At 42.9% G+C, this 144,179-nt stretch overlaps 1 protein-coding gene across 1 annotated transcript; it reads left to right on the top strand.

Moving 5' to 3' along the window:
* Positions 1–57,290: 57,290 nt before the first annotated feature.
* On the top strand, positions 57,291–134,080 carry LOC128596394 (PHD finger protein 3-like). Its single transcript, XM_053606042.1, is given in 10 exon segments — positions 57,291–57,330; positions 57,578–57,814; positions 57,817–57,891; positions 57,894–59,327; positions 59,330–59,521; positions 126,544–126,649; positions 126,857–126,964; positions 127,489–127,680; positions 131,154–131,220; positions 133,514–134,080. Coding segments are annotated over 10 exon segments (3,018 nt in total).
* The last annotated feature ends 10,099 nt before the right edge of the window (positions 134,081–144,179 follow it).

Raw genomic sequence — 144,179 nt, 5'->3', positions numbered from 1 at the left:
CTTGTATCTCTGTGGGATCAGTTGTTATTTCCCCTTTATCATTTCTGATTGAGGTTACTAGAGATTTTACTTTTCTATTCCTCATTAGTCTGGCCAATGGTTTGTCTATTTTATTTATTTTTTCAAAAAACCAACTCCTTGTTTCATTAATTTTCTGAATGATTCTTTTGTTTTCAATTTCATTGATCTCTGATTTTATTTTGGATATTTCTTTTCTTCTACTGAGTTTAGGCTTAAATTGTTCTTCTTTTTCCAATTCCATAAGATCTCTTGTGAGATTGTTGATGCGCTCTCTTTCTGTTTTTCGAATGTAGGCATCTAAAGTGATGAATTTTCCTCTCAAAACTGCTTTTGCAGTATCCCACGGGTTTTGGTAGCTTGTGTCTTCATTGTTGTTATGCTCAAGGAAGTTAATGATTTCCTGTGTTATTTCTCCTGCACCCATCTGTTATTCAACAGAAGATTGTTTAATTTCCATGCCTTTGGGTGGGGTCGAGCATTTTTGTTAGAGTTGAGTTCCACCTTTAGTGCCTTATGATCTGAGAAGATACAAGGTAAAATTTCAATTCTTTTGATTCTGTTGATATTTGTTTTGTGTCCCAGGATATGATCAATTTTGGAGAATGTTCCATGGGGTGATGAGAAGAATGTATATTCTTTATCTTTGGGATGGAGTGTTCTATATGCGTCTATCAAGCACAGTTGTTCTAGGGTCTCATTTGAATCTATTCTATCCTTGTTTAATTTCTGTTTAGAGGATTTGTCCAGCTCTGTAAGAGGAGTGTTAAGGTCCCCTGTTATTATGGTATTATCAGATATCATATTGCTCAGACTGAGTAAGGTCTGTTTCAAGAATCTGGGAGCATTTAAATTGGGTGCATAAATACTTAGAATTGAAATGTCTTCTTGTTGTATTTTTCCCTTGACCAATATAAAGTGACCATCTTTGTCTTTTTTGACTTTAATTGCTTTAAATCCACATGTATCTGAAAATAAGATTGCAACTCCTCTTTTCTTCTGAATTCCATTTCCCTGAAAAATTGTCTTCCAACCCTTGACTCGGAGCTTTAATTTGTCTTTTGAAGCCAGGTGTGTTTCTTGCAGACAGCAAATGGATGGCTTGTGTTTTTTAATCCAGTCAACCAATCTATGTCCCTTCAGTGGGGAATTCAAGCCATTAACATTTATTGAGATAATAGATAAGTGTGGTAGTATTCTATTTGTCTTATTTTGTGAGAGTCCATTGCTTAGTTTTATCTTTTGCATCAGTGTGGAGGTTAGGTTCTATCCTTTAATTTCTGAGTTCTTACTTTGCTGCTGATCCATTGTGGTGGTCAGTGTGCAGAACAGGTTGAAGTATTTCCTGTAGGGCTGGTCTTGTTGTGGCAAATTTCCTCAATGTTTGTATATCCATAAATGATTTGTTTTCTCCGTCAATTTTTAAGCTTAGCTTAGCAGGGTACAGAATTCTGGGCTGAAAATTGTTCTGTTTAAGTAGATTAAAGGTAGATGACCCTTGTCTTCTTGCTTGGAAAGTTTCATTAGAGAAGTCTGTGGTCACTCTGATGGATTTGCCCCTGTAGGTCAACTGGCGCTTACTCCTGGCAGCTTGCAGAATCTTTTCTTTGGTCTTGACTTTGGACAGGTTCATCACAATGTGTCTTGGAGAAGCTCAGTTAGAGTTGCGGGGACCTGGGATCCGATAGCCCTCTGAAAGCAGTGTGTCAGAATCTTTGGTGATATTTGGGAAATTTTCTTTTACCATATTCTCTACTATGGCTTCCATTCCTCTGGGGCATTCTTCTTCCCCTTCTGGGATTCCTATAACTCGTAAGTTGGAACGCTTCATAAAGTCCCATAATTCTGACAGTGAACGTTCTGCTTTCTCTCTCTTCTTTTCTGCCTCTTTTACTATCTGAGTTATCTCAAAAACTTTGTCTTCTACCTCTGAAATTCTTTCTTCTGCATGGTCTAACCTGTTGCTGATACTTTCCATTGCATCTTTAAGTTCCCTAATTGACTGTTTCAGTTCCTTCAGCTCTGCTATATCCTTTTTATATTCTTCGTATCATTCATCTCTTATTTGATTCTGTTTTTGAATTTCCTTTTGGTTATTTTCCACTTTATTGGCAGTTTCCTTCATTGTTTCCATCATTTCTTTCATTGTTTTCAACATGTGTATTCTAAATTCCCTTTCTGTCATTCCTAACATTTCTTTATAGGTGGAATCCTCTGCAGTAGCTACCTCATGGTCCCTTGGTGGGGTTGTTCTGGACTGGTTCTTCATGTTGCCTGGAGTTTTCTGCTGATTCTTCCTCATGAGTGATTTCTTTTATCTGTTTCCTTGCCCTAATTTTCCTTTCACTTCCTCTTGCTATTTAAGTTCTCGTGCCTGTGGAAGTTGCGGGTGGGTTTAGACGGATTGAACACACGCGACCACTTGCCAGTTTTCCACTGTTTTAGTCCTCCTCTTGGGGTCCAGAAGTCTCTCGCTGACTCCCTGTATCCTCTCAGGGGTGATGATAGGCAGATACCAGCAGCCAGAGATTTCTGGAGTCCTATATCCCCAGACTTACAGTGCCCAGATGCAAGGAAGCTGTTACTCGGCTGCCATCTTGCTCCGCCCTCTAATGGGTATAAATTTTTAATCTGGGAGGATGAATAAGTTCGGGAGACTGATTGCACAACAATAACATTACATAACTGTATAATTAAAAAGTGGTTAAAATGGTAAAATTTATATGTATATTTTATCGCAATAAAAAAGGAAAAAAAGGAAAGTAAAAATGCCAAGCAAAATATGTCAGCATGTATCTCAAAACATTCACCTTAACCAAGAAAAAAATTAATGTTCTAAGTATCTCTGAGTGCAAAATAAGAACCAAGTAACTTTTAAGAGATTAGTTACATGGGCGGCGCCTGTGGCTCAAGGAGTAGGGCGCCGGTCCCATATGCCGGAGGTGGCAGGTTCAAACCCAGCCCCGGCCAAAAGAAAAAAAAAAAAAAAGAGATTAGTTACACCACTATCAGATCAAACTGATCAAGAAGCTACATAGAGAGGGAGGCGGAGCAAGATGGCAGCCGAGTAACAGCTTCCTTGCATCTGGGCACCGTGAGTCTGGGGAGATAGGACTCCACGCATCTCTGGCTGGTGGGAACTGCCTATCATGACTCCTATGAAGATACAGGGAGTCAGCGAGAGACTTCTGGACCCCAAGAGGAGGACTAAAACAGTGGAAAACCGGCAAGTGGTCGCGTGTGTTCAATCCGTCTAAACCCGCCCACAACTGTGAGTTCAGTAGCAGTGAGACTGCAAACCAGAAAGGCCTTACCTGTGAACTGTTTTGATGTCATTGGACTTGGCACTGAGTTGAACTGCCTTGGGGAAGGCCTGAGCGGGAGTGCGGAGAACTTTGGCCATTGTCTAGGGCCCCAGTCTGAGCCACTGAGCCAGACGGAGCTAATAGTGTTTGGAGGTGGGTCACACGGATCCATTGTCAGTGATCTGCCCCGGCAAGCTCTGCCCTCAGGGTCGCAGAGCTAGAAACGGGTGGGAGCTGGTAACCCAGCAACCAAGTAGCCTAAGGGTGGGGTCTGAGCCGCCTTGCAGCCCTAACCCCCAGGGGCAGAGTGAGACCGGTTTTGGCACACTGGGTAAGGGGATAGCCACTTCAGCAGCGATTCCAGCGAGAAAGCTGGGAAAGCTTCTGCTCAGCAAGATTACAAGTTCAAAGTGCCTTTTAAGTAGGCTGAAGAGAGATTTAGAGTGTCTACCTGCTGGGGTTTGAGAACTCAGCAGCCTCCAGTTGTATCAGAACTGTGACTAACATCTCATACCCCAGAAGACCACGTGTTGCCCAGACAATATTCAATAACATATACATACGGCTTTGTTTTTGGTTGTGTATTTTTTTCTTTTTTTTTTTTTTGTTTGGTTGTGTTTTTTGTTTGTTTATTTTGATGTTCTTTTGTTTTTTTAATTTCAATCTTTCCCACACAGATACCTTTTTCTTTCTCAATTTTCCTAGTTTAATTATAATTTCCCATTGCTGCCTTTTTTAATAACTTCAACTTCATTTTTGCAAGTGTTCTACCGATATAATTTGGTTTTTCACCCAATTTTATCCCCGCAAAGTTTTCTTTTTTGTTTGATTTATAGCATTTTTGTCTTTCCTCTCTATTTGTTGGAGGTGGGGTACTGTGTCTGATCAGGTTAGCAAAGAGCTGCTGACCTCAAGGCAACCACGCAACTGGCCACCCCCAGAAGGTGGGGTTTTTTAAGGTTGTGTCAAAGTACCCTACTGTACACCTATATTGCCCTGTCTCCCTCTTTCTGTGCCTCTCTTCTTTTTGTCAATATTCCTTATACACACCCCCTCTCCTTCCTCTATCTTTCTTTTTTTCCTTATCACTCGGTCTTCCTTTCTTTCATCCCCTTTTTTTGCTCTTCAAACTTCTCACACTTCTGGTTCTGTAACCCTTAGTCCACAGGCACAAGAACTTAAATACCAACAGGAAGTGAAAGGAAAATTAGGGCAAGGAAACAGATAAAAGAAATCACTCATGAGGAAGAATCAGCAGAAAACTCCAGGCAACATGAAGAACCAGTCTAGAACAACCCCACCAAGGGACCATGAGGTAGCTACTGCAGATGATTCCACCAGTATAGAAATGTTAGGAATGACAGAAAGGGAATTTAGAATACACATGTTGAAAACAATGAAATAAATGATGGAAACAATGAAGGAAATTGCTAATAAAGTGGAAAACAACCAAAAGGAAATCAAAAACAGAATCAAATAAGAGATGAATGATATGAAGAATATAAAAAGGATATAGCAGAGCTGAAGGAACTGAAACAGTCAATCAGGGAACTTAAAGATGCAATGGAAAGTATCAGCAACAGGTTAGACCATGCAGAAGAAAGAATTTCAGAGGTAGAAGACAAAGTTCTTGAGTTAACTCAACAGTAAAAGAGGCAGAAAAGAAGAGAGAGAAAGCAGAACATTCACTGTCAGAATTATGGGACTTTATGAAGCGTTCCAACATACGAGTTATAGGAATTCCAGAAGGGGAAGAAGAATGCCCCAGAGGAATGGAAGCCATACTAGAGAATATTATAAAAGAAAATTTCCCGGAGGGGGAGACAAGATGGCGGACTGAAGCCAGCTTTCAACAAAGGCTCCCGTCCAGAAGGAGAGTTAAGGGACAGGAATTTAGTAAGTATCCTGGTGGACTTGAGCCTCACCAAGAGAGAAGGCTGAAGAACGCACATCAACACCACTGAGGCAAGTTGTGATCACAAGGATGCAAACAAAAGCTGAGACTTCAAGACAGAGTAGAAGTTGCAATAGGATTGAACAGAAACGAGCTGAAAAAAAGACAGAACCAGTTTGCTCCACCAGACCAGACAGGGCCCCAGTTTCTCAGGCCACAACACTGTACGGGCCCTCGATAAAACCCCAGGGGAAAAACCAAAGGGAGTAAACCATGGGGCGGAATCAGCGGAAAAACTCTGGTAACATGAATAACCAGAATAGATCAACACCCCCAAGAAAAGATACGGCAGATGTGATTGAAGATCCCATTCATAAACAACTGGCTGAGATGTCAGAAGTCGAATTCAGAATTTGGTTTGCAGACAAGATTAATAAAATGGAATTAGGAATTCGAGGAGAAATTCAAAAATTGTCTCCAGAATTTAATGAATTTAAAGACAAAACCACCAAAGACTTAGACACACTGAAACAAGAACTTACAGCCCTCAAAGATATGAAAAATACAGTAGAATCCCTCAGTAACAGAATGGAGCAAGCAAAAGAAAGGATTTCTGACATTGAAGATAAAGTCTTCGAACGCTCCCAATCTCTCAAACAGGAAGAGCAATGGAGAGCAAAAACGGATCGCTCACTCAGAGAACTCTCAGATAATTCGAAAAAAAACAACATAAGGGTTATAGGAATTTCAGAGAACGATGAAGTGGCTGCCAAGGGCACAGAGGCCCTTCTACATGAAATTATGAAAGAAAATTTTCCAGACATGCCTAGAGAATCTGAAATTCAGATAGCAGACAGCTTCAGAACCCCAGCACGATTCAACCCCAATAAGCCATCTCCCAGACATATCATAATTAGCTTCACTAAAGTTAACATGAAAGAGAAGATTCTCAAAGCAGCCCGGCGAAAGAAAACTATAACGTACAAAGGTAAGAATATTAGAATAACTGCAGATCTCTCTGCTGAAACTTTTCAAGCAAGAAGAGGCTGGTCATCAACTTTTAATCTCCTAAAGCAAAAAAACTTTCAACCCAGGATCTTGTATCCAGCTAAACTGAGTTTCATCTATGATGGAGAAATTAAATACTTCAATGACATTCATATGTTGAAAAAAATTGCCATAAGTAAACCAGCTCTTCAGGATGTTCTCAGACCTATCCTCCACAATGACCAACCCAATCCTATACCACAAAAGTAAACTCACTCAGAAACTTCGGATCAAACTCCAACTTCCACACTGGCAAAAGGATTAAAAATGTCCACTGGACCTTTGAAAAACTCTATACCCAAAATTCCACCAGACTTATCAATACTCTCCATCAATGTGAATGGCTTAAACTGTCCTCTAAAGAGGCATAGGTTAGCTGACTGGATACAAAAACTCAAGCCAGATATTTGTTGTATACAAGAGTCACATCTCAACTTAAAAGACAAATACAGACTCAGGGTGAAAGGATGGTCATCCATATTTCAGGCAAATGGTAATCAGAAAAAAGCAGGTGTTGCAATTTTATTTGCAGATACAGTAGGCTTTAAACCATCAAAAGTAAGGAAGGACAAGAATGGTCACTTCATATTTGTTAAGGGTAATACTCAATATGACGAGATCTCAATTATTAATATCTATGCACCCAACCAGAATGCACCTCAATTTATAAGAGAAACTCTAACAGACATGAGTAACTTGATTTCCTCCAGCTCCATAATCGTTGGAGATTTCAACACTCCCTTGGCAGTGTTGGAATGATCCTCCAGAAAGAAGCTGAGCAAAGAAATCTTAGATTTAAACCTAACCATCCAATATTTGGATTTAGCAGACATCTACAGAACATTTCATCCCAACAAAACTGAATACACATACTTCTCATCAGCCCACGGAACTTACTCCAAAATTGATCACATTTTAGGTCACAAGTCTAACCTCAGTAAATTTAAAGGAATAGAAATTATTCCATGCATCTTCTCGGACCATCATGGAATAAAACTTGAATTGAGTAACAACAGGAATCTGAATACCCATACAAAAACATGGATGTTAAATAACCTTATGCTGAATGATAGCTGGGTCAGAGATGAGATTAAGAAAGAAATCACCAATTTTTTGGAACAAAACGACAATGAAGACACAAACTATCAGAACCTCTGGGACACTGCAAAGGCAGTTCTAAGAGGGAAATTTATAGCACTGCAAGCCTTCCTCAAGAGAACGGAAAGAGAGGAAGTTAACAACTTAATGGGACATCTCACGCAACTGGAAAAGGAAAAACATTCCAACCCCAAACCCAGTAGAAGAAAAGAAATAACCAAAATTAGAGCAGAACTAAATGAAATTGAAAACAAAAGAATAATACAACAGATCAATAAATCAAAAAGCTGGTTTTTTGAAAAGGTCAATAAAATAGATAAACCTCTGGCCAACCTAATCAGGAAAAAAAGAGTAAAATCTCTAATATCATCAATCAGGAACAACAAAGATGAAATAATCACAGACTCATCAGAAATCCAAAAAATCCTTAATGAATGTTACAAGAAACTTTATTCTCAGAAATATGAAAATCTGAAGGAAATAGACCGATACTTGGAAGCACGCCACCTTCCAAGACTTAACCAGAATCAAGTGGAAATGTTGAACAGACCCATATCAAGTTCAGAAATAGCATCAACTATACAAAACCTCCCTAAAAAGAAAAGCCCAGGACCAGATGGTTTCACGTCAGAATTCTACCAAACCTTTAAAGAGGAATTAGTACCTATATTACTCAACCTGTTCCAAAATGTAGAAAAAGAAGGAAGACTACCCAACACGTTCTATGAAGCAAACATCACCCTGATCCCCAAACCAGGAAAAGACCCAACAAGAAAAGAAAATTATAGACCAATATCACTAATCAATATAGATGCTAAAATAGTCAACAAGATCCTAACAAACAGAAACCAGCAACACATCAAACAAATTATAGATCATGACCAAGTTGGTTTTATCCCAGTGTCTCAAGGCTGGTTCAATATACGTAAATCTATAAATGTAATTCAGCACATAAACAAATTAAAAAACAAAGACCATATGATTCTCTCAATTGAAGCAGAAAAAGCTTTTGATAATATCCAGCTCCCTTCATGATCAGAACACTCAAGAAAATTGGTCTAGAAGGCACTTTTCTTAAACTGATAGAGGCTATCTACAGCAAACCCACAGCCAATATCACATTGAATGGAGTTAGATTGGAATTATTTCCACTCAGATCAGGAACCAGACAAGGCTGCCCATTGTCTCCATTGCTTTTCAACATTGTAATGGAAGTTTTAGCCACCGCAATTAGGGAAGAAAAGGCGATCAAGGGTATCCATATAGGGTCAGAAGAGATCAAACTCTCGCTCTTCGCAGATGATATTATTGTGTATCTGGAAAACACTAGGGACTCTACTACAAAACTCCTAGAAGTGATCAAGGAATACAGCAGAGTCTCAGGATACAAAATCAACATTCATAAATCGGTAGCCTTTGTATACACCAACAACAGTCAAATTGAAAAAGCAGTTAAGGACTCTATCCCATTCACAGTAGTGCCAAAGAAGATGAAATATTTGGGAATTTACCTAACAAAAGACGTGAAAGATCTCTATAAAGAGAACTATGAAACTCTAAGAAAAGAAATAGCTGAAAATGTTAACAAATGGAAAAACATACCATGCTCATGGCTAGGAAGAATCAACATTATCAAAATGTCCATACTACCCAAAGCAATATATAATTTCAACGCACTCCCTATTAAAGCTCCACTGTCATATTTTAAAGATCTTGAAAAAACATTACTTCGTTTTATATGGAATCAGAAAAAAACTCAAATAGCCAAGACATTACTCAGAAATAAAAACAAAACAGGAGGAATCACACTACCAGACCTCAGACTTTACTACAAATCGATAGTGATCAAAACAGCATGGTATTGGCACAAAAACAGAGAAGTAGATATCTGGAACAGAATAGAGAACCAAGAGATGAATCCAGCTACTTAGCGCTATTTGATTTTTGACAAGCCAATTAAAAACATTCAGTGGGGAAAAGATTCCCTATTTAACAAATGGTGCTGGGTGAACTGGCTGGCAACCTGCAGAAGACTGAAATTGGACCCACACCTTTCACCATTAACTAAGATAGACTCTCATTGGATTAAAGATTTAAACTTAAGACATGAAACTATAAAAATACTAGAGGAGAATGCAGGGAAAACCCTTGAAGAAATTGGTCTGGGTGAGTATTTCATGAGGAAAACCCCCCGGGCAATTGAAGCAGCTTCAAAAATACACTACTGGGACTTGATCAAACTAAAAAGCTTCTGCACAGCTAAGAACACAGTAAGCAGAGCAAGCAGACAGCCCTCAGAATGGGAGAAGATATTTGCAGGGTATAACGCTGACAAAGGTTTAATAACCAGAATCCACAGAGAACTCAAACGCATCAGCAAGAAAAAAACAAGGGATCCCATCGCAGGCTGGGCAAGGGATTTGAAGAGAAACTTCTCTGAAGAAGACAGGCGCACGGCCTTCAGACATATGAAAAAATGCTCATCATCTTTAATCATCAGAGAAATGCAAATCAAAACTACTTTGAGATATCATCTAACTCCAATGAGACTAGCCTATATCACAAAATCTCAAGACCAGAGATGTTGGCTTGATGCGGAGAAAAGGGAACACTTCTGCACTGCTGGTGGGAATGCAAATTAATACATTCCTTTTGGAAAGATATATGGAGAACACTCAGAGATCTAAAAATAGATCTGCCATTCAATCCTGTAATTCCTCTGCTGGGCATATACCCAGAAGACCAAAAATCACAACATAACAAAGATATTTGTACCAGAATGTTTATTGCAGCCCAATTCATAATAGCTAAGTCATGGAAAAAGCCCAAGTGCCCATCGATCCACGAATGGATTAATAAATTGTGGTATATGTATACCATGGAATACTATGCAGCCTTAAAGAAAGATGGAGACTTTACCTCTTTCATGTTTACATGGATGGAGCTGGAACATATTCTTCTTAGTAAAGTATCCCAAGAATGGAAGAAAAAATACCCAATGTACACAGCCCTACTATGAAACTAATTTGGGACTCTCACATGAAAGCGATAGCCCAGCTACAACTTAACAATAGGGGGAAGTAAGAAAGGGGGTTGGGTGGGTGGAGGGAGGGGAATCGGTGGGATCACACCTGTGGTGCATATTACGGGGGTATTTGCAAAACTTGGCAAATGTAGAATGTAAATGTTTTGGCACAGTAACTGAGATAATGCCGGAAAGGCTATGTTAACCACTGTGATAAAAAATGTGTCAAATGGTTTATGAAGTGAGTGTATGATGCCCCAAAATCATATCATTGTATACAGTTATGATTTAATAAAAAAAAAATAAAATAAAAAATAAAAAAACAAGAAAAACAAAAACAGCTCTTCAGGATATTCTCAGACCTATCCTCCATAATATCCAATCCAATCCTATACCACAAACGTAAACTCACTCAGAAACTTCGGATCAAACTCCAATTTCCACAATGGCAAAAGGATTAAAAATGCCCACTGGACTTTTGAAAAACTCAATACCCAAAACTTCACCAGACTTATCAATATTCTCCATTAATGTGAACGGCTTAAACTGTCCTCTAAAGAGGCATAGGTTAGCTGACTGGATACAAAAACTCAGGCCAGATATTTGTTGCATACAAGAGTCACATCTTAACTCAAAAGACAAATACAGACTCAGGGGAAAAGGATGGTCGTCCATATTTCAGGCAAATGGTAATCAGAAAAAAGCAGGTGTTGCAATTTTATTTGCAGATACAGTAGGCTTTAAACAACAAAAGTAAGGAAGGACAAGAATGGTCAATTCATATTTGTTAAGGGTAATACTCAATATGATGAGATCTCAATTATTAATATCTATGCACCCAACCAGAATGCACCTCAATTTATAAGAGAAACTCTAACAGACATGAGCAACTTGATTTCCTCCAGCTCCATAAACGTCGGAGATTTCCACACTCCTTTGGCAGTGTTGGATCGATCCTCCAACAAGAAGCTGAGCAAAGAAATCTTAGATTTAAACCTCAGAATCCAACATTTGCATTTAGAAGACATCTACAGAACATTTCATCCCAACATAACTGAATACACATACTTCTCATCAGCCCATGGAACTTACTCCAAAATCCATCACATCTTAGGTCACAAGTCTAACCTTAGTATATTTAAAGGAATAGAAATTATTCCATGCTTCTTCTGGGACCACCATGGAATAAAACTTCAGCTGAGTAAAAACAGGAATCTGCATACTCATACAAAAACATGGAAGTTAAATAACCTTATGCTGAATGATAGCTGGGTCAGAGATGAGATTAAGAAAGAAATCACCAATTTTTTGGAACAAAACGACAATGAAGACACAAACTATCAGAACCTCTGGGACGCTGCAAAGGCAGTTCTAAGAGGGAAATTTATAGCACTACAAGGCTTCCTCAAGAGAACAAAAAGAGAGGAAGTTAACAACTTAATGGGACATCTCAAGCAACTAAAAAAGGAAGAACCCTCCAAACCCAAACCCAGTAGAAGAAAAGAAATAATCAAAATTAGAGCAGAATTAAATGAAATTGAAAACAAAAGAATAATACAACAGATCAATAAATCAAAAAGCTGGTTTTTCGAAAAGGTCAATAAAATAGATAAACCTTTGGCCAACCTAATCAGGAAAAAAAGAGTAAAATCTCTAATCTCATCAATCAGAAACAACAAAGATGAAATAACAACAGACTCCTCAGAAATCAAAAAAATCCTTAACAAATATTACAAGAATATTTATTCTCAGAAATATGAAAATCTCAAGGAAATTAACCAAAACTTGGAAGCACGCCACCTTCCAAGACTTAGCCAGAATCAAGTGGAAATTTTGAACGGGCCCATATCAAGTTTGGAAATAGCATCAACCATACAAAACCTCCCTAAAAAGAAAAGCCCGGGAACAGATGGTTTCACTTCAGAATTCTACCAAACCTTTAAAGAGGAATTAGTATCTATATTACTCAACCTGTTCCAAAAGAAGGAAGGAAGAGTACCCAACACGTTCTATGAAGCAAACATCACCCTGATCCCCAAACAAGGAAAAGACCCAACAAGAAAAGAAAATTATAGACCGATATCACTAATGAATATAGATGCAAAAATATTCAACAAGATCCTAACAAACAGAATTCAGCAACACATCAAACAAATTATACATCATGACCAAGTCAGTTTTTTCCCAGGATCTCAAGGCTGGTACAATATACGTAAATCTATAAATGTAATCCAACACGTCAACCAATTAAAAAAAAAAGACCATATGATTCTCTCAATCGATGCAGAAAAAACTTTTGATAATATCCAGCATCCCTTCATGATCAGAACACTTAAGAAAATCGGTATAGAAGGGACATTTCTTAAACTGAATAGAGACCATCTACAGCAAACCCACAGCCAATATCATATTGAATGGAGTTAAATTGAAATCATTTCCACTCAGATCAGGAACCAGACAAGGCTGCCTATTCTCTCCATTGCTTTTTAACATTGTAATGGAAGTTTTAGCCACTGCAATTAGGGAACAAAAGGCGATCAAGGGTATCCATATAGGGTCAGAAGAGATCAAACTTTCACTCTTCGCAGATGATATGATTGTGTATCTGGAAAACACTAGGGACTCTACTACAAAACTCCTAGAAGTGATCAAGGAATACAGCAGCGTCTCAGGTTACAAAATCAACATTCATAAATCGGTAGCCTTTATATACACCAACAACAGTCAAGTTGAAAAAGCAGTTAAGGACTCTATCCCATTCACAGTAGTGCCAAAGAAGATGAAATATTTGGGAATTTAGCTAACAAAAGACGTGAAAGATCTCTATAAAGAGAACTATGAAACTCTAAGAAAAGAAATAGCTGAAAATGTTAACAAATGGAAAAACATTCCATGCTCATGGCTGGAAAGAATCAACATTGTCAAAATGTCCATACTACCCAAAGCAATATATAATTTCAACGCACTCCCTATTAAAGCTCCACTGTCATATTTTAAAGATCTTGAAAAAACAATACTTCGTTTTATATGGAATCAGAAAAAAACTCAAATAGCCAAGACATTACTCAGAAATAAAAACAAAACAGGAGGAATCACACTACCAGACCTCAGACTTTACTACAAATCGATAGTGATCAAAACAGCATGGTATTGGCACAAAAACAGAGAAGTAGATATCTGGAACAGAATAGAGAACCAAGAGATGAATCCAGCTACTTAGCGCTATTTGATTTTTGACAAGCCAATTAAAAACATTCAGTGGGGAAAAGATACCCTATTTAACAAATGGTGCTGGGTGAACTGGCTGGCAACCTGCAGAAGACTGAAATTGGACCCACACCTTTCACCATTAACTAAGATAGACTCTCATTGGATTAAAGATTTAAACTTAAGACATGAAACTATAAAAATACTAGAGGAGAATGCAGGGAAAACCCTTGAAGAAATTGGTCTGGGTGAGTATTTCATGAGGAGAATCCCCCGGGCAATTGAAGCAGCTTCAAAAATACACTACTGGGACTTGATCAAACTAAAAAGCTTCTGCACAGCTAAGAACACTGTAAGTAAAGCAAGCAAACAGCCCTCAGAATGGGAGAAGATATTTGCAGGGTATATCTCTGACAAAGGTTTAGTAACCAGAATCCATAGAGAACTCAAACGCATCAGCAAGAAAAAAACAAGGGATCCCATCGCAGGCTGGGCAAGGGATTTGAAGAGAAACTTCTCTGAAGAAGACAGGCACACGGCCTTCAGACATATGAAAAAATGCTCATCATCTTTAATCATCAGATAAATGCAAATCAAAACTACTTTGAGATATCATCTAACTCCAATGAGACTAGCCTATATCACAAAATCTCAAGACCAGAGATATTGGCGTGGATGCGGAGAAAAGGGAACACTTCTGCACTGCTGGTGGGAATGCAAATCAATACATTCCTTTTGGAAAGATATATGGAGAACACTCAGAGATCTAAAAATAGATCTGCCATTCAATCCTGTAATCCCTTTGCTGGGCATATACCCAGAAGACCAAAAATCACAACATAACAAAGATATTTGTACCAGAATGTTTATTGCAGCCCAATTCATAATTGCTAAGTCATGGAAAAAGCCTAAGTGCCCATTGATCCACGAATGGATTAAAAAATTGTGGTATAAGTACACCATGGAATACTATGCAGCCTTAAAGAAAGATGGAGACTTTACCTCTTTCATGTTTACATGGATGGAGCTGGAACATATTCTTCTTAGTAAAGTATCTCAAGAATGGAAGAAAAAGTACCCAATGTACTCAGCCCTACTATGAAACTAATTTGGGGCTCTCACATGAAAGCTATAACCCAGTTACAACCTAACAATAGGGGGAAGTGGGAAAGGGAGGGGGGGTGGTAGGTAGAGGGAGGGGGATCGGTGGGATCACACCTGTGGTGCATCTTACAGGGGTATTTGCGAAAGTTGGTAAATGTAGAATGTAAATGTTTTGGCACAGTAACTGAGATAACGCCAGAAAGGCTATGTTAACCATTGTGATAAAAATGTGTCAAATGGTCTATGAAGCGAGTGTATGATGCCCCATGATCATATCAATGTATACAGTTATGATTTAATAAAAAAAAAGAACACTTAAGAAAATCGGTATAGAAGGGACATTTCTTAAACTGATAGAGACCATCTACAGGAAACCTACAGCCAATATCATATTGAATGGAGTTAAATTGGAATCATTTCCACTCAGATCAGGAACCAGACAAGGCTGCCTATTGTCTCCATTGCTTTTTAACATTGTAATGGAAGTTTTAGCCACTGCAATTAGGGAAGAAAAGGCGATCCAGGGTATCCATATAGGGTCAGAAGAGATCAAACTTTCACTCTTCGCAGATGATATGATAGTATATCTGGAAAACACTAGGGACTCTACTACAAAACTCCTAAAAGTGATCAAGGAATACAGCAGCATCTCAGGTTACAAAATCAACATTCATATATCAGTAGCCTTTTTTTTTTTTTTTTTTTTTGTGATCAAGACAGCCTAAAGTCCCACTACTGGGCCCGACTGGCTTTATTTTTTTTTTTTTAATTTTTTTATTAAATCATAAGTGTATACAATGATATGATTATGGGGCATCATACACTCACTTCATAAACCATTTGACACATTTTTATCCCAGTGGTTAACATAGCCTTTCCGGCGTTATCTCAGTTACTGTGCCAAAACATTTATATTCTACATTTACCAAGTTTCGCAAATACCCCTGTAATATGCACCACAGGTGTGATCCCACCGATTCCCCTCCCTCTCCCCACCCCCCCCCTTTCCCACTTCCCCCTATTGTTAAGTTGTAGCTGGGTTATAGCTTTCATGTGAGAGTCCCAAATTAGTTTCATAGTAGGGCTGTGTACATTGGGTATTTTTTCTTCCATTCTTGGGATACTTTACTAAGAAGAATATGTTCCAGCTCCATCCATGTAAACATGAAAGAGGTAAAGTCTCCATCTTTCTTTAAGGCTGCATAGTATTCCATGGTATACATATACCACAATTTATTAATCCATTCGTAGCCTTTATATATACCAACAACAGTCAAGTTGAAAAAACCGTTAAAGACTCTATCCCATTCACAGTAGTGCCAAAGAAGATGAAATATTTGGGAATTTATCTAATAAAGGACATGAAAGATCTCTATAAAGAGAACTATGAAACTCTAAGACAAGAAATAGCTGAAAATATTAACAAATGGAAAAACATACCATGCTCATGGCTGGGAAGAATCAATATTGTTAAAATGTCTATACTACGCAAAGCAATATATAATTTCAATGCAATCCCTATTAAAGCTCCACTGTCATACTTTAAAGATCTTGAAAAAACAAGACTTTGTTTTTTATGGAATCAGAAAAAACCTCGAATAGCCAAGACATTACTCAGAAATAAAAACAAAGCAGGAGGAATTACGCTACCAGACCTCAGACTATACTATAAATCAATAGTGATCAAAACAACATGGTATTGGCACAAAAACAGAGAAGTAGATATCTCGAACAGAATAGAGAACCAGGAGATGAATCCAGCTACTTACCATTATTTAATCTTTGACAAGCCAATTAAAAACATTCAGTGGGGAAAAGATTCCCTATTTAACAAATGGTGCTGGGTGAACTGGCTGGCAACCTGTAGAAGACTGAAACCGGACCCACACCTTTCACCATTACCTAAGATAGACTCTCACTGGATCAAAGGTTTAAACTTAAGACATGAAACTATAAAAATACTAGAGGAGAGTGCAGGGAAAACCCTTGAAGAAATCAGGCTGGGCGAGATTTTATGAGGAGGACCCCCCGGGCAATTGAAGCAGCTTCAAAAATACACTACTGGGACCTGATCAAACTAAAAAGCTTCTGCACAGCCAAGAACACAGTAAGTAAAGCAAGCAAACAGCCCTCAGAATGGGAGAAGATATTTGCAGGTTATGTCTCTGACAAAGGTTTAATAACCAGAATCCACAGAGAACTCAAACGCATTAGCAAGAATAGAACAAGGAATCCCATCGCATGCTGGGCAAGGGATTTGAAGAGAAACTTCTCTGAAGAAGACAGGCGCATGGCCTTCAGACATATGAAAAAATGCTCATCATCTTTAATCATCAGAGAAATGCAAATCAAAACTACTTTGAGATACCATCTAACTCCAGTGAGACTAGCCTATATCACAAAATCCCAAGACCAGAGATGTTGGCACGGATGTGGAGAAAAGGGAACACTTTTGCACTGCTGGTGGGAATGCAAATTAATATATTCCTTTTGGAAAGAGATATGGAGAACACTTATAGATCTAAAAATAGATTTGCCGTTCAATCCTGTAATCCCTCTACTGGGCATATACCCAGAAGACCAAAAAGCACATCATAACAAAGATATTTGTACCAGAATGTTTATTGCAGCTCAATTCATAATTGCTAAGTCATGGAAGAGGCCCAAGTGCCCATCGATCCATGAATGGATTAATAAATTGTGGTACATGTACACCATGGAATATTACGCAGCCTTAAAGAAAGATGGAGACTTTACCTCTTTCATGTTTACATGGATGGAGCTGGAACATATTCTTCTTAGTAAAGTGTCTCAAGAATGGAAGAAAAAGTACCCAATGTACTCACCCTTATTATGAAACTAATGTAGGACCTTCACATGAAAGCTATATCCCAGTTATAACCTAAGAATAGGGAGAAAGGGGAAAAGGAGGGGAGGGGGGAGGGAGGGGGAAGGAGGGGGATTAATGGGATTACACCTGCGGTGCATCTTACAAGGATATATGTGAATCCTAGTAAATGTGGAATGTAAAGGTCTTAGCAAAATAACTAAGAAAATGCTACAAAAGCTATGTTAACTAATGTGATGAAAATGTGTCAAACGATCTATGAACCAAGTGTATGGTGCCCCACGATCATATTAATGTACACAGCTATGGTTTAATATAAATAAATAAAGGAAAAAAAAAAGAAAGATGGGAGACTTTACCTCTTTCATGTTTACATGGATGGAGCTGGAACACATTCTTCTTAGTAAAGTATCTCAAGAATGGAAGAAAAATTACCCAATGTACTCAGCCCTACTATGAAACTAATTTAGGGTTTGCACATGAAAGCTATAACCCAGTTACAACCTAAGAATAGGGGGAAGGGGAAAAGGGAGGGGAGGTAGGGGGGAGGTGGGTAGAGTGAAGGGGATTGGTGGGATTACACCAGCGGTGCATCTTACAAGGGTATATGTGAAACTTGGTCAACGGTCTGTAAAGCTAGTGAATGATGCCCCATGATCATATCAATGTACACAGCTATGATTTAATAAAGAAAAAAAAACCTAAAAAAAAAAACTGCAGATGCTGGCGTGGATGTGGAGAGAAGGGATCACTTTTACACTGCTGGTGGGACTGCAAACTAGTACAACCCTTCTGGAAGGAAGTATGGAGAAACCTCAAAGCACTCAAACTAGACCTCCCATTTGATCCTGCAATCCCATTACTGGGCATCTACCCAGAAGGAAAAAAATCCTTTTATCATAAGGACACTTGTACTAGACTGTTTATTGCAGCTCAATTTACAATCGCCAAAATGTGGAAACAGCCTAAACGCCCACCAAACCAGGAATGGATTAACAAGCTGTGGTATATGTACACCATGGAATACTATTCAGCTATTAAAAAAAATAGAGACTTCACATCCTTCGTATTAACCTGGATGGAAGTGGAAGACGTTATTCTTAGTAAAGCATCACAAGAATGGAGAAGCATGAATCCTATGTACTCAATTTTCATATGAGGACAATTAATGACAATTAAGGTTATGGGGGGGAGGAAAAGCAGAAAGAGGGATGGAGGGAGGGGGTGGGGCCTTGGTGTGTGTCACACTTTATGGGGGCAAGACTTTATGATTGCAAGAGGGACTTTACCTAACAATTGCAATCAGTGTAACCTGGCTTATTGTACCCTCAATGAATCCCCAACAATAAAAATAAAAAAAAAAAAATTCCACAGATGGGGGATGATTTTTATATCCTACAATACATAACATACTTAATGGCAATATAGAGTTGCAGTCTTGCATTTAATGTCTTGAACATTTAAAATTACTTCTATTCCCATGTTGTTTTTTAGTAGAATTGTTTCCTAAAGAAAACCACTCCCATGACCATGGCTCTCCCTGTCAGAATTGTGTACCCTCTGTAACATCTTTGGTTGTGGTAGTCCTATTTTCCTAATACCTTTGTTAAAGTGCTGGGAAAGATTGAAAATCTGAGTATGTAGCGTATATGGCAATACATTTTTAATTGGTGGGACTTTTGTAATAGCTTGGTAATATTTGAAGATAGTCGTACCTGATATCCTCTTAAGGAAAATTTGCCCCCAAATTTTAAGCTGGAAAGTCACTAGAATAACTGAAAAAGAATTATGATAAATGGATGTTTAGATTTTGGGTACATATGCTAAGAATTGTGTACAAATTGAAATGTCTGTATTATTCCTCAACATGACCAATAAAATCTCAGTTACAAAAAAAAATAAAAATAAAAATAAAATAAAATGAAAAAAATGAAAAAGAAAGTCAAAAGTGAAGTGAAGAAGGTTGTTTAATACAAAACTTACACAGTTTTGTCTGACAATTATGCAGTCAGATAATCGAAAACTGGATTCAGTTTTCGTTCATTCTAAAAATTAGTAAAAATTTGTGATTACAATTTAAATTGTGTTAAATTAAAGATAAAACGATCTTATTCATACAAAGTCCCAGCCAAACTGTTTTCACAGTTTTCTAGTAAATGCACCCCAACTCAGTGGGCTTTTCTTAGAACCAATTATCCTTGGATAACAGGACTACCCAGGCCACTACTCTGACGACTTCTTCTCTTTCTCCAAAAAGGCTTTTGTCTTTTATCTGTACCTCTGATTTTCCAGGTATTATCAGAGCAATTTATGAACCAGTGTTATATCCCCACCATGAGGAGGTAAGACCTGTATTTTATTTATCAGAGGCTAAGAGGAGCCTTTGGAACCAGGCTGCCTACACTGATGTCTCAGGTCCACCTTCTTCAAACTGTGTGACTTAGACAAGTTCCTCACTCTTTCTGTTCCTCATCTGTAAGATGGGGAATAAAAATGTATGCTCTATGAGGTTCTTTTAAAGACTGTATTATATAATAGATGTAACAGTTCTTAAGATAGTGGTAAAAGTGTTAATTTCTTGATCAATACCAACTATTTTTTTATTATTTCCATCCCCTGAAATGCCTGGGGGAAACCATTGTTACCTATTCCTGAAGGTTTCCCTCATGTAGCGACTCCATTGGTGTCCCTCTCCCCACAACTTGTTTAACGTAGGCAGGAGCTGTGACTTCACTTGATTAGTGACTCTAGAAGAATAAACTGGGTGTGCTTGGCTGGACTTAGCTCCTTGCTTTTTCCTCCTGGGAGCCAGGTGCTCACTGGAGGGACGCTGGCCCTGCTTCTGGGAGGCAGCGTGGGGACACCCATCACCTTCTTTGACTAGATTTGTCTGACAAGCCCATTTGCCTTACTCTAAGCTATATCTTTCAACCAAGATTCAATCAATACTAACTGTGATATTTTTGATCTCCATCAATGTTATTGTTTGTTTTATTTTTTAATTAGTTCAGAACATGAATACAGAAAAAAAAAGTTGTTTACTGTGGAGCTGGGTGTTCTCTAAGACTCCTGGCTGGTGCTTCGGTTAATGTTTGCTGAGTAAGTTAATAAAACCATACATTCTAGATTCTAGCTTTGCTTCTTGAAACACTATTTTTCAGATAAGAAGGACTGCAATATAGCAAGCAAAACCTGTCTGTATTGTGTTTAGGTCCAATGAGTCCTATTAAAGGATTAGTAGAACATCTCTCAAACATGCTCCTGTGTGCAACTGAAAATATAGTAACTGGCCCCTAAGTCCCTTTTCCAATTGCTATTTCCACTCAAAGACCTAAAGTCCCAACACCCCATCTGTTTTACCAAAGATGCCAGGTCTGGCATATAATATGTTTCATCTCTGACTTTTTCTGGCCAAAAATCTGCTTTGTGAATAAAGAGACTAGGGAAATGGTGAGCCCCTGCTTGTGGTTTGATAACTATTGACATTTTATATTTATAAAAACTTGCTTCTCTCTACTAGAACTTTCCTTTCCCCTAACCTAACTGTTTCTGTCTCAGTCACTGCACTCTTCCTCCTACACAACCCCTGGTGCTCCTCACTGCCCATCACCTCTTGCACCGGGCTCCTGACACCCCAAAGCCAAAGCTGAAAAGGGCCCCTGGCCTCCTCTCCTGGTCCTGCTGTGAGTAGCTGTACTTCTGATTTGTACAGCTTCCTTCTCCCAGCTGCCTTTCTCTGCTGCCCCTTCCAGGCTGACTTCTGACACCTCCCAGCTGACATCTGAACTTTGTACCTGGCCTGCCTGGCTCACAGCTGACCCTGGTGACCAGGATCCTGACACCTCCACTTGCCCTGTTCTACCTATCTTCCCCAGCCCTGCATCACTCAAGATGCTTGGCCCTGGGGCCTATTGAACTGTTGTCCTAAATATGCTTACCTAGCCTCCTATACACCAAGCTTTCCCCCTAGGTAGTATTGTTTCCCAAGTCCAGCAGTGCCTTACTGCCAATCATCATATCCCCAGCCTCCTCTGGTCTACCTTAGGTGTATAAGAGAGTGCTCTGCTTAGTCTCACTTTGTCCCCCACCTGTGCTGTGCTCAGCTGGACTGACCACATCTAGACCACCTTGACCAGGAAACAGGTAGTTGAATGCACAGCGGGCTCCAGCATCAGCCCTGTTCCTGGAATCCAGCTCTGAGCCCTGAGCATTTCCAGAGTCATACCTCCCCCTCCTTACTCTCCATGTAGGCCTAGCCAGGCCAGTGCCATATCAGGTGCCAGCCCTAGTCCTTTGATGTGGCTGTCTAGAAAGTCGTGTCAAGCCTATTCCTGAAATGAGCAGGAAAGAATGATATGATCAATTAGTGAAGTTAACCATGGGAGCAGCAGTGGAGAGGGGTGGTCTATACGCTAAGTGTTTACCAACCATTTGACAGAGCTTCTCAGTTCCCCTACGTAGCTCTGATTATCCACTGAGTCCAAAGTCTAGACATATCTCTGAAGTCCCATTTCCTTGCATCTTTCCTGGACAAGTGGCCTAAGTTTCTCTCCCCTCCAGCCCTGGCCAGACCATCCCCTTACCAACCTGGGGTCCTGATCACTGGCTTTATGCCACTGTCATTACCCTTCACCCCCAAGGTTTTTGGCAGACTCCACTCCTGCTGACAACTACCACTGCAACCTGGGCACTGGTTCAAAGCCACAATGATACCGCTTCCTGCCCACTAGGAGTGTGAGAACCAAAAAGTCAGATAATGACAGGTATTGGAGAAGAGGTGGAGAAATCAGAACCCTCACATGATGCTGGTAGGCATGGAAGGTGGTATCCTGCTTTGGAAAACAGTCTGGTGGTTCCAATGACTAAGGAAGTGGAGTGGCTATGGGACCCAGTATCCACCCCAGGTACATGCCTAGGAGCAACAAAAACATACAAAGCCTGGCACATGAATGTTTACAGCAGCACCTTTCATAACCAGAAGATGAAAACATCCCAAATGTCCATCGTGAACAAGTAAATGAAATGTGCTACATCCATAGGAATAAACTATGATACGTGCTATGGCTTAAATGAACCTGGGAAACATTATGCTGAGTGAAGTAAACCAGTTACAAAAAACCACATTCTGTATGATTCCATTTCTATGGAGTCCAGAATGGGATCCATACAGACAGAAAGCAGATAAGTAGTCGTTCAGGGCTGGAGAGGGGATGAGGCAGTGGGGTGTGGGAGGGCTGCCGAAAACTAGAGTGCCAAGTTCACTTTCTGGTGATAAAAATATTCTAAAATTGGTTGGCAGTGGTTGCACAGTTCTGTAAGATATTCTAAAAGCCATTGACTTGTGCCTTTAAATGGGTGAGTTATATGGTATGTGAATTCTATCCCAATAAAGTTGTTTAGAAAAAGAAATAAAGGGGCCTTGCTGTTGCCAACATCTGCCTGAGCCATGCCTGGGGTCCCTGTGCAGCCCTGTCTATGCTGAGCTAGGATGCATCCCCACTTTATGCCTGGAAGGCTTCACACCCAGCCTGCCCAACTCAGACCTCCTACGTGCAGACATGATCATGAAGCAGGCACACAGAGCTGAGAAAGCTCCATGACCTCACGAGCAGTGAGGACCGCCAGGCCAGCAGGAACATTTCCTCTTCTGCTGGAAATGCCCTTACTCCCGCTTCCAACAAAGGCCTTGGCAAACAGCTTCATCCCTCCCCAGCATCCCCTCAGAGCCCCTCCCCGGTCCTGGCCCTGAACTCCCCTCATGTCTATCCAGTGCTGGTCAGTGGGAGGGGTCTGCCCCAGCTCAGGGGCCCTCAGGCAGCCCCCTCCCAGCAGACTCTCTTCCTCCCCAGCCGTTGGCCAAGTACGCCTATCTCTGACAAGGCTGCTGTGACTAGAAGTCACAGAGAAGAAGAGGTGGGCAGAGGAATTCATTCCAAAGATTTAAAGCTGGGTTTCCCAACATGTTTTCATTATCACTCCCCTCAGGGATCATTTCAGACATTTTGGTCTAGCAGTCAAAGTCCCTGCCTCCCATAAAATTTCAACACCACAGATGACTATGTATCTGTTTAGGGACTATAGCCCTTTGGAGGGCCACAAACCACTGTGGTAGTTACGGCTTTTTTTTCCTTCAAGAACTAATTTTGTCTCCTAAGGAGCAACATCCCTCTGTTAAGAATGTAGGATATAATAGAGGGATTTCATGGGACTCCAGGCTATGGATGTCCTGGGCCTGAGGAATGGACCATAACAAGAAAGAAATGCCTTTTGGGTTCTCTCCTCCCACCCTTGCTTATTTATCTGTGTATTTGCCTCATTCTTCTCTGCCTCCCTCCTTCTCTTCCCTCTCTTTCTGCAAAGCAGCTTTCTTGCCTACCTATGCAGCCACATGTGGGAAATCTTGCTTCTTGCTCCCCAGTATTCACATACACTCTGTTCAAGGAGCCAACCCAGACAGAAGCAGGATGCTTTAGTCTCCATCCCATATACTCATGGGAGGAACTCTCCCAGCCCAGGGTGGGGACAATATCCACTCCTGAGACAACCAATAGGGCTGTGGGCAGAATCATCTTGTAAACATGAGACCTCCGGGGATCTATCACTGTTACCAAGTGGACAGAGAAGAGCAGTTCCCTAAAGAGGGACATGTCACCATATAGGAACCCAAAGCTTCCTGACATTTGCCTTTCCAGAGATCACTCCTAACCCGCACTTGGGCCCTGGATTCATTTCCTCCCTCCACGCAGACCTGGGTGTGACATCCTCAGGTCAGTTGACATCAACGAGAGGCCTGGCAGCTGCTGTCCCTAACACCAACAGAGCCCTGGTCTATGGCCAACCTTGGCTGCATTGTGCAGATTTCACCTTCCTCTGCCCCAGTTCCACGTCTCCAGTCTAAGCCGTTTCCTCAGAAAGTCCTTCTGGTAGCTTCCTGGAGCCCAGCCCTGGCCTCTCCCAGTGCCCTTTCCACAGGACCTGAGAGCCAGCTGTCCTTCAGGCCCGAGTGTTTGGCATGTCTTTTACGTGCATGTTGCCTTCATCCCCTCCATTGAGTCCCTGCCTTTACAACCTGAAAGCAACCACCCCTTCTTAGAACTTTCCCTGCCCTCCAATTCAGCTCCCTGTTTGTCCTGATTTTTTCAAACTGCCATAGCTGGGTCAATTTACAGAGAAATGTCCCCCAAGCCAGAAACTGGCAAGATGATAAATGTCAGGAAATCCATGAACGGCTTGATTCTTCCAGCCGTGCATTCTGTATTTTGAGCTCTCAAGCCTTGATCCCCAGTCCAACTGGGGGATCTTCTGTTTTGACCCAGAAGACCCAGGGAGGAAAGAGTGAGCACCTCCCAGCAGGTGTGCTGGCAGTCACCTGCCCCATAGAGAGTTCTTTGCATTCAGTTTGCAGGAGTATGAGGAAGCTGAGGGGAGGTGGGAGGCAGGAGTCATCTTTAGAACGAGGGTCCAGCATCCTAACCCTTGCCTCACAAGCTGGCAAATGGTTATGATCAGATAAGAGCAAATCCATCCCTCCACCTGGGCCGCACAAGTGCCGCCAGATGCAAGGCAACTGAGTCTTCTCACAAGGGGCATGATAAATGAAACACATGCAAAATTATTTTAGCAAGGGTAGAGCCACTGAGGTGGTGGCTGCAGAGGACGGGACTCAGCGATGTGGCTTGAATCCCAGCCCTGAACTGTGTCTTCCAGGGCATCTCCTTGCACATCCTCCCAACCCCCATCCTGTCTCCTGGGTTTGCTTCTCCGCGTGCAGTAGTCATTCCCTATCCCTCTGCACACAGCCTTCCTCTGCTGTCTCCAACTGGACTGCTATCATAGATACCTCTCAAGGGACTACCTGCCCCACAAAATGACCCTTTTTCTGGGAAGACCCCTAAAAGGCAGCATGAGCCCATGGAAACTATTTCTGCCCTTGCGATCTTGCCCCTGGCCAGCACTGGTTGTCACAGGGGGAAGATGCCTGACTGGAGCTGAGCTAGCCAATTTCCCCTGCAAATGTGAACTTAGAAAGGAGAGAGGCGATGATGGCTGGGATAGTGGCAGTCCAGGAGATCCTACTGCTCTGTGTCTGAAGCTGTCTCAGCTCCTTTCCTTCCTGTGTCAGCTGGAATTATTATTATTATTACTAATTTTCTTTTTGAGACAGAGTCTCACTGTGTCACCCTTGGTAGAGTACCATGGCATCATAGCTCACAGCAACCTCAAACTCTTAGGCTCAAGTGATCCTCTTGCCTCAGCCTCCTGAATAGCTGGGACTACAGGTGCCTGCCACATACCCAGATAGTTTTTCTTTGAGACGGGGTCTCACTCTTGCTCAGGCTGGTCTGGAACTCCTGAGCTCAAGCAATCCACCTACCTAGGCCTCCCAGAGTTCCAGGTCACCACACAAAGCCTATTACTAAATTTTTCCTTAAAGGTTAGATTCTGTCAGCTTGTAACAAAAGAACTCTGAAGCTAACTGAACCATTTTCTCTATGATTGAAGATTCCCTGGAGAGAGAATCTGATTGGCTCAACCACCCACCACTGGAATGGCTTCTCCTGGGTCAGTGTCCACCCCAAAGCCAATCAGCTGGCTCGGTGCCTGTGGCTCAAGTGGCTAAGGCGCCAGCCACATACACCTGAGCTGGCAGGTTCGAATCCAGCCTGGGCCCACCAAACAACAATGATGGCTGCAACCAAAAAATAGCCAGGCATTGTGGCAGGCGCCTGTAGTCCCAGCTAGAGGCTGAAGCAGAAGAATCGCTTGAGCCCAGGAGTTGGAGGTTACTGTGAGCTGTGATGCTACAGCACTCTACCCAGGGCAAAAGACTGAGGCTCTGTCTCAAAAAAAAAAACAAAGCCAATCGGCTGTGGTGGAGTGGGGCTCGGGTGCTGGGTGCCTTAGACACTCAGCTACCTCTCAGTACACTTGGGAGTACTGGGGACAGCTCTGTGCTGAGAAAGGAAGATGCCTTTCCGGGTAGTTTAAGGTCCCCCTGAGTCTCCTGCGATGAGATCAGGCGGAGGGGTCCGGTAGGGATGAAGGTGGGTGGTGAGGAATCTGGCCTGCCTGACACAAAGAGCTTGAGATGGACAGTGGTGAGAGTTCAGTCTCAGTGGAGCCTGATCAAGTTTTTCTGAGGCAGAAGCAAAGGTTTTCTAGAATTCGGTCTTCAGTCAATTGCAAATCTTCTAACTGTGGACCTTTGGTACCTGGGGGGTTGAGGGGGGCAGGGGCATGGAGATGTGTGATTTAAGGTAGAGGATAGCCTTGCTGGCTAGGATTTTTCCATAAGAGAGAACTTATTAGTTATTCAGAGATCTGTCCAAACCTGTGAGTCTAATTAGCTTTAATATCCTCTCTGCAGCAAAGTCTAATGTGAAAACACAGACGCACGCAAGGAAAACACATCTGGTTAATTAGCCTTGTGAAAACAATGCTCCTCACTTCTGCTCCAGCTTCCAGATCTCTTCCTGGAGAGAGCCAAGGCCCTATTGCTCTTATAATGAGATGGGCCCTCCCTGCCACTGCTGGGCTCCAGAGGACAGAATCGGCTATTTCTTTATACCTCCCCAACCTCCACCCCCATCCCAGGCTAGGATGCAAAGGTGCAGAAAGTCAGACTCAGACCCAGAAGGGCCATTGGAAGGCACCCAGCACAGCCTGCTCATTTGATATATATATCATGTTACAATATACATAACATAAAATATACCCTTTTAACCATTTTCAAGAGTACAGTTTAGTGCCATCAGGTTCATTCGCAATGTTGTACAACCATCACCACCATCCATCTCCAGAACTTTTCCATCAACCCACACAGAAACTCTATGCACATTACAGACTAACTCCTATGTAATAAGTGTAAGATTAAATACTAACTCATTATCCAGTCCTGACACCCCAGCCCCTAGGAACCACTATTCTACATTCTATCTATGAATTTGCTTCTTGTGGGTATCTCATATAAATGGAATCATACAATATTTGTCTTTTTTGGGAGGCGGAGCAAGATGGCAGCCGAATAACAGCTTCCTTGCATCTGGGCACCGTGAGTCCGAGGAGATAGGACTCCAGGCATCTCTGGCTGGTGGGATCTGCCTATCATCACCCCTGAGAGGACACAGGCAGTCAGCGAGAGACTTCTGGACCACAAGAGGAGAACTAAAACAGTGGAAAACCGGCAAGTGGTCGCATGTGTTCAATCCGTCTAAACCCACCCGCAACTTCCACAGGCACGAGAATTTAAAGAGTAAGAGGAAGTGAAAGGAAAATTAGGGCAAGGAAACAGATAAAAGAAATCACTCATGAGGAAGAATCAGCAGAAAACTCCAGGCAACATGAAGGACCAGTCTAGAACAACCCCACCAAGAGACCATGAGGTAGCTACTGCAGAGGATTCCACCTATAAAGAAATGTTAGGAATGACAGAAAGGGATTTAGAATACACATGTTGAAAATAATGAAAGAAATGATGGAAACAATGAAGGAAACTGCTAATAAAGTGGAAAATAACCAAAAGGAAATACAAAAACAGAATCAAATAAGAGATGAACGATATGAAGAATATAAAAAGGATATAGCAGAGCTGAAGGAAATGAAACAATCAACTAAGGAACTTAAAGATGCAATGGAAAGTATCAGCAACAGGTTAGACCATGCAGAAGAAAGAATTTCAGAGGTAGAAGACAAAGTTTTTGAGATAACTCAGATAGTCAAAGAGACAGAAAAGAAGAGAGAGAAAGCAGAAAGTTCACTGTCAGAATTATGGGACGTTAAGAAGCGTTCCAACATATGAGTTATAGGAATCCCAGAAGGGGAAGAAGAATGCCCCAGAGGAATGGAAACCATAGTAGAGAATATTATAAAAGAAAATTTCCCAAATATCACCAAAGATTCTGACACACTGCTTTCAGAGGGCTATCGGACCCCAGGTCGCCTCAACTCTAACCGAGCTTCTCCAAGACACATTGTGATGCACCTGTCCAAAGTCAAGACAAAAGAAAAGATTCTGCAAGCTGCCAGGAGTAAGCGCCAGTTGACCTACAGGGGCAAATCCATCAGAGTGACCGCAGACTTCTCTAATGAAACTTTCCAAGCAAGAAGACAAGGGTCATCTACCTTTCATCTACGTAAACAGAACAATTTCCAGCCCAGAGTTCTGTACCCTGCTAAGCTAAGCTTCAAAATTGACGGAGAAATCAAATCATTTACGGATATACAAACATTGAGGAAATTCGCCACAATGAGACCAGCTCTACAGGAAATACTTCAACCTGTTCTGCACACTGACCACCACAATGGATCAGCAGCAAAGTAAGAACTCAGAAATTAAAGGACAGAACCTAAAATCCACACTGATGCAAAAGATAAAACTAAGCAATGGACTCTCACAAAATAAGACAAATAGAATACTACCACACTTATCAATTATCTTAATAAATGTTAATGGCTTGAATTCCCCACTGAAGAGACATAGATTGGTTCACTGGATTAAAAAACACAAGCCATCCATTTGCTGTCTGCAAGAAACACACCTGGCTTCAAAAGGCAAATTAAAGCTCCGAGTCAAGGGTTGGAAGACAATTTTTCAGGCAAATGGAATTCAGAAGAAAAGAGGAGTTGCAATCTTATTTTCAGATACATGTGGATTTAAAGCAACTAAAGTCAAAAAAGACAAAGATGGTCACATTATATTGGTCAAGGGAAAAATACAACAAGAAGACATTTCAATTCTAAATATTTATGCACCCAATTTAAATGCTCCCAGATTTTTGAATCAGACCTTACTCAGTCTGAGCAATATGATATCTGATAATACCATCATAACAGGGGACCTTAACACTCCTCTTACAGAGCTGGACAGATCCTCTAAACAGAAATTAAACAAGGATATAAGAGATTTAAATGAGACCCTAGAACAACTGTGCTTGATAGACGCATACAGAACACTCCATCCCAAAGATAAAGAATATACATTCTTCTCATCACCCCATGGAACATTCTCCAAAATTGATCATATCCTGGGACACAAAACAAATATCAACAGAATCAAAAGAATTGAAATTTTACCTTGTATCTTCTCAGACCATAAGGCACTAAAGGTGGAACTCAACTCTAACAAAAATGTTTGACCCCACCCAAAGGCATGGAAACTAAGCAATCTTCTGTTGAATAACAGATGGGTGAAGGAAGAAATAAAACAGGAAATCATTAACTTCCTTGAGCATAACAACAATGAAGACACAAGCTACCAAAACCCGTGGGATACTGCAAAAGCAGTTTTGAGAGGAAAATTCATCGCTTTAGATGCCTACATTCGAAAAACAGAAAGAGAGCACATCAACAATCTCACAAGAGATCTTATGGAATTGGAAAAAGAAGAACAATTTAAGCCTAAACTTAGTAGAAGAAAAGAAATCTCCAAAATCAAATCAGAGATCAATGAAATTGAAAACAAAAGAATCATTCAGAAAATTAATGATACAAGGAGTTGGTTTTTTTTTTTTTTGATGTTTCCCGAGCTTGAATTTTTATTTTTTTTAATTTATTTTTATTAAACCATAGCTGTGTACATTAGTATGATCGTGGGGCACCATACACTTGGTTCATAGATCGTTTGATACATTTTCATCACATTAGTTAACATAGCTTTTGTAGAATTTTCTTAGTTATTTTGCTAAGACCTTTACATTCCACATTTACTAGGATTCACATATACCCTTGTAAGATGCACCGCAGGTGTAATCCCATTAATCCCCCTTCTTCCCCCTCCCTCCCCCCTTCCTCCCCTCCCTTTCCCCTTTCTCCCTATTCTTAGGTTATAACTGGGATACAGCTTTCATGTGAAGGTCCTACATTAGTTTCATAATAAGGGTGAGTACATTGGGTACTTTTTCTTCCATTCTTGAGACACTTTACCAAGAAGAATATGTTCCAGCTCCATCCATGTAAACATGAAAGAGGTAAAGTCTCCATCTTTCATTAAGGCTGCATACTATTCCATGGTGTACATATACCACAATTTATTGATCCATTCGTGGATTGATGGGCACTTGGGCTTTTTCCATGACTTAGCAATTATGAATTGGGCTGCAATAAATATTCTGATACAAATATGTTTGTTATGGTGTGATTTTTGGTCTTCTGGGTATATGCCCAGTGGGGGGATTACAGGATTGAATGGCAGATCTATTTTTAGATCTCTAAGTGTTCTCCATGTCTCTTTCCAAAAAAAATGTATTAATTTGCATTCCCACCAGCAGTGCAAAAGTGTTCCCTTTTCTCCACATCCACGCCAACATCTCTGGTCTTGGGATTTTGTGATATAGGCTAGTCTCACTGGAGTTAGATGATATCTCAAAGTAGTTTTGATTTGCATTTCTCTGATGATTAAAGATGATGAGCATTTTTTCATATGTCTGAAGGCCATGCGCCTGTCTTCTTCAGAGAAGTTTCTCTTCAAGTCCCTTGCCCAGCCTGCAATGGGATCCCTTGTTCTTTTCTTGCTAATGCGTTTGAGTTCTCTGTGGATTCTTGTTATTAAACCTTTGTCGGAGACATAACCTGCAAGTATCTTCTCCCATTCTGAGGGCTGTTTGCTTGCTTTACTTACTGTGTTCTTGGCCAAAGCAATATATAATTTCAACGCAATCCCCATTAAAGCTCCACTGTCATACTTTAAAGATCTGGAAAAAATAATTCTTCATTTTCTATGGAATCAGAAAAAACCTCGAATAGCCAAGACATTACTCAAAAATAAAAACAAAGCAGGAGAAATCACGCTACCAGGCCTCAGACTATACTACAAACCGATAGTGATCAAAACAGCATGGTAATGGCACAAAAACAGAGAAGTAGATGTCTGGAACAGAATTGAGAACCAAGAGATGAATCCAGCTACTTACCGTTATTTAATCTTTGACAAGCCAATTAAAAACATTCAGTGGGGAAAAGATTCCCTATTTAACAAATGGTGCTGGGTGAACTGGCTGGCAACCTGTAGAAGACTGAAACTGGACCCACACCTCTCACCATTAACCAAGATAGACTCTCACTGGATTAAAGATTTAAACCTAGGACATGAAACTATAAAAATACTAGAAGAGAGTGTAGGGAAAACCCTTGAAGAAATTGGGTTGAGTGAGTGTTTATGAGAATGACCCCCCGGGCAATTGAAGCTGCTTCAAAAATACACTATTGGGACTTGATCATACTAAAAGGAGTTGGTTTTTTGAAAAAATAAATAAAATAGATAAACCATTGGCCAGACTAATGAGGAATAGAAAAGTAAAATCTCTAGTAACCTCAATCAGAAATTATAAAGGGGAAATAACAACTGATCCCACAGAGATACAAGAGATCATCTCTGAATACTACAGGAAAATCTATGCCCAGATATTGGACAATGTGAAAGAAATGGATCAATATTTGGAATCACACCCTCTCCCTAGACGCAGCCAGAAAGAAATAGAGCTCCTGAACAGACCAATTTCAAGCAATGAGATCAAAGGAACAATAAAAAATCTTCCAACCAAAAAATGCCCTGGTCCAGATGGCTTCACTCCAGAATTCTATCAAACCTTCAAGGAAGAGCTTATTTCTGTACTGCAGAAATTATTCCAAAAAATTGAGGAAGAAGGAATCTTCCCCAACACATTCTATGCAGCAAACATCACCCTGATACCAAAACCAGGAAAACACCCAAACAAAAAGGAGAATTTCGACCAATCTCACTCATGAATACAGATGCAAAAATTCTCAACAAAATCCTATCCAATAGATTACAGCTTATCATCAAAAAAGTCATTCATCATGATCAAATAGGCTTCATCCCAGGGATGCAAGGCTGGTTTAACATACGCAAGTCTATAAACGTTATCCACCATATTAACAGAGGCAAAAATAAAGATCACATGATCCTCTCAATAGATTCAGAAAAAGCATTTGATAAAATCCAGCATCCTTTTCTAATAAGAACACTGAAGAGTATAGGCATAGGTGGCACATTTCTAAAACTGATTGAAGCTATCTATGACAAACCCACAGCCAATATTTTACTGAATGGAGTAAAACTGAAAGGTTTTCCTCTTGGAACTGGAACCAGACAAGGTTGTCCTCTGTCACCTTTACTATTCAACGTAGTGCTGGAAGTTCTAGCCAATACAATTAGACAAGACAAGGAAGTAAAGGGAATCCAAATGGGAGCAGAGGAGGTCAAACTCTCCCTCTTTGCTGACGACATGATCTTATACTTAGAGAACCCCAAAGACTCAACCACAAGACTCCTAGAAGTCATCAAAAAATGCAGTAATGTTTCAGGATATAAAATCAATGTCCACAAGTCAGTAGCCTTTGTGTACACCAATAACAGTCAAGATGAAAAGCTAATTAAGGACACAACTCCCTTCACCGTAGTTTCAAAGAAAATGAAACACCTAGGAATATACCTAACGAAGGAGGTGAAGGAGCTCTATAAAGAAAACTATGAAATCCTCAGAAAGGAAATAGCAGAGAATATTAACAAATGGTAGAACATACCATGCTCATGGATGGGAAGAATCAATATTGTTAAAATGGCTATACTTCCCAAAGCAATCTACGTATTCAATGCCATTCCTATCAAAATACCAACATCATACTTTCAAGATTTGGAAAAAATAATTCTGCATTTTGTATGGAACGGGAAAAAACCCAATATATCTAAGGCAGTTCTCTCTAACAAAAATAAAGTTGGAGACATAAGCATACCAGATTTTAGTCTGTACTACAAAGCCATAGTGGTCAAGACAGCATGGTACTGGCACAAAAACAGAAACATAGACACTTGGAATCGAATTGAAAACCAAGAAATGAAACTAACATTTTACAACCACCTAATCTTTGATAAACCAAACAAGAACATACCTTGGGGGAAAGACTCCCTATTCAATAAATGGTGTCGGGAGAACTGAATGTCTACATGTAAAAGACTGAAACTGGACCCACACCTTTCCCCACTCACAAAAATTGATTCGAGATGGATAAAGGACTTAAATTTAAGGCATGAAACAATAAAAATCCTCAAAGAAAGAATAGGAAAATCACTGGAAGATATTGGCCTGGGGAAAGACTTCATGAAGAAGACTTCCATGGCAATTGCAACAACAACAAAAATAAACAAATGGGACTTCACTAAACTGGAAAGGTTCTGTACAGCTAAGTAGACAATAACCAAAGCAAAGAGACAACCTACACAATGGGAAAGGATATTTGCATATATTCAATCAGACAAAAGCTTGATAACTAGGATCTATAGAGAATTCAAATTAATCCACATGAAAAAGCCAACAATCCCATATATCACTGGCAAGAGACATGAATAGAACTTTCTCTGAAGACGACAGACGAATGGCTAACAAACACATGAAAAAATGTTCATCATCTCTATATATTAGAGAAATGCAAATCAAAACAACTCTGAGATATCATCTAACCCCAGTGTGAATGGCCCACATCACAAAATCTCAAAACTGTAGATGCTGGCGTGGATGTGGAGAGAAGGGAACACTTTTACACTGCTGGTGGGACTGCAAACTAGTACAACCTTTCTGGAAGGAAGTATGGAGAAACCTCAAAGCACTCAAGCTAGACCTCCCATTCGATCCTGCAATCCCATTACTGGGCATCTACCCAGAAGGAAAAAAATCCTTTTATCATAAGGACACTTGTACTAGACTGTTTATTGCAGCTCAATTTACAATCGCCAAAATGTGGAAACAGCCTAAATGCCCACCAACCCAGGAATGGATTAACAAGCTGTGGTATATGTATACCATGGAATACTATTCAGCCATTAAAAAAAATGGAGACTTTACATCCTTCGTATTAACCTGGATGGACGTGGAAGACATTATTCTTAGTAAAGCATCACAAGAATGGAGAAGCATGAATCCTATGTACTCAATTTTGATATGAGGACAATTAATGATAATTATGGTTATGGGGGGAAACAGAAAGAGGGAAGGAGGGAGGTGGGTGGGGCCTTGGTGTGTGTCACACTTTATGGGGGCAAGACATGATTGCAAGAGGGACTTTACCTAACAATTGCAATCAGTGTAACCTGGCTTATTGTACCCTCAATGAATCCCCAACAATAAAAAAAAAAGAAGAAAATTATAAAAAAAATAAAAAATAGGGGGAGGGAGACAAGATGGCGGACTGAAGCCAGCTTTCAACAGAGGCTCCCGTCCAGAAGGAGAGTTAAGGGTCAGGAATTTAGTAAGTATCCTGGTGGACTTGAGCCACACCAAGAGAGAAGGTTGAAGAACGCACATCAACACCACTGAGGCAAGCTGTGATCACAAGGATGCAAACAAAAGGTACAAAATCCACCACCAAGTGGTGGGAGTCCCACTCCCCCATGAGACCGGCTCAAGAGCCCCACAGTTAAACAAACGGGCAGAAATTAAAGGCCCTCCCACTACACTCCACGGGAGAGACCTTCTAAAAACTGGACCTACCTCCCCTACTGGGGTGCCGTGGCATTCTCCTGCCGGGCATAAAACTGAATAAAACTTTAAAAATCCTTTGCCAGCAACCCTGAATCCCCAACACTCCCCTCCCGCCCACTGAGGTCTGGAGGCCTGTCCCCCAGGATTTCGGATTCTTGAGTGATTTCTCAAGGGAAGTGGACAGTCCCCGAGTTGCAACTGTTCAGCATTGACTCTGAGGCACGCGAGTGAGGAGAGGGCACCGGGCTGAGGGGGAGTCACGCCTCAGCGGCACTTCCCTGTAGTGCGGTGCATCAATACAGCCAGACATAAAACTGAATGAAACTCTAGCTTCCCCCCCACTCTCGGGGTCTGGGGGCCTGTCCCCCAGGAGTTCGGATCCTTGGGTGATTTCTCGAGGGGAGCGCACAGTGCCCGAGCCGTGACTGGTCAGCGCACACCCTGAGACACACGAGCGAGGAGAGGGCACCGGGCTGAGGGGGAGTCACGCCTCGGCGGCACTTCCCTGCGGTGCGGTGCAGCAGCCCTCCCCCCGGGCAACATTACTACACAAAACTGAACAAAACACTAGCTTCCCCGCTGAGCGCCCCTACTCTCACTCAGGGTCTGGAGGCCTATCCCCCAGGAGTTTGGATCCTTGGGTGAATTCTTGAGGGGAGTGCACAGTGCCCGAGCTGCGTCAGGTCAGCGCTGACTCTGAGACACGTGAGCGAGGAGAGGGCACTCTGCTGAGGGGAAATAAAGCCTTGGGGGCACTTCCCTGTGGTGTGGTGCAGCAGCCCTCCCCGGGCGGGCAACAGTACAGCCAGGCATAAAACTGAATGAAACTCTAGCTACCCCCCCACTCCCACTCGGGGTCTGGGGGCCTGTCCCCCAAGAGTTCGGATTCTTGGGGGATCTCTTGAAGGGTGTGGACCCAGCATAAACTGCGGCTGCTCAGTGCTGACTCTGGGGCGCAAGACAGAGGAGAAAAGGGTTGGCTGAGTGCCCACACCAGAGCGGCAGTTCCCTGGAGGCAGAGCAACAGCCGTTTTTTCTTTAATGGCAGAACGGCTCACTTCTAGATATTCTGAGGCCACACCCCCTGTCTCCCTGGGCAACCAGAGGAGGCCACCGGTGAGCGGGAGATTTCCTGACACTGCTCACAAACCCGGGAAGCTTCCAGGGCAGGGCCGACCCAGAGAGGTGATCGGACGCAAGCCTTCAGCAGCAAAGAGGACACAACCTCCAGCAGCAAAGACGTTTGAACTCAGAACAGCCCGTCTTCTGTAGGCAATTTCGGCAGGAACAGAGACAGAACCCCGCAAAGTTGTCTGTTCTGTTCTGTTCTGTTAACAGCACCCATCAGGGACGGGGCTAAGCCTGAGTGAACACCTCCTTCCCATCACCTGCATCAAGCACTCAAAGATGTCAGGCCCCATCTCCTCCTGCTAAATAGCGGCAGTCTGTGGGGGCCTGGCAGACTCCTTGTGATTCAGGCAGGTGCAAACCCCTGGAGTGTCTGTTCACTGCAGGCAACTGGATTAGCCATCTGCAGAGACACCAGTGACTGGGTCCGACGGAGGGGCAAAGTGGGGAAGGAGACGTCAACCTTCCCAGACTGCTCTGTTTGCTGGGTGGCTCCTCCTGACTCAATGCTGCACTGGGATGAGCCGTGTCAGAGGAGTCACCAGGGCCCTGTGATCCAGTTCCCAGAGACCTCTCGAACTCTCCCACCCGAGACAGGTGCCGATTGATTTGGACCTTTTGAACTGGGCTAATAGACTGACGACTTTTCAGGCGGTGCCCTGGGTGTGCGGTTGTAGGAAGGTTTGATTCTCCTTTTCCAACTGGGGACAGAGGGGGGCAGGCGGGGTGACTTAATTGCTGATTTTACCACACAGCTGAGACTTCAAACCAGAATAGAAGTTGCAATAGGATCGAACAGAAACCAGCTGAAAACAAGACAGAACCACTTAACTCCACCACACAAGACAGGGCCGAAGTTTCTCAGGCCACAACACTGTACGGGCTCTTGATAAAGACCCAGGGGAAAAATAAAAGGGAGTAAAATAACCATGGGGCGGAATCAGTGGAAAAACTCTGGTAACATGAATAACCAGAATAGATCAACCCCCCTAAGAAAAGATACGGCAGATGTGATTGAAGATCCCATTCATAAACAACTGGCTGAGATGTCAGAAATCGAATTCAGAATTTGGATTTCAGACAAGATTAATAAAATGAAATTAGGAATTCGAGGAGAAATTCAAAAGTTGTCTCGAGAATTTAACGAATTTAAAGACAAAACCACCAAAGACTTAGACACACTGAAGCAAGAATTTACAGCCCGCAAAGATATGAAAAATAGAGTAGAATCCCTCAGCAACAGAATGGAGCAAGCAGAAGAAAGGATTTCTGACATTGAAGATAAAGTCTTTGAACGCTCCCAATCTCTCAAAGACGAAGAGAAATGGAGAGCAAAAACGGATCACTCACTCAGAGAGCTCTCAGATAATTTGAAAAAAAGCAATTTATGAATTATTGGGATTACTGAGAATGATGAAGTGGCCTCGAAGGGCACAGAGGCCCTTCTGCATGAAATTATGAAAGAAAATTTTCCAGACATGCCTAGAGAATCTGAAATTCAGATAGCAGACAGCTTCATAACCCCAGCACGATTCAACCCCAATAAGTCATCCCCCAGACATATCATAATTAGCTTCACTAAAGTTAACATGAAAGAGAAGATTCTCAAAGCAGCCCGGCAAAAGAAAACTATTACGTACAAAGGTAAGAATATTAGAATAACTGCAGATCTCTCTGCTAAAACTTTTCAAGCCAGAAGAGAGTGGTCATCAACATTTAATCTCCTAAAGCAAAATAACTTTCAACCCAGGATCTTGTATCCAGCTAAACTGAGTTTCATCTATGATGGAGAAATTAAATACTTCAATGACATTCATATGTTGAAAAAATTTGCCATAAGTAAAGCAGCTCTTCAGGATATTCTCAGACCTATCCTCCACAATGACCAACCCAATCCTATACCACAATACTAAACTCACTCAGAAACTTCGGACCAAACTCCAACTTCCACACTGGCAAAAGGATTAAAAATGTCCACTGGACCTTTGAAAAACTCGATACCCAAAATTCCACCAGACTTATCAATACTCTCCATCAATGTGAATGGCTTAAACTGTCCTCTAAAGAGGCATAGGTTAGCTGACTGGATACAAAAACTCAAGCCAGATATTTGTTGCATACAAGAGTCACATCTTAAAAGACGAATACAGACTCAGGGTGAAAGGATGGTCATCCATATTTCAGGCAAATGGTCATCAGAAAAAAGCAGGTGTTGCAATTTTATTTGCAGATACAGTCGGCTTTAAACCATCAAAAGTAAGGAAGGACAAGAATGGTCAATTCATATTTGTTAAGGGTAATACTCAACATGATGAGATCTCAATTATTAATATCTATGCACCCAACCAGAATGCACCTCAATTTATAAGAGAAACTCTAACAGACATGAGTAACTTGATTTCCTCCAGCTCCATAATCGTTGGAGATTTCAACACTCCTTTGGCAGTGTTGGATCGATCCTCCAGCAAGAAGCTGAGCAAAGAAATCTTAGATTTAAACCTACCCATCCAATATTTAGATTTAGCAGACATCTACAGAACATTTCATCCCAACAAAACTGAATACACATACTTCTCATCAGCCCACGGAACTTACTCCAAAATTGACCACATTTTAGGTCACAAGTCTAACCTCAGTAAATTTAAAGGAATAGAAATTATTCCATGCATCTTCTCGGACCATCATGGAATAAAACTTGAATTGAGTAACAACAGGAATCTGCATACTCATACAAAAACATGGAAGTTAAATAACCTTATGCTGAATGATAGCTGGGTCAGAGATGAGATTAAGAAAGAAATCGCCAATTTTTTGGAACAAAACGACAATGAAGACACAAACTATCAGAACCTCTGGGACACTGCACAGGCAGTTCTAAGAGGGAAATTTATAGCACTGCAAGCCTTCCTCAAGAGAACGGAAAGAGAGGAAGTTAACAACTTAATGAGACATCTCAAGCAACTGGAAAAGGAAGAACATTCCAAACCCAAACCCAGTAGAAGAAAAGAAATAACCAAAATTAGAGCAGAATTAAATGAAATTGAAAACAAAAGAATAATACAACAGATCAATAAATCAAAAAGCTGGTTTTCTGAAAAGGTCAATAAAATAGATAAACCTCTGGCCAACCTAATCAGGAAAAAAAGAGTAAAATCTCTAATATCATCAATCAGAAACAACAAAGATGAAATAACCACAGACTCATCAGAAATCCAAAAAATCCTTAATGAATGTTACAAGAAACTTTATTCTCAGAAATATGAAAATCTGAAGGAAATAGACCGATACTTGGAAGCACGCCACCTTCCAAGACTTAACCAGAATCAAGTGGAAATGTTGAACAGACCCATATCAAGTTCAGAAATAGCATCAACTATACAAAACCTCCCTAAAAAGAAAAGCCCGGGACCAGATGGTTTCACGTCGGAATTCTACCAAACCTTTAAAGAGGAATTAGTACCTATATTACTCAACCTGTTCCAAAATGTAGAAAAAGAAGGAAGACTACCCAACACGTTCTATGAAGCAAACATCACCCTGATCCCCAAACCAGGAAAAGACCCAACAAGAAAAGAAAATTATAGACCAATATCACTAATGAATATAGATGCTAAAATAGTCAACAAGATCCTAACAAACAGAATCCAGCAACACATCAAACAAATTATACATCATGACCAAGTTGGTTTTATCCCAGGGTGTCAAGGCTGGTTCAATATACGTAAATCTATAAATGTAATTCAACACATAAACAAATTAAAAAACAAAGACCATATGATTCTCTCAATTGATGCAGAAAAAGCTTTTGATAATATCCAGCATCCCTTCATGATCAGAACACTCAAGAAAATTGGTCTAGAAGGGACTTTTCTTAAACTGATAGAGGCCATCTACAGCAAACCTACAGGCAATATCATATTGAATGGAGTTAAATTGGAATCATTTCCACTCAGATCAGGAACCAGACAAGGCTGCCCATTGTCTCCATTGCTTTTCAACATTGTAATGGAAGTTTTAGCCACTGCAATTAGGGAAGAAAAGGCGATCAAGGGTATCCATATAGGGTCAGAAGAGATCAAACTTTCGCTCTTCGCAGATGATATGATTGTGTATCTGGAAAACACTAGGGACTCTACTACAAAACTCCTAGAAGTGATCAAGGAATACAGCAGCGTCTCAGGTTACAAAATCAACATCCATAAATCAGTAGCCTTTATATACACCAACAACAGTCAAATTGAAAAAGCAGTAAAGGACTCTATCCCATTCACAGTGGTGCCAAAGAAGATGAAATATTTGGGAATTTAGCTAACAAAAGACGTGAAAGATCTCTGTAAAGAGAACTATGAAACTCTAAGAAAAGAAATAGCTGAAAATGTTAACAAATGGAAAAACATTCCATGCTCATGGCTGTAAAGAATCAACATTGTCAAAATGTCCATTCTACCCAAAGCAATATATAATTTCAACGCACTCCCTATTAAAGCTCCACTGTCATATTTTAAAGATCTTGAAAAAACAATACTTCATTTTATATGGAATCAGAAAAAACCTCGAATAGCCAGGACATTACTCAGAAATAAAAACAAAACAGGAGGAATCACACTACCAGACCTCAGACTTTACTACAAATCGATAGTGATCAAAACAGCATGGTATTGGCACAAAAACAGAGAAGTAGATATCTGGAACAGAATAGAGAACCAAGAGATGAATCCAGCTACGTAGCACTATTTGATTTTTGACAAGCCAATTAAAAACATTCAGTGGGGAAAAGATTCCCTATTTAACAAATGGTGCTGGGTGAACTGGCTGGCAACCTACAGAAGACTGAAATTGGACCCACACCTTTCACCATTAACTAAGATAGACTCTCATTGGATTAAAGATTTAAACTTAAGACATGAAACTATAAAAATACTAGAGGAGAATGCAGGGAAAACCCTTGAAGAAATTGGTCTGGGTGAGTATTTCATGAGGAGAACCCCCCGGGCAATTGAAGCAGCTTCAAAAATACACTACTGGGACTTGATCAAACTAAAAAGCTTCTGCACAGCTAAGAACACAGTAAGTAAAGCAAGCAACCAGCCCTCAGAATGGGAGAAGATATTTGCAGGGTATATCTCTGACAAAGGTTTAGTAACCAGAATCCATAGAGAACTCAAACGCATCAGCAAGAAAAAAACAAGGGATCCCATCGCAGGCTGGGCAAGGGATTTGAAGAGAAACTTCTCTGAAGAAGACAGGCGCACGGCCTTCAGACATATGAAAAAATGCTCATCATCTTTAATCATCAGAGAAATGCAAATCAAAACTACTTTGACATATCATCTAACTCCAATGAGACTAGCCTATATCACAAAATCTCAAGACCAGAGATGTTGGCATGGATGTGGAGAAAAGGGAACACTTCTGCACTGCTGGTGGGAATGCAAATTAATACATTCCTTTTGGAAAGATATATGGAGAACACTCAGAGATCTAAAAATTGATCTGCCATTCAATCCTGTAATCCCTCTGCTGGGCATATACCCAGAAGACCAAAAATCACGACATAAGAAAGGTATTTGTACCAGAATATTTATTGCAGCCCAATTCATAATTGCTAAGTCATGGAAAAAGCCCAAGTGCCCATCGATCCACGAATGGATTAAAAAATTGTGGTATATGTACACCATGGAATACTATGCAGCCTTAAAGAAAGATGGAGACTTTACCTCTTTCATGTTTACATGGATGGAGCTGGAACATATTCTTCTTAGTAAAGTATCTCAAGAATGGAAGAAAAAGTACCCAATGTACTCAGCCCTACTATGAAACTAATTTGGGGCTCTCACATGAAAGCTATAACCCAGTTACAACCTAACAATAGGGGGAAGTGGGAATGGGGGTGGTGGGTAGAGGGAGGGGGATCGGTGGGATCACACCTGTGGTGCATCTTACAGGGGTATTTGCGAAACTTGTTAAATGTAGAACGTAAATGTTTTGGCACAGTAACTGAGGTAACACCGGAAAGGCTATGTTAACCATTGTGATAAAAATGTGTCAAATGGTCTATGAAGCGAGTGTATGATGCCCCATGATCATATCAATGTATACAGTTATGATTTAATAAAAAAAAAAAAAGAACTGAAGTACTCAGGCCAAATTAAAAAAAAATAGAAATAAATAAAAAATAAAAAAATATTTGGTTTTTTTGGCCTATTTCACGTAGAATAATGTCTTCAAGGCTCATCCATGTGGTAACGTGTTAGAATTTCCTTCTTTTGAAGGCTGTATATATGTTTTACATTTTGCTTATCCAAGCATCTGTGGGTGGATATTTGGGTTATTTCCATCTTTATTGTAAATAATGCTTCTATGAACATTGGTTTAAGTTTATCATTTTTTATTTTAATATTTTATTATAGTAACCTATGTTTACTGTAGAAAATTTAGAAAATGCAGATGTGTAAAAACACAAACCAAAATAATTCTATCCCTCATCACTGAGAGATAACCACTGTGAACACTCAGTATCCATCCTTCTAAATATTGTCACTCCTTTCAATTCTTTCCCCTTCTAGATAGAGCTATATTGGCAAATGAGATGGAAATATACTTTACATTAACTACTTTTTAAACTTATTTTATTACACACATCCCCATGTCTCCCTCTCTCAGATACCTCATAGGCTGACCTGTACAGATATAGACAGACAGTGATTTTAAAGAGTGCATTCTGATGCATGTTTAGAGGAATCATTACATAAACCACCATCATCATGTAATTTGTTAGTTCCCCAGTGGTGCTGGAAATTTAGATTCTTTTCAATATTTTACTATTATATGTGCAATGCTATGTTGCATCCTTGTAGCTGTGTTTTGTGTATAGTCTTTAGCTATTCTCTTAGGATAAATTCTTAGGCAGAATAACTGAGAATGTCCTTATTTTACAGATATGGTGAGGAAGGAGAAATAAATCTTATTTAGTGATCCCGAGAAAGCAGCAGGCAGCTGCAGAAGAACTCCTCCTCTAAAGATAATAACATGCTTTACACTGAGCTAGAATAACCTTGAAAAGCAAAAGAAGAAAAGACTCTGTAACTAATAACAAAACCCTGGCTTTTAACATCTGTAGCCATAACTACATAGCTGATATTGAACTGAAGAAAAGAAAGGTATAAAACAGTTTGGAAAAAAATGTTCCCCAGAGCTCAGCATTTTATGCCTTGAGGCACCTAAGTTCTTGCAGGCAATTAAAGGTTCCTTCCTTCCTTATATTGTTGGTGTAAGTGTCGGTCTGGTTTAATTCCCCATTTTCCTGCAATAACGGAAGAGTGTTAAGTATATAAAAGTGACTTGCCCAAACTTCCATGGGCATAATTTACTCAGGAGCCAAGTGGCCCTTAGTACTAGAAGGGAAGCAGTACGTGTTTTGAGAGCCCCTTTTTGGATCTACCAGAAGCCAAAAACCTTTATCTCTTACTGATCACAGACATCCACCAGGTCAACTCCTTGGAGCCCACCTTCCCCAGGTTTACCCCATGACCCTCCGCTGAGTGCAACAGTCACTGAGAAGCTCAGTATGTGGTAGAGTTTATCTGATCCACCAATTTGCATTGTGCTGGGTGTTCAAGGTGAACAGAGGTTAACCCTTCCAAGTTCCCAGGGCCTCTGAAACTAGTCAGGCCACCACTCTGGACATGATCACCCCTATAACTCTTCAGGCAAGAGGGAAAAGCTGAGAATTACCTCTTTGTTTCTGACAGGCAGGGGAAAGGCCTCTTTGTTCCCAGGGCTTCTGAAACTAACAGAGGTTGACCCAGTGATTCTCAGATGGTGCATCTCTTAAGGATAGGATAAGCACACCCAGGCACTTGATACCTAAAATTTCAGGTGTACTTACAGTGCTGTGAAGTATGTGCTCAACAAGTAACTGTTAAAATAAAAAAGCAAGGGCGGCACCTGTGGCTCAGTGAGTAGGGCGCTGGCCCCATATGCCAAGGGTGGCGGGTTCAAACCCAGCCCCGGCCAAACTGCAACAAAAAAATAGCCGGGCATTGTGGCGGGCGCCTGTAGTCCCAGCTGCTCGGGAAGCTGAGGCAAGAGAATCACATAAGCCCAAGAGTTAGAGGTTGCTGTGAGCCGTGTGACACCACGGCACTCTACCCGAGGGCGGTACAGTGAGACTCTGTCTCTACAAAAAAAATAAAAATAAAAAAAATAAAATAAAAAAGCAAGAAAGAAATAAAGAAGGAAGGGAGGGAGCGAATCTGGAATCTAATTCTGCCCCTCCCTACCTTGCCCCACAGTTCCCAGCTTTGGTTGAAGCTTTCCTAACGAAGAGACTGCCCAGGGAAGGGAGACAGAGGATCAACCCCAGCTATATTCATTAGACTGTGAGCTCAGAAGTGCAGGGCAATTTATTGGGCTCTGAGCTGCCATCTTTTGATTAATTAGGGTGGTAATTTGTTGAAAGTAAAGCCCTAACACACTATGATGTTCCAGCAAGGAGAATTTATGGAGATAAAATGGTGACTGTATAAGGAAAGTGTGGAAATTGGTCTGAATGTGGAAGAAACAAGGGAGGGAGGACTGACTCTTGGGGTAGTCCCCAAACTCAAACTCCTCCACCATAAGCCTTCTGCTGACTCAAATGGATCCATCCACACCCACCTGGCACCTTTGGGTTTGGACTATTCAGATTCTGAACAACCTCTTCCCAGAGGTAGCAGCCTAGGACAGCTAAGCGCAGATCTGATTTGGCTAGCACCCAGTGGGCATCACCCTCGTAGAGGGTGCCATGGCCACTGACTCACCACATTCCCCCAGTGGATTGTGAACCCCTTGAGGGAAGAGACTGTTTCCTCTCAACCTTGTATCATCAGCAATTAGCCTCCAGAATGGGACACAATATGTGCGCCCTCAGTGTTTGTTAAACCAAGGAAATTCATATTCTGTTCATTTACTCGACAAATACAAATTTATACCAAGTACAAAGTATCTAGAGAACAAAGCTGATGTGACCATCCTATATGAAGGTACAAGGAGCTATTTCAAGTTCAGAGGATGAAGGGAAGATCCCACAAGAGGATCCATGAAACCTGCATTTGAGCAGGAGTCTTAAAGGCCTGGGTGGGATTTCACACATAGATGTGAGGCTGGAGGACTTCCCAAGATAAGTGATGGCATCCCCTTGAGTCTAGAGTCTTTAAGTAGAGTTGAAGAAATGAGACAAAGAGAATGCTCCAGGACATCTGAATGCAATAAAAAATTGGACAGGATGTTTGAAGTTGAAACTGATATATGAATTCATACAGGTACAGCTGTGCCTACAGAGATGCATGGGTACATATATGTGTATATATGTGTGTGTTACAGTTTACAAAGAGGTCCTGAACAATTCCAAAAAATAGTTAAATTTAATTACCTCCATTTTACAGGTGGGAAAGTTGAGGGCAAGCAAGGGTAAATGACTTGCACAGGAAGAATAAGCAAACCCAAACCTTCTGACTCTGAGTCCATTGCCATGTCCACCTTGGTACACAATGCCCAGCAACAATGACTGCCTGAAATGAGAGCAGGGGACAAGCTGAAGGTTGGCTTCGTCATCCGTGTATGTAGGTTAGCCTACCAATGGGGGTGCAATATCAGTTCTAACTCAAATGTCATTGCCGCTGTCCACTTACTCGACCCAGGTCCTCTCTATCCTGTTATTCCCAGGAACCCCATGATGTCCATTAGTTATAGCTACCCTCTGCCTGTTTGCTCTCTCCAACACCAGCCCTACTATCAGTGTTCCAGCTTCCAACCCCTTCCCAGCACTGTGTCACTCAGGTCCCCTGCTCTGTGCACTGTGTCTCAGTGGCTCTCTCCCTCCACACTCCCTTCCCCAAGGGTGGCAGAAGTCCCTGGGCCCTGGCCCCTGGCCCTGATCACCAAGACAGTTCCCACACTTCTCTTCATCATCATCACCCTGCTCCCCCTCCTATGGATGCCTGACCCACTAATGAATTGGCCTTCACAAAGAGTCTCCTACCCTCTCAACTGACACACTTGAGAGTGAGTTCCAGTGCCACTACTGTGCCCATGCACAACTTAAGCCTAAAGGAGAACTTCTGGAGGTGAGAAATGTTTATACACATACTACAACCCCAAACTGAAAGCTGTTTTAAGTTGGCTATTGGCTGATACAATCTCTCCTAAGTACAATGCTATAATTAGTAACCAGGCCTTCAGAACCCATTTAATCCACAATACTGAACTATAGTTTAATATTGACTTAGCACTATTAGTATTGACTCCTGGGATCAGGGAAGCACAAAGGAGAAGAAAGAAAAGGAGGAGAAAGAGGGGAGTAGGGAAGGGGGAGAAACCCTTCCTGGAACCCATATCTGCCCCCCGCTGCACCTTGTGCCCCTCACACCCTCCCAGTAAAACTTGAAAATGTTGTCTATATGCACTGCTTCTGCTTTCCCAGTTCCTGTGTCTTTTCAGTTGACTTCAACAAGCCTTTCATCTCCAGAACTCTGCTAGAGCCAACTGGCCCCATCAAAGTCTCTGGTGGCCTCTGGCCCAATCTAAAGGTCAAGTTCCTGCCCTCATCTTACTTGACCTCTCAGAGGCATTTGGCATGACTGGCCACACCTCCCTTCTGGACACCACATCCTCTCTGCCTCCCAGGACAGGCTGACTGACACACTCATCCCTCTTTACAGGCTTCTCCCACCAAAGAGGAGGGTCTATTTCCCCACCCCTTGACTTTGCTTTCCACATCGTGACTTGCTTGGCCAAAAGAAGCGTGGCCCAGGGGCAGCACCTGTGGCTCAAAGGAGTAGGGCACCAGCCCCATATGCCAGAGGTGGCGGGTTCAAACCCAGCCCTGGCCAAAAACCACAAAAAAAAAGAAGAAGTGTGGCCAGTGTGATACAAACAGGCTTGAAAAATGCTTTCATGATCAGTCTTGGGGTCTTGCCCCTCTGTCATCAAAAGGACAAGAACCCTGCTGGGGCTGGGAGAAGGATGAGAGACCCATGTGATACAGCAGAGCCTGTATAAATGAGTCAGCCCCCAGCTGATCTAGACTGGTGGGGTTGGTGAGTGCTTATTGCTTCCCATCACGGTGGTCTTGGGGGTGCTTGTTACACAGCAATAGCTGACAGTTACTCTCAACTCCTATCTCACTTGCTGCACAACCTGCATGTCCTTTTTGACTCTCTCTCTCGGCCCACCCTGCCCAAGCCTCTACATTTCATGCAGCCCCCAGGCTCAGTCCCTGGCCTGCTTCTTTCCTTATCCATAGTTCTCTCCTAAGTGAGCCCATTCAGGGCCATAGCTTTAAACTGTGCCAATGACTCTCAAATGTATGGCCCGATATTGTCTCTGAACTCCAGGTCAGCATGGCCAACTGCCCACAGCACCTCTACTCAGATGCCTTCTCCAGTACTGAAGATGGCCAAAGTCCGAAGACTGGTCCTGCACCCACCTCACCTCCCACCAAACTCACTCTCCCCCCAAGATGTGCAGATCTCAATAAATGATGCCATTTAATAGTTCACATCAAAACCTCAGAAGCCTGTTAACTAGTTTGATGAAAATATCTCAAATTGTATATAAAAACAGCACATTGTACCCCATGATTGCATTAATGTACACAGTTATGATTTAATAAAAAAAAAAAACACCTCAGAAGCCACCCTTCCTTTCTTCTTCTCTCACATCCTCACTCAGTGCTCCCTGAGTCCTATAGTCTGCTCCTCTAAAGTCTGTCCCAGGTCCAACTGCTTCTCACCATTGCCACTGCCATATCCCTATACACCTTTGCCTGCCTACGATGTATACTTCACGTAGCACACTCACATCTCTCCCTGCCCAGCCTTCACTGAGCCTGGAACACCCCCACTGTCCTTCCCTGGACCTGCCAGCCCTCCAGCTCTGGATCCTGCCACTCTACCCCACCCTAATGCCCTCGACTTCCTTGTGCCCCCCAGCCTGCTGCTCAGTTTTAACCCGGGGATCACCTCCTCACTACTCCAGCCTCCCCTAACTAAGGCATCCCCCACCCTGTTTACCTGTCTCCTCTCTTCGTAGAGTTCACCAGCGCCTGTGTCACCTGTTGGCTCACTTGCTCATTGCCCATCTCCCTTCTCAGAGTGCAAGCCCTGCTGGTTTGCCCTGAAAATGGGTCCTGGAACATCATTTTCAATTGGCTGGTGAAAGAAGGGGAAAAGGGAAGAGAGAGGAGAGATGCAGTCAGAGGAGTCAGAGACACGTGGGAGCAGGAGAAGGCAGGGGGAGAGAAGGTGGTTCCCCCTTCCTGGGCACGAGGCTGGGAACCTCCATTTCTGCCCCTCCCTCCCATGACACTCTCTCCACGGAGGCTTCAGCCCTGTATGTCCCCCAGGTGCTCTTGTCTCCCCTCCCATTACTCAGACGTCTGCACACCTCAGCCCTGGTGCTCTCGGTGGAGGTGAGGGAGAGAGCAAGCCAGGGAGCAAGCTGACAAAACCAACTCCCTAAGACCTGACTGGGCAGTGTGGACACCTTGAATGGGCCACTTCATGCCTGTCTCCCTCACAGGGTCCCCAGGCACGCAGGACAGAATAAGGCAATGGGACACTTTATTAATATTTGTCCTTGCTCCCAAATCACAAGGCAGATCTGGAACTAGGCAGGATGCAAATAGGTTTCCTTTCTCCCAAGTGAGGGAGGTTGAGAGAAACTCAAGCCAAACAGACCAAAGGGTGACTTGCCCTGCTCCCACCCTAAAACTCAAGCCTCAGACCTTGGCTTTCCTATGTGGAATGGGACACAAGGAGAAGGGAGCAAAGACACTCATCCTAGTGTCTGGTTTGCAGAGGGTGATGCTAGGGAGACACGGGCCAGGGGTTGAGGGGACCCTGTACCCCTACCAAATCCCCTGGAGGCTCAACCAAGTGAGAATCAGACCAAGGAGGAGGTGTTGCCCAGCTGGAGGCCTGGTATGGAGAGGGTTGCTGGCTGTGAAAGGACCCCGCTGGATTCTGTTCTCCTGGATGGCTGCTCTCAGCAGTCTGTTAAAGCTCCTTCCTTTCCTCAGTTTCTGAGCCCACACGGCCTCTAAACTCTAAAAGCCTAGTCTTTTCCCCACGACTCCCTCACCCAGCTCTCTGAAGCAACTTGTAGAATGTGTGTGTAGCAGATGTAGCATGCTGGGTACTGCTGTGTGGTGTATGTGGAGGCATGGTCTGTGGTGTGTGTCTGTGGTATAGGATGTGTGTGGCAGGTGCTGGCATGTGCTGGCATGTGCGCTATGTGTATTCAAGATGTGTGGGAGAGCTGGGGGAGGGAGACCAGTATGAGGTGCTCAGCACAGGGTGTCCACAGCAGCTCAGGGACAACCCTTTGCATGAACAAGTCATTTGTAATTTTTCAGGTTTGGGAAATCAGAATGTACAAGAAGAGAAAGAAGAGGAGAGAGAGAAAGAAAATTAATGATACATGGAACTCCTTATACTGATGTTTGCTTTGCTCATTTGCACATTGTTTAGTCCTTAAGAGCTCTGAGAAGAAAACGTGAACACAGTATCAGGCTCAACTAGGTGTTTAAGAAATATCTTCCGGAAGATGGCTGCTGAGTAACAGCTTTCTTACAGCTGGACATGGTGAGTCTGGGGAGACAAGACTCCAGGCATCTCTGGCTGGTGGGAATCTGCCCATAAACATCCCTTTGAGGAGACATAGGGAGTCAGCGAGAGACTTCTGGACCCCAGGAGGAGGACAAAAGCAGTGGAAAACTGGCAAGTGGTTGTGTGTGTTCGTTTGGTCTAATCCCCCCAGCAGCTGTAAGTACAGCGGCAGTGAGATTGCAAACTGTGAGCTGCTTTGGTTTTTTTGGACTTGGCACTCAGTTGAACTACCTTGGGAGAACTTGGGAAAGAGTGTGGAGGACTTTAAGCATTGTCTAGGGCCCCAGACTGAGCCGCTGAGGCAGACGGAGCTAATAATGTTCAGCTGTGGGCTGCGCGGAGCCATTGTGGGAAAAGTGCCCTGGCAAGTTCCACCCTCAGGGTCGCAGAGCAAGGATGGGGCAAGAGCTAGTGATCTAGTGACTGAGAAGCCTAAAAGCAGGGACTGAGAAACCTTATAGCCTTAGCCCTCAGGGGCATAAGCAAGATCGGTTTTGGCACACTGGTTAAGTGGATAGCTACTTCAGGAGTGATCCCAGCACTTTCCTGGGAAAGCTTCTGCTTAGCCAAGTTTAGCAGTTTGAAGTGCCTTTTACATGGGCTAAGGAGAGATTTAGGGTCTCCACTTTAGGTTCTCCACCATGCAGGGTTTGAGAAATCAGCAAAGGCCTCCAGTCTCCAACTCCTACAGGTGTATCAGCATTGTGATTAACATCTCATACCCCAGAAGATCACCTGTTGCCCAGAAAATATTCAACAAGAGATACATACTGCTTTGGGGTTTTTTTTTTTTCTTTTTTCATTGTTATTGTTGTTGTTTTGTTTTGTTTTTTAATTTCATCATTTTCCCTATTGATTTTTCTTTTCTTTTTTTTCTTTTCTTTCTTCATTTTTCTAGTTTAAATATAATTTCCCAGAGGTGGAGCAAGATGGCAGCTGAGTAACAGCTTCCCTGCAACTGGGCATGGTGAGTCTGGGGAGATAAGACTCCAGGCATCTCTGGCTGGTAGGATCTGCCTATAATCACCCCTTTGAGGATACAGGGAGTCAGCAAGGGACTTCTGGACCCCAAGAGGAGGACAAAAACTGTGAAAAACTGGCAAGTGGTTGCATGTGTTCGATCAAACTAATCCTGCTGGCAGCCGTAAATATAAGCATCAGTGAGACTGAAAACTGGAAAGGCCTTACCTGTGAACTGTTTTGGTGTTTTTGGACTTGGCACTCAGTTGAACTGCCTTGGGGAGAGCTTGAGCAGGAGTGTGGAGAACTTTGGGCATTGGCTAGGGCCCAAGACTGAGCCTCTGAGCCAGACAGAGATAATAGAGTTCGTCTGAAGGCCGCAGGGAGCCATTGTGAGAGAACTGCCCTAACCAGCACCACCCTCAGGGTCGCAGCAAGGATTGGGTGGAAGCTAGTAACCTGCTAGTAACTGAGCAGTCTAAAGGCAGGGACTGAGCTGCCCTACAGCCCTAAGGCTCAGGGGCAGAGTGAGACTGGTTTGGGCACACTGGAACTTCGGGCTATTGCCCTGGATAGAGTGCTGTGCCATCACAGCTCATAGCAACCTCAAACTCCTGGGCTTGGCACTGCCCAGACCTCCATAAGAGCTACACTGTGACCCCCTACCTGCAACCAGCACACACTGGGCCTCTGCACGCCCTGAGCAGAAACTGCGGGAGCTGCGCAACACTGCATCCTCCCTCCTGTACCCTTCCTGCCTCCACACCAGCCCACTCATCTGGCCAGGGACTCTGGTAGCCCCATGCCCTCCAGAGCCATCCCTGCCTCTGCGCAGAGCCCATCTCATGGCCAGAAACTGCTGGAGCCTTGGGCTCTCTGTGCCAAAGTCACTGGGTGCCAAGCAATCTCACAACTGTGCACACTACCTCCCACCCTGTTGCTGGATCCAAGTGTGTAACACTCTGGAGCTGCTTCCACAACCAGAACTCCCTGGCTGGGGCAGCCTCAGAGGAACTACACAGGGTCACTCCCTACAAAGATCCAGCAACAACAGAGTGATCCCGCTGGGGTCAAATCGTGGAGAGACACCTCCCCAATTCTGAGGACAGACAAAGGCAATGGTGAAAAACAATCATGAGGTGAAATCAACAGAAAAACTCTGGCAATATGAATAATCAGAGTAGATCAACTCCCCCAAGGATCAATGGGGCAGACGCAGCACAAGATCCCATGCACAAACAAATAGCTGAGATGTCAGAAATCGAATTCAGGATCTGGATAGCAAATAAGATCGAATTAGAATTCCAAGCAGTAACCCAAAAGATATCTCAAGAATTCAACGAATTCAAAGACCAAATGACCAAAGATTTTGACACATTGAGAAAAGAATTTGCAGCCCTCAAAGATCTGAGAAACACAGTAGAATCCCTCAGTAACAGAATGGAGCAAGCAGAAGAAAGGATTTCTGACATTGAAGACAAAGCTTCCAAATGCTCCCAAACTCTCAGAGAGGAAGAGAAGTGGAGACCAAAAACAGATCACTCGCTCAGATAACTCTGGGATAATTCAAAGGAAACCAATGTTCATCTTATAGGGATCCCCAAAAGCAATGAAGCGGCTTCACCAGGCACAGAGTCTCTCCTCCATGAGATTATGAGGGAGAACTTTCCAGACATGCCAAGAGATTCTGAAATTCAGACAGCAGACAGTTTCAGAACTCCAGCACGACTCAACCCAAATAAGACATCCCCCAGACACATCATAATCAATTTCACTAAAGTTAATATGAAGGAGAAAATTCTGAAAGCAGCCAAACAAAAGAAAACCATTAACTACAAGGGCAAGAATATTAGAATAACTGCAGATCTCTCTGCTGAAATGTTTCAAGCTAGAAGAGGATAGTCATTGACTTTTAATCTCCTAAAACAAAATGACTTTCAACCCAGGATCCTGTACCCAGCTAAACTGAGTTTCATTTATGACAGAGAAATTAAATAATTTAATGACATTCACATGTTGAAGAAATTTGCCATAACTAAACCAGCTCTCCAGGATATTCTCAGACCTATCCTCCATAAACACCAGCATAATCCTCCACCACAAAAGTAAACACACCCAAAAAATTTTTGATCAAATTCCAACTTCCACAGTCACAAAAGGATTAAAAATGTCCACCGGTCTCTCAAAACGCTTATCAATATTCTCAATTAAGGTGAATGGTTTAAATTGTCCTCTAAAGAGGCACAGGTGGGCTGACTGAATACAAAAACTCAAGCCAGATATCTGCTGCATACAAGAATCACATCTTACATTAAAAGACAAATACAGACTCAAGATGAAGGGATGGTCATCTATACTCCAGGCAAATGGAAAGCAGAAAAAAAGCAGACATTGCAATCCTGTTCACAGACACAATAGGCTTTAAACCAACTGAAATAAGGAAGGATAAGGATGGATACTTCATATTTGTTAAAGGTAATACTCAATATGATGAGATTTCAATTATTAATATTTATGCACCCAACCAAAACACACTGCAATTTGTAAGAGAAACTCTAACAGACATGAGCAACTCGATTTCCTCCAGTTCCATACTAGTTGGAGATTTTAACACCCCTTTAGCAGTGCTGGCTAGATCCTTCAAAAAGAAGCTAAGCAAGGAAATTTTAGTTAAACTTAACCATTCAACATCAGGACTTAACAGACATCTACAGAACAATTCATCTCAACAAAACTGAATACACATTCTTCTCATTACCCCATGGGACATACTCCAAAATTGACCACATCCTAGGCCACAAATCTAAACTCAGAAAATTTAAAAAAAAAATAGAAATTATTCTTTGCATCTTCTCAGACCATCATGGAATAAAAGTTGAACTCCATAACAACAGGAACATGCATACCCATTCAAAAACATGGAAGCTTAACAACCTTATGCTGAAGGACAGATGGGTTATAAATGAGATAAAGAAGGAAATCGCCAAATTTTTTAACAAAACAACAATCAAGACACGAATTACCAAAACCTCTGGATACTGCAAAGGCAGCCCTAAGAGGGAAATTTATAGCACTGCAAGCCTTCCTCAAGAAGATAGAAAGAGAGGAAGTTAATAACTTAATGGGACATCTCAAGCTACTGGAGAAGGAAGAACACTCCAACCCCAAACCCAGCAGAAGAAAAGAAATAACCAAAATCAGAGCAGAACTAAATGAAATTGAAAACAAAAGAATTATACAACAGATCAATAAATCCAAAACTTGGTTTTTTGAAAAGATCAATAAAATAGATAAACCTTTGGCCAGCCTAACCAGGAAAAAAAGAATAAAATCTCGAGAGACTAAGATCGCGGCCGAGTAACAGGTTCCTTGCATCTTGGCACCGTGAGACAGGGGAGATAGGACTCCAGGCATCTCTGGCTGGTGGGATCTGCCTATCATCACCCCTGTGAGGATACAGAGAGTCAGCGAGAGACTTCTGGACCCCAAGAGGAAGACTAAAACAGTGGAAAACCGGCAAGTGGTCGCATGTGTTCAATAGGTCTAAACCCTCCGGCAACTGTAAGTTCAGTAGCAGCGAGACTGCAAACTGGAAGGCCTTACTGGTGAACTGTTTTGGTGTCTTTGGACTTGGCACTCAGTTGAACTGCCTTGGGGAGAGCCTGAGCAGGAATGTGGAGAACTTTGGCCATTGTCTAGGGCCCCAGTCTGAGCTGCTGAGCCAGACGGAGCTAATAGTGTTTGGCTGTGGGCCACAGGGAGCCATTGTGAGCAATCTGCCCCAGCAAGCTCTGCCCTCAGAGTCGCAGACCTAGAATCGTGTGGGAGCTGGTAACCCAGCGATCACATAGCCTAAGAGTGGGGTCTGAGCTGCCTTGCAGCCTTAACCCTCAGGGGCAGAGTGAGACCGGTTTTTGCACACTATGTAAGTGGATAGCCACTTCAGCAGTGATTCCAGCGACAAGCACTTGCCTGGGAAAGCTTCTGCTCAGCAAGTTTACAAGTTCAAAGTGCCTTTTAAGTGGGCTGAAGAGAGATTTAGGGTGTCTACCTGCTGGGGGTTGAGAAATCAGCAGCCTCCAGTCGTATCAGAACTGTGATGAACATCTCATACCCCAGAAGACCACGTGTTGCCCAGACAATATTCAACAACATATATATACTGCTTTGGTTTTGGTTGTGTTTTGTTTTTTCTCTTTTTCTTTTTTTTTTTTTTTTGGTTTGGTTGTTTTTATTTTTGTTTGTTTATTTTGATGTTGTAGATGTTGTTCTGTTTTTTAATTTCAACCGTTTCCATACAGATCTTTTTTCTTTCTCAATTTTTCTAGTTTAATTGTAATTTCCCACTGCTGCCTTTTTTAATGACTAGAACTTCATTTTTGCAAGTGTTTCTACCACTATTATTTGGTTTTTCACCCAATTTTATCCCATAAAGTTTTCTGTTTCCTTGTTTTGGTATGATTTATAGCATTTTTGTCTTTCCTCTCTACTTGGTGGAGGTGGGGTACTGTGTCTGATCAGGTTAGCAAAGAGCTGCTGAAATCAAGGGACCCACCCAACTGGGTACCCTCAGAAGGTGTTTTTTTTTAAAGGTTGTGTCAAAGTACCCTACTGTACACCTATATTGCTCTGTCTCCCTCTTTCTGTACCTCTCTTCTTTTTGTCAATATTCCTTTTACCCACCCCCTCTTCTTTCTCTATTTTTTTTTTCTTTTCACTCGGTCCTCCTTTTTTTCATCCCTTTCTTCCTCTTCAACCTTCTCACCCTTCTGGTTCTGTACCAAAAGGACTCATCGAACCCTTAGTCCACAGGCACAAGAACTTAAAGAGCAAGAGGAAGTGAAAGGGAAATTAGGGCAAGGAAACAGATAAAAGAAATCACTCATGAGGAAGAATCAGCAGAAAACTCCAGGCAACATGAAGAACCAGTCCAGAACAACCCCGCCAAGGGACCATGAGGTAGCTACTGCAGAGGATTCCACCTATAAAGAAATCTTAGGAATGACAGAAAGGGAATTTAGAATATACATGATGAAAACAATGAAAGAAATGATGGAAACAATGAAGGAAACTGCTAATAAAGTGGAAAATAACCAAAAGGAAATCCAAAAGCAGAATCAAATAAGAGATGAATGATATGAAGAACATAAAAAGGATATAGCAATGCTGAAGGAACTGAAGCAGTCAATTAGGGAACTTAAAGATGCAATGGAAAGTATCAGCAACAGGTTAGACCATGCAGAAGAAAGAATTTCAGAGGTAGAAGACAAAGTTCTTGAGATAACTCAGATAGTAAAAGAGGCAGAAAAGAAGAGAGAGAAAGCAGAATGTTCACTGTCAGAATTATGGGACTTTATGAACATAAAGTTCCAACATATGAGTTATAGGAATCTCACAAGGGGAAGAAGAATGCCCCAGAGGAATGGAAGCCATACTAGAGAATATTATAAATGAAAATTTCCCAAATATCACCAAAGATTCTGACACACTGCTTTCAGAGGGATATCGGACCCCAGGTCGCCTCAACTCTAACCGAGCTTCTACAAGACACATTGTGATGAACCTGTCCAAAGTCAAGACAAAAGAAAAGATTCTGCAAGCTGCCAGGAGTAAGCGCCAGTTGACCTACAGGGGCAAATCCATCAGAGTGACCGCAGACTTCTCTAATGAAACTTTCCAAGCAAGAAGACAAGGGTCATCTACCTTTAATCTACTTAAACAGAACAATTTCCAGCCCAGAATTCTGTACCCTGCTAAGCTAAGCTTCAAAATTGACAGAGAAATCAAATCATTTACGGATATACAAACATTGAGGAAATTCGCCACAATGAGACCAGCTCTACAGGAAATACTTCAACCTGTTCTGCACACTGACCACCACAATGGATCAGCAGCAAAGTAAGAACTCAGAAATTAAAGGACAGAACCTAACCTCCACACTGATGCAAAAGATAAAACTAAGCAATGGACTCTCACAAAATAAGACAAATAGAATACTACCACACTTATCAATTATCTCAATAAATGTTAATGGCTTGAATTCCCCACTGAAGAGACATAGATTGGTTGACTGGATTAAAAAACACAAGCCATCCATTTGCTGTCTGCAAGAAACACACCTGGCTTCAAAAGGCAAATTAAAGCTCCGAGTCAAGGGTTGGAAGACAATTTTTCAGGCAAATGGAATTCAGAAGAAAAGAGGAGTTGCAATCTTATTTTCAGATACATGTGGATTTAAAGCAACTAAAGTCAAAAAAGACAAAGATGGTCACTTTATATTGGTCAAGGGAAAAATACAACAAGAAGACATTTCAATTCTAAATATCTATGCACCCAATTTAAATGCTCCCAGATTCTTGAAACAGACCTTATTCAGCCTGAGCAATATGATATCTGATAATACCATCATAACAGGGGACCTTAACACCCCTCTTACAGAGCTGGACAGATCCTCTAAACAGAAATTAAACAAAGATATAAGTGACTTAGAACTCCCGCGCCACCGCCACACGCCGATGGCTGCGGGGTCTCACGCCGCCGCACAGTCTCCAGGAGGCAAGTGACCCTCGGGTCAAGGGCGGTGGCAGCTGCAACAAGGATTAGGAGGGCGGCACGGAAGCCAGTAAAAGTGTCGTTGGCAGTCGCCTCTTGGTCCCCAGAGGGAAAGAGGCTGTGGCAGCCATGCCGACGTCTTGCACGTACCCCCTCTCTGTGGCACCCACCGGGACCCCTCCTCCTCCTCGACAGTGGCAGCAGCCACCATCTTCCTCTTGCCACCAGTGGTAGAGCTCATCTGGCGGAGCTATTGTTGGTCTTGACGATATTATGGATGAAGGAGTTGTTAAAGAAAGTGGCAATGATACCATTGATGAAGAAGAGCTGGTTTTACCTAACAGGAATTTGAGGGACAAAGTAGAAGAAAATTCAGTGAGATCACAAAGAAAGTCACCTCGTTTAATGGCACAAGAGCAAGTACGAAGTTTACAACAAAGCACTATTGCCAAGTGCTCAAATGCAGCACCTTTAAGTAACACAAAAAAGCATCTGGGAAGACTGCGTCTACCCCTAAAGCAGGGGTGAGACAACTAGAAAGAAGTCAGACTAAAGAAGAAGTTTGTACTCACTGAAACCCAAGTACCATAAAGAGAATAGAAGGGGCAGCCGACAAAGTGGGCAAGGCGAAGCAGTACCAGAAGTATCAGAGTCTCCGAGTCAGTCTTCAGTGTCATTGTCATCTTCTCTTGAAATGAAGGATGAAACTGGATTAGATTCTAAACATGAGTGTAATAATCAGGAAGAAGCACATGTGGCATCTCATGAATTGAATTGTCCACTTCTTTCAGAGACTTGTGTTACTGTTGCAGAAAAGAAAAATGAAGCTTTGATAGAATGTAAAATTGAGACTGTTAGTAGCCCCTTGTTTAAGTTTTCAGATAAAGAATGTGAACAGAGTGATTCCATTTCAGGTAAAATGGATGAGGTTGTTGTCGAAGAAATGATAGCAAAGGGAAAAGTTGAACAAGACTCAAAGGAGACAGTAAAATTATCTCATGAAGATGATCGAGTTATTGAGGAACCTGGATCTTCTGCTGGTATTTCTGGCGATGTTGCTTGTACAAATCCAAATGAGACAGAGAAGAATGTTACAGGTGTGTCTAGTTCTGTAGATGAAGTTACTGAATGTAATTTGGAATTGAAGACTACCATGGATGTTTCTGATGGTAAGGCTGAGAACTCCCTTCAAAGAAATAAAATGGAACCATTGGGTTATTGCAAAGATACAGAGTCTAATAAACAGTTGCAGAGCACTGAGTTTACTAGATCAAACTTAGAGGTGGTTGATACTAGCACTTCTGAACAAGAAAGTAATATTTGAGAAACTGCTGTTTGTGATGTGCCTGACCCAAATGCAAAACAGTTGGCTGTTACTGAAAGTCATCAAATGGATTCTCATGAAACATCAAACCTCCCAGATGATGGAAACAGCCAGACACGTAATGCTTCTTACATAGAGTTGAAAAACATAAAGTCAAAACACACAAAAACTGTAATTCATTCTAGACAAAACATGACCACAGATACTCCCAAGAAAATTGTTTCAGTGAAGCATGAAGTATTGCAGAACAGAACTAAAGTTAATGTCAAAAGTTTGAAATGAAATGGTAATGAACCAAGAGCTGAGGAAAATTTTCACAGAGTCAAAGTTAGGAAAAAACAAGTTGATAAGGAGCCAAAGATTCAGAGTTGCAATTCTGGGGCTAAATCCATAAAAAACCAAACTCATTCTATACTAAAAAAAACACTACAGGATCAAAATTTAGTACAGATTTCCAAACCCTTAACTCATTCTGTGAATGATAACCCTCATGGTCACCCTGGTTGCTCTAAAGAGCCTCATCATCCTGCGCAAACTGGACATTTACTACATTCCAGCCAGAAACAGTGCCATAAGCCTCAGCAGCAGGCCCCAGCAATGAAAACTAATAGTCATGTGAAGGAAGAGCTTGAATATCTAGGTGTTGAACATTTTAGAGAGGAAGATAAACTGAAACTGAAAAACCTGAGAAGAACATACAACCCCACCAAAGGAGAAGCAGCAGAAGTTTTTCTTTGGATGAGCCACCATTGTTTATTCCAGACAACATTGCTACCATAAAAAGAGAAGGTTCTGATCATAGCTCCTCATTTGAAAGCAAATATATGTGGACTCCCAGCAAGCAGTGTGGGTTTTGCAAAAAAACACATGGCAACAGCTTTTTTTTTGTTTGTTTGTTTTTTTTTATTAAATCATAACTGTATACATTGATATGATCGTGGGGCATCATACACTCGCTTCATAAACCATTTGACACATTTTTATCACAGTGGCTAACATAGCCTTTCCGGCGTTATCTCAGTTACTGTGCCAAAATATTTACATTCTACATTCACCAAGTTTCGCAAATACCCCTGTAAGACGCACCACAGGTGTGATCCCACCGATCCCCCTCCCTCTACCCACCCCTTGCCCCTTTCTCACTTCCCCCTATTGTTAAGTTGTAGCTGGGTTATAGCTTTCATGTGACAGTCCCAAATTAGTTTCATAGTAGGGCTGTGTACATTGGGTACTTTTTCTTCCATTCTTGGGATACTTTACTAAGAAGAATATGTTCCAGCTCCATCCATGTAAACATGAAAGAGGTAAAGTCTCCATCTTTCTTTAAGGCTGCATAGTATTCCATGGTATACATATACCACAATTTTTTAATCCATTCATGGATCGATGGGCACGTGGGCTTTTTCCATGACTTAGCTATTATGAATTAGGCTGCAATAAACATTCTGGTACAAATATCTTTCTTATGTTGTGATTTTTGGTCTTCTGGGTATATGCCCAGCAGAGGAATTACAGGATTGAAAGGCAGATCTATTTTTAGATCTCTGAGTGTTCTCCATATATCTTTCCAAAAGGAATGTATTAATTTGCATTCCCACCAGCAGTGCAGAAGTGTTCCCTTTTCTCCGCATCCACGCCAACATCTCTGGTCTTGAGATTTTGTGATATAGGCTAGTCTCAGGGGAGTTAGATGATATCTCAAAGTAGTTTTGATTTGCATTTCTCTGATGATTAAAGACGATGAGCATTTTTTCATATGTCTGAAGGCCTTGCGCCTGTCTTCTTCAGAGAAGTTTCTCTTCAAATCCCTTGCCCAGCCTGCGATGGGATCCCTTGTTTTTTTCTTGCCGATGCATTTGAGTTCTCTGTGGATTCTGGTTATTAAACCTTTGTCAGAGATATACCCTTGAAATATCTTCTCCCATTCTGAGGGCTGTCTGCTTGATCTGCTTACTGTGTTCTTAGCTGTGCAGAAGCTTTTTAGTTTGATCAAGTCCCAGTAGTGTATTTTTGAAGCTGCTTCAATTGCCCGGGGGGTTCTCCTCATGAAATACTCACCCAGACCAATTTCTTCAAGGGTTTTCCCTGCATTCTCCTGTAGTATTTTTATAGTTTCATGTTTTAAGTTTAAATCTTTAATCCAATGAGAGTCTATCTTAGTTAATGGTGAAAGGTGTGGGTCCAATTTCAGTCTTCTGCAGGTTGCCAGCCAGTTCACCCAGCACCATTTGTTAAATAGGGAATCTTTTCCCCACTGAATGTTTTTAATTGGCTTGTCAAAAATCAAATAGCGCTAAGTAGCTGGATTCATCTCTTGGTTCTCTATTCTGTTCCAGATATCTACTTCTCTGTTTTTGTGCCAATACCATGCTGTTTTGATCACTATCGATTTGTAGTAAAGTCTGAGGTCTGGTAGTGTGATTCCTCCTGTTTTGTTTTTATTTCTGAGTAATGTCTTGGCTATTCGAGGTTTTTCTGATTCCATATAAAACGAAGTAATGTTTTTTCAAGATCTTTAAAATATGACAGTGGAGCTTTAATAGGGAGTGCGTTGAAATTATATATTGCTTTGGGTAGTATGGACATTTTGATAATGTTGATTCTTCCCAGCCATGAGCATGGAATGTTTTTAAATTTGTTAACATTTTCAGCTATTTCTTTTCTTAGAGTTTCATAGTTCTCTTTATAGAGATCTTTCATGTCTTTTGTTAGGTAAATTCCCAAATATTTCATCTTCTTGGGCACTACTGTGAATGGGATAGAGCCCTTAACTGCTTTTTCAAGTTGACTGTTGTTGGTGTATATAAAGGCTACCGATTTATGAATGTTGATTTTGTAACCTGAGACGCTGCTGTATTCCTTGATCACTTCTAGGAGTTTTGTAGTAGAGTCCCCAGTGTTTTCCAGATACACAATCATATCATCTGCGAAGAGCGAGAGTTTGATCTCTTCTGACCCTATATGGATACCCTTGATCGCCTTTTCTTCCCTAATTGCGGTGGCTAAAACTTCCATTACAATGTTGAAAAGCAATGGAGACAATGGGCAGCCTTGTCTGGTTCCTGATCTCAGTGGAAATGATTCCAATTTAACTCCATTCAATATGATATTGGCTGTGGGTTTGCTGTAGATAGCCTCTATCAGTTTAAGAAAAGTCCCTTCTAGACCAATTTTCTTGAGTGTTCTGATCATGAAGGGATGCTGGATATTATCAAAAGCTTTTTCTGCATCAATTGAGAGAATCATATGGTCTTTGTTTTTTAATTTCTTTATGTGCTGAATAACATTTATAGATTTATGTATATTGAACCAGCCTTGAGACCCTGGGATAAAATCAACTTGGTCATGATGTATAATTTGTTTGATGTGTTGCTGGATTCTGTTTGTTAGGATCTTGTTGAATATTTTTGCATCTATATTCATTAGTGATATTGGTCTATAATTTTCTTTTCTTGTTGGGTCTTTTCCTGGTTTGGGGATCAGGGTGATGTTTGCTTCATAGAACGTGTTGGGTAGTCTTCCTTCTTTTTCTACATTTTGGAACAGGTTGAGTAATATAGGTACTAATTCCTCTTTAAAGGTTTGGTAGAATTCTGACGTGAAACCATCTGGTCCTGGGCTTTTCTTTTTAGGGTGGTTTTGTATAGTTGATGCTATTTCTGAACTTGATATGGGTCTGCTCAACATTTCCACTTGATTCTGGTTAAGTCTTGGAAGGTGGCGTGCTTCCAAGTATCAGTCTATTTCCTTCAGATTTTCATATTTCTGAGAATAAAGTTTCTTGTATTATTCATTAAGGATTTTTTGGATTTCTGATGAGTCTGTGGTTATTTCGTCTTTGTTGTTTCTGATTGATGATATTAGAGATTTTACTCTTTTTTTCCTGATTAGGTTGGCCAGAGGTTTATCTATTTTATTGACCTTTTCAAAAAACCAGCTTTTTGATTTATTGATCTGTTGTATTATTCTTTTGTTTTCAATTTCATTTAATTCTGCTCTAATTTTGGTTATTTCTTTTCTTCTACTGGGTTTGGGGTTGGAATGTTCTTCCTTTTCCAGTTGCGTGAGATGTCCCATTAAGTTGTTAACTTCCTCTCTTTCCGTTCTCTTGAGGAAGGCTTGCAGTGCTATAAATTTCCCTCTTAGAACTGCCTGTGCGGTGTCCCAGAGGTTCTGATAGTTTGTGTCTTCATTGTCGTTTTGTTCCAAAAAATTGGCGATTTCTTTCTTAATCTCATCTCTGACCCAGCTATCATTCAGCATAAGGTTATTTAACTTCCAGGTTTTTGTATGGGTATGCAGATTCCCGTTGTTACTCAATTCAAGTTTTATTCCATGATGGTCCGAGAAGAGGCATGGAATAATTTCTATTCCTTTAAATTTACTGAGGTGAGACTTGTGACCTAAAATGTGGTCAATTTTGGAGTAAGTTCCGTGGGCTGATGAGAAGTATGTGTATTCAGTTTTGTTGGGATGAAATGTTCTGTAGATGTCTCCTAATCTAAATTTTGGATGGTTAGGTTTAAATCTATGATTTCTTTGCTCAGCTTCTTTCTGGAGGATCGATCCAACACTGCCAAGGGAGTGTTGAAATCTCCGACGATTATGGAGCTGGAGGAAATCAAGTTACTCATGTCTGTTAGAGTTTCTCTTATAAATTGAGGTGCATTCTGGTTGGGTGCATAGATATTAATAATTGAGATCTCATCATATTGAGTATTACCCTTAACAAATATGAAGTGACCATTCTTGTCCTTCCTTACTTTTGATGGTTTAAAGCCTACTGTATCTGCACATAAAATTGCAACACCTGCTTTTTTCTGATTACCATTTGCCTGAAATATGGATGACCATCCTTTCACCCTGAGTCTGTATTTGTCCTTTAAGTTGAGATGTGACTCTTGTATGCAACAAATATCTGGCTTGAGTTTTTTTATCAGGTCAGCTAACCTATGCCTCTTTAGAGGACAGTTTAAGCCATTCACATTGATGGAGAGTATTGATAAGTCTGGTGGAATTTTGGGCATCGAGTTTTTGAAAGGTCCAGTGGACATTTTTAATCCTTTCGCCAGTGTGGAAGTTGGAGTTTGATCCGAAGTTTCTGAGTGAGTTTACTTTTGTGGTATAGGATTGGGTTGGTCATTGTGGAGGATAGGTCTGAGAACATCCTGAAGAGCTGGTTTACTTATGGCAAATTTTTTCAACATATGAATGTCATTGAAGTATTTAATTTCTCCATCATAGATGAAACTCAGTTTAGCTAGATACAAGATCCTGGGTTGAAAGTTTTTTTGCTTTAGCAGATTAAAAGTTGATGACCAGCCTCTTCTGGCTTGAAAAGTTTCAGCAGAGAGATCTGCAGTTATTCTAATATTCTTACCTTTGTACGTTATAGTTTTCTTTCGCCGGGCTGCTTTGAGAATCTTCTCTTTCATGTTAACTTTAGTGAAGCTAATTATGATATGTCTGGGGAATGACTTATTGGGGTTGAATCGTGCTGGGGTTCTGAAGCTGTCTGCTATCTGAATTTCAGATTCTCTAGGCATGTCTGGAAAATTTTCTTGCATAATTTCATGCAGAAGGGCCTCTGTGCCCTCGGAGGCGACTTCATCGTTCTCAGAAATTCCTATAATCCTTATGTTGCTTTTTTTCGAATTATCTGAGAGTTCTCTGAGTGAGTGATCCGTTTTTGCTCTCCATTTCTCTTCCTCTTTGAGAGATTGGGAGCGTTCGAAGACTTTATCTTCAATGTCAGAAATCCTTTCTTCTGCTTGCTCCATTCTGTTGCTGAGGGATTCTACTGTATTTTTCATATCTTTGAGGGCTGTAAGTTCTTGCTTCAGTGTGTCTAAGTCTTTGGTGGTTTTGTCTTTAAATTCGTTAAATTCTTTTTTTTTTTTTTTTTTTTGTGGTTTTTGGCCGGGGCTGGGTTTGAACCCACCACCTCCGGCATATGGGACTGGCGCCCTACTCCTTGAGCCACAGGTGCCGCCTAAATTCGTTAAATTCTTGAGACAATTTTTGAATTTCTCCTCGAATTCCTAATTCCATTTTATTAACCTTGTCTGCAATCCAAATTCTGAATTCGATTTCTGACATCTCAGCCAGTTGTTTATGAATGGGATCTTCAATCACATCTGCCGTATCTTTTCTTGGGGGGGTTTATCTATTCTGGTTATTCATGTTACCAGAGTTTTTCCACTGATTCCGCCCCATGGTTATTTTACTCCCTTTGGTTTTTCCCCTGGGGTTTTATCGAGGGCCCGTACAGTGTTGTGGCCTGAGAAACTGAGGCCCGGTCTGGTATGGTGGAGCAAAGTGGTTCTGTCTTGTTTTCAGCTGGTTTCTGTTCTATCCTATTGCAACTTCTACTCGGGCTTGAAGTCTCAGCTGTGTGGAAAAATCAGCAATTAAGTCACCCCGCCTGCCCACCTCTGGCCCCAGTTGGAAAAGGAGAATCAAACCTTCCTACAATCGCACACCCAGGGCACAGCCTGAAGAGTCCTCAGTCTATTAGCCCAGTTCAAAAGGTCCAAATCAACTGTCTCAATCGGCACTTGTCTCGGGTGGGAGAGTTCAAGAGGTCTCTGGGAACTGGATCACAGGGGCCTGGTGACTCCTCTGACACGGCTCACCCCAGTGCAGCGTGGAGTCAGGAGAAGCCACCCAGCAAACAGAGCAGTCTGGGAAGGTTGACGTCTCCTTCCCCACTTTGCCCCTCCGTCGGACCCAGTCACTGGTATCTCTGCAGATGGCTAACCCACTTGCCTGCAGTGAACAGACACTCCAGGGGTTTGCACCTGCCTGAATCTGAAGGAATCTGCCAGGCCCCCGCAGACTGCCGCTATCTAGCAGGAGGAGATGGGGCCTGACATCTTTGAGTGTTTGATGCAGGTGATGGGAAGGAGGTGTTCACTCAGGCTTAGCCCCGTCCCTGATGGATGCTGCTAACAGAACAGAACAGAACAGAACAGACAACTTTGTGAGGTTCTTTCTCTGTTCCTGTCGAAATCGCCTACAGAAGACGGGCTGTTTTGAGTTCAAACGTCTTTGCTGCTGGAGATTTGCATCCGAACACCTCTCTGGGTCGGCCCCGCCCTGGAAGCTTCCCGGGTTTGTGAGCCGTGTCAGGAAATCCCCCGCTCACCGGTGGCCTCCTCTGGTTGCCCAGGGATACAGGGGGTGTGGCCTCAGAATATCCGGAAGTGAGCGTTCTGCCGTTAAAGAAAAAACGGCTGTTATCTACCTCCAGGGAACTGCTGCTCTGGTGTGGGCACTCAGGCGACCCTTTTCTCCTCTGTCCCGCGCCCCAGAGTCAGCACTGAGCGGCTGCAGTTTGTGCTGGGTCCACACCCCTCAAGAGATCCCCCAAGAATCAGAACTCTTGGGGTATGGGCCCCCAGACCCCGATTGGGAGTGGGGGGGAAGCTAGAGTTTCATTCTGTTTTACGCAACACTACGGCCCGGGGAGGGCTCCTGCACTGCACCACAGGGAAGTGCCGCCAAGGCTTGATTTCCCCTCAGCAGAGTGCCCTCTCCTCGCTCACATGTCCCAGAGTCGGCGCTGACCTGACGCAGCTCAGGCACTGTGCACTCACCTCGAGAAATCATCCAAGGATCCAAACTCCTGGGGGATAGGCCCTCAGACCCCGAGTGAGAGTAGGGGCTCTCAGCTCTCAGCGGGGAAGCTAGAGTCTTATTCAGTCTTGTGCCCCGTAATGTTGCCCGGGGAGGGTTGCTGCACTGCACGGCAGGGAAGTGCCGCGAGGCGTGACTCCCCCTCAGCCCGGTGCCCTCTCCTCACTCGCGCACCTCAGAGTCAATGCTGACCAGTCGCAACTCGGGGACTGTCCACTCCCCTTGAGAAATCACCCAAGGATCCGAAGTCCTGGGGGACAGGCCTCCAGACCTCAGTGGGCAGGAGGGGAGCGCCGGGGATTCAGGGTTGCTGGCAAAGAATTCCCAAAGTTTTATTCAGTTTTATGCCCAGCAGGAGAACGCCACGGCACCCAGTAGGGGAGGTAGGTCCAGTTTTTAGAAGGTCTCTCCCTGGAGTGTAATGGGAGGGCCTTTAATTTCTGCCCGCTTGTTCAATTGTGGGGCTCTTGAGCCGGTCTCATGGGGGAGGGGGACTCCTGTCCGCTTGGTGGTGGATTTTGTACCTTTTGTTTGCGTCCTTGTGATCATAGCTTGCCTCAGCGGTGTTGATGTGCGTTCTTCAACCTTCTCTCTTGGTGAGGCTCAAGTCCACCAGGATACTTACTAAATTCCTGTCCCTTAACTCTCCTTCTGGACGGGAGCCTCTGTTGAAAGCTGGCTTCAGTCCGCCATCTTGTCTCCCCCTGCAACAGCTTTTAAGAAAAGGAGAACAAGAGATGAAGTGAAGTTTGCAGCTACAAGATTATCCTATTCAAGTGTTCACATTGCTGTTGGAACGTCTATCAACACTGACGATAAAAGAATATTATAACTTGTGCATTATATTATTATCCTCGCTCATGAAAGTACATGTTTGAGTGACTTTCCCTAGCACTATTAGATTACATCAAAATGGAACTATTTAGGGAGGGACAATTTAGTAAACTGTGTTGTAACACTTTTTTTGGAGGGAAGGGGATCATTATGGTGATGAGAAGGAATTGTTGGGGCTGTTTAAAAAATAGGGTTATGGCACAAAGGAGCTCTTCATTTGTGATTTATTCCATAGCCTATTTATAGTGTTGGGTTAGTTTATAACCATATATTCCCAGTTTTTAAAAATTGTGACTTGTTTTAGTACAGTTCTGTATTTGCCCTTAATTACATGCGCTTTATGGTTTTTAAAACCATAAAACACTTGACTCAAATATTCTAAAGTGGGCCTGAAGTGTTTTAAATGGCAACCCTTTTCTCTCTGCTAGAATCTTATAAAAATTATCACACTAGCATCTGACCAGAGAAATGGAATAGGAGCCTTAACTTAATAGTTGCCAAAATAGAACTTTGGCATAGAGTGGAAGCCATGTTAAAATCTGTTATAATGTAGCTTTTTAAAAAATAAACTTCTGATACCCCAGTCTTCAAGAGTTTGCCCAGCCTACTTAGAGACGACTGTCACTTTACCAACATCAACTTATTTTCCTAAAAGGAAGAATAGGTGTTAGTGTTTCTATCTGCCACTGCCTCATTCCCCCAAATCCCCTGTTTTTAAGCCTGATGGCACATTTTGGATCTACTCTGTAGAATCTAGAGTTTCTTTGCCCGGGTTTGTAAAATGACTTTGAATGTTAAGATGTGTAGGGATTTGGGTTTCACTCTGTGTAATTGACGTGAATAATAATATATTAACATTGGAACCAATTAATATTGGAAGCGGCATTTCAGATTACTTCAATTTTATAAATAAAGAAGCCTATTTAATTAAAAACAAGAAAATGGAGAAGCATGAATCCTCTGTACTCAATTTTGATATGAGGACAATTAACGACAATTAAGGTTATGGGGGGAAGCAGAAAGAGGGACGGAGGGAGGGGGGTGGGGCCTTGGTGTGTGTCACATTTTATGGGGGCAAGACATGATTTCAAGAGGGACATTACCTAACAATTGCAATCAGTGTAACCTGGCTTATTGCACCCTCAATGAATCACCAAAAATAAAAAAAAAAAGATGAAATTCTTGTATGAAAAAAAAAAAAGATATAAGAGATTTAAATGAGACCCTAGAACAACTGTGCTTGATAGACACATATAGAACACTCCATCCCAAAGATAAAGACCATACATTTTTCTCAACACTCCATGGAACATTCTCCAAAATTGATCATATCCTGGGACACAAAACAAATATCAACAGAATCAAAAGAATTGAAATTTCACATTGTATCTTCTCAGACCATAAGGCACTAAAGATGGAACTCAACTCTTACAAAAACTCTCGACCCCACACAAAGGCATGGAAATTAAACAATCTTCTGTTGAATAACAGATGTGTGCAGGAAGAACTAAAACAAGAAATCGTTAACTTCCTTGAGCATAACAACAATGAAGACACAAGCTACCAAAACCTGTGGGATACTGCAAAAGCAGTTTTGAGAGGAAAATTTATCACTTTCGATGCCTACATTCAAAAAACAGAAAGAGAATGCATCAACAATCCCACAAGCCAGCTTGTGGAATTGGAAAAAGAAGAACAATCTAAGCCTAAACTCAGTAGAAGAAAAGAAATATCCAAAATCAAATCGGAGATCAATGAAATTGAAAACAAAAGAAACATTAAAAAAACTAATGAAACAAGGAGTTGGTATTTTGAAAAAAATAAATAAAATAGATAAACCATTGGCCACACTAACGAGGAATAGAAAAGTAAAATCTCTAGTAACTTCAATCAGAAATGATAAAGGGGAAATAACACCTGATCCCAGAGAGATATAAGAGATCATCTCTGAATACTACCAGAAACTCTATGCCCAGAAATTTGACAATGTGAAGGAACTGGATAAATATTTGGAATCACACCCTCGCCCTAGACTCAGCCAGGAAGAAATAGAGCTCCTGAACAGACCAATTTCAAGCACTGAGATCAAAGAAACAATAAAAAAGCTTCCAACCAAAAAATGCCCTGGTCCAGATGGCTTCACTCCAGAATTCTATCAAACTTTCAAGAAAAAGCTTATTCATGTACTGCAGAAATTACTCCAAAAAATTGAGGAAGAAGGAATCTTCCCCAACACATTCTATGCAGCAAACATCAACCTGATTCCAAAACCAGGAAAAGACCCAAAAAAAAGGAGAATTCCAGACCAATCTCACTCATGAATATAGATGCAAAAATTCTCAACAAAATCCTAGCCAATAGATTACAGCTTATCATCAAAAAAGTCATTCATCATGATCAAGTAGGCTTCATCCCAGGGATTCAAGGCTGGTTTAACATATGCAAGTCCATAAACATTATCCACCATATTAACAGAGGCAAAAATAAAGATCACATGATCCTCTCAATAGATGCAGAAAAAGTATTTAATAAAATCCAGCATCCTTTTCTAATTAGAACACTGAAGAGTATAGGCATAGGTGGCACATTTCTAAAACTGATTGAAGCTATCTATGACAAACCCACATCCAATATTTTACTGAATGAATTAAAACTGAAAGCTTTCTCTCTTAGAACTGGAACCAGACAAGGTTGTCCTCTGTCAACTTTACTATTCAACATAGTGCTGGAAGTTCTAGCCAATACAATTAGGCAAGACAAGGAAATAAAGGGAATCCAAATGGGAGCACAGGAGGTCAAACTCTCCCTCTTTGCTGACGACATGATCTTATACTTAGAGAACCCCAAACACTCAACCACAAGACTCCTAGAAGTCATCAAAAAATACAGTAATGTTTCAGGATATAAAATCAATGTCCACAAGTCAGTAGCCTTTGTGTACACCAATAACAGTCAAGATGAGAAGCTAATTAAGGACACAACTCCCTTCACCATAGACTCAAAGAAAATGAAATACCTAGGAATATACCTAATGAAGGAGGTGAAGGACCTCTATAAAGAAAATTATGAAATCCTCAGAAAGGAAATAGCAGAAGATATTAACAAATGGAAGAACATACCATGCTCATGGATGGGAAGAAACAGCATTGTTAAAATGTCTATACTTCCCAAAACAATCTACCTATTCAATGCCATTCCTATCAAAATACCAACATTGTACTTTCAAGATTTGGAGAAAATGATTCTGCATTTTGTATGGAACTGGAAAAAAACCCGTATAGCTAAGGCAGTTCTTAGTAATAAAAATAAAGCTGGGGGCATCAGCATACCAGATTTTAGTCTGTACTACAAAGCCATAGTGCTCAAGACAGCACTGTACTGGCACTAAAACAGAGACATAGACACTTGGAATCGAATTAAAAACCAAGAAATGAAACTAACATCTTACAACCACCTAATCTTCGATAAACCAAACAAGAACATACCTCGGGGGAAAACTCCCTATTCAATAAATGGTGTTGGGAGAACTGGATGTCTACATGTAAAAGACTGAAACTGGACCCACACCTTTCCCCACTCACAAAAATTGATTCAAGATGGATAAAGGACTTAAATTTAAGGCATGAAACAATAAAAATCCTCCAAGAAAGCATAGGAAAAACACTGGAAGATATTGGCCTGGGGAAAGACTTCATGAAGAAGACTACAATAGCAATTGCAACAACAACAAAAAAAATAAACAAATGGGACTTCATTAAACTGAAAAGCTTCTGTACAGCTAAGGAGGCAATAACCAAAGCAAAGAGACAACCTACACAATGGGAAAGGATATTTGCGTATTTTCAATCAGACAAAAGCTTGATAACTAGGATCTATAGAGTACTCAAATTAATCCACATGAAAGAAGCCAACAATCCCATATATCAATGGGCAAGAAACATGAATAGAGCTTTCTCTAAAGATGACAGACGAATGGCTAACAAACACATGAAAAAATGTTCATCATCTCTATATATTAGAGAAATGCAAATCAAAACAACCCTGAGATATCATCTAACCCCGGTGAGAATGGCGCACATCACAAAATCTCAAAACAGCAGATGCTGGCATGGATGTGGAGAGAAGGAACAATTTTACACTGCTGGTGGGACTGCAAACTAGTACAACCTTTCTGGAAGGAAGTATGGAGAAACCTCAAAGCACTCAAGCTAGACCTCCCATTTGATCCTGCAATCCCATTACTGGGCATCTAACCAGAAGGAAAAAAATCCTTTTATCATAAGGACACTTGTACTAGACTATTTATTGCAGCTCAATTTACAATCGCCAAAATGTGGAAACAGCCTAAATGCCCACCAACCCAGGAATGGATTTACAAGCTGTGGTATATGTACACCATGGAATACTATTCACCTATTTTAAAAAATGGAGACTTCACATACTTTGTATTAACCTGGATGGAAGTAGAAGACATTATTCTTAGTAAAGCATCACAAGAATGGAGAAGCATGAATCCTATGTACTCAATTTTGATATGAGGACAATTGATGACATTAAGATTATGGGGGGGAGGAAAAGCAGAAAGAGGGATGGAGGGAGGGGGTGGGGCCTTGGTATGTGTCACACTTTATGGGGGCAAGACATGATTGCAAGAGGGACTTTACCTAACAATTGCAATCAGTGTAACCTGACTTATTGTACCCTGAATGAATCCCCAACAATAAAAAAAAAGAAAAATCTCTAATTTCATCAATCAGAAATTGTAACGATGAAATAACAACAGACTCCTCAGAAATTTAAAAAATCCTTAACGAATACTACAAGAAGCTCTACTCTCAGAAATATTAAAATCTGAAAGAAATCAACCAATACCTGGAAGTATGCCACCTACAAAGAGTTAGCCAGAATGAAGTGGAAATTTTGAACAGGCCTATATCAAGTTCTGAAATAGCATCAACTATACAAAATCTCCCTAAAAAGAAAAGCCCAGGACCAGATGGCTTTACGTCAGAATTCTACCAAACCTTTAAAGAAGAACTAGTACCTATACTACTAAACCTCTTCCAAAATATAAAAAAAGAAGTAATGTTACCCAACACATTCTACGAAGCAAACATCACCTTGATCCCCAAACCAGGGAAAGACCCAACAAGAAAAAAAATATATAGACCAATATCACTAATGAATATTGATGCTAAAATAGTCAATAAGATACTAACAAACAACATCCACCAATACATCAAAAAAATTATACACCACGACCGTGTGGGATTGATCCCAGGGTCTCAAGGCTGGTTCGATATACGTAAATCTATAAATGTAATTCAGCACATAAACAAACTAAAAAATAAAGACCATATAATTCTTCCAATTGATGCAGAAAAAGCTTTTGATAATATCCAGCATCCCTTCATGATCAGAACACTTAAAAAATTGGTATGGAAGGGACCTTTCTTAAACTAATAGAAGCCATCTACAGCAAACCCACAGCCAATATCGTATTCAATGGAGTTCAATTGAAATCATTTCCACTTATATCAGGAACCAGGCAAGGTTGCCCATTGTCTCAACTGCTCTTTAACATTGCAATGGAAGTTTTAGCCACTACAATTAGGGAAGAAAAGGCGATCAAGGGTATCCACATAGGGTCAGAAGAGATCGAACTTTCACTCTTCGCAGATGATATGATCATATATCTGGAAAACAGTAGGGACTATACTACAACACTTTTAGAAGTGATCAAGGAATACAGCAATGCCTCAGGCTACAAAATCAACACCCATAAATCTGTAGCCTTTATATATACCAACAATAACCAAGCTGAAAAATGAGTCAAGGACTCTATTTTGTTCACAGTAGTGCCAAAGAAGATGAAATATTTTGGAGTATACCTAACAAAGGACGTGAAAGATCTCTACAAAGAGAACTATGAAACGTTAAGAAAAGAAATAGCTCTATATGTTTACAAATGGAAAAACATACCATGCTCATGGCTGGGAAAAATCAACATTGTTAAAATGTCTATACTACCCAAAGCAATATATAATTTTAATGCAATTCCTATTAAAGCTCCATTGTCATACTTTAAAGATCTCGAAAAAATAATACTTCGTTTTATATGGAATCAGAAAAAAACCTCCAATAGCCGAAACATTACTCAGCAATAAAAACACAGCAGGAGGAATCATGCTACCAGCTCTGAGACTGTACTATAAATCAATAGTGATCAAAACAGCATGGCACAAAAACAAGATGTAGATGTCTCGAACAGAATAGAGAATCAAGAGATGAATCCAGCTACTTACCATTATTTGATCTTTGACAAGCCAATTAAAAACATTCACTGGGGAAAAGATTCCCTATTTAACAAATGATTCTGAGTGAACTGCCTGGCAGCCTGTAGAAGATTGAAACAGGACCCACACCTTTCACCACTAACTAAGATAGACTCTCACGGGATAAAAGATTTAAACTTAAGACATAAAACTATAAAAATACTTGAAGAAAGTGCAGGGAAAACTCTTGAAGGAATCAGCCTGGGTGAATATTTCATGAGGAGGACTCCCCAGGCAATTGAAGCAGTATCAAAAATACACTACTGGGACCTGATCAAACGAAAACGCTTCTGCACAGCCAAGAACATAGTAAGTAAAGCAAGCAGACAGCCCTCAGAATGGGAGAAAATATTTACAGGTTATACCTCTGATAAAGGTCTAATAACCAGAATCCACAGAGGACACAAACATATTAGCAAGAAAAGAACACGTGATCCCATCTCAGGGTGGGCAAGGGACTTGAAGAAAAAATTCTCTAAGGAAGACAGATGAACAATCTACAAACACATGAAAAAAAGCTTATCATCCTTAATCATGAGAGAAATGCAAATCAAAACTACTCTGAGATATCATCTAACCCCAGAAAGTGTAGCCCACATAACAAAATCCCAAAACCAGAGATGTTGGTGTGGATGCGGAGAAAAGGGCACACTTCTACACTACTGGAGGGAATGCACACTAATACGTTCCTTCTGGAAGGATGTTTGGAGAATACTTAGAGACCTTAAAATAGACCTGCCATTTGATCCTAAAATTCCTTTACTAGGTTTATACCCAGAAGACCAAATATAACAAAGACATGTGTACCAGAATGTTTATTGCAGCCCAATGCATAACTGCTAAGTCATGGAAGAAGCACAAGTGCCCATCGACCCACAAATGGATTAGCAAATTAAGGTACATGTATACCATGGAATATTATGCAGTCTTCAAGAAAGATGGATACTTTACCTCTTTCATGTTTACATGGATGGAGCTGGAACATATTCTTCTTAGCAAAGTATCTCAGGAATGGAAGAAAAAGTATCCAATGTACTCAGCTCTACTATGATGCTAAATTATAGCTTTCACATGAAGGCTATAATCCAACTATAGCACAGGACTATGAGGAAAGGGCCAAGGAAGGGGAAGGGAGGGGGGAGGTTAGGGGGTGGTAGTGTAATGGGTGGAGCCACACCTATGGTGCATCTTAGAATGGGTAAAGGCGAAACTTACTAAATGCAGAATACAAATGTCTACATACAATGACTAAGCAAATGCCATGAAGGCTACGTTGAACAGTTTGATGAGAATATTTCAGATTGTATATGAAACCAGCACATTGTTCCCCTTGATTGCACTAAGGTATACAGCTATGATTTAACAATAAAAAATATATAAATGAATAAATAAATAAATATAATTTCCCACTGTTGCCTTTTTCAACAATTAGAACTTCATTTTTGCTAGTGTTTCTAGACCTATTAATTGGTTTTTCCCCCAATTTTATCACATAAAGTTTTCTGTTTGCTTCTTTTGGTTTGATTTATAGCATTTTTGTCTTTCCTCTCAACTTGGTGGAGGTGGGTATTATGTCTGAACAGGCTAGCAAAGAGCTGCTGACCTCAAGGTAACCACCCAACTCAGCACCCCCAGAGGTTGGGGTGGGCGGGTGGGTTTAAGGTTGGGTCAAAGTACCCTACTGTGCACCTATATTGTTCTCTCTCCCTCTTTCTATGTCCCTCTTCTTTTCTTCAATATTCCCTTATACCCACTCCCTCTCCTTTCTCTTTCTTTCTTTCTTTCTTTCTTTCTTTCTTTCTTTCTTTCTTTCTTTCTTTCTTTCTTTCTTTCTTTCTTTCTTTCTTTCTTTCTTTTTCCCTTCTTGCTCTTCAACCTTCTCATCCTTCTTCTCCTGTACCAAAAAGACTCATCAAAACCCTGGTCCAAAGTCATGGCACCTTAAAGACCAAGAGGAGGTGAAAGGAAAATTAGGGCAAGGACAAAGGTAAAAGAAATCACTCATGAGAAAGAATCAGCAGAAAAATCCTGGAAACATGAAACACTAGTCCACAGCAACCCCACACAAGGGACTATGAGGTAACTACTGCAGAGGATTCCACTTATAAAGAAATGTTAGGAATGACAGAAAGGGAATTTAGAATACATGTGTTGAAAACAATGAAAGAAATGATGGAAACAATGAAGGAAACTGCTGATAAAGTGGAAAATAACCAAAAGGAAATACAAAAAAAAAAATCAAATAAGAATTGCAATCAGTGTAACTGGCTTATTGTACCCTCAATGAATCCCCAACAATAAAAAAAAAATCAAATAAGATATGAACAATATAAAGAATATAGAAAGGATATAGCAGACCTGAGGGAAATGAAGCAGTCGATAAGGGAACTTAAAGATGCAATGGAAAGTATCAGCAACAGGCTAGACCATGCAGAAGAAAGAATCTCAGAGGTAGAGGACAAAGCTCTTGAGATAACTCAGAGAGTTAAAGAGTCAGAAAAGAAGAGAGAGAAAGCAGAACGTTCACTGACAGAATTATGGGACTTTATGAAGTGTTCAAACATACAAGAATAGGTATTCCAGAAGGGGAAGAAAATGCCCCAGGAAAATGGAAGCCATACTAGAGAATATTATAAATGAAAATTTCCCAAATATCACCAAGATTCTGACACACGTCTTTCAGACGAATATTGGACCCCAGGTCACCTCAACTCTAACTGAGCTTCTCCAAGACGCACTGTGATGAACCTGTCCAAAGTCAAGACAAAAGAAAAGATTCTGCAAGCTGCCAGGAGTAAGCGCCAGTTGACCTACAGGGGCAAATCCATCAGGGTGACCGCAGACTTCTCTAATGAAACTTTCCAAGCAAGAAGACAATGGTCATCTAACTTTAATCTACTTAAACAGAACAATTTCCAGCCCAGAATTCTATATCCTGCTATGTTAAGCTTTAAAATTGATGGAGAAATCAAATCCTTTACTGATATACAAACATTCAGGAAATTCGCCACAACAAGACCAGCTCTACAGGAAATACTTTAACCTGTTCTACACACTGCCCATTATAAAGGATCAACAGCAAAGTAAGAACACACAAATTAAAGGACAGAACCTAACTACCACACTGATACAAAAGATAAAACTAAGCAATGGACTCTCACAAAATAAGATGAATAGAACATTATCATACTTATCAATTATCTCAACAAATGTTAATGGCTTGAATTCCCCACTGAAGAGGCATAGATTGGCTGACTTGATTAAAAAACACAAACCATCCATTTGTTGTCTGCAGGAAACACACCTAGCTTCAAAAGACAGATTAAAACTCCAAGTTAAGAGTTGGAAGACAATTTTTCAGGCAAACGGAATTCAGAAGAAAAGAGGAGTTGCAATCTTATTTTCAGATACATGTGGATTTAAAGCAACTAAAGTCAAAAAAGACAAAGATGGTCACTTTATATTGGTCAAGGGAAAAATGCAACAAGAAGATGTTTCAATTCTAAATATTTATGCACCCAATTTAAATGCTCCCAGATTTTTCAAACAGACCTCACTCAGTCTGAGCAATATGATATCCAATAATACCATAATAACAGGGGACTTTAACTCTCCATTTGCAGAGCTGGACAGATCCTCTAAACAGAAATGAAACAAAGATATAAGGGACTTAAATTGAGGCCCTACAACAACTGTGCTTGATAGATGTGTATAGGACATCCCAAAGATAAAGAATATACATTCCTCTCATCGCCCCATTGGAAAATTCTCCAAAATTGATCACATCCTAGGATATAAAACAAACCTCAACAGAATCAAAAGAATTGAAATTTTACCTTGTATCTTCTCAGATCACAAGGCACTAATGGTGGAACTCAACTCCAACAAAAACGTTCAACCCCACACAAAGACATGGAAATTAATCAACCTTCTGTGGAATGACAGATGGGTGCAGGAAGAAATAAAACAGGAAATCACTAACTTTCTTGAGCATAACAACAATGACAACACAAGCTACCAAAACCTGTGGGATACTGCAAAAGCAGTTTTGAGAGGAAAATTTATCGCATTAGATGCCTACATTCGAAAAACAGAAAGAGAGCTCATCAACAAACTCACAAGCCATCTTATGAAGTTGAAAAAAAGAAGAAAAATCTAAGCCTAAACTCAGTAAAAGAAAAGAAATCTCCAAAATCAAATCAGAGATCAATGAAATTGAAAACAAAAGAATCATTCAAAAAATTAATGAAACAAAGCAACAAAGGAGTTGCTTTTTTGAAAAAATTAATAAAATAGATAAACCATTGGCCAGACTAATGAGAAATAGAAAAGTAAAATCTCTAGTAACCTCAATCAGAAATGATAAAAAAGAAATAACAACTGATCCCACAGAGATACAAGAGATCATCTCTAAATACTACCAGAAACTCTATGCCCAGAAATTTGACAATGTAAAGGAAATGGATCAATATTTGGAATCACGCCCCCTCCCTAGACTTAGCCAGGAAGACATAGAGCTTCTGAACAGACCAATTTCATGCACTGAGATTAAAGAAACAATAAAAAAGCGTCCAACAAAAAAGTGCTCTGGTCCAGATGGCTTCACACTAGAATTCTATCAAACCTTCAAGAAGGAGCTTATTCCCATACCTCAGAAATTATTCCAAAAAATTGAGGAGGAAGGAATCTTCCCCCAACACATTCTACAAAGCAAACATCACCCTGATACCAAAACCAGGAAAAGACCCAACTAAAAAGGAGAATTTCAGACCAATTTCATTAATGAATATAGATGCAAAAATTCTCAACAAAATCCTAGCCAATAGATCACAGCTTATCATCAAAAAAGTCATCCCAGGGATGCAAGGCTGGTTTAACATACACAAGTCCATAAACATTATCCGCCATATTAACAGGAGCAAAAATAAAGACCATGTGATCCTCTCAATAGATGCAGAAAAAGCATTCAACAAAATCCAGCATCCTTTTCTAATCAGAACACTGAAAAGTATAGGCATAGGTGGCATATTTCTGAAATTGATTGAACCTATGACAAACCCACAGCTAATATTTTATTGAATGGAGTAAAACTGAAAGCTTTTCCTCTTAGAACTGGAACCAGACAAGGTTGTCCTCTGTCACCCTTACTTTTCAACATAGTGCTGGAAATTCTAGCCAATACAAATAGGCAAGACAAGGAAATAAAGGGAATCCAAATGGGAGCAGAGGAGGTCAAACTCTCCCTCTTTGCTGATGACATGATCTTATACTTAGAGAACCCCAAAGACTCAACCACAAGACTCCTGGAAGTCATCAAAAAATACAATAATGTCTCAGGATGTAAAATCAACATCCACAAATCAGTTGCCTTTGTATATGCCAATAACAGTCGAGATGAGAGGCTAATTAAGGACACAACTCCTTTCACCATAGCTTAAATGAAATGAAATACCTAGGAATATACCTAACGAAGGAGGTGAAGGACCTCTATAAAGAAAACTATGAAATCCTAAGAAAGGAAATAGCAGAGGATATTAACAAATGGGAGAACATACCATGCTCATGGCTGGGAAGAATCAACATTGTTAAAATATCTATAATTCCCAAAGCAATCTACCTATTCAATGCCATTCCTATTAAAATACCAACATCGGGCGGCGCCTGCGGCTCAGTCAGTAAGGCGCCGGCCCCATATACGGAGGGTGATGGGTTTAAACCCGGCCCTGGCTGAACTGCAACCAAAAAATAGCTGGGCGTTGTGGTGGGCACCTGTAGTCCCAGCTACTCGGGAGGCTGAGGCAAGAGAATCGCTTAAGCCCAGGAGTTGGAGGTTGCTGTGAGCTGTGTAATGCCATGGCACTCTACCGAGGGCCATAAAGTGAAACTCTGTCTCTACAAAAACATAAATAAATAAATAAATAAAATACCAACATCATACTTTTAAGATTTGGAAAAAATGATTTTGCATTATGTGTGCAACCAGAAACAACCCCGTATAGCTAAGGCAGTTCTTGGTAATAAAAATAAAGCTGGGGGCATCACCATACCAGATTTTAGTCTGTACTACAAAGCCACAGTGGTCAAGACAGCATGGTACTGGAACAAAAATAGAGACATAGACACTTGGAATCGAACAGAAAACCAGGAAATGAAACTAACATCTAATAACCACTTAATTTTCAATAAACCTAACAAGATCATACCTTGGGGGAAAAACTCCCAATTCAATAAATGGTGCTGGGAGAACTGGATATCCACATGTAAAAGACTGAAACTGGACCCACACCTTTCCCCACTCACAAAAATTGATTCAAGATGGACAAAGGACTTAAATTTAAGGCATGAAACAATAAAAATCCTCAAAGAAAGCATAGGAAAATCACTGGAAGATATTGGCCTGGGGAAAGACTTCATGAAGAAGACTGCCATGGCAATTGCAACAACAACAAAAATAAACAAATGGAACTTCATTAAACTGAAAAGCTTCTGTACCGCTAAGGAGACAACAACCAAAGCAAATAGACAACCTACACAATGGGAAAGGATATTTGCATATTTTGAATCAGACAAAAGCTTGATAACTAGAATCTATAGAGAACTCAAATTAATCTACATGAAAAAAACCAACAATCCCATATATCAATGGGCAAGAGACATGAATAGAACCTTCTCTAAAGAAGACAGATGAATGGCTAACAAATATATGAAAAAATGCTAATCATCCCTAATTATTAGAGAAATGCAAATCAAAACCATCCTGAGATACCATCTAACCCCTGTGTGAATGGCCCACATCACAAAATCTCAAACTGCAGATGCTGGCGTGGATGTGGAGAGAAGGGAACACTTTTACACTGCTGGTGGGACTGCAAACTAGTACAACCTTTCTGGAAGGAAGTATGGAGAAACCTCAAAGCACTCAAGCTAGACCTCCCATTTGATCCTGCAATCCCATTACTGGGCATCTGCCCAGAAGGAAAAATTTCCTTTTATCATAAGGACACTTGCACTAGACTATTTATTGCAGCTCAATTTACAATCACCAAAATGTGGAAACAGCCTAAATGCCCACCAACCCAGGAATGGATTAACAAGCTGTGGTATATGTATACCACCATTCAGCCATTAAAAAATGGAGATTTTACATCCTTTGTATTAACCCGGATGAAAGTGGAACACATTATTCTTAGTAAAGCATCACAAGAATGGAGAAACATGAATCCTATGTACTCAGTTTTAATATGAGGACAATTAAGGACACGGTGGGGGAAGGGGAGAGCAGAGAGAGAAAGAAGGAGGGAGGGGGTAGGGGAAAGGAAGAGCAGAGAGAGCAAAGGAGGGAGGAGGGTGGGACCTTGGTGTGTGCCACACCTTTTGGGGGCAAGGCACAATTGTAAGAGGGACTTTACCTAACAAATGCAATCAGTGTCCAGTGTAACCTGGTTTCTTGTATCCTCAAGGAATCCCCAACAATAAAAAAAAATGAAAAGAAATATCTTCCAATGATAACAAGTGGCAATCGTGGCAATGAAGCTGCTCCCCTCCACTTCCCCCTGCTCAGAGTGCCCTCAGCTCTTCCCACTTAAAGCTCTCTCTGCCTCCCTGAAGGACACCACCCTTCCTTGTCTTTCCATCTTTTGAGAGTACCCACACAGACCTATTCGGATAGTGGGTCATAGCAAGTGCTCCCTAAATGGTTCTACCTTTGTCTCCAAGAGGTCAGGACACTCCTTGAGGACACTGGAGGCAGCACACCAGCCCTGTTCGTGACGGTGCCCTCACCTCCACCACTCCCAGGAGCTCCTCTCTCTCCACAGGCTCACATGATTTGCACAGACCCCAACAGTATAAGTTGCGCTTAAGAACAGCCCTCTGCATGTTTGCTCTTGCAAAATGTGCATGGGAACCCATCATTTCTCCACTGCCCAACACACTGAGGACCAAATGCACACTCTCCACTCACCATGAAGCCCCAACACACGTGGCATTCAGCACAGCCTCCACCAGTGCCCCAGGCCTGTGTGTGGCTTCTCATAGCCCCAGACTTTCCTCAGAGGCCTTCCTGACCACGGTACCTAAAGCATCCCCCCATCAGCACGAACATCTTGCTCCACTGCCCACCCCCAGAAGTGACACAGGGTAGTCATCGTTTGCTTGTCTCTAGAGTGTAGGCTCCATGAGGACAGGGACTCTCCTTTCTCATTTACCTTTAAACACCAGGCTCCAACAGGCCTGACGTGGAGGAAAGGCTCAAAAAAATACATGCTATAAAAAAGTGAAGGAATGCATGCCATAAGAACATAAATGAGGGCTTGGCGCCTGTAGCTCAGTGAGTAGGGCACCGGCCACAAACACTGAGGCTGGTGGATTCCAGCCCAGCCCAGGCCTGCTAAACAACAACAACTGCAACCAAAAAGTAGCCAGGCGTTGTGGCGGGCGCCTATAGTCCCAGTTACTTGGAAGGCTGAGGCAAGAGAATCACTTACGCCCTACAGTGTGAGGTTGCTGTGAGCTGTGACGCCATGGCACTCTACCCAGGGCAACATACTGAGACTCTGTCTCAAAAAAAAAAAAAGGAACATATACGAAGCCAGACAATTAAGTTTGCAAACTCATCCTAGCAAAAGTGCTATATACCTCATTGTTGTAGGTATATCACTTCAGATGCCCAAGGGGAGTACTTTGAAGGTGACCATACTGATATTCAGCAGTGAAGTATGTAGCATGTTTGCAAGGATGAGTTTGCCCACTTAATTGTCAGAACTTATAAGGCAACAGTTCTGATGACCATCTCAGAAAAGGAGCTCCTAAATTGCTATGAAGGGTAAACTAGGCACTGGCATTGGTGCATAGCTTCCCAAAGGGAGTACCTCAAAGGTGACCACAGTGATATTCAGCAATGAGGCATGCTGCACTTTTTCTAGGATGAGTTTGCAAACTTAATTGTCTGACCTTGTATTTCAACACACCATATAAAGTGGCAATGCTAAGGACAGGCTCCTTCGTTCCTGAAAGAAAGAGATTAGGCCCTGTTGGGATGGTGGGGATGGGAGTGTCACACTCAGTTCCAGGTCTAAACAAGTCTCAGATTGTGAGGACACCCCTCTTCCCTCTTCCAGGTGTGGTACCCACCTGGCTGACACATTCTGCTTGAGAGGACTGAGAATCCTCATTTGCATTTCAAAGGTGATGAGGATTATTAATTACATGGATGTTGTCCTCCTTCCCTGACTTTTTTTTTTCCATCTAATATCACTTTTTTTTTATTAAATCATAGCTGTATACGTTGATATGATCATGGGGCATCATACACTAGCTTCACAGACCGTTTGACACACTTTCATCACACTGGTTAACAAAGCCTTTCTGGCATTCTCTCAGTTACTGTGCCAAGACACTTACATTCCACATTTACCAAGTTTCACATATACCCTTGTAAGATGCACTGCAGGTGTAATCCCACCAATCCCCCTCCCTCTACCCATTTCCCCCCTCCCTCCCCTCCCTTTCCCCCTTCCCCCTATTCTTAGGTTGTAACTGGGTTATAGCTTTCATGTGGCCAGAAGCTGGAAAAACATGAAGTTATTCCTTGCCACTGCCTCCCCCAACCCCTTCTCCCAAATCTATTTGAACTTTCCACTCCCCACTGTTTGAACTCTTTGCACAAGATCCCCTTTGGTCTTTGCTGGCAGATCTGGTGGAACTCCACAGAAGCATCCCTGCACCCCACAAGGTATAGGGGCTGGGCTCCTCCACATCAGGAGGAGGTAGAGCCCACAGCTGAGATTCCCTACAAGCCTTGGCACTGATGGCTAAACCCCGTAAACGGAGCCATGTACCTGAAGGCCCAAACCTCAGGGGTTATATGGTCAGCACCTCTATGATTCCGATCCAGCTCTGCATCTGTCAGTACCTCCTCGGCAATGCCCTTGGCTCCCCGCAGCTCCCCACTGCTTCTTGGCACCACCTAGACATGCCTGCCTGTGGCTGACCCTACACATTCCTTTGACCCTGCCCCCTCCCATATACCCGGGCTCCCCATCCCACAGAGGTTTCAACTGTACTAGTTGTATATATACCTTGTATACATTACAAGCCCATAGCATGTGTTTATTAAACAGTTATTGAGGAGGAGAGAAAGGCAACAGGCAAGTTGGACGACGGAAACCATGATTCACAGAGCACTTTCTACATGGCACACACCCTCAGTCTCCCAGCAGCCTTATAAGGAAAGTATTGTTACCATTCTGATTTTACTGATTTAAAAAATGAAGACATAGAAACAATGACTAAATGAATTAATGACAATGCCATTTTTCTCTTTCTCTCCATCATGCAAAGACAGCCTGCTTTCCTGAATTATAAAACACTTTTCAAAAAGCCAAAGAACAAAAAAAAGTATATTAAAAACAGATTAGAAAGATGGTGGCTGAGTAACAGCCTCCCTGCAACTGGGAACAGCGAGTCTGGGGAGACAAGACTCCAGGCATCCCTGGCCAGTGGGATCTGCCTATAATCATCCCTTTGAGGATACAGGGAGCCAGCAAGGGACTTCTGGACCCCAAGAGGAGGAGAAAAACAGTGGAAAACTGGCAAGTGGTTGCATGTGTTCGATCGACCTAATCACGCCAGCAACCGTAAGTACAAGCAGCAGTGAGACTGCAAACCGGAAAGGCCTTACCTGTGAACTGTTTTGGTGTTCTTGGACTTCGCACTCAGTTGAACTGCCTTGGGGAGAGCTTGAGCAGGAGTGTGGAGAACTTTGGGCATTGTCTGGGGTCCCAGACTGAGCCACTGAGCTGGGCACAGGAAGCCATTGTGAAAGAATTGCCCCAGCAAGCTCCACCCTCAGGGTCTCAGAGCAAGGATTAGGTGGGTCAAAGTAACCTACTGACTGAGCAGCCTAAAGGTGGGGACTGAGCTGCCTAACAGCCTTAATCCTTAGGGGCAGAGTGAGACAGTTTTGGCACACTGGAGCCTTGGGCTGTGTAGAGTGCCATGACGTCACAGCTCATAGCAACCTCAAACTCCTGGGCTTGGCGCCACCCAGACCTCCATAAGAGCTATGCAGCGACCCCTAACTGGTGACCCACACCCACCGGGGCTCCGCATTCCCCGACCAGGAACTGCAGGAGCCACGCAACCCTGCATCCTCCCTCCTGTGTCGTGCCAGCTTCCACACTAGTCCGTTCATCTGGACAGGGACTCTGGTAGCTGTGTGCCCTCTGGAACCCTCCCTGCCTCTGTGCAGAGCTCTTCTCCTGGCCAGAGACTGCTGGAGCCTTGGGCTATCTGTGCAAAAGTCACTGGGCGCCTGGCACTCCCAGAACCATGCGATCCACCCCCAGGCCTCTTGCCGGATCCGGGTGTGTCACAAACCGGAGCTACTTCCACAACCAGAACTCCCTAGCTGAAGCAGCCCCAGAGGAACTACACAGGGTCACTCCCTACAAAGATCCAGCAAAAATAGAGTGATCCCCCTGGGGTCTAATCTTGGAGAGACACCTCCCCAACTCTGAGGACAGCCAGAGGCAATGGTGAAAAACAATCATGAGGCAAAATCAACAGAAAAACTCTGGCAATATGAATAATCAGAGTAGATCAACTCCCCCAAAGATCACTGGGGCAGAAACAGCACAAGACCCCATGCACAAACAAATAGCTGAGATGTCAGAAATTGAATTCAGGATCTGGATAGCAAATAAGATCAAATTAGAATTCCAAAAGTTATCTCAAGAATTCAACGGATTCAAAGACCAAATGACCAAAGATTTTGACACATTGAGACAAGAAGTTGCATCCCTCAAAGATCTGAGAAACACAGTAGAATCCCTCAGTAACAGAATGGAGCAAGCAGAAGAAAGGATTTCTGACATTGAAGACAAAGCTTTCGAATGCTCCCAAACCCTCAAAGAAGAAGAGAAATGGAGAGCAAAAACAGACCACTCTCTCAGAGAGCTCTCGGATAATTTGAAGAAAACCAATATTCATCTTATAGGGATCCCCGAAAGTGACAAAGTGCCTTCACAAGGCACAGAGTCTCTTCTCCATGAGATTATGAAGGAGAACTTTCCAGAAATGCCAAGAGATTCCGAAATTCAGATAGCAGACAGTTTCAGAACTCCAGCACGACTCAACCCAAATAAGACATCCCCCAGATACATCATAATCAATTTCACTAAAGTTAATATGAAGGAGAAAATTCTGAAAGCAGCCAGACGAAAGAAAACCATTACCTACAAGGGGAAGAATATCAGAATAACTGCATATCTCTCTGCTGAAAACTTTCAAGCTAGAAGAGGATGGTCATTGACTTTTAATCCCTAAAACAAAATAACTTTCAACCCAGGATCCTGTACCCAACAAAACTGAGCTTCATTTATGGCAGAGAAATTAAATACTTCAACGACATTCACATGTTGAAGAAATTTGCCACAACTAAACCAGCTCTCCAGGACATTCTTAGACCTATCCTCCATAAAGACCAGCATAATTCTCCACCACAAAAGTAAACCCACCCAAAAAATTTTTGATCAAATTCCAACTTCCACAGTCGCAAAAGGATTAAAAATGTCCACCGGTCTCTTGAAAGGCTTATCAATACTCTCAATTAATGTGAATGGTTTAAATTGTCCTCTAAAGAGGCATAGGTTGACAGGCTGGATATAAAAACTCAAGCCAGATATCTGCTGCCTCCAAGAATCGCATCTTACATTAAAAGACAGATATAGACTCAAGGTGAAGGGATGGTCATCTATATTCCAGGCAAACGGAAAGCTGAAAAAAGCAGGCATTGCAATCCTGTTCGCAGACGCAATAGGCTTTAAACCAACCAAAATAATTAAGGGATAAGGATGGACACTTCATATTTGTTAAAGGTAAAACTCAATATGATGAGATCTCAATTATTAATATTTATGCACCCAACCACAACGCACCTCAATTTATAAGAGAAACTCTAACAGACATGAGCAACTTGATTTCCTCCATTTCCATAGTAGTTGGAGATTTCAACACCCCTTTAGCAGTGCTGGATAGATCCTCCAAAAAGAAGCTAAGCAAAGAAATTTTAGATTTAAACTCAACCATTCAACATATGGACTTAACAGACATCTACAGAACATTTCATCCCCGAAACTGAATACACATTCTTCTCATGAGCCCATGGAACATACTCCAAAATCGACCACATCCTAGGCCACAAATCTAACCTCAGCAACTTTTTAAAAAATAGAAATTATTCCTTCCATCTTCTCAGACCATCATGGAATAAAAGTTGAACTAAATAACAACAGGAACATGCATACCCATACAAAAACATGGAAGCTAAACACCTTATGCTGAAGGATACATGGGTTATAGATGAGATTAAGAAGGAAATCACCATATTTTTGGAACAAAACAACAATCAAGACACGAATAACCAGAACCGCTGGGATACTGCAAAGGTAGTCCTAAGAGGGAAATTTATAGCACTGCAAGCCTTCCTCAAGAAAACGGAAACAGAGGAAGTCAATAACTTAATGGAACATCTCAAACAGGAGAAAGAAGAACACTTCAACCCAAAATGCAGCAGAAGAAAAGAAATAACCAAAATCAGAGCAGAATTAAATGAAATTGAAAACTAAAGAATCAATAAATCCAAAAGCTGTTTTTTTGAAAAGATCAATAAAATAGATAAACCTTTGGCCAATCTAACCAGGAAAAAAAGAGTAAAATCTCTAATTTCATCAATCAGAAATGGTAATGATGAAATAACAACAGACCCCTCAGAAATTCAAAAAATCTTTAACGAATACTACAAGAAACTCTACTCTCACAAATATGAAAATCTGAAAGAAATCGACCAATATCTGGAAGCACGCCATCTACCAAGACTTAGCCAGAACGAAGTGGAAATGTTGAACAGGCCTATATCAAGTTCTGAAATAGCATCAACTATACAAAATCTCCCTAAAAAGAAAAGCCCAGGACCAGATGGCTTTACGTCAGAATTCTACCAAACCTTTAAAGAAGAACTAGTACCTATACTACTAAACCTCTTCCAAAATATAGAAAAAGAAGGAACATTACCCAGCACATTCTACGAAGCAAACATCACCTTGATCCCTAACCAGAGAAAGACCCAACAAGAAGGATATAGCATCTATATTCATCACTAATGAATATAGATGCTAAAATATTCAATAAGATCCTAACAAACACAATACAACAAAACATCAAAAAAATTATACACCATGACCAAGTCGGATTTATCCCAGGGTCTCAAGGCTGGTTCAATATACATAAATCTATAAATGTAATTCAACACATAAACAAACTTAAAAATAAAGACCATATGATTCTCTCAATTCATGCAGAAAAAGCTTTTGATAATATCCAGCATCCCTTCATGATCAGAGCACTTAAGAAAATTGGTATAGAAGAGACATTTCTTAAACTAATAGAGGCCATCTACAGCAAACCAACAGCCAATATCGTATTGAATGGAGTGAAATTGAAATCATTTCCACTTAGATCAGGAACCGGGCAAGGTTGCCCATTGTCTCCATTGCTCTTTAACATTGTAATGGAAGTTTTAGCCGCTGCAATTAGGGAAGAAAAGGCAGTCAAGGGTATCCACATAGGGTCAGAAGAGATCAAACTTTCACTCTTCACAGATGATATGATCGTATATCTGGAAAACACTAGGGATTCTACTACAAAACTTTTAGAAGTGATCAAGGAATATAGCAATGTCTCAGGCTACAAAATCAACACCCATAAATCTGTAGCCTTTATATATACCAACAGTAACCAAGCCGAACAAACAGTCAAGAACTCTATTCCTTTCACAGTAGTGCCAAAGATGAAATATTTGGGAGTATACCTAACAAAGGAAGCGAAAGATCTCTACAAAGAGAACTATGAAACTCTAAGGAAAGAAATAGCCGAAGATGTTAACAGATGGAAAAACGGGGTGGCACCTGCGGCTCAGTGAGTAGGGAGCCGACCCCATATGCCGAGGGTGGCCAGTTCAAACCCAGCCCCGGCCAAACTGCAACAACAAAACAGATAGAAAAACATACCATGCTCATGGCTGGGAAGAATCAACATTGTTAAAATGTCCATACTGCCCAAACCAATATATAATTTTAATGCAATTCCTATTAAAGCTCCATTGTCATACTTTAAAGATCTTGAAAAAATAATACTTTGTTTTATATGGAATCAGAAAAAACCTCGAATAGCCAAAACATTACTGAGCAATAAAAACAAAGCAGGAGGAATCACGCTACCAGACCTGAGACTGTACTATAAATCCATAGTGATCAAAACAGCACGGTACTAGCACAAAAGCAGAGAAGTAGATGTCTGGAACAGAATAGAGAACCAAGAGATGAATCCAGCTGCTTACTGTTATTTGATCTTTGACAAGCCAATTAAAAACATTCAGTGGGGAAAAGATTCCCTATTTAACAAACGGTGCTGTGTGAACTGGCTGGCAACCTGTAGAAGATTGAAACTGGACCCACACCTTTCACCATTAACTAAGATGGACTCTCACTGGATAAAAGATTTAAACTTAAGACATGAAACTATAAAAATACTTGAAGAAAGTGCAGGGGAAACTCTTAAAGGAATCGGCCTGGGTGAATATTTTATGAGGAGGACTCCCCAGGCAATTGAAGCAGTATCAAAAATACACTACTGGGACCTGATCAAACTAAAAAGCTTCTGCACAGCCAAGAACATAGTGAGTAAAGCAAGCAGACAGCCCTCAGAATGGGAGAAAATATTTGCAGGTTATACCTCTGATAAAGGTCTAATAACCAGAATCCACAGAGAACTCAAACGTATTAACAAGAAAAGAACACGTGACCCCATCTCAGGGTGGGCAAGGGACTTGAAGAGAAACTTCTCTAAAGAAGACAGATGCACGATCTACAAACACATGAAAAAAAGCTGATAATCCTTAATCATCAGAGAAATGCAAATCAAAACTACTCTGAGATATCACCTAACCCCAGTAAGAGTAGCCCACATAACAAAATCCCAAAACCAGAAATGTTGGCGTGGATGTGGAGGAAAGGGCATACTTCTACACTGCTGGTGGGAATGCCCACTAATACGTTCCTTCTGGAAGGATGTTTGGAGAACACTTAGAGACCTAAAAATAGACCTACCATTCAATCCTATAATTCCTTTACTAGGTTTATAACCAGAAGACCAAAAGTCACAATATAACAAAGACATCTGTACCAGAATGTTTATTGCAGCCCAATTCATAATTGCTAAGACATGGAAGAAGCCCAAGTGCCCATAGACCCATGAATGGACTAGCAAATTGTGGTACATGTATACCATGGAATACTATGCAGCCTTAAAGAAAGATGGAGACTTTACCTCTTTCATGTTTACATGGATGGAGCTGGAACATATTCTTCTTAGCAAAGTATCTCAGGAATGGAAGAAAAAGTATCCAATGTACTCAGCTCTACTATGAAGCTAAATTATAGCTTTCACATGAAGACTATAACCCAACTATAGCACAAGACTATGGGGAAAGGGCCAAGGAAGGGGAAGGGACGGGGGAGGTTTTGGTGGAGGGAGGGCAATGGGTTGGGCCACATCTATGGTGCATCTTAGAATGGGTACAGGCGATTGCACTAATGTACACAGCTATGATTTAACAATAAAAAAAAAACAGAAAAGAAAAAAAAACAGATTAAAGCAGTGTGATTTATGAACCATTCAGTAAAGGATGAAAATAGCTTTGTTATCCAGAGACTGTCTTCATAAAGTCATTGTTATCGTGAGTTAGAACCTGCATTAACTCAGAAATTAAAATAGCCCTATGTGTGGCAAATTCTGAAGACATACTCCGTGATCTTCAGAGAACCTGTTATTATTGTCTTGAACTTTAGCTGGATCTGAATGATTTACCATGAGAGATCCACTTTAAACGTTCTAATTCACAAAGGAAAAGTAATAAAATGGGATGACTCTGGAAAACTTCATTTTATATTAATTGGGACTGAAGTATAACCTCTGAAATTATCAGGAAGAATTCCTCAGGCACTGTCCCCAGAGGTTTCCCAGGGGACAGTTCTGGGACCACTGAGGACTTGGAATGATCTAAGGCAGAAGGCTGTTTACTTTCACGGCCAGCATGGGGACAGTACATTTGTGATCAAACCTAAAGGCAAACCTAGGATAATTAAACATTATTCAAATAAAATATGCAATGCATTTTTCTGAAATATATTATTACACTTTCTGGAAATTAATCCAAAATTATCAAATAAATAACATTCTAAGAGAATTAGCTACCATGTCTCCCAAATAATCAAAAGTCTTGAAAGACAACTATTCCCAGTCTAACGTCCAAGATTTATTTGCACTCTGTATTTGACACTCTGTCCCCATTTCTGGGCCTCTCTTTGGGTCACGTCACTCTGGTGGGTCCCTCTAGTAGTGGAGTTTGCCACATGGGCTAAAGACTCCTAGGCGGCTGAGCCCTTGCCTGCTGAGTTCTACCCAGCCCGTGAGGAGAAGGACACTTACTATGCACAGCCTGATGCTCCAAAGATGAGCTTCCCAGGACAAAGCCTGGTGGTGCAAGGGTAGATGTCACCTATTGCAAGAACTGTGACCTAGAGGGTGTCCCCATATTCAGCCAGCACTCAGCACATTTGCATAGCCTGAGTGTCACAGACACAGTACTTTGGGTGAGGAAGAGAAAACTACAAGTGACAAAGATCCTTCCATATTTTCTTTACACAAGCCCTCCCCTGAGCTACCTAAGGACATGTTTGATGTCCCAGGACAGGACAGGACAGGCACAGGACAGATGATGGAAGGAATGAAGAAAAGAAGGAATGGAGGGAGGGACAGAAGGAAGGAAAGGAATCCCAAGAATGGAAAGTCCAAGTTATGAGAAGAGAGTTCTTTAAAACTAGATATCAAATACAAAATTAGAGGAGCTATGAACCACAGTATTTCCATTCTCATTGAACTCTTAAGCCGGGGAAGGAACCCATGCAAGCTCAAATATCATCTCCCAGCTACTCGAGAGGCTGAGGCAGGAGGATTATTTGAGCCCAGAATTGGAGAACTGGAGTTTAAAGGGAGCTATAATGACTCTACTGCACTCCACACCGGGCAACAGAGTAAGGCTCTGTTGAAGGAAGGAAGGAAGGAAGAAGGGAGGGAGGAGAAGGAAAGAAAGAATGAAAGAAACAAACGAAGAAGGATGGAAGGAAAAAAAGAAGGGAGGGAGGGAAAGAAGGAAAGGAAAGAGAGGAGACTCTGCCGGGAAACAGCTGGGGAGAGGGAGGGTGATGTCTACATTCTTTCAGCGTCTTTCTTCAGCCTTTGTTCTCCTGGCACAAAGCTTTCCTGATAGAGAAGTCTGCAGTTTTCCTTATCTCAGAACAAGCTCCTGAAACAACTTTCAAGGGAGCTTAGGTAAAGGGAGCTTGGGGAAAGAGGCTGCCTCTTCCTGCTGACCCCACAGTGTCTGCATCACAGGTTTCTGTTGAACAACTGAGCTGCACTCACGGATGTGGAAGGGGCCCAGGAATATGGAGCATCCAGGGGCACCTGGAGTATTAGTAGCTTAAATTGAGGGTTGGCAAGTTACAGCTTGTGGGCCACTCCTGCCCTGGCCTGTTTCTGTATGGCCAGCAAGCTAAGAGTGGTTTTACATTTTTAAAGGGTTTTGAGACAAAGAAGACTATATAACAGAGATATATGAGTGGGGCACATGTCCTCACATATTTACTCTCTGACCCTTTATCAAATGAGCTTTCCAGTTCCCTGGGAAGTAGTGCCACAGATCACAAAATGTTCAAAGTTCACAAGAAGAGATAAAGACCCAGAAAAATCCCTGAGAGTGAATACCCATCTCCAGTTGAGAATGAAGCCTCTTTATCAGGCTCTCAGGGGTGCTGTTTATTAAGGTGACAAGGGGAGATGTCTCCCCAGATTGAAATGAGCAGAAATTGCACCATGTGGAGGGTGTGATGGTTGACATTAGGCATCAACTTGGCTGAATATTGATATGAAGTTATTTTTAGATGAGATTAACATTTAAATCAGTAGGCGTCAAGTAAAGCAGATTACCCTCCATAATCTGGTTGGGTCTCATCCAATCAGTTGAAAGCTTGTGAGAACAAAGGCTGATCTCTCCCAACAAGAAAGAATTCTGGGGTGGCGCCTGTGGCTCAGTGAGTAGGGTGCCGGTCCCATATGCCGGAGGTGGTGGGTTCAAACCCAGCCCCGGCCAAAAACCACAAAAAAAAGAAAAAAAAAAAGAATTAAAAAAAATCTAATATGAAAAAAAAAAAAAAAAGAAAGAAAGAATTCTGCCAGCAAATGCCTTCAGACTGCAGCGTCAGCTCTTCCTGGGGTCACCAGCTGGCTGTGTGGTAGATTTTGGATTTGCCAGCAGCCTCAATTATTGTGTTAACTGATTCCTTAAAATAAATCTCTCTCTCCCATCAACATCTTTATTGACTCTTTCACTGGAAAACTCTGACCTCTACAAGAACTGGATGATGCACAAATCTTTGCAAAACTTGCTCTCTGGCTGGAAGTAAGGCCCCGTGTGGCATGTTCCTGTGATGCTGCTGGGCATCTGATCAGGGAAGAGCCCAGACTATCTGTAAGTTAGACCATACTACTTTTTCTATTTTTTTCCAAGCCCCTGGAAACACACAAGCTGGAGACACACAGAAAACAGGCTCCTAGTAAGTTCAATACTCTCCTCAAAACTGTTCCTGCCAGGACTTCTCCTTACTCAGCACAAGCCCCCTAAGAATTTCCCTGTTTGTTCTTCCCTCTTCAGAAAATGGTTCCTTCCATTTTGGGTATGCATCTCCAGGGCTTTGAAATTGTGTTCAGGGCAGGGCTTAAATATAAGGGTTGCAAGGTTGGAAGCAGGTTCTCTCCTCCTGCACAGGAGGCAGAGCAGTGACATGAACACCACAGGCTGGGAGCCGTCCTAGCTCAGGCCTGGGGGAAGCAGACTCTGAGACGGAGGTAGGAGAGCTGCCAGGAGTGCTCCTGGACTACAGCTCCCTTGGGTGAGTGTCTCTGTTGGGAAGGAAGGGGACATGGTCTTGGCTGAAGTTCTCTGTTTGATTGAGGGCAATTCCCAGAAAGGACTCAGCCGTGACCCAGTGGTAGGGAGAGGAGAGCTCAGCCCTGGAGGGGGCATCTGAAAGGTAAACTCCAATTACTTCTCAACTAGGGTGCTGGCTTCCTTATCTGCAGCCGTATTTTCCCTGGGCCTCATCATCCTATGGAGACAAATGGGGTGCTATCAACCAAAATGGCATGAATTTACAACAAATCCTTCTTAAAATGAATATAACTCTCATGTCTACCAGCCTCACTCACTGGTGTCTGTTCAATGACCTATGTACATGCGCTAACCAAAATCACTATTTGTTTGACTAACAGACATTCCAGCGTTTTCTTGGGAGTTGCGCTCTCCAGTCATTGCCTCCAGAAGCCCCGGGTAGGGTAGGCAGGGGAGGAAAAGAACTCACAGTTAAGAAACCTGCTGCCTCTGTCTCCTGTGTGGCTGTGCCATTCTGTGCAGTTGCTTACTCAGATGCCGTGAGGTTCTAACCCTGCCTACTCATCTCCAGTGTGTGGGCTGTTCTGACTGCCTCTGGCCTGCCAACCTCTCCATATCTGGCCAGGAGAAAGTGCTGTCCCCTTGTCACCAGCAGCTCCTTCAAAAGGTACAGGTCTCTCGCTGGCACCCCAGCCCTTTGCCTTCTTGACTCACAGGCAATGCAGAAAGGGTGGCTCAGGGATGGCCAGGCCAGTTTTCTGCTGTAATGGGGTGTGGGCCATCACTTGCTCCAGCACCAGGCCCTGCTGCCAAGGATGCTGTGCCCCACCAGACCTTTTCCTCATTCACCACAAGCCCCCTAAGAATTTCCCTGCATGTTGTTCCAAATCATCCAACGTGGGAGAATGCCGCCCACCACCTGTACCTCCATCCCAATAGTGAGCTGGCATTAATTCTTTCCTGCTGGACTCCTGGGCTCAAATCAAACCAAAGAATGTGTCCAGACATCCATTTTTCTGTTCAGAACTTGTCAAGATAGTTAAGAAGCTCCCACCAAGAGAATTAGGACAATCCAGCCCAAAAGGACATCAAACAAAGAAACTGCTGCCCTTTCACACCAAATTTGACAAAGGGAGAGAAGAAATGCCTTTCAAATGCACGTTTTAAAGTATTCCCACCTACACTTGGATGACAACCACGTGGCTGCTGGTCGCACATTGCGAGTGTGGCTCAGAAGGGCTGGATTCTTCCTCTGGCTCTTCCCTTTTTCCTATATGCACTTGTCCTAGCTGGACCTCAACTTTTGAATTGTAAAATGGAGTTTTGCCACCCTTGACTATCAGAGTGTAAATTTGGGCATCCCCAAGTGAAGGGATATCTGTGAAAAGATTTTGTCAACTATAAATGACACGAATACCAGGTCTTTTGTTCCTGTGTCCCAGTCCATCAGCTGCAGCCACATCATGTGTATAACGTCAGCACTACAGGCTGCTTGCACTCTGCTCCTTTGCCCAGGCCTGTGCTCCTCAGCTGGAGGCAGGGCCAAGTGTCGGAATCACCCAGGCAGCATCATCCACACTCACTCCCACCAGTCTGGGGGTTGGGGGTGCTGGGGGTGCTGGGGGGGTTGAAAAAGCTTCCCAAACAGTTCCACCATGAAACCTCCACCTCTATGCCCAGCCTTCACCATCCCCCATACTCAGCTTCCCCAAGGAACCCAATGAGAATCAGCAGTACAGAAATGTCCAACACCTTTAGCTACAACCAGAGAATGAAGTCCATCCAACTAAAGAGTCAGTGTCATTAGGTGTGACATCCTCCTCTCTTCTGATGTAGTGTCTATCGCACAGCACATTTTTCCTCTCTTGAGGCTGATTGGCCCATTGGAGACAGGTGCTGCTGGAGAGGCCTGTGGTGCGGCAAAGGTTTCTAAAGGTCCCTTCCAGCTCTGAGATTTAATGAAACGCATCTTTTCTAAAGCCAATCTGCAAAGTGATAGTGGCTTCTGTGGGAAGTAAAGAGACTCCTTGAAAGACATTAACCTTTCTAGAGTCTTACAGAGTGCTAGGAAAGCAGTTTGGAAGGAGGTCAAACTAAATTGGGAGCCCAGGGAGGCTGGCTTTGGGGTAAGCCTAGCAATTCCCCGTGCCAAGAGCGCACACCTCATATGGCAGCAACAAGGCCACACTTGGGTCCAAGCCTAGGGCTCCCAGCCAGGGGCAGGGAGAGGAGATGGGGTGACAGAAGTGGCTGGCATTTACTAAGCACATACTATGCCCAGGCCAAGCCCATCCATGATCCATGCTGTCTAATCCTCATAACAACCTTAGAAGGGAAGTTCTTTGTTAACCAATTTACAGATAAGGAAGCTAAGGCCTCAAGAAGGTAAGTAACTGGGGTTGACAGCCAGCAGCTGTCAGGATTAGACCCTGGCTGTCAAACCACTGTTATACCTCCAGAGAGAGGTCAGGGCAAGGAATCCTGGAGGAAAACTGAATGGGAGGAGGCAGAGGAGGGGAGTTGTTGTTCAATGGGTGTAAAGGTCTAATTACACAAGATGAGTAAGTTCTAGAGAGGTGCCATAACATAATGCCTGTAGCTAAAAATAAGTTACTGTGTGCTCACAAACATTTAAGATAGTAGATGTCATATTAAGGGTTCATATTACTCCCCCCCAAAAAAGGAACCTTTGAAGATTTGGAGATGATGGTTATGTTTAGTATCTTGATTGCAGTGACAGTATATATACATTTAACAAAATGTATACATTAATTATGTGCAGAGTTGGCTCAGCGCCTGTAGCACAGTGGTTATGGCACCAGCCACATACACCAAAGGTGGTAAGTTCGAGCCTGGCCCAATCCAGCTAAACAACAATGACAACTGCAACGAAAAATAGCTGGGCATTGTGGCAGGTGCCTGTAGTCTCAGCTACTTGGGAGGCTGAGGCAAGAGAATCACTTAAGCCCAACAGTTTGAAGTTGCTGTGAGCTGTGATGCCACAGCACTCTACCAAGAGTGATATAGTGAGACTCTGTCTCAAAAAAAAAAAAAAATTATGTGCAGAGTTTTTTTCACCAAGTATTCCTTCATAAAACTGGGGAAGTAGGGGTTCAGAGCAGGTCCTTTCTTTCTTTCTTTTTTTTGCAGTTTTTGGCCTGGGCCAGGTTTGAACCCACCAGTATATGGAGCCAGCACCCTAGCTGTCCAAGAGCAGGCCCTTTCTTTAGGCTCAGCATGCAGGTTTTAATAGCATATGTGTGCCCTGGGGCCATGGAGAGGGCCCTGGTGAGCAATCCTTTACATCTGACCATTGTGTTGTTTCATGGTACAGTCTCAGGAGGATGCTCTCGAGTGGCCCTGTCCCCATCTCCCGGGCCTCCCATCCTTGCCTTTTTCTTAGGGGAGCAGCCTGGGCCATCATACCATTTAGAACACTCCAGAGCTGGACTTCTCTGGCCTTAGCATCCTATCTGTCCTGCTTTTCTAAGATTCCAAGAGGAGGAAGTCTTCATTCCAACTGAAAACCCCTTGAGCATCAGCACTCAAGAGCCTGCTATAAGTCTGGGATAGGGCCTGACGTGAAGGGTATGAGGAAGGCTGAATCTCAACCCTTCCACACACAGCCTGCTCAGGACTAGTGACAATTTTTTCCTTTTCTTCTTTTTTTTAAACACTTGTGTTCCATAATAGCTGATGTTCCTCAGTGTTTACTCTCATCATTATAAAGCCCTTACTCCCTAAATGTTTGCTTAACATTTTTTGCAGAGCAAAGGAGGGGGCTCTCTAAGCCTCTGTGAACAAATGCTTCCCAAAGGCAAGGCAGGGATCTGCTCAAGGGAATGCAAAATCCAGAGGGTTCTCTGGCAGCCAGAGGCCCACTGTGGAAGCTACATCACTGCCTGCAGAATCCAGGAACTAACAAGGTGCTGGGGCCCAGGAAGCTGCTGGAGACTATTAGAGAAAATGCCATGTCCACCCACCCACCCCCCACACACCCCACCCCACCCCCAGCCAGAGCACCAGGTGAGCCACATCTGCAGCAGCAGCAGGACAGTTCAAATGACCCACATGCCAGTGAGGCCTCTGTGCTCAGGCCTCAGAAGGCCAGAGGTTCTTTGGTGAGCTCTGAGAACTGGGCTGGCTCCGGTATAGTCCAGTTGGTACCTCAAGCCATGGATGCCCAGTGGCTTCTTGGATGGTCAGCTGTGGCCCCTTCTCCTCACGTTAACTCCCTATATTCACAAACTGGTTTTGGTTTTCAAAACATCCTCACACCCATATTTTATTTGATCCTCACATCTCCCTGGGAGAAGGCAGGGATTGATACCATTTTGCAGATGAGTATACTGAGGCTCTGAAGGCTTTATAGCTTGCCTGAGGTCCCTTGGCTTTGGAGGGGAAATCTGAAAACTGGAAGCTAGGCCTTGTCCCTGCATACCAGGGGTCTCCCCACTGCACTGCACGCCTCCCTGCCTGTTGGAGCACGAGGGTTTATGGCCTTGGTTCTTCTCAGTGAACAGCCACATTCTCTCACCCCACCAGCCAGAAAACTGAATGTCATCCTGCCCCACTCTCCATTTCCCACCCTCAGCCAGGCTACTCGGCAGTCCACCCCTCCACTCTGTCCTAAGTTCAGGTCCTTATTTCTCAAATGAACTAATCTAGCACCTTCCTCACCATTCTCCACCTAACAGTCAGAATACTGATTAATCCTTCAAAGATTCCCCAAAGCCTTCAGAAGAAAGCCCAAACTCTGGGTACAACCTCACAGACCTTCTATAGGTGGCCTGGTTCATTCTTTTATTTCTAAGAGATGGGGGTCTTACTATGTTTCCCAGGCTGGTCTGGAACTCTTAGCCTGAAGTGATCCTCTTGCCTCAGCCTCTCCCTGCTTCTTTCTCTGACATGACATCACCCAGCTGTGCACACGTTGCTCCCATACATTCCCTGCACTGCAGAGCCACACAACTCCATCCCACCCTGCCCTCAGAAGCTGGACAGCTCCTGGCCAACTCTCAAGATGGGACTGGGCCTTACCTCCTTTGGGAAGCCATCCCAGACTCCTCCAGTCTCAGACAGGGCTACACTCCTCCCCACGTGGTGCTCTTCCAGTGTGCTGTCACTGTGGACTGATATTCCTGTCTCTCCCCCAGGCTGTGAGCCCGATGGGGGCAGGGCTCTGGCTCTAACCTCTGGATCACCTGGCCTAGCTTCAGGCATGCTTTCTGAGGGAGTGAATAGGTCCCAAAATTTCAGCTTGATTACTAAAATGCAGGCTCTGTTTGGTATTAGGAGTTTAAAATCTTTCTCCAAGTCCATTATCTTTACTCTGGCTCTGATTTGGCTTCTTTGGAAAAGTACCCATATTGAGGCTTGCCAGGCTTCCCAGCCCCCAGTAGTCCCTCCCACCTCCCAGGGATGGTGAAACATGCACAGAGGTGGGCCCAGGTGCCATCCTGAGAAGCAGCCCTGAAGATATGCCCCAGGTGACTGCTAGTAAAAGAGCTCTGAGCTCCCAGAGACAAGGGCTGAGACACACAGCTTATGCTGACCCTCCAGGACCAACCAAGTGGCACGAGAAACCAAGTCAGGAGCTGTGGGCCACTGTCTGAGCCTTTCCCTCCACTCTGCAGAGTCAAGGATGCCCATCTGGGGCTGCATTTCCAAATCACCCTTGTATCCTGGAGTGGGTTTCAACCTATAGAATGGGAGAAGAAATGGGCTGGCCCTCAAAACCTCCTGCACAATCTTCCTTCCCCACCTTAATGCCTGGGGCTTTCTCAGAGCCACGCTTGGAGGAGAGCAGGGCCCCCTCACCCTGAATGACCATAGGACACCTACTCTTTTCCCCCACCACTAACTGTACTTTGTGTGAACAAAAAAGAAACTCCTATTGTGTTAATAAGCCCTGGAGATTTGGAGGTCTATCTGCCATCTGTGCAGGACAAAAAGCCAGAGCCAGGCAGAATCAGCCCCAGCTCCTGGAATGAAGCCTTCCGTCTCCAACAGTATAAGAACCAGTGACTCTGGGGTAAGATCTAGTCAGGATCCTGCCTCCACCATTCACTGGAAATATGCCCTTCGGCCAGTTGCTTGCCCTCACTGGGCCTCAGATTTCCTCTATGATGTGGAAATACTAGCACACACCTCAGAAGATTGTTCTAGAAGATGCCTTTGGAGCCCACTCACATACCCTTTCTCAAGCTGGGCTGCTAACAGCTCTGAGCAGCACCCTTCTCTGGAGAATTATCTTTGCCCCTTCAGGCCACCTCACCTGGAGATTCCTGAGGGAGGTTACAGCCCCCCGGACTCCACCCTACCCACCTTGCCCCCTACCTACTGATTGATTCTTTTTTTTTTTTATTGTTGGGAATTCATTGAGGGTACAATAAGCCAGGTTACACTGATTGCATTTGTTAGGTAAAGTTCCTCTTGCAATCATGTCTTGCCCCCAGAAGGTGTGGCACACACCAAGGCCCCACCCCCCTCCCTCCTTCCCTCTCTCTGCTTTTCCTTCCCCCCGCCATAACCTTAATTGTCATTAATTGTCCTCATAACAAAATTGAGTACATAGGATTCATGCTTCTCCATTCTTGTGATGCTTTACTAAGAATAATGTCTTTCACTTCCATCCAGGTTAATACGAAGGATGTAAAGTCTCCATTGTTTTAATAGCTGAATAGTATTCCATGGTATACATATGCCACAGCTTGCTAATCCATTCCTGGGTTGGTGGGCATTTAGGCTGTTTTCACATTTTGGCGATTGTAAATTGAGCTGCAATAAACAGTCTAGTACAAGTGTCTTTATGACAAGAGGATTTTTTTCCTTCTGGATTTTTTCCCTTCCTTTCCAATGGGATTGCAGGATCAAATGGGAGGTCTAGCTAGAGTGCTTTAAGGTTTCTCCATACTTCCTTCCAGAAAGGTTTGTACAGTCCCACCAGCAGTGTAAAAGTGTTCCCTTCTCTCCACATCCTGCCAGCATCTGCAGTTTTGAGATTTTGTGATGTGGGCCATTCTCACTGGGGTTAGATGGTAACTCAGGGTTGTTTTGATTTGCATTTCTCTAATATATAGGAATGATGAACATTTTTTCATATGTTTGTTAGCCATTCGTCTGTCTTCTTTAGAGAAGATTCTATTCATTTCTCTTGCCCATTGATATATGGGATTGTTGGCTTTTTTCATGTGGATTAATTTGAGTTCTCTATAGATTCTAGTTATCAAGCTTTTGTCTGATTGAAAATATGCAAATATCCTTTCCCATTGTGTAGGTTGTCTCTTTGCTTTGATTGTTGTCCCCTTAGCTGTACAGAAGCTTTTCAGTTTACTTAAGTCCCATTTGTTTATTTTTGTTGCTGTTGCAATTGCCATGGCAGTCTTCTTCGTGAAGTCTTTCCCCAGGCCAGTATCTTCCAGTGATTTTCCTATGCTTTCTTGGAGGATTTTTATTGTTTCATGCCTTAAATTTAAGTCCTTTATCCATCTTGAATCAATTTTTGTGAGTGGGGAAAGGTGTGGGTCCAGTTTCTGTCTTTTACATGTAGATATCCAGTTCTCCCAAAACTATTCATTGAATAGGGAGTCTTTCCCCCAAGGTATGTTCTTTTTTGGTTTATCGAAGATTAGGTGTTTGTAAGATGTTAGTTTCATTTCTTGGTTTTCTATTTGATTCCAAGTTTCTATGTCTCTATTATTGTGCCAGTACCATGCTGTCTTGACGATTATGGCTTTGTAGTACAGACTAAAATCCGGTATGCTGATGCCCCCAGCTTTATTTTTATTACTAAGAACTCTGTTAGCTATACGGGGTTTTTTCTGGTTCTGTACAAAATGCAGAATCATTTTTTCCAAATCTTGAAAGTACAATGTTGGTATTTTGATAGGAATGGCATTGAATAGGTAGATTGCTTTGGAAAGATTCCTAACATTTCTTTATAGGTGGAATCCTCTGCAGTCGCTACCTCATGGTCCCTTGGAGGGGTTGGTTCTGGACTTGTTCTTCACTTTGCCTGGAGTTTTCTGCTGATTCTTCCTCATGAGTGATTTCTTTTATCTGTTTCCTTGCCCTAATTTTCCTTTCACTTCCTCTTGCTCTTTAAGTTCCCATGCCTGTGGACTAAGGTTTCGATGAGTCCTTTTGGTACACAACAAGAAGGATAAGGAGGTTGAAGAGCAAGAAGGGATGAAAGAAAGAAAGAAAGAGTGAAAAGAAAATAGAGAAAGGAGAGGGGGTGGGTAAAAGGAATATTGACATAAAGAAGAGAGGCACAGAAAGAGGGAGACAGAGCAATATAGGTGTACAGTAGGATACTTTGACACAACCTTAAAAAAAAAACCCAACCTCTGAGGGTGCCCGGTTGGGTGGTTCCCTTGAGGTCAGCAGCTCTTTGCTAACCTGAGCCGACACAGTACCCCACCTCCACCAAGTAGAGAGGAAAGACAAAAATGCTATAAATCAAACCAAAACAAGCAAATAGAAAACTTTCTAGGATAAAATTGGGTGAAAAACCAAATAATAGGGGTAGAAACACTAGCAAAAATGAAGTTCCAGTTATTGAAAAAGGCAGCAATGGGAAATTGTATTTAAACTAGAAAAATTGAGAAAGAAAAAAATCTGTATGGAAAAGGTTGAAATTAAAACACAAAACAACAACAACAATATCAAAATAAACAAAGAACAAACAAGCAAAAAGAAAAAAACAACCAAAAACAAAGCAGTATATATATCTTGTTGAATATTGTCTGGGCAACAGGTGGTCTTCTGGGGTATGAGATGTTAATCACAATGCTGATACGACTGGAGGCCTCCGCTGATTTCTCAAATCCCTCAGGGTAGACACCCTAAATCTCTCTTCAGCCCACTTAAAAGGCACTTTAAACTTCTAAACTTGCTAAGCGGAAGATTTCCCAGGAAAGTGCTTGTCACTGGAATCACTGCTGAAGTGGTTATCCACTTACCCAGTGTGCCAAAACCGGTATCACTCTGCCCCTGAGCGTTAGGGCTGTAAGGTGGCTCAGTCCCCACTTTTAGGCTGCTCAGTCACTAGGTTACCAGCTCCTGCCTGATCCTTGCTCTACAACCCTGATGGTGGACCTTGCTGGGGCAGTTCTCTCCCAGTGGCTCCCTGCGGCCCACAGCCAAACACTATTAGCTCCATCTGTCAGGCTCAGTGGCTCAGTCTGGGGTCCCAGACAATGCCCAAAGTTCTCCGCACTCGGGCTCAAGCTCTCCCCAAGGCAGTTCAACTGAGTGCCAAGTCCAAAAACACCAAAACAGTTCACAGGTAAGGACTTTCCGGTTTGCATTCTCACTGCTACTGCACTTACAGCTGTTGGCGGGATTAGACCGATCGACCACACGCAATGACTTGCCAGTTTTCCACTGTTTTTGTCCTCCTCTTGGGGTCCAGAAGTCTCTCACTGACTCCCTGTATCCTCAAAGGGATGATTGTAGGCAGATCCCACCAGCCAGAGATGCCTGGAGTCTTATCTCCCCAGATTCACGGAGCCCAGATGCAAGGAAGCTACTCAGCCACCATCTTGCTCTCTCTCCCTACTGATTGATTAAGGGAAACAAAGCCCTTGCCCCAAGGCAGGGCCACTCTGTGTGATCAGCCTAGCTGCAGAGCATCCCCCCAGGCTGGGGCTGAGGCTGAACTCCCAGTGTGGCTCCCCCTGCTGTCTGTCCCCAGCTTCCCTCACTTCTCCTGAGGTTCCTCCCGGTGGGGGGTGGGGCACTTTTTTCTGGCTCACTTGCTCAGCCGGTCCAATGCTTGAGAATCTTCATCACAAGTCTGATTCTAGGAAACCCAACCAAAGACAGTTGTGAGAATTAAATGAGACTGTACAGGTACAACAGTGCCTGAAATATGGAAAGTTCTTCATCAAAGTGAGCTAACGTGATTATTATTCCTGCTAGCACCAGGGCCTGGTTGGAGAAGCCTGGCAGCCTGGGGCTATAACTGTATTAACCAAGCAACCCCTGGCAGAGCTTGCCCTACACATTCATTTGTGATAAATTAACCCTCAGCAAGGAAAACTTAAAACCGAGGTGTCCACAGACAAAGCCAGTCTTATAAGTAAGCCACCAAGCATGATTGATTTGAGGCACTCTAAGACTCTCAACTTTCTAAACCCTCAGCTTGCCCTAGGCCTTCCTCTCTCCCCTAACAAGATTCCTGAAATGTCCATATTTCAGATTGATTCTTTGGAGTTTTCAGCACAGGTTCAAAGTCAAATAGACTTCAGTTCAGTTGTGGACTCTGTCATCCACAACAGAAATGTCAAAATCAAATTTGCATCTTGAGTGGAACAGGGCTTGGTACCAGGGTCTCCAGGTAGTAGCAGGGCCCTGACCCAGGCTCACACTCCACTGAAGTACTTTTATGCCATTAAAGCAATCAGTTGGAAATTCATAGCGACAGCAAGTCCCTTGGTGGTTGCCTGGGGCTGAAAGAAGGGGGAAGTTAGTGTTTAATGGGTGTAGAGTTTCACTTTTACAAGATGAAAATGTTCTGGCTAGGAGCAGGGGCTAATGCCTGTAATCCTAGCACTCTGGGAGGATGAGGCAGGTGGATCACCTGAGTTCAGGAGTTTGAGACCAGCCTGAGCAAGAGTGAGACCTCGCCTCTACTAAAAGAAAAACTAGCCAGGCGTGATGGCCGGTGCCTACAGTCCCAGCCACTCAGGAGGCTGAGGCAAGAGGATCACTTGAGCCCAAGAGTGTGAGGTTGCTGTGAGCTATGATGACACCACGGCACTCTACCTAGGGCAACTGAGAGAGACTCTGTCTCAAAAAAAAAAAAAAATAGATGAAAATATTCTGGAGGTGGAGGGAGGTAATGGTTACACAATAACATGAATGCAGTTGGTGCAAGTAAACTGACTGTACACTTAAAATGGTTAAGATGGGAAATTTTAAATCATGTGTATTTTACCACAATTAAAGAGGCAAAAAGGGAAAACATAACCAGCCAGAGACAGGTGGCTTTGATTCTTACTGTGCTGAAAAGGCCAAGAGGGCACAGCTCTCCAGTTCCCGGAGCCCTTGGTGGCAGCCTCTGAAACAGGACCCAGTGCTGAGCCCACCACCTTCCCAGAGGGATGTGGGGTGCAGGGCAGAGGTCAGGCAAGGGGCAAGCAGTGGGGAGAAAGAACCAGAACTGGGCACCTGGAGGGGCTGCGGCCACACCTCCCAGGTTTTCAGATGACAGACAGCACCACAGACAAGGCAGTGTGCCGGTGGGGGATGAAAAGGAACAGACCTGGGACTCAGTTTCCTGTTTCTCCAAGGACCACAGAGTGAACTGCCCACAGGCTAGGCCTGTGCCTGACAGTCAGGCAGCATTTCCAAGTCCCCACCAGGCCCTGGGGATACAAAAAGGAGTGTGAGTTTGTGCCCTGCTCGGGATCCGGTGGGAAGGCTGACAGAAAGACATACAGAAGGCTGTAGTTCCAGATTCTGGGAATTGTTGAGGAACCATTATGGGTGGGGCAGCAGGGTTACCTGGGAAAGGTTCAGAGAAGAGGGGGCGCTTTCCCTGACAGTTGAAGAAGGAATTGGGAACCTTTCAACAAGAGCATTAGGTGGGCACTGGGGTTCTGGGGGTGGGAAGTGGGTGCTCAGGTCAGGAGAAAAATTCATGAAGGCCCCTCGGATTCTTTCTGCCCCCTCCCTTCATTTTTCCAGGGTCCTCCTGACAGCCATGCAAGCTACAAGGAAAGAAGTCCCCGCTGCCCCAGGCCCTGCTGGTCCACTAGATTGCCCAGGTATATAAAGCGCCTGGACCTAGAGTCTCAGCTTCCTTTGCACACTACTTTTCTGAGATTTGTGGGAGGAATTATTAGTAAGGGTTTGAAGGCTGTGATTCATTCAACACTCACTGTGGATTGTAGATGCAAGAATACAGGGCTGGGCGCAGAGGCTCATACCTGTAATCCCAACACTCTGGGAGGACGAGACAGATGGATTGTTTTAGCTCACAAGTTCGAGACCAGCCTGAGCAAAAAAGCAAGACCCCCCATCTCTACTAAAAACAGAAAAAACTGAGGCAAGAATATGGCTTGATTCCAAAAGTTGGAGGTTGCTGTGAGCTATGACACCATGGCACTCTACCCAGGGTAGAGTGACAGCTTAAGACTCTGTCTCAAAAAAAAAGAAAAAAATAACTAACTGATGAGCACATGTACAAAGAAGGGAGTAAAACTCTATGGAAATCAGGTGAGGTGGGGTAGGAGATGGGCAAAAACTCCCTAACAGGTACAATCAACCCTGTCTGGGTGATGGGCACACTTATACCCCTGACTCAAGCATATAAAAGAGACCTGTACAACCAAAAATGCTTGTACCCCCATAATGCTTTGAAAGTAAAAAAAAAAAAAAAAAGAATTCATCAAATCAATAATCACTAAGACTGACTCTGGGACAAAATGAAAGCTCTCTTAGAGGGGAAGCAGGTTATTCATGCGTTGAAGAACAGGTCCTTGGCACCCTCCATGAACAGAGCTGCTGCAGCAGAGGGGCAGAACACGGGGAACAGTGCTCGTGAACCATGCCTGTGCACCTTTGTGTGCGCAAGTGTTTCCCAGAGAGATCAGGGCTCACTGCCTTCAGGTAAATACACCCACCCACACAGCTCGGGGAGTGGGATTTATCCTCCAGGTGTCACACAAAAGAGGCTTCACTTACTCATATCTATCGTGAATATTTCCCCAGGCAGGGACTTCAGATGATACTCTGGCAAAGTCATCCACAGAATAGCAATGGACCCTTCTGGAACCAGGAGCCTCCGGCCTGGTGCCAGGCCCCTGGCCGCACTCTCACCCCTGCCCTCTCAGCCCTGGAGGAAGAAGATGCATCTAATGGGTGGGTTTGGGAGAGAAGACTTGGCCTGGTCTGCTCAGCCCTTCTTCTCCCTCTCTTCCCCTCTCTGTCACCTTCCTTCCATCCTCCCTGCATCTCCCCCTTCCCTGTGCACTGCAGCCATCAAGTTTGATTTCCCCAATAGAGGCCTTTTCAGCCATAGCGATACAGTCCATCTTCCGGAGCTTAAGGCCCTTTCACATATTATCTCATCTGTGTCTTTGCAGCATCTCTGTAAAGTGAAGACACAAATAGTCAGTGGCAGGTGAGGGGGTGTGAGAGCTGGAAAGAGACTTACGTGGGGTTCAATGCTGGGAGCCCCTAGAACTGAGGCTCCCAAAGGACCCACTGAGTCTGGAACATAGGGTTCCATCGAACCTCTCCAACAAGCCTAGAAATGGGTTATTTTAAAAACAGAAATGTGCCATGGATTCAGTGTGAAGGAAGGAATTAGCTCTGTCTGGGGTGTATACCCTGAAATGACAATGTGACATTTGTGCTCAGCCCTGGAGGATTGCTAGGATTGTTCTAGGCAAACTCAAGGAAGAAGAGGAATGAGCTGGACAGAGGTGCCCATGTGCCTACCTGTTTGGGCTCATGGGACTGAGTCTTTAGGTGCCTAATAGGACCAGTGGCAAGAAACACAACTGGCCCTCAAGTAAAGGGCATACATGTCAGTCTGCAGGAGAGGGGACCAAGCAGGACAGGTAAAGCAGGGTGGTGGGTGCAGAGGTAGCTTTACAGAGTCCCTCTAAGGGATGTGCTTGACCTCAGAAGCCCTGGTCCCCAGAGGGGACATGGGGTGCTGGATTAGGGCTGGGTCCTGGGGATGAAGACAGATGCCACAGGCCTCCATGACTTGTCAATGAGAGAGGTGCTGTGACTTGTCCTCAATGCTGTAAACACACCAAGGGGTTTAGATTGCAGCCCTGCCCACAAGGAGTTAACCTTGTTGGGGAAATAAGATTCGTTATAGGATGTAGCCCTGTGAAGGACAACGTAGGCCCCAGAAGTCACATGGGAGAGGTAGGGATTGAACCAGGGGGGAAGGAAGCATTCTGAGAGGTCAAGAGTAGGGAGGATATTCAGGGGGCTGGAAAAGAGCTTGTGTAGAGAGAGGGAGCAAGTGCACTGTCTGCCCTCAGCATCACACATGTTCCCTGTCCCATCACCTGCCCCCCACTGTCCCACCCTGACTCCCATGCCTCCTTCTGTCAACATTTGGGTAGAAAATAATCAAAGTCGGGGGAGGAGACAAGATGGCAGACTGAAGCCAGCTTTCCACAGAGGCTCCTGTCCAGAAGGAGAATTAAGGGATGAAATTTTAGCAAATAACCTGATGGATTTGAGCTGCACCAAGAGAGAAGGTTGAAGAACTCACATCAACCCCACTAAGGTGAGCTGTGATCACAAGGACGCAAACAAAAGGTATAAAATCCATTACCAAGGGTAGATGGGAGTCCCCCCTTCCCCATGAGATCGGCTCAAGAGCCCCACAAATAAACAAATGGGCAGAAATCAAAGGCCCTCCCACTACATTCCACGGGATAGACCTTCTAAAAACTGGACCTACCTCCCCTACTAGGGTGCCATGGCATTTTCCTGCCAGGCATAAAACTGTATAACACTGCAAATATCCTTTACCTGCAACCCTGAACTTCCATCACCCCCCTCCACTCACACTGAAGTCTGGAGGCCTGTCTCCCAAGAGTTCAGATTCTTAGGTGATTTCTCGAGGGGTGTGGACAGTGCCCAAGCTGCGGCTGGTCAGTGCTGACCCTGGGGCACGGGAGCGAGGAGAGGGCAGGCGGTTGAGGGGGAGCCACACTAGGGCAGCACTTCCCTGAGGAATGGTGCAGCAACCCTCCTTGGGTACCAACACGGCCAGGCATAAAACTGAGTGAAACTGTGTACTTTCCCCACTTGCAGCACGGAGCTCCCAGCACTCCACTCCACTCTCACTCTGGGGTCTGGGGGTCTGTCCCCCAGGAGTCCGGATTCTTGGGTGATTTCTCAGGGGCTGTGGACAGTGCCTGAGCTGCACTGACTCTGGGGCATGGTAGCGAGGAAAGGACAGTCAGTTGGAAGGGAACCGCTCCAGAGCAGCAGTTCCCTGGAACGTGGAGCGGCAGCTGTCTCCTGGCAGTGGTGCGGCCAGGCATAAAACTGTGTGGAACTGTGTGTGCTCGCTACCTGCAGCTCTGAGCTCCCAACACTCTCCTTCGCCCTCGCTCTGAGACCTGGAGGCGTGTCCCCCAGGAGTCCGGATTTTTGGGTGATCTCTTCAGGGGTGTAGACAGAACATAAACTGTGACTGGTCAGTGCTGACTCTGGGGGCAGGAGCAAAGAGAGAAGGGTCAGCTGGGTGTGAGCCACACTAGGACGGCAGTTCATGGAGGCGGATCAACAACCACCCTTTTTTAACAGCAAAACAGCTCACTCCAGGATATTCTGAAGCCACACACCCTGTCTCCATGGGCAAGAAGAGGAGGCCACCCGTGAGTAAAGGATTTGCCTGAGGCTACTCACAAACCAGGGAATCTTCCAGGGCGGGGCTGACTCAGAGAGGTAACCAAAATCAGAACAGCTTCTCTTCTGCAGGTGATTTTAGCAGGAACAGAGACAGAATACCGAAAAGTTGTTCTGTTCTGTTCTGCTCTGTTAGTAACATCAATCAGGGGCAGGCCTGAGCCTCAGTGAACACCCCCCGATCTTCATCAAGTGCCCGAGGATGTCAGGCCTCACCTCCTCCTGCTAGATAGAGGCAGACTGCAGAGGCCGGGCAGATTTCCTTGCTATTCAGGCAGGCGCAACCCCCTGCAGTATCTGTTCACTACAGGCAACTGGGTCAGCCATCTGCAGCGATATCAGTGACTGGGTCTGACAGAGGGGCAAGGTGGAGAAGGAGGCATCAACCTTCTCAGACTGATCTATTTGCTAGGTGGCTCCTCCTGACACCAGGCAGCACTGGAGTAAGCCATATCAGAGTAGTCACCAGACCCCTGTGACCCAGCTCCCAGAGACCTCTTGAACATTCCCACCTGAGACAGGTGCCAACTGAGACAATTGATTTGGACCTTTTGAACTGAACCAAAAGACTGAGGACTTTTCAGGTGGTCCCCTGGGTGTACGGTTGTAGGAAGTTTTGATTTTCCTTTTCTAATTGGTGCCAGAGGTGGGCGGGGCGACTTAACTGCTGGTTTTTCCCCACAGCTGAGACATCAACCCAGAGTAAATGTTTCACTAGGGTCACACAGAAACCAGCTGAAAACAAGACAGAAAAACTTAGCACCACCACACCAGACAGGGCCCCAGTTTCTCAGGCCACAACACTGTACGGGCCCTCGACAAAGCCCCAGGGGAAAAACCAAAGGGAATAAAACAACCATGGGGCAGAATCAGTGGAAAAACTCTGGTAACATGAATAACAAGAATAGATCAACACCCCCCCACAAGGAAAGATATGCCAGATGTAATTGAAGATCCCATTCAGAAACAATTGGCTCAGATGTCAGAAATTGAATGCAGAATTTGGATTGCAAACAAAATTAATAGAGTGGAATTAGGAATTCGAGGAGAAATTCAAAAGCTGTCTCAAGAATTTAAAGACAAAACCACCAAAGACTTAGACACACTGAAACAAGAATTTGCAGCCCTCAAAGATATAAAAACTACAGTGGAATCCATCAGCAACAGAATGGAGCAAGCAGAGGAAAGGATTACTGACATCGAAGATAAAGCCTTTGAACGCTCCCAAACTCTCAAAGAGGAAGAGAAATGGAGAGCAAAACGGATCACTCTCTCAGAGGGCTCTGGGATAATTCGAAGAAGGTCAATATATGAATAATTGGGATTCCAGAAACCGATGAGGTGACCTCGATGGGCATAGAGGCCCTTCTACAGGAAATTATGAAGTAGAATTTTCCAGACATGCCTAGAGATTCTGAAATTCAGATAGCAGACAGCTTCAGAACCCCACCATGACTCAACCGCAATAAGACATCCACCAGGCATATCATAATTAGCTTCACAAAAGTCAACATGAAGGAGAAAATTCTCAAAGTGGCCAGGTGAAAGAAAGCCATTACCTTCAAAGGGAAGAATATTAGAATGACTGTAGATCTCTCTGCTGAAACTTTTCAAGCCAGAAGAGGGTGGTCATCGACTTTTAATCTCCTAAAGCAAAATAACTTTCAACCCAGGATCTTGTATCCAGCTAAACAGAGTTTCATTTATAATGCAGACATTAAATACTTTAATGACATTCATATGTTGAAGAAACTTGCCATAAACAAACCAGCTCTTCAGGATATTCTCAGACCTATCCTCCATAATCACCAGCCCAATCCTATACCACAAAAGTAACTCACTCAGAAACTTTGGATCAAACTCCAACTTCCACACTGGTGAAAGGATTACAATGTCCAGTGGACCTTTGAAAAACTCGATACCCAAAATTTCACCAGACTTATCAATATTCTCCATCAATGTAAAAAGCTTAAACTGTCCTCTAAAGAGGCATAGGTTAGCTGACTGGATACAAAAACTCAGCCCAGATATTTGTTGCACACAAGAGTAACTACTTGGGCGGCACCTGTGGCTCAGTCGGTAAGGCGCCGGCCCCATATACCAAGGGTGGAGGGTTCAAACCCAGCCCCGGATGAACTGCAACAAAAAAATAGCCAGGTGTTGTGACAGGCACCTGTAGTCCCAGCTGCTCGGAAGGCTGAGGCAAGAGAAATGTTTAAGCCCAGGAGTTGGAGGTTGCTGTAAGCTGTGTGATGCCATGGCACTCTACCCAGGGCCATAAAGTGAAACTCTGCCTCTACAAAAAAAAAAAAAAAAGAGTCACATCTTAACTTAAAAGACAGATACAGACTCAGGGTGAAAGGATAGTCATCCATATTTCAGGCAAATGGTAATCAGAAAAAAGCAGGTGTCACAATTTTATTTGCAAATACAATAGGCTTTAAACCAAAAAAAGTAAGGAAGAACAAGAATGGTCACTTCATATTTGTTAACGGGAATACTCAATCTGATGAGAGTTCAATTATTAATATCTATGCACCCAACCAGAATGCACCTCAATTTATAAGAGAAACTCTAACTGATATGAGCAACTTGATTTCCTCCAACTGCATAATAGTCGGAGATTTCTACACTCCTTTGGCAGTGTTGGATCGATCCTCCAATAAGAAACTGAGCAAAGAAATTTTAGATTTAAACCAAATCATCCAATATCTGGATTTAGCAGACATCTACAGAACATTTCATCCCAACAAAACTGAATACACATACTTCTCATCAGCCCATGGAACCAACTACAAAATCGATCACATCCTAGGTCACAAGTCTAACTTCAGTAAATTTAAAGGAATAGAAATTATTCCTTGCATCTTCTCGGACCACCATGGAATAAAACTTCAGCTGAGTAACAACAGGAATCTGCGTACTCATACAAAAACATGGAAGTAAAATAACCTTATGCTGAATGATAGCTGGGTCAGAGATGAGATTAAGAAAGATATCACCAATTAAGAACAAAACGACAATAAAGACACGAACTATCGGAACCTCTGGGACGCCACAAAGGCAGTTCTAAGAGGGAAATTTATAGCACTGCAAGCCTTCCTCAAGAGAACGGAAAGAGAAGAAGTTAACAACTTAATGGGACATCTCAAGCAACTGGAAAAGGAAGAATATTCCAACCCTAAACCCAGTAAAAGAAAAGAAATAACCAAAATTAGAGCAGAATTAAATGAAATTGAAAACAAAAGAATAATACAACAGATCAATAAATCAAAAAGCTGGTTTTTTGAAAAGGTCAATAAAATAGATAAACCTCTGGCCAATCTAATCAGAACAAAAAGAGTAAAATTTCTAATCTCATCAATCAGAAACGACAAAAATGAAATAACAACAGACTCCTCAGAAATCAAAAAAATCCTTAATGAATATTACAAGAAAGTTTATTCTCAGAAATATGAAATACTGAGGGAAATTGACCCATACGTGGAAGCATGCCACCTTCCAAGACTTAGCCAGAATTGAGTGGAAATGCTGAACAGGCCCATATCAAGTTCGGAAATAGCATCAACCATACAAAACTTCCCTAAAAAAAAAGCCTGGGACCAGATGGTTTCACGTCTGAATTCTACCAAACCTTTAAAGAGGAACTAGTACCTATATTACTCAACCTGTTCCAAAATATAGAAAAAGAAGGAAGACTACCCAACACGTTCTGTGAAGCAAACATCACCCTGATCCCCAAACCAGGAAAAGACCCAACAAGAATAGAAAATTATAGACCAATACCACTAATGAATATAGAGGCAAAAATATTCAACAAGATCCTAACAAACAGAATCCAACAACACATCAAACAAATTATACATCATGACCAAGTTGGTTTTATCCCAGGGTCTCAAAGCTGGTTAAATATACGTAAGTCTATAAATGTAATCCAGCACATAAACAAATTAAAAAACAAAGACCACAACAAAGAATCACAAACATTGATTCTCTCAATCAATGCAGGAAAAGCCTTTGATAATATCCAGCATCCCTTAAGAAACACTTAAGAAAATTGGTACAGAAGGGCCATTTCTTAAACTGATAGAGGCCATCTACAGCAAACTCACAGCCAATATCATATTGAATGGAGTTAAATTGGAATCATTTCCACTCAGATCAGGAACCAGACAAGGCTGCCCATTGTCTCCATTGCTTTTTAACATTGTAACAGAAGTATAAGCCACCACAATGAGGGAAGAAAAGGCAATCAAGGGTATCCATATAGGGTCAGAAGAGATCAAACTTTCCCTCTTTGCAGATGATATGATTGTATATCTGGAAAAACACCAGGGACTCTACTCCAAAACTCCTAGAAGTGATCAAGGAATACAGCAGCATCTCAGGTTACAAAATCAACATTCATAAATCGGTAGCCTTTATATATACCAACAATAGTCAAGTTGAAAAAACAATTAAGGACTATATCCATTCACAGTAGGGCCAAAGAAGATGAAATATTTGGGAATTTACCTAACAAAGGACGTGAAAGATCTCTATAAAGAGAACTATGAAACTCTAAGAAAAGAAATAGCTGAAAATGTTAACAAATGGAAAAACATACCATCCTCATGGCTGGGAAGAATCAACATCATTAAAATGTCCATACTACCCAAAGCAATAAATAATTTCAATGCAATCCCTATTAAAGCTCCACTGTCATACTTTAAAGATCTTGAAAAAACAATACTTCGTTTTGTATGGAATCAGAAAAAACCTTGAATAGCAAGGACATTACTCAGAAATAAAAACAAAGCAGGTTGGGGAAGCAGACAAGATGGCTGACTGAAGCCAGCTTTCCACAGAGGCTCCCATTCAGAAGGAGAGTTAAAGGACAAAAATTCAGCAAGTAACCTAGTGGATTTGAGCTGCACTAAGAGAGAAGGTTGTAGAACGCACGTCAACCCCGCTGAGGCAAGCTGCGACCACAAGGATACAAACAAAAGGTACAAAATCCATCACCAAGCAGACGGGAGTCCCCTCTGCCATGAGAACGGCTCAGAGTGCCCCACAAACAACCAGGCAGAGTTCAAAGGTCTTCCCACTACACACCACGGGACAGACCCTCTAAAAACTGGACCTACATCCCCTACTAGGGTGCCATGGCGTCCTCCTGCCAGGCATGAAACTGCATAAACTGTACATAGTCTCTACCTGGAATTCTGAGCTCCCAGCGCTCCCCTTCGCTCACACTGGGGTCTGGAGGCCAGTCCCGGTCAGTCGGCGGAGAGGGGACTGCACCGGAGTGGCAGTTCCCTGAGGCACAGTGCGACAGCTGTCTTTTGGTGACAATACAGCCAGGCATAAAACTGTGTAAAGCTGTGTGTGTTCTCTGCCTGCAACCCCAGGCTTCCAGCGCTCCCCGCACTCCCCTCTGCTCTCGCTCCAAGGTCTGGAGGCCTGTCCCCCAGGGGTCCAGACTCTTGCGCAATTGCTCGAGGGGTGTAGACAGTGCTGGGCTGCAGCCGGTCGGTGCAGACTCTGGGATACGGGAGCGGAGAGAGGACAGTTGGCTGGAGGGGAGCTACACCGGAGCAACGGTTGCCTGAGCCATAAGGCAGCAGCCCTCTTTTGCCAGCAATATGGCTCACTACAGAATATTCTGAAGCCACAACCCCTGTCTCCCTGGGCAACCAGAGACTCTGAGTTTACCTGAGGCAACTCCAACTTGCAAACCAGGGAAACTCCCAGGGCGGGGCTGACCCAGAGGTCCACTTTACTAAACCGAAGACGCACCTGGCCCTCAAGGCATCGTCAGCCTATAGACCATCGTCTATAGACAATACAAGAGCAAAGACAAGCTGATTTGGAACTCAATTCAGCTTCTCTTCTGCAGGGGAAACACAGAGTTGTTCTGTTCTGTTCTGTCAGTAACATTAATCAGGGGCGAGACTGGACCTGAGTGAAAACCCCTCAACCTTCATCAAGTGCCCGAGGTTATCAGGCCTCACCTCCTCCTGCTGGAGAGAGGCAGAGCACGGTGGCCTGGCAGACTTGCTTGTGATTCAGGCAGGTACAAACTCTTGGAGTACCGATTCACTACAGGCAACTGGGTCAGCCAACTGCAGGGCTATCAGTGACTGGGTGTGAAGTGGTGAAAGGTGGGGAAGGAGGCAGCAATCTTCCCAGACTGATTTATAGGCTGGGTGGCTTCTCCTGACTCCAGGCAGCACTGGATCAAGCCACACCAGAGTAGTCACCAGACCCCTGTGACACAGTTCCCAGAGACCTCTTAAACTCTCTCACCTGAGACAGGTGAAGACTGAGACAATTGATTTGGACATTTTTGAACTGAACCAATCACCTGAGGACAAATCAGGTGGTGCCCTAGGTGCACAGTGGTAGGAAGATTTGATTTTTCTTTTCCAATTGTTTGCCGGTGGGGGGTGGGGTGACTTAATTGCTGATATTTCTCCACAGCTGAGACTTCAATCCAAAGTATCTTTTTCACTAGGGTGGAACAGAAACCAGCTGAAAACAAGGCAGAACGATTTAGCCCCACCACACCAGACAGGGCACCAGTTTCTCAGGCCACAACACTGTACAGACCCTCAACAAAGCCCCAGGGGAAAAAATCAGAGGGAGTAAAACAACCATGGGGCAGAATCAGTGGAAAAACTCTGGTAACATGAATAACCAGAATAGATCAACCAACCCAAGGAAAGATATGGCAGATGCAATTTAAGATACCATTCATAAACAACTGGTTGAGATGTCAGAAATCGAATTCAAAATTTGGATTGCATATAAGATTAACAAAGTGGAATTAGGAATTCGAGGAGAAATTCAAAAGTTGTCTCAAGAATTTAATGAATTTAAAGACAAAACCACCAAAGACTTAGACACACTGAAGCAAGAATTTGCAGCCCTCAAAGATATGAAAAATATAGTAGAATCCCTCAGTAACAGAATGGAGCAAGCAGAAGAAAGGATTTCTGACATCGAAGATAAAGCCTTTGAACGCTCCCAAACTCTCAAAGAGAAAGAGAAATGGAGAGCAAAAACAGATCACTCTCTCAGAGAGCTCTGGGATAATGCGAAGAAGGTGAATATCCGAATCATAGGGGTTCCAGAAACAGATGAAGTGGCCTCGCTGGGCACAGAGGCCCTTCTGCATGAAATTATGAAAGAGAATTTTCCAGACATACCTAGAGATTCTGAAATTCAGATAGCAGACAGCTTCAGAACCCCACCATGACTCAACCCCAATAAGACATCCCCAAGGCATATCATAATTAACTTCACTAAAGTTAATATGAAGGAGAAAATCCTCAAAGCTGCCAGGAGAAAGAAAACCATTACCTTCAAAGGGAAGAATATTAGAATGACTGCAGATCTCTCTGCTGAAACTTTTCAAGCCAGAAGAGGGTGGTCACCGACTTTTAATCTCCTAAAGCAAAATAACTTTCCACCCAGGATCTTGTATCCAGCTAAACTGAGTTTCATTTATAATGCAGAAATTAAATACTTTAATGACATTCATATGTTGAAGAAATTTGCCACAACCAAACCAGCTCTTCAGGATATTCTCAGACCTATCCTCCATAATGACCAATCAAATCCTATACCACAAACGTAAACTCACTCAGAAACTTCGGATCAAACTCCAATTTCCACACTGGCGAAAGGATTAAAAATGGCCACTGGACTTTTGAAAAACTCGATACCCAAAACTTCACCAGACTTATCAATATTCTCCATTAATGTGAACGGCTTAAACTGTCCTCTAAAGAGGCATAGGTTAGCTGACTGGATACAAAAACTCAGATCAGATATCTGTTGCATACAAGAGTCACATCTTAACCTAAAAGACAAATACAGACTCAGGGTGAAAGGATGGTCATCCATATTTCAGGCAAATGGTAATCAGAAAAAAGGAGGTGTTGCAATTTTATTTGCAGATACAATAGGCTTTAAACCAACAAAAGTAAGGAAGGACGAGAATGGTCACTTCATATTTGTTAAGGGTAATACTCAATATGACGAGATCTCAATTATTAATATCTATGCACCCAACCAGAATGCACCTCAATTTATAAGAGAAACTCTAACAGACATGAGTAACTTGATTTCCTCCAGCTCCATAATCGTCAGAGATTTCAACACTCCTCTGGCAGTGTTGGATCGATCCTCCAACAAGAAGCTGAGCAAAGAAATCTTAAATTTAAACCTAACCATCCAACATTTGGATTTAGCAGATATCTACAGAACATGTCATCCCAACAAAACTGAATACACATACTTCTCATCAGCCCATGGAACTTACTCCGAAATCAATCACATCTTAGGTCACAAGTCTAACCTTAGTAAATTTAATGAATAGAAATTATTCCATGCATCTTCTCGGACCATCATGGAATAAAACTTGAGCTGAGTAACAAAGGAATCTGCATACTCATACAAAAACATGGAAGTTAAATAACCTTATGCTGAATGATAGATGGGTCAGAGATGAGATTAAGAAAGAAATCGCCAGTTTTTTGGAACAAAATGACAATGAAGACACGAACTATCAGAACCTCTGGGACACCACACAGGCAGTTCTAAGAGGGAAATTTATAGCACTGCAAGCCTTCCTCAAGAGAATGGAAAGAGAGGAAGTTAACAACTTAATGGGACATCTCAACCAACTGGAAAAGGAAGAATATTCCAACCCTAAACCCAGTAGAAGAAAAGAAATAATCAAAATCAGAGCAGAATTAAATGAAATTGAAAACAAAAGAATAATACAACAGATCAATAAATCAAAAAGCTGGTTTTTCGAAAAGGTCAATAAAATAGATAAACCTCTGGCCAACCTAATCAGGAAAAAAAAGAGTAAAATCTCTAATCTCATCAATCAGAAACAACAAAGACAAAATAACAACAGACTCCTCAGAAATCAAAAAAATCCTTAATGAATATTCCAAGAAACTTTATTCTCAGAAATAAGAAAATCTGAAGGAAATTGACCAATACTTGGAAGCACGTCACCTTCCAAGATTTAGCCAGAATCAAGTGTAAATGTTGAACAGGCCCATATCAATTTCAGAAATAGCATCAACCATACAAAAACCTCCCTAAAAAGAAAAGCCTGGGACCAGATGATTTCACGTCTGAATTCTACCAAACCTTTAAAGAGGAATTACTACCTATATTACTCAACCTGTTCCAAAAGGTAGAAAAAGAAGGAAGACTACCTAACACGTTCTATGAAGCAAACATCACCCTGATCCCCAAACCAGGAAAGACCCAACAAGAAAGGAAAATTATAGACCGATATCACTAATGAATATTGATGCAAAAATATTCAACAAGATCCTAACAAACAGAATCCAGCAACACATCAAACAAATTATACATCATGACCAAGTCAGTTTTATCCCAGGATCTCAAGACTGGTTCAATATATGTAAATCTATAAATGTAATCCAGCACATAATCAAATTAAAAAACAAAGACCATATGATTCTCTCAATCGATACAGAAAAAGCTTTTGATAATATCCAGCATCCCTTCATGATCAGAACACTTAAGAAAATCGGTATAGAAGGGACATTTCTTAAACTGAATAGAGACCATCTACAGCAAACCTACAGCCAATATCATATTGAATGGAGTTAAATTGAAATCATTTCCACTCAGATCAGGAACCAGACAAGGCTGCCCATTGTCTCCATTGCTTTTCAACATTGTAATGGAAGTTTTAGCCACGGCAATTAGGGAAGAAAAGGTGATCAAGGGTATCCATATAGGGTCAGAAGAGATCAAACTTTCACTCTTCATGGATGATATGATAGTATATCTGGAAAACACTAGGGACTCTACTACAAAACTCTTAGAAGTGATCAAGCAATACAGCAGCGTCTCAGGTTACAAAATCAACATTCATAAATCGGTAGCCTTTATATATACCAACAACAGTCAAGTTGAAAAAACAGTTAAGGACTCTACCCCATTCACAGTAGGGCCAAAGAAGATGAAATATTTGGGAATTTATCTAACAAAGGATGTGAAAGATCTCTATAAAGAGAACTATGAAACTCTAACAAAAGAAATAGCTGAAAATATTAACAAATGGAAAAACATACCATGCTATGCTTGGGAAGAATCAACATAGTTAAAATGCCTATACTACCCAAAGCAATATATAATTTCAATGCAATCCCTATTAAAGCTGCACTGTCATACTTTAAAGATTTGGAAAAAACAATACTTCATTTTATATGGAATCAGAAAAAACCTCGAATAGCCAAGACATTGCTCAGAAATAAAAACAAAACAGGAAGAATTACGCTACCAGACCTCAGACTATACTACAAATCAATAGTGATCAAAACAGCATGGTATTGGCACAAAAACAGAGAGGTAGAAGTCTGGAATAGAATAGAGAATCAAGAGATGAATCCAGCTACTTACCGTTATTTAATCTTTGACAAGCCAATTAAAAACATTCAGTGGGGAAAAGATTCCCTATTTAAAAAATGGTGCTGGGTGAACTGGCTGGAACCTGTAAACAACTGAAAGTGGACCCACACCTTTCACCATTAACTAAGATAGACTCTCACTGGATCAAAGATTTAAACTTAAGACATGAAACTATAAAAATACTAGAGGATAGTGCAGGGAAAACCCTTGAAGAAATTGGGATGGGCGAGTATTTTATGAGGAGGACCCCCAGGGCAATTGAAGCAGCTTCAAAAATATACTACTGGGACTTGATCAAACTAAAAAGCTTCTGCACAGCCAAGAACACAGTAAGTAAAGCAAGCAAACAGCCCTCAGAATGGGAGAAGATATTTGCAGGTTATGTCTCTGACAAAGGTTTAATAACCAGAATCCACAGAGAACTCAAACACATTAGCAAGAATAGAGCAAGGGATCCCATTGCAGGCTGGGCAAGGGATTTGAAGAGAAACTTCTCTGAAGAAGAAAGGCGCGCGGCCTTCAGACATATGAAAAAATGCTCATCATCTTTAATCATCAGAGAAATGCAAATCAAAACTACTTTGAGATACCATCTAACTCCAGTGAGACTAGCCTATATCACAAAATCCCAAGACCAGAGATGTTGGCGCGGATGTGGAGAAAAAGGAACACTTTTGCACTGCTGGTGGGAATGCAAATTAATACATTCCTTTTGGAAAGAGATATGGAGAACACTTATAGATCTAAAAATAGATCTGCCATTCAATCCTGTAATCCCTCTACTGGGCATATACCCAGAAGACCAAAAATCACATCATAACAAAGATATTTGTACCAGAATGTTTATTGCAGCCCAATTCATAATTGCTAAGTCATGGAAGAAGCCCATGTGCCCATCGATCCGATTAATAAATTGTGGTATATGTACACCATGGAATATTATGCAGCCTTAAAGAAAGATGGAGACTTTACCTCTTTCATGTTTACGTGGATGGAGCTGGAACATATTCTTCTTAGTAAAGTATCTCAAGAATGGAAGAGAAAGTACCCAATGTACTCAGCCCTACTATGAGACTAATTTAGGGTTTTCACATGAAAGCTATAACCCAGTTACAACCTAAGAATAGGGGAAAGGGGAAAGGGAGGGGAGGGAGGGGGGAGGGGGGTAGAGGGAAGGGGATTGGTGGGATTACACCAGCGGTGCATCTTACAAGGGTATATGTGAAACTTGGTAAACGGTCTGTGAAGCTAGTGAATGATGCCCCATGATCATATCAATGTACACAGCTATGATTTAATAAAAAAAAAAATAAAAAAAAAGCAGGAGGAATCATGCTACCAGACCTCAGACATTACTACAAATCGATAGTGATCAAAACAGCATGGTACTGGCACAAAAACAGAGAAGTAGATGTCTGGAACAGAATAGAGAACCGAGATTAATCCAGCTACTTACCGTTATTTGATCTTTGACAAGCCAATTAAAAACATCCAGTGGGGAAAAGATTCCCTATTTAACAAATGGTGCTGGGTGAACTGGCTGGCAACCTGCAGAACTGAAACTGGACCCACACCTTTCACCATTAACTAAGATAGACTCTCATTGGATTAAAGATTTAAACTTAAGACATGAAACTATAAAAATACTAGAGGAGAGTGCAGGGAAAACCCTTGAAGAAATAGGTCTGGCGAGTATTTTATGAGGAGGACCCCCGGGGCAATTGAAGCAGCTTCAAAAATACACTACTGGGACTTGATCAAACTAAAAAGCTTCTGCACAGCCAAGAACACAGTAAGTAAAGCAAGCAAACAGCCCTCAGAATGGGAGAAGATATTTGCAGGTTATGTCTCCGATAAAGGTTTAATAACCAGAATCCACAGAGAACTCAAACGCATTAGCAAAAAAAGAACAAGGGATCCCATCGCAGGCTGAGCAAGGGACTTGAAGAGAAACTTCTCTGAAGAAGACAGGCGTATGGTCTTCAGACATATGAAAAAATTCTCATCATCTTTAATCAACAGAGAAATGCAAATCAAAACTACTTTGAGATATCATCTAATTCCAGTGAAACTAGCCTATATCACAAAATCTCAAGACCAGAGATGTTGGCGTGGATGTGGAGAAAAGGGAACACTTTTGCACTGCTGGTGGGAGCAAATTAATACATTCCTTCTGGAAAGATATATGGAGAATACTTAGAGATCTAAAAATAGAGCTGCCATTCAATCCTGCAATTTCCCTACTGGGCATATACCCAGAAGACCAAAAATCATATCATAACAAAGATATTTGTACCAGAATGTCTATTGCAGCCCTATTCATAATTGCTAAGTCATGGAAAAAGCCCAAGTGCCCATCGATCCACGAATGGATTAATAAATTGTGGTATATGTACACCATGGAATATTATGCAGCCTTAAAGAAAGATGGAGACTTTTCCTCTTTCATGTTTACATGGATGGAGCTGGAACATATCCTTCTTAGTAAAGTATCTCAAGAATGGAAGAAAAAATAATCAAAGTCTTTATGTGTCTCTCTCTTTTACATCAAAAGTCTACCATATTCCTTTCCTGGTGAAAGTAAGTGGCTCAGAAGGCATGGGGGGGCAGGGGGCATTCAGGTCCCTAGGTAGGAGGGTGGAAATTTTGTAAGTCCTCTAACCCAAACTTCTATCTGTCTAGTCCTTTCTGCTGGCAATTTCAGGGCCCAGATTTATTTCTCATGCCTGGAATCATTTGAGAGACACCAGCTGGCCCAAGGTACCTCAGAGAGCTTGCAACATATTGGTCCTCAGCAACTGGTTGTTGAATGGAGAATGAATGAGAGACCAAATTCCCTTTTCTCTCCCTTCTCCTGCCTGTCACAGGCAGCTCTCAGGGGTTCTCCTTCCCTCTGACGGTAGAGGGTGGGGATGCATACTTTATAAAGAATGAAGCGATACTGATAATAGCCACAACTCAGGTCTGCACAGAAATGGCTGTGTGTTCCCTGTTGATTAAGTGAGTACGATGATGCCTGGGATAGTGAGCAGGTCAAATGTGATCACAGATAAAGAAAATGACTATACTTGAATGGCACATCCCACATTTGAGGGATTTTAATCTGGGCCTATACCTGTTTATTTGTAGAATTTAAATTTTCTATTGATGAGACAAAAACTATCCTTTGCTTCAAGGATAGTGATTCAGTTGACAGACAGTTATAGTTACTGCCCTGCCTCCAGCCCCACCCCCACAGTGATCTCCTGCGCAGAGGCCTTGCCTCACTTCTGTGTTCCCAAGGTTTTGCATATAGGCTATTAGTGGATCTGAGTAAAGAACGGTGCTCAAATCTGGCCCAACACTGAGTCCTGTGAGTATGGAGATATGTAACTTACACATTTATAGCTGAGGAAATGGAAGTTCAGAGAGGTTGTAAATAATATTGATGATGATGATATCAATGATAGCTAGCTCTCACTGAGCACAGATTATATGCCAGGCATTGTCTAAATGGTGTGACACATTATCTCATTTAATTCTCCCAACAATCCTATGTGGTAGGATTCCTTTTTTTTTTTTTATTTCTGGGACAGAGTCTAAGTCTGTTAACCAGGCTGCAGTGCAGTGGCATCATCATAGCTCACTGCAGCCTTGAGCTCCTAGACCCAAGCAATCCTTCTGCCTCAGCCTCCCAAGTAGCTGGGACTACAGGTGAGTGTCACCACACCCAGCTAATTTTTCTATTTTTAGTGGAGACAGGGTCTTGCTCCTGCTCAAACCGGTCTCAAGTCCTAATCTCAAATGTTCCTCCCACCTTGGCTTCCCAGAGTGCTAGGATTACAGGCGTGACCCAGTGGGCCCAGCTTAAGGAAAATGAGAAAGAATTAAGTGATGCACCAAGTTCACACAGGTAGACAAATGAAGGAGAGGATGAGTGGGCACTAAGAAAGCATGTCTGAGGGACTTTACCTAACAATTGCAATCAGTGTAACCTGGCTTATTGTACCCTCAATGAATCCCCAACAATAAAAAAAAAAAAGAAAGCATGTCTGATCAGCAAAATTAAGAGGTCACTTCAGTCCCTGTCTAGTACAGGCCGATCCCTGAAGCAGAGGTCAGTGGTCAAGGATGGGCTTGGGCCCCAGCCCCTCCTCCCAATCCATCCAGGAGGAATCACTGGGATTGCTCCTTGTGTCACCCCCTCCCACCCTGGGCACAACCACTACTGCCACCACAGAGCTGCAGCTCATTAGCGCAGGAAGGGCTCTGGGAATGGCTTCGGGGTAGGAGAGTTAATTAGTTCACAGCAAACAGAGTGGGAGCCTGATTATTTCCACTACAGGGAGTTGATGGCTATGATAAAGGCTAAACTACCCCACCCCCATTCCATCCTTCTGCACCTGCGTGAGTAGGAGCCCAAGGGCCAGATCCATCCCCAAACAGAGAAGGGTTGAAGGAGCCTCCCTTGAAGTCAGTCCTGAGCTCCCTACCCCACTGTTGGCCAGATTATGAGGTGACAATGCAGGTCCTAGCCTCACCCTCAGGCAGAGGCCAGAAGGCTGAGCTGGCAGTTCCAAATTTGGGCTTCTTGTCCCCGTTCCACTGACCCAATACTCTGAGAGACTTATTTAGCCTTTTTAAGGACCCATCCTCCACAATCTGTGGAGGCCACCAGAAAAGGCCCAGGTGTGGAGAAAGATAATCCAGGCTTAAATCTCAATTTTTCATTTACTAGCTGTATAACATTGGCTGCATTTCTTAACAGCATCAATTTTCTTATGAAAAGAAAAAAGAAAGAAAAACTAACATCAAAATGAATCCAAAGAGATAGTGTATATAAATTACCCAACACAATTATTCAAAAACTGTTCCCTTCTCTCCCTATAAAATAGGACTGATCTTGCCTGCCACCTCCTGCCTCACAGAGGCTGGGAGCCAGTGAGCTGAGATAGCCTATGTGAGGATGCTCTGAGACCCATTATTATTATGAGCATGGCTACCCAGTCACTCTCCCACAAACTGACCTCCAATGCTGACTGGCCTTCCAGAGTGTGTGAATGATTCAGGGCTCTACATGGCAATTTCAAAGCAGGGAGGGCAGTGAGGTCTCTGACCTTCTGTTCCTGTCTCTGCCTAACAGCAAGGGAGGTACCTCCAGTGCCTAGCAAAGCTCAAGAGAGCTAAGAGGCCAGGCCCAGTGCCCTTGCAGAGAAGGACTCGGCCCCAGGAAGGCAGCCTAGAAGACCAGTATGTCAGAGCCCAGAGTCTCTGCAGAAGCAGAGAGGCGACACGTCTCTAAAGGCCAAACACACGGGACGACCAGCAGAAGCCATGGTGAGAGGCTACAGGGCCAACCCAGGGCTCTTGGCAGGTTTTCTGGCAGGTGACAGACCATCTGGGGGAGCATGACAGCACACCTGGGCACCCGGATCCCCTCTTGCTGCAGTACCTGGAGTCCAGGGACCTGGGGTCCAGGAACAGATCCCTAAAAGGCTGGTAAATAAAGGCAGGCTCAGTGGTGATGGCACAGTCTAGGACTGCACTATCCCAACACAGGACCCCAAATGTGAAAACAGAGTGATGCTAGGAGTTGTAGACCAAGATGGGGATGAGTGGCCAGGAGGAGGAGGGCTGGCCACAAAGCACAGAGCAGGAACCAGAAAGCCAGAGGGTTCAAGGCCAGAGTGGGACCAAGGTCAGACAACTGCCCATGTTTCCTGCTTCTCTCTTTCTAACAGGCGGTACCACGACCTTGGGCAAAGGCGCTCACCCTTCCCTTTCAGCACCACTTCCTCATTACAAGGCCCAAGAAAATAGTAATTATCTGCTTCGGTTTGAGTAAGACTTTAAATAATTAACATTTCTGGAATGGCTTTGAACTGCTCAGATATGAGCTGCTGTGAAAATATTATTATTGTTTAAAAAAATAATATGTCTCAAATCACAAGCTGTTGCTAAAGGGTCTGTTATCTTATCCTTGGGGGTAGCTGTTTGCAAGCTGATTAATTAGAACTCAATTTTTCAGACTTTTTAATGTAGATGTTAATAAATTCAATAATTTTATCCATTTATTGTACTAGATAAGATCCTTCAGGAATAACTTCTCATTTACAATGGTGACCTGGGCAAGAAGACTCATAAACTATTTTATAAATGCCTGTGATAGGAAATGATGAAGATTGCACTGTGAATACAGCAATCCTGCAGGCCCCCCAATTATCAGATGCACTACCCAGCCCAAACACCACCGTTAAGTTGAATTAATATTCCTATAAGAAACCTAATGCTTGCACAGTCTGATTTTCTGTTTAATTTTACTGACTTTTGCTTTCAATTGACTTTACTTCAATCTTTACCCACAGGAAAAAAGCTATACAGTGTTTCTCAACCTTCCTAATGCTGCGACCTTTAATACAGTTCCTTTAATACAGTTCCTCATGTTGTGGTCCCCCCAGTCATAAAATTATTTTCGTTGCTACTTCATAACTATAATTTTGCTACTGTTATGAATCATAATGTAAATATCTGATATGCAGGATGTATTTTCATTGTTACAAAGGGGTCGTGACCCACAGGTTGAGAACCGCTGCTACAGAAACAGAGGGTAAAATGATTTCAGTTGTATTCCTCTTCTCTTCCCCTTCCCTGTCCCAGGCAGGTCATCTGGAAGAAGAGACATAGCCATCAGTCACAGGGGCCGTGGGCACCTGCAGGGAGACAGATAAGAGACATGTCGCATTCCCAAGTGAGGTGGGGTCCCCTTTCTCTGCATGGAGATGCCTGGAGATGATGCCTGGGAGCTGGAGGTGTTGGAGATTTGGGGAAGAAAAGGGTTTCTGCTATTTCCAGAAGGGTTAGCTCAAAGTCCACTGTAAACTCCAGCCCAGAGCCTGTCCCAGGCAGGCTCAGTCAGTCTTAGGGGCAGCCAGCAACACAGATCTACATTGAGGATGCCTCCATGGAGGTTTAATCCCCTCAAGGAGCTCAACTTCAAGTCTGTCTGGGTTTCTAGGACCCTTTGGAGAGGACCCCAACCCTCCTCTGGATGTAACTATCCAGCTCATAACCTCTGCAGGGAGCCACAGGGTCGGCACTTCCAGCCACAAGGCTCCCACCTGCCTCCTGCCTCCTCTGCAGCCTGTTCCTGCCTTTCATCCACTGGGCTCTGCTTCCCTTCCCTCCCTCAGCCCTCACTCCCAACCTGCTGGCTGTCCTTGGCCAAAGTCTGGCTTCACATTCCAAGCAGACCCTGACTCCCCGACCAATAGTAAAGACGTGCCCATCAGCTCCCTGGTACCAATGTCAATATGGGAGGAAATGGCCAGGAACCCCAGCTCTCTTGATTGTAATGTCTGCTCCCAGTTATGTCTTTGTGAGGACACTGTTACAATGAACCTCATTCTGTGAGCACGGCTGCTGGCGCAAGGCAGTTGTTTCATGCAGGTGCACAGGTGAGTGGTGAAGTCAGCTTGACCCAGCCACACTCTTCCTTGGGTCTAGCTTCCCTGGGAAGGAACAAGTAGCCCCACCAGACCCAGGATCTGGCTGGATGGAGAGATTTTCCTTGGAAAGTGAACAGCAGCAGCAGACCATCTGCTGGGAAGAGAGGTGAGAAATACACCCCAGTGGACTGAGACGCAAGAAAGAGCAGCAAGTTTGTTCTGGAGCAGATGGCTCTGGTCTCGGGCACACGGGGGCTTCCCCCTGCAGTGTGCAGAGCCTGCTTCCCTGTCACGGGGGGCACCTGAGAACACCTGCACCCTGGGCTACCCCACCTCAGGCCCCCATGTGTCCTATCTGGGTCTCTGCCCCAGCCTCTGTCTCCCCTTCAGTTCAATCCCATGGCAAGCATTCTAAAAGGCAGCCCTAACCATGCCACCCTGCCAAGACTCAGTTTCTTCAGATAAGATGTAAACTCTCTCTCTAGTCATCTCTTGCCAAGGACCCTCAGCAGCTTCCCTCTGGCCATTCTGAACTACGTGTGTCCCCTAAATGCTCAGAGCCATGTTTGTCCTGTCCTGACTGCCCCTTCCACATCTTCCCTACCTGGCTAATTCCTACTCGTCCTTCCAGATTCCCAAAACAGCCTTTCCTTTCCACTGCCCCAGTCTAGGCTTACTGCTTCTCCTTAGGACCTCCCGAAACGCTGCAGGGGCCACTTTGGAGCTCATAAACTCTCCTCATCTAAGTCCAGTTCTCAGCGATATTTCTGCCCCAGAATCTGAATCCCCAGAATGCAGACCAGAAACTTCTGGAAGGGGCTCGACCATTCTTTTATTGTCTTCCCTCATCGCCAAAACAAGGAGAGGCCTGGCTTGGCCAAGGTAACCACAGCAGCCCAGGCGAGCAGGCAGTTAAGCATGTGGCTCTTTACACAGCCTCCCTGGCCTGCCATCCTCCAGCCATGTGACTATGACAAATTATTTACCTTCTCTGTTCCTCAGTGTTCCCCTCTATAAAATGGGGCTAACAATAGTATCTACCGCAATGGATTGCTTCTGCACAGATTAAGTGAATTAACATATACATGTGTAAATGGCTTAGAACATCGTCTGATAACACAGGAAGTTCTGTGCAGGTACTTGCTAAGATGCTTAACTCCCTCAGGGCAGAGACTTACCCCTTCCTCCCCAGATCTCCACGCAGTTCCTGGCACAGAATAGTAAAATTATCTGATGGAAAGGCTTGGGAGTGACACAAAGCTGGGCATCAAATCCTGGCTATGCAACTTTGGGTGAGTTATATGCCAACAATGAAACTCAGTCTCATTATCTGAAAAGCTTGCAGGTTGGCATGAGTTTAAAATGCTGTTTGTTAAGCCTTTATTTGCTCAGTACCTGGCCCCTAGTGGGCACTGAATGAATGACGGCTATAATCTTTATTGTTACTGCAGAATGAATGACGTGACCGTGAGCTGCAGACTCTCTAGGGCTATAATTGCATCAGTAAATCTTCAGGAAACCTGTACCCCCATGGATAGGTCTGGCTACATAAATTTTGGGGGCTGCTGTGAAATGAAAACATGGGACCCTTCATGCAAAAATTACTCCGAATTGGTCAATGCCTGCGGCTCAGTGGGTAGGGTGCTGGCCCCATATACCGAGGGTGACAGGTTCAAACCCGGCCCTGGCCGAACTGCAACAAAAAATAGCCAGGCATTGTAGTGGGTGCCTGTAGTCCCAGCTACTCAGGAGGCTGAGGCAAGAGAATCGCCTAAGCCCAGAAGTTGGCGGTTGCTGTGAGCTGTGACGCTACAACACTCTACCGAGCGCGATAAAGTGAGATTCTGTCTCTACAAAAAAAAAAATTAGAGAATTTTTTTTCTTAAAAAAAGAATTTCAAGATGGCAACAACAGACTGTAAAACTAAGCACAGAACCTCCTCAGTGCCCAAGTAACCCAGATGAGAAGTCGGTCCTGACCATGACCTCCAGCACTGACTTTAGCTGGAGAGGCTCAGGCCCTTGGATTTCACAGACAAGAGTCCTGACCCAGAAAATTTCAGGTGTCTCATGTTCCCTTTTCTTTTGAATCATTCCACAGAGCAAGGCTGAGAACTCCTGATGCCAAGTCCAGGGTTCTGGAGGACTAGCATTCCCCAGCAGCAGCCTAGCAGTCCCTCCAGCTTGGTTGAGAAGGTAGATCACACAAAGTGAATAACTTGAGGCCATCTTTATCTTCTTGTCTTTGCTGAGACAGGGTCTCACTCAGTTGCCCTAAGCAGAGTGCAGAAGTATCATCATCATAGCTCACAGCAACCTCAAACTCCTGGGTTCAAGCAATCCTCCTGCTTCAGCCTCCAAAGTAGCTGGGGTGTACACCATGACACCAAGCTAATTTTTCTATTTTTAGTAGGGATGCCCAAGCTGGTCTCAAACTCCTGAGCCAAAGCAATCCTACTGCCTCAGCCCCTCAGAGTACTAGGATTACAGGTGTGAACTACCATGTGCAGACACTATCTTTACCTTTGATAAAGTTTGGACTAAAAGATGTACATGGTACTAAAGCCAACTGAGTGGTCCCAGTTCTTCCCTCTGCTCTCATGGTATCTAACCTCCACATTTGGCCATGCTCTGTAGCCCTTCTTGACTTTCATCTGACCAGTGGGAGTGGTTGGACTTGACCCTTGTGTGCCTGTCTCTCACTGTGGGAAGAACATGCCCTGGTCCACCACCCCAAGGAGGAGGAAAGGGACTGGGAGCAGACGAGACTCAGCCTGAAGGCTATAGTCAAGCCCAGCTAAACTCAGCCCAGAGCAGCGGCACCCAGCCAACCACAGATCCATTAGTCAGAGTCAACACTGCTTCTTTTAGGCCACTAGATTCTGATAGTTTGTTAGCAGAATTACCATGGCAACGGCTGACTGACCCCAAGAATCTATGACTCAATCAACTCTCTCTGAAGTTAGGGAGGATTTTGTCTCTTATGCATTTTCAGGGCTTTTCTGGAAATACCCTAAGCTGGCGCCCTTCCCTTGGTGGGCATGACAGCGTCTCCATTCAGGTTGCCTTTTCACTCTGTCCCCAGCCCTTAGCCCTTGGTGATTCCTCCAGCTCCCTTCAGCTGAGCTCTGTCTGCCCCTAGATCCCCTTAGACAGGCCCGAGAATGGAGCTGACCTTCTGTCACATATGGCCCAAGGTCCCACATCCTGTCACTTAGCAGACCCCCAGAGTGCAGGCCAATCCAGTGCAGCAAAAACTTGTGGGGGACTCAGGCCCTGGTCCAGTGTGCCCCCCCCTTTGAGCTTTCTGGGTGGTCTACTTCAAGCCATTCCACCTTGACCTGAGGTGAAGGAGATGTACCTCCCATCACTTATATTAGTTGAGGTTGAGATAAGAAAATAGAACTTACTTTATTATTATTATTATTATTACTATTATTCTTGAGCTAGGGTCTCACTATGTGGCCCAGGCTGGCCTCAAACTCCTGGTCTCAACTGATTCTCTTCCCTTAGCCTCCCAAGCAGCTGGGACTATAGGCTTGAACCACCATGCCTAGCTTATTATTTTAATTTAAAAAGATGAAAGAGTGAAATCTTCTCTGGTTGGCAGTATTCCATGAGTGTTGTCACACATCACTGACAAGAGGCTAATGCATCCTGACCTTGGAGTGTGGAGATTGGAAACCCCACATTTTGGACCTTCCTGGGCTCTTCCCTTGGCTGATTTTAATCTGTGTGCTTTTCCTGTAATAAATCCTAACTGTGAGTCTAACAGCTTTCTGTGCGTCTGTGAGGCCTTCTAGCAAATAATTTCAGGAGTTTTTGGAACCTCCCAAACTGGCAATTGATGTCAGAGTGAGAGCCATCTGGTAGGCTGTCCCCTCTCTCAAAAATCTGGGTGCTGGTCCAATTGCTGGAAGAGCCAGAGGCGAGAGATTCAGAAGTACCACCACTAACACACCATAGAATTCCAGCAGTGGTCCCTAAGGTCAGGAAGGTGCTGCCGTGGTATCTGAAGCCTGCAAAAACTGCCGCTGATGCTTGCAGCTGCCCGGCAGCCCTGAGGCAGAAGACTGACTGGAAATAGAGAACGCACCAGAAAAATTGTTGCCCAGAGCTCACGCACTGGCTGCCATCCCAGAGGAGAAAGAATGGCCTGGCTTCTGCACTGGCCTCCTAATCTAGCTTCAGGCCATCCAGTTGGCACAATTAAACCATACCAACCACTCTGCAAACACGGGTGTTCAGAACTTTGGGCTTCTAGACCTCTTGAATAGGAGAGAGGTTCATCAGGAACCCTCTCTCTGAAAAGTCACTGTCTGATGTTCAACTATAACCCTTTGATGCCCTCACTAGGTATGAAGAGGTTGAGGCAGAAATGCCTGAATTTCTGTGGATAGTCTCCCCTCTGCCTTTGAATGATGTAAGTATTATCTAGGAGTTTCAAGCACAGCACCATGTTAAGATCCCATTGCATCTACAGCAACTAAGGCTACAATAAACATCTGGAGTTATGAAGGAATGAACGTAACTTACCCTAGTCGGGTCTTTGGAAGTAGGAGACGTGATCATAGCCTCTGGTACTCAGCTGGGACCCAAACTGGACCTCTCCTTAGGGCTGTTATTTCCAAAATCCAAAATTACCAGAGAGATAAATTAAAGTAAGAATACTGATTAGGTAAAAAGAATACCTTGTTTACAAAATAGCTCACTTTAATGGTAGGGATTTCCAGATATTTACCACCTGTCAAAACAGAAGAAAGAAACTTCAACGTGTTAGGAGCTATTACAGGTTTAATACCAATTATGAATGCAGGGAAAGTATCTTAGAAACATTTATGAAATCAAAGGAGAATTATAATTTGTATCACACAGTTTCTGTGAACACATCTTTTTAATAAAATAAAGTCCCTTTGTAAATGATGACTGTCGCATAGGTTGGTAAATGCTCTCCGTGTGCCTGGGGAGCTAAAGTCCTACGGGGGCAGATTCTGTCTTGTGTGTGTGTATCGCTTATGGTGCTTTCAAATGCACATACGGAATCTCCCATCTGAAAGTACTTCAACCATAAGAACATTTATTAATCTCACATGTTAAGAATTCTAGAAATTGGAAGTTCTAGCCTTGGCTAATTCTGGGTGATGATGTCATCAAGGATCTGTTGCCTTCCGGCTTTCTACTCCACTATCCTCAGTGTCAGCCTGGTCCCCTCAAAGTGGCAGGATAGCCAGTGACCTCATGCAAGCCCCCTTGCTGGTTCCTGAATCAAGATGGGGGCACTTCCAGCCTCTGTCCTGTGTATGGCCCAAGAAAGGAGCATATCTGCCACAGCACCATGACTCTGCTCTCTCCTAAAGCCCTAGGCCAAGGCTCTACATACAGGTGGTGCTCAGCAGATGCAAGCTAAGAAATAAAACATCCCAAAGCTGACAAGGACCAGTGCTCACTCAACTCAGTCCCAATGTCCTAAAAAAAAAGGATATTTCTAACCCTGGGGCAGGAGCCCCCGCACAGTCACCAAGAACCAGCCGCCCTCTGCCTCCCTCTTGTTCGGGACGTGGCTGGTAAAGCTGACCAACAACGCAAGTAAAGGAGCCATTTCCAAGCTTCATCATTATCTTGTTCTCAAGTTGTGCAAGAGACTGACTTGCCCAGGCAGTAGAAGCCTGGAGAACCCTGCAGGAGAAGAGCCACTGCCAGGAACAAAGCTGTCCCTGCAGAGATGAGAGCCTTTACCAGTCTCGACCTCAGATCTGGAAATAGAACTAGGGCCTTGTTCATGTTCCTGAGGAAATGGAGGAGAAAACTCTTGAGTTAAAACAGTTGCTTCACACAGGGCCCTTCAGAGAAGCTAAAACCAAATGGCTTTCAAAGGGAGAGAACAGTCGTTCAGAGGCAAATTGCCAGACCATCAGAGAAGAGCTTCTCCCCAGCAGGACCTGTGGGCAGGGACATCCCTGTTTTCCTCAAGATGTGGATGGAGACTTACTGAAATGTCACAGCCTCTTCAGCTTGCACTTGTGACAAAACCGCACTGATCTCAGCGGCCCTGTGGCCTCTTACCCACAATCTCTCTCAGTACACTTAGCCTCTCCCAGAAAACCAGAGAGAAGATCCAGACTTCACCAGAGACAGGTCAAGCGTGGAGATCAGAAATGGACTTTGCCACAGATAATTCTGGGGTGAATCCAGGTGGTGCCTCCCAGAAGGCCGCACACTATTTGAGCCAGAAGAAATGCAAGACAATCGTTTCACACCTAAAGTCCTGGAGAGAACTGCACAGGTACTTCAGCTCATTAGAGAAGCTAATGAGCCCACTCCCCACTCTTAATTAGTTGTATAATCTTGGCCAAGTTGATAATTACTTTGAATATTGGCTTCTTTGTCTATAAAATGGAGTCAATGCTGGTGGCTGCACAAAGATCCTGTGAGCACCAGACAAAATGAGGTGTGTGGGGGGTGGCACTTCCTGGACTGGGAGGTCTCTGTGTCCATCTTCCCTCATGCCCCACCTCCCCACTCTGCCTTTGGGATCCCAGAGGCAGCAGGGACACTCTCTTCTCTCCCCAGCACAACTCTGAGACTGCTAGCTCAGGGAGACCAGGTGAGCACTGGACCTGTGAGTTCCTATACCCAGAGGGGTAGCACCAGCCAGGGAACCGCAGCTGCTCTCCAGCCCCTGCTTGCTTGGAGCCATCTGTCCTTTGCTCCTATAGAAAGGCCAAGCCCCAGAGGCTCTGGGAAGAGAGCAGCTGCTGTCAGGAAGTCCAGGGTTCGACTCTTTCCAAACCCACCCTGGGCCTGCCCTTGTGGGGGTCACCGTGTCCTGCCTCCAGCCTCAACCCCATGTCAGGAGCAGTTTTGGCTCTCAGGGACCAAGGGCACCATCGCTAGCTCCCTCCTATCCAACCCTGGGAGTACTGGGGCAGGACCCACTGTTGTCCTGGTTCTGTGTAGTCAGTAATTATCTAAATGAGAACAATAGTCCACATGGACCATCCAGAAGAGTGTCCTCAGAAAAATCATTGTTTATAGGGATGGACTCTTACGTCCCACAGCTTCTGGACTCGCAGCACAGGTGGGGAGAATCTTTGGGTGTCCTGTGGTCTGATCAAATAAAAGTTATCCTGTTTCTCATTCCTTCTGTTGCTGCAAATCTTCCATTTGAATTGGAAATGACTCCTGCAGAGGAAGCTTCCAGCACAAATAGAGATATGCAGAGCCTGCAGGCAGCCCTGGGCTGGCAACCAAGATTCCTGTTTGCGACTTCTTGTGGGACCTAAGCGAGAAGCTCTGCGCTTCCCAATCCCCTAAAGCCTGATGTGTAGATACAACCTCCCTCACAAGGAGCTTGTAAGGAATAACTGAATAGCAATTGTATTTTTAAAGCACTTTGCAAAGTGCCACATAAATAACTCCTCATATAAGAGATTGTCACATATATAAAATGCTAGAGATGGCAGAAAAAAATTATCGCTTGAGGCAGACACCTGTATCCATGCCAGAAAGGCGGGTCTCTGGGAGAGGGGCACCTGCAGTGTGCTGAGAATTAGATCTCAGCAGAAACTCGTCCTGTTCTTCATTTCTCCATTACCACATGCAGACCACAGGTGGTATGTGTTTGTGGTTTTAAAATCACCAGCAATGGAATCCACTTCAAATATTAAAATAGTTCTGATGTGAGGAATTTATGGTTGATATGCATTCTACTGATTACTGCCTATGAATTCTTTGGAAAGTGTAAGAGAATAAAATGAAACCATTACTTTGCAGTCTTATTTGTGGTTGCTAGCACCTTACTCACTATGGACCTATAAAGGCTTCTAAAGGGGGTTTCTCCTCCCCTAATAGCATGGTGTTTGTATTAGTCAGATGTCACTAACAAGGGTAGCTCAAGGTCAAACACCACCACCCTCATACATATTCCCCTCCATTTCAATAGAAGTGTTGGGATGGCTTTATTCTTAGAGGAAAAACAACTTAGAAATAGAATGTGATCCTGTAAAGCACACAATCCTTGACTTGTGACCACTTTAAGTGTTCTAGCCCTGAGCTGAAAAACAAACAAAAAGAGTTAAAAACAAAGTCCCATCCTGGCAATAACCCAAGTCTTCTCTAAATTGGGGCAAAATCTTTGAAACACTGATGATAGAACAGACAGACCCTAACAAAATTTGACCTAAGAGAGAATGAGAGGAAAGCACAAGTAAAATATAAGCAGAATTAAATTAAATATAACTACAAACACAGCAGAGATACAAGCATTATAAGAAAATGTCTGAACAATTTTGTGCCAATAAAGTTAAAAAGCAAAATGAACTAAATGATTTCCTAAACAGCTTAACTCATTAACTTAGAAAGAAATAGAAGGCAAACTTCTAGATAAAGATAGTGAATTGAGGCTTGGTGCCTATGGCTCCAGCGGCCAAGGCGGCAGCCACATACACCTGAGCTGGTGGGTTCAGGTCCAGCCCGGGCCTGCCAAACAACAATGATGGCTGCAACCGAAAAGGGGCCAGGTGTTGTGGCAGGTGCCTGTAGTCCTAGCTGCTTAGGAGGCAGAGGCAGGAGAATCACTTAAGCCCAGGAGTTGGAGGTTGCTGTGAGCTGTGATGCCACAGCACCCAGGGTGACAGCTTGAGGCTCTGTCTCAAAAAAAAAAAAATTTTTTTTTAAAGATAGTGAATTGAACACATGTACCTAACAATCTTCCCTCCTTAAACCCTATTCAAACTGCAGTAGAAGATTTTTTTAAGTTAAAATGAAAAGGAAGTAGGCGGCACCTGTGGCTCAAAGGAGCAGGGCGCCGGCCGGCCTCATATGCCAGAGGTGGCAAGTTCAAACCCAGCCTCCGCCAAAAACAGCAAAAAAAAAAAAAAAAAAAGGCAAAAATAAAAAAAGAAGCTGGAAATCAGGTGAACAAATGATAACTGCCTTTTTGGAATTCTTGAGAAAAACGAACTTGGCCATCCCCAGGACGTGTCTCACAGGTACTAACAAACAGGCTGCCCCAGACACCCTCATTTGTGATGACTGCCACCCAAAAAACATGTGAAGGCAGCTTCTCATTATGGACATGGCTCAGCCTGGTCTGGTGAAAGAGAAAGCTGGGATGCCAGCCCTGTGCTCTCACCAGGTGCCTACAGCCATTGAAACCCAAGGGGCAGAGTTGACATCACATTTCCTTTCATCTTCACTAAACCATCCTCTGGGAGGGACAAGGCCCTCTGCTTCTTGGCATCACACTCCCTGTGCCCTTGTCATACTATCCCTCCTAAAGTCACTCTCTGCTTCTGCCAGACAGCCAAGGGAGGGGGAGAAATGTGAGACCAGCACCTTCTTACCATCCCCACACCAACATCAAACCTAATGCTCTTGGTTGAGGGTCTGATACCCCTTTTAAGCAAAAGCCCTCTGTGAGGCACCTTTCATCCCCCAGAAACTTATAGGTCAGGTCGAGAACCCTTAAACCCCACAGCTGAGTACTATGGGTCCCAATGGGAACCCCTGCCACTCACAAAAGATGTATTTTTTAAACTTCTATAGGTATTGTGAAATTTAAAAAAGAGATTGTGTCTAACTTGTTTGTATTTACAATGATCATATTTGATGAATGAGATGTAAATAAGTCTCTCTTCACATAATATTTTTAAGTACAATAGAATAAACTTTGAAATGTTTTAAATTTTCATTTCAAAAAACAGAATTCAACAATCTAGCATCTCTTGACTTTTATTGGGTGATGAGAAAATCAGGGTGTAGAAGTCATCGACATTACCCTGACAAAGAAAATTACTAGATTTTTCTGGATTAAGCACCTTCTAATGTCAAGAAGGTAGAGAAAAAGAATGTTAAAAAGAACTTTCTAACTTTTCTGTATGTGATTGTTGCTTTGAGTACTGAGAAGAGCTAATGGTCATGAAATGTCTGCCAGGTGCCTGTCCCTGAGCCAGTGCTGTGTGTGCATTAATTCAAGCAGTTCTCACAGCAACTTAGACTGGTGGGAGCTACTGTTACCCCACTTTGAAGATGAAGAAACTGAGGTTAAGTAGCTCATCCTAAGGCACATGGCTAGCAAATGGGGATCCAAAGTTTGTCTGACTCATAGCCTAAACTTTTAGCCACTACATTTTCTGGAATTTTGTCTAAATTTTCTCTATTTCTGCTGCCTCTAATACTTTATTTTTATCAGGCTCAAGAAAACTAAATTTCTGCTCAGACTGAGAAAGAATTTCTTTTCCCTTCACAGATGTTCCTTTATTTCTTGCTTCAGAATGAAAACTTCCAGAAGTCGGTTTCTCTGCCGAGTTGAGTCAGAGTCCTGAGTACCTGGGGCCTTGCCACCAAGTGGTGTCTTGACTTACGCCTTGTGGCCATCACACTTTCCCCGAGATGCCCATTCTAATAGTTTTTGTTTGGACAATAGTGATATTGAAAAGTGCTTGCTAAATCTTGATTAGGCTGGACTCTGCCACGGAGGTCCTACCCTGGCCTGTAGCAGGTGGGTCACCCTTTGGGCTCAGTTGATGTCCTGGTCCCCCTGGAATATCCTTTCTTGATTCTTTCTGGGCACACAGAAACCTCCCAGAGATCCATGCTCCATAGTTACCGAATAAGTTCCCAGCTGACTCTCTACTGTCCCATATACTGCAGAAAAATGGCCATAGTTATCAGCACATCTGCTTAAAACTGCCACAGTCTCTCCCTTTCCTGTATCACCCCTTCCTTATCACTGGCTCCCCCAAGCTCCCCAGCTCTTCATGCCCTTCTGGGCTCTGCTTTTTCCATCTGACTGCATGGCAACCAAGTTCTTGGTCCACCTGCAGACTTTGGCCCCATCAGAATCTGTTTCTGTTCTCTTGTTGGCACCCTGCACCCCCTCCTCACAGGGTCCCCTCCAAAGCTGTGCTTCCCCCCTCACAGCCCATCAAGGAGGGAAGGAGCATCCCTAAGTGCTAGGCACTTTGTAGACATCACTTGATCCTCACAACTTGTAATTTATTTATCCTCCACTTTACTCCACAAATTGCTAAGAAGCCTTATGACACTACATAAAAGACCAATTTAGCATGCATTAAGAGCAGACACAAAAGAAAAAAGACAGTAACAGGGCACATACACCAAAATTAATATGTGAAATGGGCTACACAAATTCTTTGCTATGCGTGGACCATAACTTTGTCTCTAATGTTCCCTATGGCCAATCAGGGAAGGAGCAGGAGGCAGGGGTGGCCATTTCTGGTTTACAGTTGAAGAAACAGACCAGAGGTCAGGTGGTCTTGCCAAGGTTATACAGCTAAAAAATAGCAGATGAGATTCAAATCTAGGCCTGCCCAGAGACAAGACACTTTCTAAGCCTTGTATTTAGACTCTCCTGAGCTTTATCCTAAGGATAAAGGCCAGAGTTTGTCTAAGGCCAGAACTTTCTCCTGAACAAGAGGCATCTATCCGTCACCTGTGACCCTCCTCCAGCCACAGTGGCATTACCTGGGTAACGAGAGAAGAGGACACTGGGAAGAAGGCTGCCCTGGGCTTCTCTCTCCTGCAACTGTGGACAGGGGCTGTGGCATGAGGGGAGGAGGCTGCTCAACCCTCATGGGGCCATAAGCAGCAGAAGCCAATGAACCTCCAGCATGAGACAGGGCCCAGGGAGCAAGAGCGGAAGGGGAAACCCCTCAAGATGCCTCCCACTCTGCATGACTGCCCTGTTCCCTGCCCAACCCGAAGGCTGTGCCAACTAATAGACTTGTCGTCTGGGGAGATAACATTAGCCTCAGCATTACCATTTTACTAAATAAGTCATTTTAAATTAATTGCACTAAATTATCTCTGGTTGACTCTTCCCCTGCTGCTGATTAAGGCTTTGGAAGAATTCATTAGTCCCATAGATAAGCCAGACTCTGTGTGTGTGTGTATGTGTGTGTGTATATGCACGTGTGTGCATGCACTCTGTGTGTGTGTGTGTATGTATATGCACGTGTATGCATGCACACTGGGTGTAGACGACTCTGTGTGTGTGTGTACGCACAGGTATGCATGCACACTGGGTGTAGACGACTCTGTGTGTGTATGTGTGTACACGCACGTGTATGCATGCACACTGGGTGTAGACGACTCCATGTGTGTGTACGCACATGTATGCATGCACACTGGGTGTAGACGACTCCATGTGTGTGTACGCATATGTATGCATGCACACTGGGTGTAGACGACTCTGTGTGTGTACACATGTGTATGCATGCACAGTTGGTGTAGACGACTCTGTGTGTGTATGTGTATACACGCATGTGTATGCATGCACACTGGATGTAGACGACTCTGTGTGTGTGTACGCACATGTATGCATGCACACTGGGTGTAGAAGACTCTGTGTGTATGTATGTGTGTACATGCACATGTATGCATACACATTGGGTGTAGATGACTGTGTGTGTGTGTGTATGCATGTATATGCATGCACACTGGGTGTAGACGAGTCTGTGTGTATGTATGTGTGTACACGCACATGTATGCATACACACTGGGTGTAGATGACTGTGTGTGTGTGTATGCATGTATATGCATGCACACTGGGTGTAGACGACTCTGTGTGTATGTATGTGTGTACACGCACATGTATGCATATACACTGGGTGTAGATGACTGTGTGTGTGTGTACGCATGTGTATGCATGCACACTGGGTGTAGACAACTCTGTGTGTGTGTGTACACATGTGTATGCATGCACACTGGGTGTAGACGACTCTGTGTGTATGTATGTGTGTATGCATACATGTATGCATACACACTGGGTGTAGATGACTGTGTGTGTGTGTACACATGTGTATGCATGCACACTGGGTGTAGACGACTGTGTGTGTGTGCACACATGTGTATGCATGAACACTGGGTGTAGACAACTCTGTGTGTGTGTGTACACGCACGTGTATGCATACACACTGGGTGTAGATGACTGTGTGTGTGTGTACGCATGTGTATGCATACACACTGGGTGTAGATGACTCTGTGTGTATGTATGTGTGTACACGCACGTGTATACATGCACACTGGGTGTAGACTATTCTGTGTGTGTACACATGTGTATGCATGCACACTGGGTGTAGACAACTCTGTGTGTGTGTGTACATATGTGTATGCATGCACACTGGGTACAGACAACTCTGTATGTGTGTGTAGGATATGCTTATTTCTAAATATTATCCTACATTGGATAATAAACATATCCTACATCAAGCACACAAAGTGAACTCAGTGTGAGTTTAAAATGGCTTGCTTTTTTTCCAGAGGCTTAAGGGACCTGGGCCCCCCTGGGACACACACAGAGTTGACTTGCCTAGAATTAAAAATTCCACAAGCCCATTCTCTGAAGCTGTGCACCCCGTGAAGCCTGAGATCAAAGGGCATGCCGCCCTTCCTCAGAGATATGGGCCAGAGGGTTGACGTATGTTAACAACATATTGTCAGAGGTCTATAGGTGCTCTGCCATGAGGAAAAGACACAGTCGTTACTTCATACTGAGTAAACTGAGTGAATGCTTGAAGATACTCTTCCATTAACTCTTTTCCCCTGTGGCTACTTTCTTCTTTATGATCTTTATTTAGATACCTGCCCAGAGAGTAGTCAGTGTCTAGAAGAAGATGTTTACTGCAAAAGTGATTGTGTTGATATGGTAACAGGAGATTTCCTTTCAAGTTAATTTCAGATAGGTAAAATGATGTAATGATGAAACTAACAGATAATAGATTAAGTGTGTACATGACTAAAAAGGTATAAAATCAAACCCCTAAATAAAGAACTTCGCTACACCATCCCATGCCATGTAGTCTGTTTCTTGACTTAATAATAACAGGAGTGAGTTTACACCCATGGCAAAGCTGCTGATTGTTCATGTCTCTGGTCATGCAACAGTGTGTATGCACGTGTATGGGTGGACACTGGGTGTAGACGACTCTGTGTGTGTGTGTGTGTGTGTATGCACATGTATGCATGCACACTGGGTGTAGACGAACTCACCCTCCCTGACCCCTATGTCAAGCAGCCCATGTGTACCCGGGAAAGCCCAAGTCTGTGTGTGGCTAGGCAGCATGGCCATGAGCCCATGGTGACCTCTCATAGGGCCATGGCCCTGCAGATACAGTCATTGAGAGTTATATCAGGCTGTGAACAACCTCATCATTGGGCAGCTTTGTCTTTTGCCCCTCTCTTGGGTTCGAGGGAGAAATGGTGCAAATGAACATATCAGCAGCTTTCCTCTCAGTCTGAGAGTCTCAAAGCACAGCTAGAGACCATGCTCAGAGGGAGAGAGGAGGCATGCTTCCTGGACACCTCACTTTGACCTCTCTAAGGAATGTTGGGAGGACTCATTTGCAGTGTTTATAGCTAAATTTTCATGGACTGTTTATTATGTACTGGACACCTTCCTGAACACAGGGACCAATTCATTTAATACTGAACAAAACCCTATGAGGTAGATACAATAACTAATCTCAAATAGCCAGTTGGTCCATAGCCACACAACCAATGGGTGGCAGTGAGGCTCTAAACTAGAGAGTCATCTCCGCAACCTTGCCTTTTCCCTGTTAACAAAAGTTCCCAAACTTGTCCCAAAGGCTGAAATCAATGAGAACAAAGAATGAGGACAAGTGGCTAGAGGGAAAAGAAAGAGAAGTTTATTAATTGGCTGGCAAATGAGGAGGGCAGTTGACTAGCGTCTCAAAGACTGCCATCCTATCACTGTCTAAAAACAGTGTTTTTTTAGAAAGGGGGTTTTCAGAAGTTGGGCTGAGGGTCTATGTGACCAGCTTCACATATTGTGGCTTCAGGCTACTGTTGTTTAGCTATAATTAGTGGTTTTGGTAGACCTCATCTTTTGACCCTTTCTGCCCCTTTCATTACTGGCCTGAGTCAGGAATACAGGTTTTAATTCCCAAAAAATATTGGGAGCAGGGTGTTAAAGATACAACTTACAAAATATTACACTGCCCATTTCCAGAATGTTATCTCTGTTACATAGCTGCTTTGTCTTATGTATTAAATGAGATTATGCATAAAACATTTAGTGAAAATCTGGCCTTAAGAAAGTCTCAAAAATTGTTAACTGTTATTGGTGGTGCCTGTAGCTCAAGCTGCTAAGGTGCCAGCCACATACACCAGAGCTGATGGGTTTGAATCTGGCCCAGGCCTGCCAAACAATAACAACTACAACCAAAAAATAGCCGGACAATGTGGTGGGTGCCTGTAGTCCCAGCTACTTGGGAGACTAAGGCAAGAGACTCTATTAAGCCCAGGAGCACTCTACCTAGGATGATAGCTTGAGGCTCTGTCTCAATAAAAAAAAAATGTTAACTATTATTGTGGTTATATATGCACCTTAGTGGGATGAAGTCCAAACACAAAAGTTTGATTAGAAGGGACCCTACTGTACTCGGCTTCCCACTGCCCTGCTAAAAGAGGTGAAAGAGCTGTGAACTAAAAATCATAAGCTCCCAGCTGACTGAGTATACTCCCTCTTGGCCAGGAGGACCCCAGAAGTACCCTAAGGTTGTATAGCTGGCCATGAGAAGTGGATGTCAGAAAGGCCCCGCAAGTCCCTCTCCCTTCTTCTTTTTTTTTAATTAAATCATAGCTGTGTACATTAATGCAATCATGAGGTATAATGTGCTGGTTTTATATACCATTTGAAATATTTTCATCAAAATGGTTAACCTAGACTTCACCGCATTTTCTTAGTTATTGTGTTCAGACATTTATATTCTACACTTAGTAAATTTAACATGTACCCTTGTAAAATGTACTGTAGGTGTGGTCCCACCAATTACCCTCCCTGCCATCTTCCCCCCTCCCCTCTCCTCCCCTCCCCCTCTTCTTTCCCCATATTCTTGGGCTATAGTTGGGTTATAGCTTTCATATGAAAGCCATAAATTAGTTTCATAGTAGGGCTGAGTACATTGGATACTTTTTCTTCCATTCTTGAGATACTTTGCTAAGAAGAGTATGTTCCAGCTCCATCCATGTAAACATGAAAGAGATAAAGTCTCCATCTTTCTTTAAGGCTGCATAATATTCCATGGTGTACCTATACCACAATTTATTAACCCATTCATGGGTCGATGGGCACTTGGGCTTCTTTCATGACTTAGCAATTATGAAATGGGCTTCACTAAACATTCTGGTGCAAATATCTTTGTTTTAAAGTTATTTTTGGTCTTCTGGATATATAGCTAGTAGAGGAATTGAAGGATGGAATGGCAGTTCTATTTTTAGATCCCTAAGTGATTTCCAAACATCTTTTCAAAAGGAACGTATTAGTTTGCATTCCCACCAGCAATGCAGAAGTGTTCCCTTTTCTCCACATCCACGCCAACATCTCTGGTTTTGGGATTTTGTGATGTGGGCTAATTTTAGTGGGGTTAGATGATATCTCAAAGTAGTTTTGATTTGCATTTCTCTGATGATTAAGGATGATGAGCATTTCTTCATGTGTCTGTAGACCGCAATGCACCTGTCTTCTTCAGAGAAATTTCTCTTCAAGTCCCTTGCCCAGCCTGAGATGGGATCACTTGTTCTTTTCTTGCCAGTACGTTTGAGTTCTCTGTGGATTCTGGTTATTAAACTTTTTTTTTTTGAGACAGAGTCTCACTCTATCACCCTCTGTCTCAATAGAGTGCTATGGCATCAGCTCACCAGCAACCTCATACTCTTGGGCTTAAGAGATTCTCTTGCCTCAGCCTCCCAAGTAACTGGGACTACAGGTGCCTGCCACAATGCCTGGCTGTTTTTTGTTGCAGTTGTCATTTTTGTTTAGCTGGCCCAGGCCGGGTTCAAACCCGCCACCCTCTGCGTATGTGGTTAGCACCATAACCACTGTGCTATGGGTGTCGAGTCATCCCTCTCCCTTCTTAAAGAAGTAAATCCTGTCTCCCTGAAATGTATAAAATCAGTCTGTAACCCAACTACACAGGACCCAAGAAACCATGGGCATGTCTTCTTGGCATGTACAAATGGTTGCACATATTTAGCTCCAAATAAACCTCTATAAATTATTTTGCAGAGTTTGGGTTCTTTTCCATTGACAGGGCCTAGAGAGGTGAAGGGACCTCCCTCAGGTCACTGAATAGGAGATGACAGCACCAGGAGGAGGACCGACAACCCCCAACTCCCAGCCCTACAAGCATGGCTACTTTGGGGGTTAAGCTGCCTCAAGGTGCCACTGAAGTGCATCCTCCTCTATGCAGAGGAGAAGGAACCTCAGGATGGCCACTAAGTCTCCCTTGTTGGTGAAAAGCTGTCTCTTTTTAGAAAACCCAGAGGCCATGAGCAGCCAATCCCAAGGAAAGCAAGTGCTAGGGCTAGGGTAGGATATCCCTGGGGTCAGGCAGGCCC

This window comes from Nycticebus coucang, chromosome 10, assembly GCF_027406575.1.
Source record: "Nycticebus coucang isolate mNycCou1 chromosome 10, mNycCou1.pri, whole genome shotgun sequence".
Classification (NCBI taxonomy): domain Eukaryota; kingdom Metazoa; phylum Chordata; class Mammalia; order Primates; family Lorisidae; genus Nycticebus; species Nycticebus coucang.
This window is presented reverse-complemented; position numbering and strand designations above follow the sequence as displayed.